The sequence below is a fragment of the Oncorhynchus keta genome, chromosome 26 (genome assembly GCF_023373465.1).
Source record: "Oncorhynchus keta strain PuntledgeMale-10-30-2019 chromosome 26, Oket_V2, whole genome shotgun sequence".
Classification (NCBI taxonomy): domain Eukaryota; kingdom Metazoa; phylum Chordata; class Actinopteri; order Salmoniformes; family Salmonidae; genus Oncorhynchus; species Oncorhynchus keta.
In genome coordinates, this window is record NC_068446.1 from 32,897,906 (window position 1) to 33,042,084 (window position 144,179).

Consider the following 144,179-nt stretch of genomic DNA (forward strand, 5'->3'; position numbering starts at 1 on the left):
CTTTCTGAAGGCCCTGTATATGCTTTTGTAACAGGATGTTTCCACTTGCCTTTGCAGAAATATGTAGTATAATGTTTATGTATTCCTATTGGCTGGTTGAATTTACATATCAATAAGGTGTTATGCCATTGGTCATGCTTGCAGATAGGGGATGATTGTGAATGTCAAATCTTCCCAGTCTACAATTACAAGCAAGTAGTAGGTTACATTCTAAAGCATTCTCTAAACAGGGTGGTTCGAGCCCTGAATGCTGATTGGCTGAAAGCCAAGGTATATTAGACCATATACCACGGGTATGTGAAAACATTTATTTTTACTGTTCTAATTAGGTTAGTAACCAGTTTATAATAGCAACATGGCACCTCAGGGTTTGTGGTATATGGCCAATATACTGTGGCTAAGGGCTGTATACAGGCACTCCACGTTGCGTGATGCTTAAGAACAGCCCTTAGCATTGAATACCGGCCATATACCACAAACCCCCTCGGGCCTAATTGCTTTAGTAGTCTATTTAGGTTATTTACTATTTGTACACGTTATTTATGTACACTATGCACATTAAATATGTACCTAATTTGAACATCATCAATATCTAAATATTCTTCACTGTCTGCAACTGTCTTGACTGTCTTAATGAATTACAATCACATGAGTATCACTAGAGTTTTCTGCTTGAAACAACTGACTGCATTGTGTGCTGTAGCATAGGACTTGGCTTGATTGATGAGTCCTCCCTGTCCCTAATGCTCTCGTCTCTGCTCCTGTTCCCTAAGCTCTTTAAAGTAGAATAAACACTATAAACACTCTGTCATAAGATGTTCCACATGCCAGCCACCACAGTGTCATGAGTGTGTGTGTGCGTGTGCGTGTGCGTGTGCGTGTGCGTGTGTGTGTGTGTGTGTGTGTGTGTGTGTGTGTGTGTGTGTGTGTGTGTGTGTGTGTGTGTGTGTGTGTGTGTGTGTGTGTGTGTGTGTGTGTGTGTGTGTGTGTGTGTGTGTGTGCGTGCGTGCGTGCGTGTGTGCCTGTGTGTGTGCCTGTGTAGGCCTATATGTGTGACATGTCTGTCTGCAATGACAGTGGCGGGTGACAAATGGAGCTGACGTATTTTGTCCCTGGTCTTTGAGGATCGGGCCTAATAAAACATGGGAGCTCCTTTGAACGTTTTAATTAAACTAAACAGGACCATCCCCATCCAGCCTCTACCGAGAGTTATGTTTGAAGAGAGAGAAACAAATCCATCTTTTACAGGGACACATCAAATACGTGTATTTTTATGTCGCCCTGGGTCTTTATGTTGACGTTCATTAGTTCAAAAAATCCATCTGGAATTCTGATGGACATGTTTTGAAGGAAAATGCCTGGAAACCACAAAGCAAGGATGTCTTGAAACAAAGGTTTCTGCTGTTTTGTCTGTTTCTCGTGGTTAACAATAACTCTCAGCAGCACAGAGATGGGTCATGTCTGTAATTTTTGTTTAAACTGTAATTATTATTCCAGTTTAGATGTTTTCATGCGGATAGTTTTGTTCAAATAGGGTATGACTTACAGTTTATATGCTGTTTTAACAAAGAGCATTAATGATTCATAAAATCTTATGGAATCTTGAATAATGGATTACATTTCTTTGTCATTTAAACAATTCAAATGCAACAAAAAAAATACAGAAATTAACAAAACTCAATTTAAAGACATTTGCATATTGCATATTGCATATTGATGGTGATTTACACTTTCTAATGATTACACAGGCGCACATCATTTAAAATATACACGAAATGAGCCACCAAACTGTCTGTAATGTCAAGTGTGATGGCATCTTGATGTGAAAAGAGTAGTGATATAACTAGAAGACCTAGCTTGACCCACAGTCAGAAACACATTCAGAGGCACACCCACTCACATCATATAGGACAGAACAGTAACACAGAAGACTTCTGGCAGTAAGACAGCAGTTGTCTCCTTTAGCCACCAGGGGGAGTATTATACAGCAGGAAGGGACCCCAGGGGACAGACATTCAAGGAGGCATTTTTATGAATTGTTCTAAAACGCATTCATCATAGTAGGAAAATCTGTCGCGTATTTATTGAAAACGAGCCCTATGATTTGATCTATCGAACAATAAGAAATACATTTCCCTAATGAGCTTTACATATTGTCTATAATTCACAAAATGTGCCATGAAAGTTGTTTTTGTTGCTATACGAATTAAATGCAGAATACTCTTCTACTCACTAGTCACAATGTAAACTGGTGGACTAATCGCTACCATTGATTGGCTACTTGATGAGGAAAGTCTATCTCCTGGTGGGCAATACCCAAGGTTGCAACCTCGACTAGCCTACAGTATATAAGGCCGTTTCGGTTCGGCTATCTGTGTGTTACTGTACAACAACTGCACGTGTTCAGCTCAACCCCGAAGCCCGTCCCATCCCCTGCATATCCATACCAGTTCAAAGGAGGAGGCGTGGATAGAACTGTTGTTACCTGTATTAGAGTACCTGCAGCTACATGGAAAGAATTTAAGATGTCGTCAAGGGAGAGGAACTGCAACCGATGTGTCACGGCTTCAATACAGACGAGATTCTATTGAAAAAGAGGACATTGCACCGGGTGTAAATGTACCTGGCGCTAGCAAGAACAAGTGAGAATACATATCTTGCCCTACTTTGATACAAAGGACGAAATATAAGAACGCTTCACTCGAGAACTCATCTTTCTCCTCGACCCCTCTCTCTCACTCTCATAAGTGTTTCGTTTTTTAACACGCACGTTTTGGATCAACATCACTCTGCGACTCTCACCTGTGACAATGGATTTCAGACGGCTAAATATTTCAAAGGTGTTTAGATTTTACATTTTGGAAAACAGAAGTTACAGGCCTATCTGCATCTGGAAAGGTTAGGTATTGTAGTGTTACAAATGTGAACGTAAGCGTGACCATTTCATTCTAGTGAATGGCCAGTCCCAGAAGCGGTTATGATCATGCACAGACCCCTCCGAAGGTGGAGTTTTTACGTCTTCTTGTGTTTTGGCATCATCTACTTAAGGCTTGGGTAAGTGTAAATGTACTTATTGCAACTGTCAATATGTTTATGTTGCTTTGTTGTGTGTATTATTATTTTAAATATAGCCTACACCACGCTGTACCACATACGGCTATGGATATTCTGAATGCATACAAATGCAGTGTAATTCGGGCAGTAATTCGACCAACCTGACCTAACAAACTAACTAAAACAACTCAGTGTGTTCCGTCCATGTCAGTGTTCAAATAAACCTGACACCCATAGCCATCAGGGACAACTGCTGGACGCGTGCGTAAAAGTTGTCCAATTATTTAGCGGTTTGCAAAAACCCCCAAAAGAAGATGAATCCATATTGAATTTGAGTTTTTGTTCATCTGCTCAGAGTCTGGTTGGTCTGTCGCTCTATAGCGAGATAATTTGACCCGCTGTCTGTCTCCAACGCTCCGGCTCACTGCTGCATACCTTCATTAATAGCGGCAGCCTGGTTGAGTTGTATTTCCACATTCCACAGCCTAGACTGAGTTTTTACCTGTTTTGCAATAGCTCACCTTGATGCATAAAGAGAGATGATTTATACATGTTCTGTGTTTGCAAAAACAAGAAGAGATGCCATACCTCATAGAGAATAATGATATGCAACCAGTTCAAACAAAATAGTAATAAAACACATCTATTTCAACAGAAGTAAGTCTTTCAGACTAGTGTTGCTCCTCATACAAGAATCCATAGCCATGTCATAGTTATCAAAACAACAGGTGTCATTCCCCAGCTCGTTCCATTGCTGTGATACTTGAGTGAAATTGGCCTAACGGATAACCTCCACAGGTATTCATATCTAAACAGTCCAAATCGGAAAAAATCACTCCAAGTGAAGCGTCACCAGATATCTCATGGTTTCATCAAGCCAAACCAGTTAGCTCATTCCCGCACCTACTACTCCCTCCATCAGCCTGGGAAAATCTTTCACGATGACCTCTTCACACACAATAAGTTGAGTCTGCAGGTGACGAGTGAAATCACGTTGGGCTGAAGCGATTGTGCAGACAGAGCCTTTCATTCACCGGGTTCAACGCAAAGATGCACCTTGCGGATCCTGAGTATTAAAACGTCTAATTCTGCAGTGAGACTGTGAGAGCTTGTTGGTATTAACACCTTAACCTGCAGTACTCTTTCATAGATAGACTGAAGCCATTATTAATAACACATCATATCAATTGATAATTTATATACAGTGTAGTTATTAGGCTTTTCACAATGTATGTCTATTAATTAAATAACGATATGATCACATTAACTTTTTTTAACAAGCTTTGAATAAAAATGTTTGCAATACAATGTAATATATTTGCTTTACGCCATTACGCACGGACGTTTTTTTTTCAACCTGATGATGTGTGTGTGAATCAGTAGGCCTAAAGATGAAACCGTCAGTGAGTGCGCCAGAGTTTGTTTACTTTGGAGTTTGATTTGATGAATGAAATACAGCTTTCCAGGGTTGCAGCGGATCACTATCATCCTATGGCCCTGTTGTGGCGCAGAAGTGGGCGGATAGCAGTGTCTCTCTGCCCAATGGCAGCCACGACTCTCATGAGAGTGAAGAAAGGCACTTTTCTGCCATCCAAAATCCCTAAAACCATCATCATTCCGGCTCGGAAACCACACTCTGTAACAGCCTCTACCGCTGAGAGATGACAGAGCCAATCTCCGCGCCCGCTGCACACTCACGGCCCTGGGACTGGGAGCTAGGAGCTGCATAGCACCGCCACTCAAGCGAGCACCGCAAACGCTTCGCAGCAAACGGGGAGTCAGCTGTTTGATTTTGGAGCAAAGGGGAACTAAAACGAGCGACATCAAGGAATTAAAAAGGAGTTTATCACATTATTTCGTTTCACTCCATCAGAAAGCGGCCATTTGTTCAATGTCATCATGATCATATTCTCGTCGCGCAGTGTACTGCTATCAGTCTACTATCCACAGATCTTCCTCATCCTTACGAGTGGGAGCTACCTGTAAGTTGACCCAATCAACGGGCCCCTTAGTTAGCTCACTTGTGTGCTTTTGTGTTCAAAGACATACTGAGTAGGCCTATATGAATTTCATTTTCGAGATACTTGTTGGATAATTCTGTTGTCTCTGAAAGATTGGCGCAGGTTGTTGGTTAAGGTATGGTTGTTTGCTTCCACAGTGTACGTCCCTACTAAAAACGGTTTGAATATAGAACATACAACATCGTTGAATATAGAACAAGTCATTTAAGAGAACTAGGGTATATCAAAATGAAGATTCAACATTATTTCGATGTCAGCGCTTTTCTGCTTGGGTGTGCATTTTACGCACCGAATTTGATTGAATATTGGGTATTTCCAGAACATTCGATTGTGTTCTAAAGACTTTACCGTTTAAAATGACAAAATTATACTCAAAATCTAGTCGTTATCAAAGCATACATGTATGCTTCAGGTAGCTGGGGAATCCCTCCGGTCCACGTGGTAAATAACGGATCGAGTTTTACGTCGATGTCAATTACCCGAAGTCCTATTTTATGGGCAGGTTGTAACACAGGACTTGCTTCTGATGAGGTAATATAAATACTTTTTTTGTTAGGTCTATTTATTCTTCTTAAAGACCCAAATCCTCCTTACAACATTGTAATGACGGTTGGACACGGTTTCATTTGGCCACAGAGTGGCAGAGATGTTCAAGACAATTAAATGGAGAGAGAACATTATTTCATTTTTCCCCCTATGTTAGCAAACCCCGAAGGTATGAATAGCTTTTCCGCATGCATTGGATTATTACCTGTCACAGATGTGGATATGGATTCGGATTTATGCATTACATCACCCATGGTTTTATGCAGATCTACCAAGGTATACATTTAAAGACATCTGGAAAAGTGGCTGTAAAACATCGGTCTATGACATGTATGCACGTGATTGACACTAATCATAATACTTGCGTCATTTGAATCAGTTGCTCTCGCAAGATAACGTTTTATTTTCGGGTTAAAAATAATCACTGAACCATACTTTGAATCCATCCTGGAGACCCCAAACTTGATGTTACTGTAGACCCCAAACTTGATGTTACTGGAGACCCCAAACTTGATGTTACTGTAGACCCCAAACTTGATGTTACTGGAGACCCCAAACTTGATGTTAAAATATATGTGGTTCATGGTTGCAGTTAAATGTGGCTATGCCTATGTTTAGTATGGATTTGCACATGATAAACTACATACCATTGTTTGAATTTATAATTTAAAAGTGCTTAGTTACAGTACAGAAAATGAAATAGGTTTTAGGGATGAGGATGTTTTTAAAGTGGAAAAAGAAAAGAGAGGATAGTGATCCCCATCCTCCAAGGTGCTCCTTTCTCTCTCATTACATGTGCAAATAATGTTTATACGTGTTATAAGTGTAACTCACATTGAAATTTGGTGAACTGCATGGGTGGCAAATAACTCATCCACACACAGAGCGATTAGTCAGAGTACGCTATAATTCAATTAAATAATATTCAATTAAGGTCAATCACACATTTAAACTTGCCTTTATTGCGCCACGTCAACAAATCGGAACAGTATGTCGTTGTTAAAACGGGGAACTTTAGAAATACGTTTTTACCATATTAAACCCTAATGGAATAAGACATGAAAACGAGCTCCTTTGCTGTTCTACTTATTTATCTTGCCTTCAAATAGGCCTTCATATATTACACACGTTTTAAAAGCTTTTCATTAGAGAACTATTTGTTTTTACTTAAGGTAAATATTATTAATTGATATCGTAAATGTCCACAAAACAGGTTCATTTCGTTTCACAATTGATATTCCAGCAATTTGCCACTGGAGCACTTTGTGTCTGACATCTTATTTCTCGGTGAGACATACCTGTGAGCTTAATGCTGTGTCATATCAAAGGCATTCTGTCTGATGGAATAGGTGTGTGTGTGTAGCCCCATCCAACCCACCACTTTATAATGGAAGGTTTGTGGGAAGGTTATTTTGCCTGCACAATAATCCACTGTGGGAATCACTGGATTTGCTATAGTTAACATCCCTACATAGCCTACTGTACATTTCTGGTAGCAGAATTGTTTCTATAATGAACAAAAATATGAACGCAACATGCAACAATTTCAACAATTTTACTGAGTTACAGTTCATATAAAGAAATCAGTCAATTTAAATAAATGCATTAGGCCCTAATCTATGGATTTCACATGACAGGCCCACCCACTAGGGAGCCAGGCCCAGCCAATCAGAAATATTTTTTTTTGCCACAAAAGGACTTTATTACATAAACACTCCTCAGTTTCATCAGCTGTCCGGGTGGCTGACCTCAGATGATGCAGAGGTCCAGGGACGGCTACACGTGGTCTGAGGTTGTGAGGCCGGTTGGACGTGCTGAAATAATGATCTAAAATGACGTTGGATGTGCTTATGGTAAAGAAATTAACTTTAAATTCTCTGGACATTCCTGCAATCAGCATGCCAATTTTTGAGTGGCCTTTTATTGTCCCCATGCAGCACAAGGTGCACCTGTGTAATTATCATGCTGTTTAATCATCAATCATTTTAAAAAACATTTTTTTTTTAACCAGGCAAGTCAGTTAAGAACATATTCTTATTTTTAATGACAACCTGGGAACAGTGGGTTAACTGCCTGTTCAGGGGCAGAACGACAGATTTGTACCTTGTCAGCTCAGGGGTTTGAACTTGCAACCTTCTGGTTGCTAGTCCAACGCTCTAACCACTAGGCTACGCTGCCGCCCCACCTGTCAGGGGGATAGAATATCTTGGCAAAGGAGAAATGCTCACTAACAGGCATGTAAACAAATTTGTACACAAAATTTGAGACTAATAAGCTTTTGTGCTTTTGGAAAATTTCAGAGATCTTTTTCTCATTCATGAAACACGGGACCAACACTTTACATGTTGCGTTTATACAGCATTTTTGTTTAGTATATATTGTAGATCTTTTTTTTCCTTAAAAACATTTACCAAAAGTACTTACACTTTCAACATGTAGACCGGATAACACATTTTTGGTTAACACATATTCACAATATCTAATTTGAGCAGGCAATGGGGCTCCTAGCTGTGTCTATTGCAGTGCTCTCTGTCGCAAACTGCTACTGTGCACACAGAGTTGTCACTAAGCAAACAGAATCGCATTTGTGCACTTTGATGATGCAGGGATTTAACAGCTTTACTGAGGAACGCTCTGTTTTGCATTGTCTGCTGCTTTTGCAAGCCCATGTTAGACAGTGATACTGGGAATTGGCAGCTGGAAATGGCAAGGATACTATGACCCAGGAGAATAATAGCAATATCATTAAGCTCCTCATAATCACTTTAATAGTCAGTGAGGTGCACAGTGACTCGTTGCTGACCGAGACGCGACACACAGGTATTACTGTTATTATTGTTGTTATAGGATATTTGGGAACTATGTCTGCCAAACTCTTTTGTTCTCCTGACTGTGTCAAGTGATGTAATCCATCGGTTTACCTTGCTAGAGCTTCATTTACAGTGCACCTGACCTCATAAACATTTTTTTTTTACCTTTATTTTACTAGGCAAGTCAGTTAAGAACAAATTCTTATTTTCAATGACGGCCTAGGAACAGTGGGTTAACTGCCTGTTCAGGGGCAGAACGACAGATTTGTACCTTGTCAGCTCGGGGATTTGAACTTGCAACCTTTCGGTTACTAGTCCAACGCTCTAAACACTAGGCTACCCTGCTGTATTAGTATAATGCAGTATATGATTCCATCATACATTTAAAACACAAACTCCATGGGGGTTATTTTACAGTAGAGAAGGTTGGTGGAGCATTTGGATGGTTTTGTTTGGTAGACATCAAGGAACAACAGGTTTGAGAGGTATGCAGAGTTATTTTAGTGCTCTGTGCTTCACAAATTATTTGCTTTATATCTCAATTTCAGTTTTGGATGGATATGAAGCTGAGATTTTGAATGACATTTGAGAGATTTCTAATGGCATTTGCCAGACTTTGATTATGCACCTGATTTCTTTACGCCTGCATGGTGATTATGTTATCTTTGCAAAGATCAAAGCATGGGTGAGGTTCATTTATCATATCGTTTTGGATATGAAAAACAGAGAGGTATATGTTGCTTAGGAGTTTTGAAGCAAGCAGGGATGTCTGAATCATCTCTTGTGAACTAATGAAATCCTTTGCAGTTCATTTGAGTTCACTGGGCTTAAATGTTTGAATCTTTAAGAATTTTAAACAACTTTTGCAACTGAAGCTTACCCACAACACATCCATACTACATCCTCTAGTGCAGATGAAGTACCAAAGATCCTGAATTAGACAGAAGTATTTCTTGTTGCCAGAGATGACTGGTTGCTGTTATGGTTTAATTTCAACATGTCATGTGGTTTTACATTCAAGGTTTATTTTTTATCTGAAGAGAGCCAAACAATTAAGATGAACATGGTTGGCCATAACCAATTTACAATCAATATTCATCCACTCTTTGGGTTGTTTGAGTCAGAGGGGCAGTATGGTTTTGTTCCATAATCGTTTTGAAGGGGAATCCACAAAATGCAGTCGACCCCGCTCTCTCTTCTCTCGCTCTTTTCTTTGTCACACTCCCTTCTCCCCCACTCTCCTCTCTCCCCATTTCTCTCTTCTCTCCCTCTCTCCGCTCTCTCCCCTTTCTCTCTTCTCTCTCCCCCTTTCTCTCTTCTCTCCCTCTCTCCCCTTTCTCTCTTCCCCCCCCCCCTTTCTCTCTTCTCTCCCTCTCTCCTCTCTCCCCTTTTTCTCTTCTCTCCCCTTTCTCTCTTCTCTCCCTCTCTCCCCTTTCTCTCTTCTCTCCCGCCTTTCTCTCTTCTCTCCCTCTCTTTTCACCCCCCCCCCCTCTCTCTCCCTCAACCCCTACTGTCGTTTTTCGCTGACACACAACTTGCCTGCATCAGCCTGCCCTGCGTGTGGTAAAGCCCTTGAAGGCCTACGTCAGACATCAAAGCTGGCATTCGTCTTCATGCTCTTTTACGGCTCCTACTGACATGTTTGAAAGGCATGTATCTGCAGGGTTTGGATGGCTATAAACACTCTGATAGAGAAATAACCCCATTTGTTTAGCCGTCTGTTTTCTGGTACATGACTGTTCCAAACCCATCCAACATGTGTCAGGAACAGGGATGATATTAAGTCCCAAGGCGGTGATCAGAGGTGCTACAGAACAGCCTCTGAGGAGCAGAAGCTCCAAGGTGTCATGTCATGGGTTAAATGGCTGCTTGATCTAGGGTTAACCCTCGAGGACTTGCACCTCATTGGGCTTGCAGAGAGGCTGGTGTCGGAAACCTTGCTATTAGCCAGGCATACTGTAGCATAACTATCAAAATGTGGATAAAGGAAAGACATCTCACACAGGAAATATATTTATAGGTGGTGCAGTACACTGCATGCATGCTTTAAACAGATCAATCTCAAATTCGTCGGGATAACATAGTTGTGTGTGACTTCTTGGTTGAGAAGCCCAGTTACAAATTGAAGGCACGGTTGTGCCGGTGCAAGGCTTGCCCAGCTCCCTCATCCCTGGAAACAATTCTAGCCATGTTACCTAACAACTAACGCAAAACTCCCAACTCATTTCTCTACGATCACGAGCCAAACCAATGCGGAGAGGCATTGTCAGTAAGAAAATAAACACAATCTGTTTTACAATCGTATGCAGCATCAGATATTGGTTTCAGATGCTCTCTTTGCTATCTCACCTCTAATCCATTCAAATGTAATATTTTTTTGTAAAACAGCACTGAGTAATTAAGGAATGCTCATCAAGGCTTTGGTTTAATTTATTCCTGGTCTGGAGAGGCCTAAAGTCCATGTAATCTATCCTGCAGTAGCACTGACTGACTATGTGTGTGTGTGTGTGTGTGTGTGTGTGTGTGTGTGTGTGTGTGTGTGTGTGTGTGTGTGTGTGTGTGTGTGTGTGTGTGTGTGTGTGTGTGTGTGTGTGTGTGTGTGTGTGTGTGTGTGTGTGTGTGTGTGTGTGTGTGCGTTACCTCCCGATCCATAGGGCCCTGTCTTCCGTGGTGGCATTGGGTGCCAACATCATCTGCAACAAGATCCCTGGGCTGGCCCCTCGTCAGAGGGCCATCTGCCAGAGCCGCCCGGATGCCATCATCGTGGTGGGGGAGGGCGCCCAGCTGGGCATCAATGAGTGTCAGTACCAGTTCCGCTATGGCCGCTGGAATTGCTCCGCCCTGGGGGAGAGGACTGTCTTTGGACAGGAGCTGCGAGTAGGTCAGTCTGGGCACCTTGGGCCTGTCTCAAGGCTGGGGAGGATTTGGCTTTGAAGGGGGAGATAATTCTCTGCTGCACTAGGGTCTTACGCTGTAATTTCCTCAACTCAGAAAGACATGTATGCCAGATTTAGATACAGAGTGTTTAATTGTCACATGGACAGGTGTGATTGCAGGGTACAGTGAAAATCTTAGGCTCCGAGCTCCAACATGCAGGACTGAGTGGAATGAAAGAATGAAAATGGTAATAAAAAAACAACAACAATAGAAACAGAAATCATAACTGTAGCAGTGATGAATAAATACATGTCCATTGGAGTTGTGGGGGGTGGGTGACAATAGGGGGAGCAGCATGACCATTGGGGGGGTGTGGACCATTTGAGATAAAAACAATACAAATTATAATAAAACAAAAATACGTTTGCTACATTTGTGGGGAGGCATGAGGCTGACATTTTAAGAGTTACTTCAAATCTTATTTGCAGGGAGGACTGGATTGCAATCAGGGAGGGAAATTAACACCAGCCACCAGCCAAATGTTTGTAGATTTTGGCATTGGCTGGTAGAATGTCTATTCTTACCAGCCACATTGGAGGGTGGTCACACAGAGCATTTGGGAGTAGTAAAACAAAATGTCTCCAAAGCCCACATGGTAAAAAGCAACAACAACATGTGTGTGTGTCATCTCAATGCTACAGTGGTGAAAGCGGGATGGGGTACAGTTTTTTCTGTTATTTATCTGGTAAACAAATTGAGTGGCTGGTAAAATTAGGGCATCCACCAGTGACTGGTGGACCAAAGAGGACATTTCCCACCCTGATTGCAATGGTAGTCATCGGTCATTGAAGCTGTGATTGAAAACATGTTACATTTTAATGGTAGCCTTCTCTAAATGGTAGCCTTCTCTATATGGTAGTCTTCTCTAGATGGTAGCCTTCCCTAAATGGTAGCCTTCTCTATATGGTAGTCTTCTCTAGATGGTAGCCTTAGAGTGGAACTCAATACACTACCAAGCCCCGACCCCTGTAGCCTTGTGAAAAATGGCTCTTCACAAGCCATACCCAAGCTGTACACATCAGAGTCAAACTTTAACCAACTGAGCACAACTCTATTGTATAACCATACATATTGGCAATGGTTGCTCAAGACGTCTTCATTATGTTACCATTCCAACATATTCCAGTCCGGTGTATCCTCATCTCAATTAACACTGTTACTTTTCTGCAGCATGGCTTGGTTTCTGTTGATGTAAGATTTGCATTGAACTTCTGGTTAAAAGTATGCCGTACATTGCTGGCTGTACCAAAGTTATGGAAAGGTTACCAGAAGCACTAAAGTCTAATGGGGAAAAAGTATGGTGGAAAAATGATATAGCAAATGAGGAGACAACCAATGGTATTATTGTAGAGAACGTTGTTGAACCAAAATACTGTAGATGGCCACATCTGTTGTTCATCTTAGGAAACTGGTTGTGTCCATTGCTTGGTGTGTGTGTGTGTGTGTGTGTGTGTGTGTGTGTGTGTGTGTGTGTGTGTGTGTGTGTGTGTGTGTGTGTGCGTGTGCGTGTGCGTGTGTGTGTGTGTGTGCGTACATACAATCAGAACAAGCTACAAACAGACAAACATTTACATTTACATTTACATTTACAGTGTTTTCGTTGGAAATGGCATTCTGCAGAGCTCTTCTGCTTGGCCTTTTTTTACAAGGACTTTTATACATTTCCTTTCATTTAGAAATGTTTTGTTGCTGTTAAAGTGCGGTTTGACTATGCATTTAATCCAATAGCTCTGTTAACAATCACTGCTATTTAAGAGCGGCTGACTTAGCTCCAACCCCTCTAAAAGCATTTTTCTTTGTTGTAATTCTGGCGCTTTGGTAATGGATCTCGTCTCATTTTCTTCTCTTTTGCACTTCTTTTTCATCTTTTCTTTTTTGCAAAGCTTCAGAGAGACGTGAAGTGAACAGCACCGCAGGGTACGCCTTGCTTATCACTGAGAACATGATCAGGCTACTGCATGTCTCTGATTACTGGATCTTCTTTTCTTTAGTCCCTGAACAACTATGCTGCTTATGTTTTTAGACTATTTGTATTTGACAACTTCTTCTTATTTTACTCATGAACCCGGCCACATCTATGGTCAAAGCCTTAACTCAGTAAGGCATGTACTTTAACTTTAGAGGGATGTTTCCCTCTCTCCTATACGCTGAGAGAGAGACAGAGAGAGAGAGAGGGAGAGAGAGAGAGAGAGAGTCCTTGTTCTCTACAGTGCTGCCATACTGTCCTCTATGATAATCTGTGGCAGTGAAACCAGGGATGTTGCACTATACTCTCTCAGAATTGGAGCCAGACCATGGGTACTGGTACTGTACAGTATGACTCACACTGGTTAGTGATTGGCTGCTACCAGGGTCTCCATGGGCGAATTACCTGTGAGGTTACCTGCTCCAGTACTGTAAGTAGAAAGGTCATTGGATGGCCATTCAGTCAGTATACAGCTTAGGGTTTTCATGTCCCTTACTAGGTCATCATGGGACACCACATCAACCAGCACTGCTGCATGTCAACTTCCACTTCTAAAAGTGGCCCTATTTAGTGGTTTCCGTAAACATCTTATTGTCAATCTGCCATTGGGGTTTTCAATGCTGCTTGTTTTTGATACTAATTTGATATTTACAATTAGTGAACATTGAGAGTAGCCGTGCTCTCTAATTCTGTTGTATTTATGACAGTACTGTTGTTCAGTGTGGGATATGAAGTCATGGAATACACCTCCTTAGTAGACAAACATTCCAATCCTTTTCCTTCTCCTCCCACATAATCAACTCCTAGGAAAAGATCCCTGTTCTGCTCCTGCTGAAGTTTTTCATTCAAATCCCCAAATTATGAACACTAAACCTTTCCTCTTCTCAATGATCCAGTCTTCATTTTGGATCAGGGGAGATGCCGTCGTTTTCTGAAGAGTTAAAGATCAGGGAACCACAAGCCTAATGCTTTCTCTCTGCGCTGCTTGCACTGGGATGGAGTCGGTCAGTTTGGCCGGGTTCCGTGGTATTACATTCGCCTTCCAAGAAAGCACACATTAATAGCTGGGTTATTGAGAATTACAGAACCCCAAATATCTTGATTCAAGGAAAGATTCTGTTTCAGAAAAGGCCAGTAATTTGATATTTATTTCTGTGTTATACTGTAAATATAGATCCTTTCGAGAAAAAGGGTGCTGTTGGCTAACGCCGCGCTCCTCAACACTGGCAGTTCTGTTCCATGGGACTTTAAAGGATGGATGGAAACATGCTCATTACGGCCATGTCCTTCAACAGTTCCTCTATTGTGCGAAGAGTCGTTGGCTCTCCTGTTATGTTCTAAATGACACGTTGGAGAACAAGGCCATAAACACTGAAACCTGGGTATTAAAATAGGTTTGTGTTTCCTCCAATGGACACAGAAGATTTAGCAATCTCACTCACTCACGTTGTAGTATGCCACAGCACAATGACATTGGCACCCTCTGACAGTTGAGCCAATAAAATATGGAGTGAATTATCGGGTGCTAACAGAAGTGGGTGTTATTGAACAGGATATTTCCCTCAGTTAATAACGCAATTGAAGTCAGATCCATCATCAAGGCAGGGAGGGGCCTTGATAGTCAAAGCAAATTGACGCAGTAGGGTTGGACAGAGACATGGAAAAAAACAGGATAAATGGCAAGAGAGTGATACTCAGCAGCAATTTTCTGATACAGTAAGAATAGTAGGGATGAATGGTGGGTTGTTTCCTGTGGGAAGTCAACACATTGTCAGTTTTAACACTGCTGTCTACTTTGGCCTGTTGCTGGTCAGTTAAGATTATATATATATATATATATATATATATATATATATATATATATATATATATATATATATATAATATATATATATAATTTTTTATTTTACCCCTTTTTCTCCCCAATTTCATGGTATCCAATTGTTTTTAGTAGCTACTATCTTGTCTCATCGCTACAACTCCCGTACGGGTTCGGGGAAGAGGCGAAGGTTGAAAGTCATGCGTCCTCCGATACATAACCCAACCAAGCCGCACTGCTTCTTAACACAGCGCGCATCCAACCTGGAAGCCAGCCGCACCAATGTGTCGGAGGAAACACCGTGTACCTGGCAACCTTGGTTAGCACGCACTGAGCCCGGCCCGCCACAGGAGTCGCTGGTGCGCGATGAGACAAGGATATCCCTACCGGCCAAACCCTTCCTAACCCAGACGACGCTAGGCCAATTGTGCGTTGCCCCACGGACCTCCCGGTCGCGGACGGTTACGACAGAGCCTGGAGTCTCTGGTAGTACAGCGCCCTTAACCACTGCGCCACCTGGGAGGCCCCAGTTAAGATTATTAATGGCATCTTCAATTGGTAGTAGTTAATGTTAACCTCTCTGGGATATGTGGGATGCTAGTCCACCTGGCCAAAAGCCAGGGAAAATGCAGAGCGCCAAATTAAAATAAATTACTATAAAAATCAAACATTCATTAAATCACACATGCAAATTAAAGCTACACTTGTTGTGAATCCAGCTAACATGTCAGATTTCAAAAAGTATTTTTGGCGAAAGCAAACGATGCGATTATCTGAGGATAGCACCTCCGTAAACAAAGAGAGAAACCATATTTCAACCCTGCAGGCGCGACACAAAACGCAGAAATGAAAAATATAATGCATGCCTTACCTTTGACGAGCTTCTTTTGTTGGCACTCCAATATGTCCCATAAACATCACAAATGGTCCTTTTGTTCGATTAATTCCGTCGATATATATCCGAAATGTCCATTTATTTGGCGCGTTTGATCCAGAAAAACACCGGTTCCAACTTGCTCAATGTGACTACAAAATATCGGTATTTTTTAACATAAATAATCGATAAAATTGAAGACGGGATGATCTGTGTTCAATACAGGAGGAAAACAAACTGAAGCTAGCTTTCTGGTCACAAGCCTCTAACAGTACACTTCAAGTGACCCTCGTTCAAGATGGCCGTACTTCTTCATTACACAAAGGAATAACCTCAACCAATTTCTAAAGACTGTTGACATCCAGTGGAAGCGATAGGAACTGCAAGAAGATCCCTTAGAAATCTGGAATCCCAATGAAAAGTCATTGAAAAGAGAGTGACCTCAAAACAAAACAAAATCTGAATGGTTTGTCCTCGGGGTTTCGCCTGCTAAATAAGTTCTGCTATACTCACAGACATGATTCAAACCGTTTTAGAAACTTCAGAGTGTTTTATATCCAAATCCAATAATAATATGCATATCTTATCTTCCGGGGATGAGTAGCAGGCAGTTAAATCTGGGCATGCATTTCATCCAGACGTGAAAATACTGCCCCCTGTCACCAATAAGTTAAAAGAACCCTGTCGTTATTTTATGTGAAATAGTAGATTGTAGGGAGCACCAGGGAAGTCCTAAGCCCCTGAGCCTGAGCACCTTCTGATTGAACAGCCTCAGCCTGAACAGAAGAGCAGAGTGCTTGATGTTAGCGATTATAGTATGAAAACAGACACCTTTCAACGGCTACACTCAGCATCAAAGGCAGATGTAGGCTCCGTCATCTAACTGCCCTGCCCTGGTTACTTTCTATTTAACATTCCAACCAGTTTGTCACCATAGGGATTCATGCTTTTCATCTCAAAGAGGTTCATATTGTGCTCAATGATGAAATATTGCAAAAGTTCAATCACTCCAGCCCCTGGCTCAGTCAGTCCTCCCCCTGGCTCAATCACTCTGACCCCTGACTCAATCACTCTGTCCCCTGGCTCAATCACTCTGTTCCCTGGCTCAATCACTCTGACCCCTGGCTCAATCACTCTGTCTCCTGGCTCAATCACTCTGTCCCCTGGCTCAATCAGTCTGGCCCCTGGCTCAATCAGTCTGTCCCCTGGCTCAATCACTCTGTCCCCTGGCTCAATCACTCTGTCCCCTGGCTCAATCACTCTGACCCCTGGCTCAATCACTCTGTCTCCTGGCTCAATCACTCTGTCCCCTGGCTCAATCAGTCTGGCCCCTGGCTCAATCAGTCTGTCCCTGGCTCAATCACTCTGACCCCTGGCTCAATCACTCTGTCCCCTGGCTCAATCACTCTGTCCCCTGGCTCAGTTTCTAATCCAAGATGGCGTAGCAATCGGACGTGTGTTTTGTCTTGTCCCGTCCTGTCTAGTGTAAATATAGTTTTCTTCGTTTTTTTCTGTATATATTTCGTACATATTTTAATCTCACTTTCAAACTAGAGCTGAATATACTCTCCTGCAACCCGCATCACCCAATGTGGTACGGATCTGCTTTTTCTATACTTTACTTTAGAACCGTCAGAAGCTAGCCAGCTAACTAGCTACTACTCAGTTAGCCATTGCTAGCGGTCTTCAAAGCTAACTAGGACACCAGCGACATCAACCCAGAGCATATCAGACTGCTCTTTCTCTACCACATCTCCGGGATTCCTACCGCAAGCTCTGAACCTTTACACCGGATCATCGCAACTAGCTAGCTGCAATCCGAGTGGCTACTCCTGGCTAACGTCTCTGTCCCAAAACAAGCTACAGTTAGCCTTGAGCTAAGCCCATCTCCCGACTAGCCGAAGAGGCCCAACAATACCTCTTTTGCCAATTGGCCTGGACCCTTTACTGCCGACACGGAGCCCCGCCGATCCATCACGACTGGTCCGCCGACATAATCGTCCGAGGTGGTTTCAACAGGCTTTTTCGTTGCGACATCGCCAAAGATCCATCTGCTGGCCAAGGCCCGCGAGCTTTCTGAAACGCTGTGTCTCCAGCTCACCCAGCGCACTAGAGCTCCTGTAGCATAATCCTGGGCTACAATTACCCGGGCCCACGACCGGTCTGTCGATGTCACCGCAAGAAGAGGAATAAACAGACTCACCCCATCGTGACGTCCCCCAAAGGTTAGCTCTCTAGCCCTCGCTATCTCCCTGCTTGCTAATTCGGCCTGCTAACGGTTAGCTTGTCTAGCCCGGGCCTACGAACTGTTAGCTTGTTAGCACAGGCCTGCTAACCATCTGGCTCACTGCGTTCTAAACACTCTGAACCCATTTACTTTCTATCTCTCTTTGATTTTTATTTTGTTTATACCTTCCGGAAACCTGCCTCACCCACTGTGATACGGAATCGCTATCACCTTTAATTTTTATTTTATTTTATGACACACTCAAGAACCTCCAGACGCTAACCAGCTAACTAGCTACAAGCTATTTAGTCATTGTTAGTTTTCTTTTTAAACCTGGATAACACTCGCCAGCCCAGCTTCCCTGCCCATCCACCGCTGCCCCCTGGACACTGATCTCTTGGCTACATAGCTGACGCACGCTGGACTGTCCATTAATCACGGTACTCCATTCTGCTTGTTTGTTTTATCTGTCGACCCAGTTGCCTAGTCAACGCCATTTTACCTGCTGTTTGTTGTGCTAGCTGATTAGCCTCGCCTACTGTTTTTAGCTAGCTTTCCCAATTCAACACCTGTGATTACTGTATGCCTCGCTGTATGTCTCTCCCAAATGTCAATATGCCTTGTATACTGTTGTTCAGGTTAGTTATCATTGTTTTAGTTCACAATGGAGCCCCTAGATCCACTCTGCATACCCCTGTTACCTCCTTTGTCCCACCCCCACACATGCGGTGACCTCACCCATTACAACCAGCATGTCCAGAGATACAACCTCTCTCATCATCACCCAGTGCCTGGGCTTACCTCCGCTGTACCCGCACCCCACCATACCCCTGTCTGCGCATTATGCCCTGAATATATTCTACCATGCCCAGAAACCTGCTCCTCTTATCCTCTGCCCCCAACGCTCTAGGCGACCAGTTTTGATAGCCTTTAGCCGTACCCTCATACTACTCCTTCTCTGTTCCGCGGGTGATGTGGAGGTAAACCCAGGCCCTGCATGTCCCCAGGTACCCTCATTTGTTGACTTCTGTGATCGAAAAGTCTTGGTTTTATGCATGTCAACATCAGAAGCCTCCTCCTAAGTTTGTTTTACTCACTGCTTTAGCACACTCTGCTAACCCTGATGTCCTTGCCGTGTCTGAATCCTGGCTCAGGAAGGCCACCAAAAATTCAGAGATTTCCATACCCAACTATAACATCTTCCGTCAAGATAGAACTGCCAAAGGGGGCGGAGTCGCAGTCTACTGCAGAGATAGCCTGCAAAGTAATGTCATACTTTCCAGGTCCATACCCAAACAGTTTGAACTACTAATTTTGAAAATTACTCTCTCCAAAAACAAGTCTCTCACTGTTGCCGCCTGCTACCGACCCCCGTCAGCTCCCAGCTGTGCCCTGGACACCATTTGTGAATTGATCGCCCCCATCTAGCTTCAGAGTTTGTCCTGTTAGGTGACCTAAACTGGGATATGCTTAACACCCCGGCAGTCCTACAATCTAAGCTAGATGCCCTCAATCTCACGCAAATCATCAAGGAACCCACCAGGTACAACCCTAACTCTGTAAACAAGGGCACCCTCATAGACGCCATCCTGACCAACTGGCCCTCCAAATATACCTCCGCTGTCTTCAACCAGGATCTCAGCGATCACTGCCTCATCGCCTGTATCCGCCACGGAGCCGCAGTCAAACGACCACCCCTCATCACTGTCAAACGCTCCCTAAAACACTTCTGTGAGCAGGCCTTTCTAATCGACCTGGCCCGTGTATCCTGGAAGGACATTGACCTCATCCCGTCAGTTGAGGATGCCTGGTCATTCTTTAAAAGTAACTTCCTCACCATTTTGGATAAGCATGCTCCGTTCAAAAATGCAGAACCAAGAACAGATACAGCCCTTGGTTCACTCCAGACCTGACTGCCCTCGACCAGCACAAAAACATCCTGTGGCGGACTGCAATAGCATCCAATAGCCCCGTGATATGCAACTGTTCAGGGAAGTCAGGAACCAATACACGCAGTCAGTCAGGAAAGCTAAGGCCAGCTTCTTCAGGCAAAAGTTTGCATCCTGTAGCTCCAACTCCAAAAGTTCTGGGACACTGTGAAGTCCATGGAGAACAAGAGCACCTCCTCCCAGCTGCCCACTGCACTGAGGCTAGGAAACACGGTCTCCACCGATAAATCCATGATTATCGAAAACTTCAATAAGCACTTCTCAACGGCTGGCCATGCCTTCCGCCTGGCTACTCCAACCTCGGCCAACAGCTCCGCCCCGTAGTTCCTCACCCAAGCCTCTCCAGGTTCTCCTTTACCCAAATCCAGATAGCAGATGTTCTGAAAGAGCTGCAAAACCTGGACCCGTACAAATCAGCTGGGCTTGACAATCTGGACCCGCTATTTCTGAAACTATCTGCCGCCATTGTCGCAACCCCTATTACCAGCCTGTTCAACCTCTCTTTCATATCGTCTGAGATCCCCAAGGATTGAAAGCTGCCGCAGTCATCCCCTCTTCAAAGGAGGAGACACCCTGGACCCAAACTGCTATAGACCTATATCCATCCTGCCCTGCCTATCTAAGGTCTTCGAAAGCCAAGTCAACAAACAGGTCACTGACCATCTCGAATCCCACCGTACCTTCTCCGCTGTGCAATCTGGTTTCCGAGCCGGTCACGGGTGCACCTCAGCCACACTCAAGGTACTAAATGATATCATAACCGCCATCGATAAAAGACAGTACTGTGCAGCCGTCTTCATCGACCTCGCCAAGGCTTTCGACTCTGTCAATCACCAAATTCTTATCGGCAGACTCAACAGCCTCGGTTTTTCGGATGACTGCCTTGCCTGGTTCACCAATTACTTTGCAGACAGAGTTCAGTGTGTCAAATCAGAGGGCATGCTGTCCGGTCCTCTGGCAGTCTCTATGGGGGTGCCACAGGGTTCAATTCTCGGGCCGACTCTTTTCTCTGTATATATCAATGATGTTGCTCTTGCTGCGGGCGATTCCCTGATCCACCTCTACGCAGACGACACCATTCTATATACTTTCGGCCCGTCATTGGACACTGTGCTATCAAACCTCCAAACGAGCTTCAATGCCATACAGCACTCCTTCCGTGGCCTCCAACTGCTATTAAACGCGAGTAAAACCAAATGCATGCTTTTCAACCGATCGCTGCCTGCACCCGCATGCCCGACTAGCATCACCACCCTGGATGGTTCCAACCTTGAATATGTGGACATCTATAAGTACCTAGGTGTCTGGCTAGACTGCAAACTCTCCTTCCAGACTCACATCAAACATCTCCAATCAAAAATCAAATCCAGAGTCGGCTTTCTATTCCGCAACAAAGCCTCCTTCACTCACGCTGCCAAGCTTACCCTAGTAAAACTGACTATCCTACCGATCCTCGATTTCGGCGATGTCATCTACAAAATGGCCTCCAACACTCTACTCAGCAAACTGGATGCAGTCTATCACAGTGCCATCCGTTTTGTCACTAAAGCACCTTATACCACCCACCACTGCGACTTGTATGCTCTAGTCGGCTGGCCCTCACTACATATTCGTCGCCAGACCCACTGGCTCCAGGTCATTTACAAGTCCATGCTAGGTAAAGCTCCGCCTTATCTCAGTTCACTGGTCACGATGGCAACACCCATCCGTAGCACGCGCTCCAGCAGGTGTATCTCACTGATCATCCCTAAAGCCAACACCTCATTTGGCCGCCTTTCGTTCCAGTACTCTGCTGCCTGTGACTGGAACGAATTGCAAAAATCGCTGAAGTTGGAGACTTTTATCTCCTCACCAACTTCAAACATCAGCTATCCGAGCAGCTAACCGATCGCTGCAGCTGTACATAGTCTATAGGTAAATAGCTCACCCTTTTCACCTACCTCATTCCCATACTGTTTTTATACTGTTTTTATTTATTTACTTTTCTGCTCTTTTGCACACCAATATCTCTACCTGTACATGCCCATCTGATCATTTATCACTCCAGTGTTAATCTGCAAAATTGTATTATTCGCCTACCTCCTCATGCCTTTTGCACACATTGTATATAGACTGCCCATTTTTTTCCACTGTGTTATTGACTTGCTAATTGTTTACCCCATGTGTAACTCTGTGTTGTCTGTTCACACTGCTATGCTTTATCTTGGCCAGGTCGCAGTTGCAAATGAGAACTTGTTCTCAACTAGCCTACCTGGTTAAATAAAGGTGAAATAAAAAAATAAAAATAAAAAATCAGTCTGTCCCCTGGCTCAATCACTCTGACCCCTGGCTCAATCACTCTGTCCCCTGGCTCAATCACTCTGTCCCCTGGCTCAATCAGTCTGGCCCCTGGCTCAATCACTCTGTCCCCTGGCTCAATCAGTCTGGCCCCTGGCTCAATCACTCTACCCCCTGTGTCATTGCACAATAATGGAGAATGTATGCAGCAAAGGGGTTGGTGAACCTCAGTGCAGAATAAAGGAATGCTGCTATTATTTCATACCAACACTAAAAGCCTGGGTTGGGCTGGGGAATCCACTTTATAGAATCTATTAGAGACTGGAGACCTCAGCCCACAGGCTTTGATTCAATGACAAAGCAATACAGTAGATGTCTATCCCTTAGTTTTTTGACCAATTATCAGAGAGGAGAAGCTGTCAGACTAACAGGCAGTTCTCACAGGCTGTGAGTTGAGTTATAGCGCTGAGCCTGACATTGCGTTGCACCAGACAGTCAGACAGGCAGGCAGGCAGGCAGGCAGGCAGGCAGGCAGGCATGCTGTGAGTTGAGTTATAGAGCTGAGCCTGACTCCATGAGTACAGCTCTGGAGAGAGGCACTCCAAGGCACGACCAGGTAGTGGGCGAACGGACTGCAAGAGAAATGCCGACCAGCTCCAACTGCCTGGTTACCAAGCAAACGAGAGGTCCGGTGCTTTAGGAAGAGGCGAAAACAAACAGGGGTGGAATGTGGGAGCTGGTGGGGGGTGGTTCCATCTCTATTTCCTCTCCCCTTGGCCCATAGCAAACAGTATCATCTCCCCAAGGAAGCTCTGTCTCACTCCCACACAGCATGGGGGGTGGGCTGAGAGGTGTGGACGGGGTGGGCTGAGAGGTGTAGACAGGGTGGGCTGAGAGGTGTAGACGGGGTGGGCTGAGAGGTGTAGACAGGGTGGGCTGAGAGGTGTAGACGGGGTGGGCTGAGAGGTGTAGACAGGGTGGGCTGAGAGGTGTAGACGGGGTGGGCTGAGAGGTGTAGACGGGGTGGGCTGAGAGGTGTGGACGGGGTGGGCTGAGAGGTGTAGACAGGGTGGGCTGAGAGGTGTAGACGGGGTGGGCTGAGAGGTGTAGACAGGGCGGGCTGAGAGGTGTAGACGGGGTGGGCTGAGAGGTGTAGACAGGGTGGGCTGAGAGGTGTAGACGGGGTGGGCTGAGAGGTGTAGACGGGGTGGGCTGAGAGGTGTAGACGGGGTGGGCTGAGAGGTGTAGACAGGGTGGGCTGAGAGGTGTAGACGGGGTGGGCTGAGAGGTGTACAGTAGACGGAGTGCGCTGAGAAGTATAGATGGGGAGGGGTTCAGAAGGGGAGAATAGGGGTGCAGGGTTGCCGGGGTAGGCCGAGCAAAACAGACGTCTAGCCAGATAAATGATGAGCAAGTCAGCAGGTTCATTGAAAGCCACTTGAGTGGAACATTCTACATCAGTAGCTGAAGATGGAAACTAAAACGCCCCTAAACAGACCAGCTCCCCCGCCCCGACCCGGATCAGACAAGGTCACTGTCAATAGATCACATCGCTCCATAAGTCACGGTGATTAGAGTGTGTTTTTATCTCTGTTTAGAAGTGGGCTGCACAGAGGAAGGTGAATCATGTTTTGGCATTGTGTTGGAGGAGAGTTTGACTTATACAGGTCACTCCAAAGTAATATCTGTGATTTATAGTGCTGAGGGATTAATCAAAATTCTGGTTATTTTTTTATTTATTTTTAACAATGAATTGACCCAAGTTAGTTCCATTATTTGAATTCCATTTCGTTCTTTTTTTCTTCTATGAGCTCAATAAGCAACATTCCTCAGATTCTCTAGAGATACAGTGGGGAGAAAAAGTATTTGATTCACTGCCGATTTTGCAGGTTTTCCCACTTACAAAGCATGTAGAGGTCTGTCATTTTTATCATATGTACACTTCAACTGTGAGAGACGGAATCTAAAACAAAAATCAAGAAAATCACATTGTAAGATTTTTAAGTAATTAATAAGCAGTAATGGACAGTCACTACCATCACGGGACTTTATTTAATTGTTTTATTCTGTGTTGTTACAGCATTCAACCATCATGCATCGTGCATTTAATATATAAAAATAATAATATCTAAACAGAAGTAGAAACCATGATTCTTTTTTAATAATCGAACCAAAAACAAGCCAACCTCAAAAGCACTAATTTCTCAGCAGTAGTTATTGAATTGGATATATTTTGTGTTTATGTTTTTGTATTAATAACTATTTTAGGGATAGGGAGCAGCATTTTCACATTTGGATGAATAGCGTACCCAGAGCGAACTGCCTCCTACTCTGTCCCAGATGTTAATATATGCATATTATTAGTAGTATTGGATAGAAAACACTCTGGAGTTTCTAAAACTGTTTGAATGATGTCTGTGAGGATAACAGAACTCATATGGCAGGCGAAAACCTGAGAAAAATCCAACCAGGAAGTGGGACATCTGAGGTTTGTAGTTTTTCAAAGCTTGGCCTACACATTGAGATATGGATAAAGTTGCACTTCCTACGGCTTCCACTAGATGTCAACCGTCTTTAGAAACTTGAATGAGGATTCTACTATAAAGGAGGCGCTCATGAGACCTCTTTGAGTCAGTGGTCTGGCAGAGTGCCTTGGTCTCATGACGCGCGCTCCCGACAGAGTTGCCTCTCGTTCCAGTGCTTTTCTTCAGACAAAGGAATTCTCCGGTTGGAACATTATTGATGTTTTATGTTAAAAACATCCTAAAGATTGATTCCATACATCGTTTGACATGTTTCTAAGGGACTGTAACGGGAACTTTTGTAGTTTTTGTCTGGACGAAGTGCCTGCGCCTCATGAAGATGGATTACTGGGCTGAACACGCTAACAACAAGTGGCTATTTGGACATAAATTATGGACTTTATGGAACAAATCAGTCATTTATTGTCAAACTGGGATTCCTGGGAGTCCCTTCTGATGAAGATCATCAAAGGTAAGTGAATATTTATGGTATTGTTTCTAACTTCTGTTGACTCCAAAATGGCAGATATTCCTCTGTCTGTTTTGGGTTCTGAGCGCTGTTCTCAGATTGTTTTTTTTTTTTTTTAATCTGACACAGCGGTTGCATTAAGGAGAAGTGTATCTTTAATTCTGTGAATAACAGTTGTATCTTTTATCAATGTTTATTATGAGTATTTCTGCAAAATCACCGGATGTTTTGGAATCAAAACATGACTGCATGTAACGCGCCAATGTAAACTGAGATTTTTGGATATAAATATGCATATTATCGAACAAAGCATCCATGTATTGTGTAACATGATGTCCTATGAGTGTCATCTGATGAAGATTGTCAAAGGTTAGTGACTAATTTTGTCTATATTTCTGCTTTTTGTAACTCCTCTCTTTGGCTGGAAAAATTGTGTTTTTTTGACTTGGCTATGACCTAACAATCATATGTTGTGCATTCGCTGTAAAGCATTTTTTAAATCGGAACACGATGGGTAGATTAACAAGATGTTTATCTTTCATTTGCTGTATTGGATTTGTTAATGTGTGAAAGTTACATATTTCAAAAAAAAATTTTTTGAATTCCGCACGTTGCCTTTTCAGCGGAATGTTGTGGAGGGGTTCCGCTAGCGGAACGCCTGCCCTAGAAAGGTTCATGGCTCTGGTCAGATAAAGTATGAGGTGCGCCAGATTGCGGTTGGAGCAAAAACCTACAGGAAGGTAGCGCTCCAGTAACAGGGTATGAGAGCCCTGTGCTAGGCTCATAGGGGTTCAAATAAATCAGGGTTTCCCAAAGTCGGTCCTGGGACCCCCCTGGGTGCACATTTTGTTTTTTGTCCTAGCACTACACAGCTGATTCAAATAATCAAAGCTTGATGATGAGTTGCAAGTGATAGTGTAAATTATTCATTAGCGGTTTGAGCGCAAACAAAGAAAGTATAGCTCTGTCTCATGGACTGTAATATAGCTGAAGCTCACAATTGGAGGACAACTAATACTCCATTCCAATTATAAATTAATTGGTCAGAGTTACTTCCATTTCTCAGAATCAATTGATGGTCATTTGTTGTGAAAGAGCGCAAATGCAGATTGTATCTACATACAGTTGAAGTTGGAAGTTTACGTACACCTTAGCTAAATATATTTAAACTCAGTTTTTCACAATTCCTGACATTTAATCCAAGTAAAAATTCCCTGTCTTAGCTCAGTCAGGATCACCACTTTATTTTAATAATGTGAAATGTCAGAATAATAGTAGAGAGCATTATTTCATCTCATTCCCAGTGGGTCAGAAGTTAACACTCAATTAGTATTTGGTAGCATTGCCTTTAAATTGCCTTCCAGAAGCTTCCCACAATCAGTTGGGTGAATTTTGGCCCATTCCTCCTGACAGAGCTGGTGTAACTGAATCAGATTTGTAGGCCTCCTTGCTCACACACTCTTTTTCAGTTATGCCCACAAATTTTCTATAGGATTGAGGTCAGGACTTTGTGATGGCCACTCCAATACCTTGACTTTGTTGTCCTTAAGCCATTTTGCCACAACTTTGGAAGTATGCTTGGGGTAATTGTCACGCTCTGACCTTTAATATCTCTGTTTTCTTTATATTTTGGTTAGGTCAGGGTGTGACGAGGGTGGGTATGCTAGTTTTTGTGTTGTCTAGGGTTTTGGTATGTCTAGGGGTTTTGTAGGTCTTGGTATTTATGTCTATGGTGGCCTGATACGGTTCCCAATCAGAGGCAGCTGTTTATTGTTGTCTCTGATTGGGGATTATATTTAGGTGTCCATTTTCCCTTTTGTGTTTGTGGGTTCCTGTTCTATGTTTAGTTGCCTGTCTGCACTACTCATATTAGCTTCACGGATCGTTTTGTTATTTTGTTCGTTTGTTCAGTGTTCATTCTTAAATAAAGAAGAATGTACGCATACCACACACTGCACCTTGATCCGATTCATACGACGAACGTGAGTACCCCAGTCCGGGGCTTCCGGCGACAGTCCCCAGTCCGGAGCTTCCGGCGACAATCCCCAGTCCGGAGCTTCCGGCGACAGTCCCCAGTCCGGAGCTTCCGGCGTCAGTCCCCTGTCTGGAACTTCCGGCGACAGTACCCAGTCCGGAGCTTCCGCAACGTTTCACATTCCGGGGCCTCCGGCGACGGCCCGCAGTCCTGGGCCTCCGGCGATGGGCTGCAGTCCAGGGTTTTGTAGGTCTAGGTATTTATATGTCTATGGTGGCCTGATATGGTTCACAATCTGAGACTGCTGTTTATCGTTGTCTATGATTGGGAATTATATTTAGGTGGCAATTTCTCTTTTGTGTTTGTGGGTTCTTGTTCTATGTGTAGTTGCCTTTCTGCACTACTCATATTAGCTTCACGGTTCATTTTGTTATTTTGCTCAGTGTTCATTCTTAAATAAAGAAGAATGTACGCATACCGCGCTGCACCTTGGTCTGATTCATACGACGAATGTGACAGTAATTGTCAATTTGGAAGACCCATTTGCGAATAAGCTTTAAATTCGTGACTGATGTCTTGAGATTTCTTCAATATATCCACATAATCTTCCTCCCTCATGATGCCATCTAGTTTGTGAAGTGCACCAGTCCCTCCTGCAGCAAAGCACCCCCACAACATGATGCTGCCACCCCCGTACTTCACGGTTGGGGTAGTGTTCTTCGGCTTGCAAGCCTTCCCCTTTTTCCTCCAAACATAACAATTGTCTATATGGCCAAACAGTTATATTTTGTTTCATCAGACCAGAGGACATTTCTCCAAAAAGTACGATCTTTGTCCCCATGTGCAGTTGCAAACCGTAGCCTGGCTTTTTTTATGGCGGTTTTGGAGCAGTGGCTTCTTCCTTGCTGAACGGCCTTTCAGGTTATGTCGATATAGGACCCGTTTTACTGTGGATATACATACTTTTGTAACGGTTTCCTCCAGCGTCTTCACAAGGTCTTTGCTGATGTTCTGGGATTGATTTGCACTTTTCGCACCAAAGTACGTTCATATCTAGGAGACAGAACGTGTCTCCTTCCTGAGTGGTATGACGGCTGCGTAGTCCCATGGTGTTTACATGTACGTACTATTGTTTGTAGATGACCGTGGTACCTTCAGGCATTTGGAAATTGCTCCCAAGGATGAACCAGACTTGTGGAGGTCTACAATTTCTTTTGAAGTCTTGGCTGATTTCTTTGGATTTTCCCATGATGTCAAGCAAAGAGGCACTGAGTTGGAAGTTAGGCCTTGAAATACATCCACAGGTACACCTCCAATTGACTCAAATGATGTCAGTTAGCCTATCAGAATTTTCTAAAGCCATGACATCATTTTCTGGAATTTTCCAAGCTGTTTAAAGGCACAGTCAACTTAGTGTATGTTTTCTTCATGCCCTCTGGAATTGTGATACAGTGAATTATGAGTGAAATAATCTGTCTGTAAACAATTGTTGGAAAAAATGACTTGTGTCATGCACAAAATAGATGTCCTAACCGACTTGCCAAAACTGTAGTTTGTTAACAAGATATTTGTGGAGTGGTTGAAAAACGAGTATTAATGACTTCAAACTTAGTGTATGTAAACTTATGACTTCAACTGTAGGTCTGTCTATCTTCTATATACCACCTCTACCTTGTCACAACACAACTGATTGGCTCAAAGGCATTAAGAAGGAAAGAAATTCCACAAACAAAGCAAACCTGTTAATTGAAATGTTTTCCAGGTGACTACCTCATGAAGCTGGTTGAGAGAATGCCAAGAGTGTGCAAAGCTGTCATCAAGGCAAAGGGTGGCTACTTTGAAGAATCTGAAATATAAAATATATTTATTGGTTACCTAATAATGAGCTATTATCCTCCTAAATCTAACAATGTATTAAAATGCACTGCCAAAATCAAAATCATACACGTATGATTTAATTTATTAATGTATTTTATGCGTTCTTCCAATTTGATCAAATTAAAAGAAAGGCATTTTTCAATATTAATTATGTCCTGCTGAAAGTTTTCTACAACCGCTACTTTTTTCCAAGAAATATCTTGATACAGACATTGAACTGGAAAAGTCGTATAGAAACTATTGGCACTGCCCCCAGATAAAATGATGAATTTGGAAGAAGGTTATAAACAATGCTGGAAAGGAAATGCTATAAATTAGTCTTTGAATCTCATTATCCCAGTACATTATCACATGTGACAGTGGTCATCTATTTCCCTGTTCTCTCCCCATAATTCTACATCCAACATGACAAGAGAGGAGGAAAACAAAGTAATTAAATTCTTGCTAAAATATTTATTTGATGCCACATCTGATTGCACATTCCATTCCACAGCCAAGTACTTTAACCAACCAATCCTTGATTATTGTGGAGAGATTTTTTTAATAATTATTTTTTGGAAGAGCACTATGAGTTGATGCTTTGACACTCTCCCAAAATATCATTATTCACCTTTGTATAATACAGCTACTGAGCTATTCCTTTCAGCATCACTGTTTCTCCTCTTCCTGTTGGCTATGTTATTCTCAAGTAAATTATTGTAATCAAATCTGATAATTATGCTATCCTACTATCTACAGCATTATTATGGATATATATAGTATCTATTGATTTAATGTGCAACAACATAATGTCCATGAAGCTCTCAGAAAATGGAGTCACCCATAGCCAAGTAATTGATATCATGTGGATAACCCTATGCAAGTGATGCATACACTGTGCTATGCTAGAGTGGCAGCAAATAACATACCTATGTTTGGAGCCATCATCATGTGGGTAGGCCTAATCCACTGGCCTCCTCCCTGTCAAGCCGCTGAGGCCAGGGGAAACAGAGTGGGATGAGGGACTCCTAATGGAAACATGCAGGATGTGTATCACCATCTGTAGGCTTTAGAGTTTATCAGGTACTGTACTGTTGTCTGGCTGTGGGTTCCACTACAGTGTGGGCAGTATCTTTAGGCTTTATCAGGTACAGTAGTCTGGCTGTGAGTCGACCTACAGAGAGTGGGTTGTTAGTACCCAAGGCAGGGCAAAGATCAGTTATTTTTCCCCTTAGACAGTGTGCAGTGTTTTCCCTAATGCGTTTGTTGGCTAGGTGGGGCCCAACACCTACGTCAGGGAAACAGTGATGTCTGATCCCCATGGCTGGTCTCTCTTCCTCTCTCTCTCTCCCTCTTTCTCACTCTCTCTTTCTCTCTCTTGTTCTGTATACCTCTCTCTTTCTCTCTCTGTATACCCACCAACTCTCTCTCTCTGTTTCTCTCTCTCTATATATATATACAGTGCATTTGGAAAGTGTTCAGACCCCTTGACTTTGTACTCATTTTGCTACAATACAGCCTCATTATGAAATTGATGAAATAGTTCCCCCCCCATCAATCTACACACAATACCCCATGATGACAAAGTCTCTTTTTTATTTATTTAGCAAACAGAAATATTACATTCACGTAAATATTCAGACCCTTTAATCAGTACTTTGTTGAAGCACCTTTGACAGAGATTATAGCCTCTAGTCTTCTTGGGTCTGACGCTACAAGCTTGGCACACTTGTATTTGGGGAATTTCTCCCATTCTTCTCTGCAGATCCTCTCAAGCTCTGTCAGGTTTGATGGGGAGCGTCGCTGCATAGCTATTTTCAGTTCTCCCCAGAGATGTTCGATCGTGTTGAAGTCTGCCTGGGCCACTCAAGGACATTCAGAGATTTGTCCCGAAGCCACTCCTGCATTGTCTTGGCTGTGTGCTTAGTGTCGTTGTCCTGTTGGAAGGTGAACATTCACCCCAGTCTGAAGTCCTGAGTGCTCAGGAGCAGGTTTTCATCAAGGATCTCTCTGTACTTTGCTCTGTTCATCTTTCCTTCGATACTGACTAGTATCCCAGTCCCTGCCGCTGAAAAACATCCACACAGCATGATGCTGCCACCACCTTGCTTCACCGTAGGGATGGTGCCAGGTTTCCTCCAGACATGACGATTGGCATTCAGGCCAAAGAGTTCAATCTTGGTTTCATCAGACCAGAGAATCTTGTTTCTCATGGTCTGAGAGTCTGCTTTTTGGCATGCGCCAAGGCCCTTCTCTCCCGTTTTCTCAGTTTAGCTGGGCGGCCAGCTCTAGGAAGAGTCTTGGTGCTTTCAAACTTCTTCCATTTAAGAATGATGGAGGCCACTGTGTTTTTGGGGACCTTCAATGCTGCAGTTGTGACAGTATAAACTTTACGTCTGTCCCCTCGACCTGGGAGCGAACCAGGGACGCTCTGCACACGTCAACAGTCACCCTCGAAGCATCGTTACCCATCACTCCACAAAAGCGGCGGCCCTTGCAGAGCAAGGGGAACCACTACTTCAAGGACTCAGAGCGAGTGATGTCACCAATTGAAATGCCACTAGCGCTAACTAGCTAGCCATTTCACATCGGTAACACAGACACTTTTTGGTACCCTTCCCCAGATCTGTGCCTCGACACAATACTGTCTCGGAGCTCTGTGGACAATTCTCTTGACCTCATGGCTTGTTTTTTTCTCTGGCATGCACTGTCAACTGTGAGACCTTAAATAGACAGGTGTGTGCCTTTCCAAGTCATGCCCAATCAATTCAATTTACTCCAATCAAGTTGTAGAAACATCTCAAGGATGATCAATGGAAACAGGATGCACCTGAGCTCAATTTCGAGTCTCATAGCAAAGGGTCTGAATATTTATGTAAATAAGGTATTTCTGTGATCAATTTGATGTTATTGTAATGGACAAAAAAATTGCTTTTCTTTCTTCAACAAGGTCTTTTGAACAGGAGCGTATATTGTACCAGTCAATAGTTTGGACACCTACTCATTCCAGGGTTTTTCTTTATTTTGATTATATTCTACATTGTAGAATAATAGTGAAGACATCACAACTATGAAATAACACATATGGAATCATGTAGTAACCAAAAAGAGTTAAACAAATCAAAACATGTTTTATTTTTGAGATTCTTCGAAGTAGCCACCCTTTGCCTAGATGACAGCTTTGCATACTGCTAGCATTCTCTCAACCAGCTTCATGAGGTGGTCACCTGTAATGCATTTCAATTAATAGTTGTGCCTTGATAAAAGTTAATTTGTGGAATTTCTTTCTTTCTTAATGTGTTTGAGCCAGTCAGTTGTGTTGTGACAAGGTAGTGGGGGTATACAGAAGATAGCTCTGTTTGGTAAAAGACCAAGTACATATTTTGGCAAGAACAGCTCAAATAAGCAAATAGAAACGACAGTCCATCATTACTTTAAGACATGAAGGTTGGTCAATGCGGAAAATTTCAAGGAACTTTGAAAAACCATCAAGCGCTATGATGGATGATGAAACTGGCTCTAATAAGGACCGCCACAGGAATGGAAGACCCAGAGTTGCCTCTGCTGCAGAGGATAAGTTACTTGGATTTGCCAGCCTTATAAATTGCAGCCCAAATAAATGCTTCACAGAGTTCAATTAACAGACACATCTCAACATCAACTGTTCAGAGGAGACTGTGTGAATCAGGCCTTCATGGTCGAATTACTGCAAAGAAACCACTACTAAATGACACTAATAAGAAGAAGAAGACACTTGTTTGGGCCAAGAAACACGAGCAATGGAGACTAGACCGGTGCAAATCTGTCCATTGATCAGACGAGTCCAAATTTGACATTTTTGGTTCCAACCACCGTGTCTTTGTGAGATGCAGAATAGGTGAACGGATGATCTCCTCATGTGTGGTTCCCTCCATGAAGCATGAAAGAGGAGGTGGGATGGTGTGGGGGTGCTTTGCTGGTGATCCAGTCAGTGATTTATTTAGAATTCAATGCACACTTAACCAGCTTGGTTACTAAAGCATTCTGCAGTGATACACCATACCATCTGGTTTAGTGGGACTATCATTTGTTTTTCAACAGGACAATGACCAAACACACCTCCAGGCTGTGTAAGGGCTATTTGACCAAGAAGGAAAGTGATGGAGTGCTAGATGACCTGACCTTCATAATCACCTATTCTCAACCCAATTGAGATGGTTTGGGATTAGTTGGACCGCAGAGTGAAGGAAAAGCAGTCAACAAGTGCTCAGCATATGTGGAAATTTAAGAATCTAAAAATGTGTTTAACACTTTATTGGTTACTACATGATTCCATATGTGTTATTTCATAGTTTTGATGTCTTCCCTATTATTCTACAATGTACAACATTGTAGAACTCTTGACTGGTACTCTGGTCTCTCTCTCTCTCTCAACTCAATTTCAATGTAAGGGCTTTATTGGCATGGGAAACATATGTTTAAATTGCCAAAGCAAGTGAAATAGATAATAAACAAAAGTGAAATAAACCATAAAACATTTACACATTGCACTCCCAAAAGTTAATATCTCTCTATGTCTCTCCACCTACCCCTTGCTCTCTGACAGCATGGGGTTCCTCCCTCCCCTCCCTCCCTCCCTCCCTCCCTCCCTCCCTCCCTCCCTCCCTCCCTCCCTCCCTCCCTCCCTCCCTCCCTCCCTCCCTCCCTCCCTCCCTCCCTCCCTCCCTCCCTCCCTCCCTCCCTCCCTCCCTCCCACTACAGATTATATTGTCTGCTGACAGGGGCTGGGTTTCCCGGCCTGCCCCACCCCTTTGCCCCCTGGGGGCCTGATGCCATGGGCCGGGGTGGGTGGATAACCCACGTGGCGTTATCGTCCGCTGGGATCTGTGTCCGTCTATGTCTGCCTGGCCGCTAGACGCTGGGGAACAGGATGTGAGAGGATCAACTGTAATCTCAAAGTGTGCTTTGTTCCACACAATCCCAGCACTAACTGTGCTCACTACCGCAGGGCAGCAGAGCACATTTACATGTGCCAACAATCACAGTACTATTGGCCATTAAAGAGAGTTGAGAGACAGATACAGAGAGGTTAGGATGAGGAACTGTTAAAGAGGCTTTAACCCATTATTGAGATGAGGATATGAGAATGGAAGGCTTTGCATATTGTTAATGTTGGGACGATCAGATATCCTCTGAGACTTGAATGAGTGGTTGAGTTACAGTTCAACCAGTACGTTGGATATCTAGGCAGCATACTACTGTTCCATATCAAACAAGATGTCAATAAACAAGATGTCACAAACAATCATTCTAACAATGACCTCAAATTAACTTCTTTCTAAGTTGCACAGTTAGATGAGGTCTTGAACTGTACTGACTCATTATAGGATTTTCCATTAAAGGAGTTTGATGGATTCTGGCTCGTTTTTTGACAGTGTCATCATTGTGTCGAAATCTTTATCCTCACCTGGGGGAAGACAGATGGGAGAAGTGTAGGCAAGGCACATGAACAGTGTTCAAACTGTAAGTCTTATGTCCATGTCTTGGAGGCAGATTGGTTGGCTTCCCAGCATTTAAAATCATTGAACCCAAATGACCCCATATTGTTGTTCAGTTCTAATGACAACTTAACTCTTTCTCTCCTCATCATCACTCTATGGAACAGAGGTTAAGACTCATTATTTTTTCGACTGCCGAAGTGTGTTACAATGTGAGTACATCCAGTATGTAGTTCTGGTTAAAAAAATTTTTATTTTATTGTAAAGGAACATGGCTGCGCTAATTCCTCTCGCTGCAAACCTCACGGACCACAACATTGTCCATCATTTTCTCTGAGCTCTGAGGTTCATAGCAACTGTACATAAAGCGGAACGGAGAACAGTAGTACAGGGTATATTAGTCGGGGGGTTGGTATACAAAGCAGGGGTTTTCCTTCAAAGAATGGTGAACCATACTGTTCAACTGCAGCACCTCGTGACTACCAGCAGGTGCCACTGTTTTCTTTGTTCCAAATGAATGATTACATTTGTGCTGTACATTATGGGCTCTCTCTGTGCCTAAAGCTGCAATATGTCACTTTTTGGGCAATTAATCGAAATTCACATAGAAATGTGAGTTATAGATCTGTCATTCTCATTGAAATTAAAGTCTAATAAGTTCTATGTGCGCTATTTCTATGCTTCCTGTTCTTAAGTTTCGGTTTTGTGTTTTTTACTTTCAGTTTTGTACACCAGCTTCAAACAGCTGAAAATACAATATTTTTGGTTTTGGAAAATATATTTCAGTGAGATTTAGATGGTAAAATTATTCTCTACACTATACTTGCCTGTTTTGTCACATAAACTGAAATTAGGTGAACTATAAAAAAATGTGCAACCAGGAAATGGGGAAGAAATTTCTGCATAGTGTACCTTTTAATGGATGACTACAACGATATAACTGTTCTATAGCTGTAATGCGTCCATGCTATAAGCAACACACTCCTCCTCTCTCCTTCTTCCCCCTTTCTCCTCACTCCCTCCTCCTCTCTTATTCTCCTCCCTCTATCCTCCTCCTTTCTCCTTCTCTTCCCTCTCCTCCTCCTCTCTCATCCTCCCTTTCTCCTCCTCCACCTCCTCTCATCCTCCCTTTCTCCTCCTCCACCTCCTCTCCTCTTCCCTATCTCCACCTCCTCTCTCCTTTTCCTTACTCCTACTCCTCCCTCTCTCCTCTTCTTTCTCTCCTCCCTTTCTCCTCCTCCACCTCCTCCTCCTCTCTGAGTGCATGTCAGAGACAGGGTCTTAAGTCTTTCCTCTCCAGAAGCCAAGGCTGTCCCCCTCTCTTTTACAGACTCTGGGCTTGTGTGTAGAGGCCACTGGTCTACTCTGCTGGGCTCAGTGTGTGTGTGTGTGTGTGTGTGTGTGTGTGTGTGTGTGTGTGTGTGTGTGTGTGTGTGTGTGTGTGTGTGTGTGTGTGTGTGTGTGTGTGTGTGTGTGTGTGTGTGTGTGTGTGTGTGTGTGTGTCTGTGTGTTCTGCCTCTGCTTTGCCTGGGTTCCCACCCTGATTCTGTCCGGGACCGCTTCCCTCTCCCCCTCTTCCCCACTCCCCCCTACCCAGCTCTCTTTCCTTATCCCGCTCTCCTCTCCCCAACTCCCTCTCCTCTCCCCCTCTCCCCAGCTCCCTCTCCTCTCCCACTCTTCCCCGCTCCCCCCTACCCAACTCTCTTTCCTTATCCCACTCTCCTCTCCCCAACTCCCCCTCCTCTCCCCCTCTCCCCAGCTCCCTCTCCTCTCCCCCTCTTCCCCGCTCCCCCCTACCCAACTCTCTTTCCTTACCGCGCTCTCCTCTCCCCAACTCCCCCTCCTCTCCCCCTCTCCCCAGCTCCCTCTCCTCACCCCCTCTTCCCCGCTCCCCCTACCTAGCTCTCTTTCTTTTCCCAGCTCTCCTCTCCCCAGCTTCTCCTCCTCTCCCCCTCTCCCCAGCTTCTCCTCCTCTCCCCCTCTACCCAGCTTCTCCTCCTCTCCCCCTCTACCCAGCTTCTCCTCCTCTCCCCAGCTCCCCTCCTCTCTGCCTTTCCCCAGCTCCCCTCCTCTCCTCTCCTCCTCTCCCCAGCTCCCCTCCTCTCTGCATTTCCCCAGCTCCCCCTCCTCTCTTCTCCTCCTCTCCCCAGCTCCCCCTCCTCTCCTCTCCTCCTCTCCCCAGCTCCCCCTCCTCTCTTCTCCTCCTCTCCCCAGCTCCCCCTCCTCTCCTCTCCTCCTCTCCCCAGCTCCCCTCCTCTCTGCCTTTCCCCAGCTCCCCTCCTCTCCTCTCCTCCTCTCCCCAGCTCCCCTCCTCTCTGCCTTTCCCCAGCTCCCCCTCCTCTCCCCTGCTCCCCTGCTCCCCATCCCCCCTCCCAGCTTCTCCTCCTCTCCCCCTCTACCCAGCTTCTCCTCCTCTCCCCAGCTCCCCCTCCTCTGCCCTGCTCCCCTGCTCCCCATCCTCTCCCCCTCTCCCTGCGCTCCACCCCAGAGCAGTGATTAAGTCATTGCTGTGCTCTGTGACTTACTAGGACAGCTCTCTGTCTGGTCCTCTGACCCTCTGTCCCCCCATCACCTACTGAGCTCCAAACACAGGATCTACAGAGACATCACACTACCAGTCCAGAGGCATGGTTAGTTGTAGTGTTTCCACTCACTACCACTTCCAGGCAGTCCAGAGCAGAGAAATGGTTAGTTGTCGTGTTTCCACTCCCAGGCAGTCCAGTGTCAAGGCCAGGAGCTCACCAAAAAGACAGGCAAGGGGCTGGCTGTAACCTCAGTATGTATGAACCGGCTGTCGTTTCTACGGTGACTCTCCCCAATGTGTCCTTTCTGTGTCCTTTTGTGCCCTCTTTTCCTCCCTGGTCAGCAACATCAACATAGGCCTGGCGTGGCGGGGACGCTGAGCCCAGAGGGGTCACAAGGAGAGTGTTGCTAGTGTAGCCTAGCACTGCCAGTATTCTCTCAGGTTGTAAATCTCCTTTGCTGTGTCATGTACATTTTTTTAGTGGTGCGCTCTCCTCCGCTTTAAACACAGATTGTCGTTAAAGCGGCCGGCCACCACATCCAGAAATCTTTGGGTCCATTTGGGACGTATGAAAGACGCGCGGAGACCAGGCAGTGGTCAGCTGATGTGAAGGCCATACTCTCACACCCACTCTCTCCATTCAGGGTGTATTCCTCCGTACAGGGTGTATATCTCCGTACAGGGTGTATAGCTCCGTACCGGGTGTATATCTCCGTACAGGGTGTATTCCTCCGTACAGGGTGTATATCTCCGTACAGGGTGTATTCCTCCGTACAGGGTGTATTCCTCCGTACAGGGTGTATTCCTCCGTACAGGGTGTATATCTCCATACAGGGTGTATTCTTCCGTACAGGGTGTATTCCTCCGTACAGGGTGTATAGCTCCGTACAGGGTGTATTCCTCCGTACAGGGTGTATTCCTCCGTACAGGGTGTATAGCTCCGTACAGGGTGTATTCCTCCGTACAGGGTGTATTCCTCTGTACAGGGTGTATATCTCCGTACAGGGTGTATTCCTCCGTACAGGGTGTATTCCTCCGTACAGGGTGTATTCCTCCATACAGGGTGTATTCCTCCGTACAGGGTGTATTCTTCCGTACAGGGTGTATTGCTCCGTACAGGGTGTATTCCTCCGTACAGGGTGTATAGCTCCGTACAGGGTGTATTCCTCCGTACAGGGTGTATTCCTCCGTACAGGGTGTATAGGGTGTATATCTCCGTACAGGGTGTATTCCTCTCCATACAGGGTGTATTCCTCCAGGGTGTATTCTCCGTACAGGGTGTATTCTCCGTACAGGGTGTATTCCTCCGTACAGGGTGTATATCTCCGGGTGTACAGGGTGTATTCCTCCATACAGGGTGTATTCCTCCATTATTCCGTCCGTACAGGGTGTATTCCTCCGTACAGGGTGTATTCCTCCGTACAGGGTGTATTCCTCCATTCAGGGTGTATTCCTCCGGGTGTATATCAGGGTGTATATTCCTCCGTACAGGGTGTATATCTCCGTACAGGGTGTATATCTCCGTACAGGGTGTATTCCTCCGTACAGGGTGTATTCCTCCGTACAGGGTGTATTCCTCCGTACAGGGTGTATTCCTCCGTACAGGGTGTATTGTATTCCTCCGTACAGGGTGTATTCCTCCGTACAGGGTGTATATCTCCGTACAGGGTGTATATCTCCGTACAGGGTGTATTCCTCCGTACAGGGTGTATATCTCCGTACAGGGTGTATATCTCCGTACAGGGTGTATATCTCCGTACAGGGTGTATATCTCCGTACAGGGTGTATTCCTCCGTACAGGGTGTATTCCTCCGTACAGGGTGTATATCTCCGTACAGGGTGTATTCCTCCGTACAGGGTGTATTCCTCCGTACAGGGTGTATATCTCCGTACAGGGTGTATTCCTCCGTACAGGGTGTATTCCTCCGTACAGGGTGTATTCCTCCGTACAGGGTGTATTCCTCCGTACAGGGTGTATATCCCGTACAGGGTGTATATCTCCGTACAGGGTGTATATCTCCGTACAGGGTGTATTCCTCCGTACAGGGTGTATATCTCCGTACAGGGTGTATATCTCCGTACAGGGTGTATTCCTCCGTACAGGGTGTATATCTCCGTACAGGGTGTATTCCTCCGTACAGGGTGTATTCCTCCGTACAGGGTGTATATCTCCGTACAGGGTGTATTCCTCCGTACAGGGTGTATAGCTCCGTACAGGGTGTATAGCTCCCTACAGGGTGTATAGCTCCGTACAGGGTGTAGTGAGCGGTCCTGTATGGCCACAGGATGTTAACTGATAACTGCTCTCAGGGAAGAGCTTGAGCCTTCCTTCCTTCTCCTTCTGTCCATATTGGACACTGTCACAGACACTTGCCACTAAACTCCATTGGACAGATGGTTTAATATTTCTCTATTCTTCTCCCCAGACCATTCCAAGTTCATTGAGGTTTTTATGGTTCGTCCAATTTTCCACTGACAGCCTACAAGGCTACCCCAGGGTGGTTCCTCCTGGAATCCTGTCAGGGCGATGGGGCCTGGTGCCTCTTTAGCCTTTTTCTCTTTCATAAACCACATGCCTGTTCAACAAGTAGGAGCTCCCCAAGGGCATGGGAGTACAGTACACAACTCCCAATCATAGAGTAGATGTACTGGAGCATCATGCCCAACACAGCATGAAACATCTATCTTCTCAAAACACAATCAACCACCTCACGGGTCAATGATGAAACTACTCATCAAACTACATCAAACCTTTCACTCACTGAGACGCAGAGGCTCAAACACACAAATGGAGCATCAGAAATCTCACAGTTGTAGCATCGAACATCTCCTCCATGGAAGCAGTATTAAAGTTTCTCACTGCTTGCTAGTCCAAGCATCAAGCAACTCCCTCACTCACTCACACAGCATAAAACACAACCTTTAAAACCCTAGGGTTGGGTCTTGCGTCTGTCGTCAAACAGTCAGATTCAATGAGGACGTAAACCAGTTGTAGAGTTAGAGTTAGAAACGTGTATTAAAGTTTCACTTCACAATTATACAAATGAAATCACATGTATTTATTACGTGCGCCGAATACAACTGGTGTAGACTTGACTGTGACATGCTTACTTAAGAGGCCTTTCCAACAAAGCAGAGTTAAAAATTAAGAAAATGTGCTAATAAAATACAAGAGCTGACAATAAAAAATACAGATTTTAGAAATAACATTGTGCAGTCAAAGTCAAAACATGATACAACGAAAGTTGTCCAGCAGTAGTAAATGTTGATATCATTATCTAATGAATAATGCAGATTCCCAGTTAATATCATTATCTAATGTTTAATGCAGATTCCCAGTTAATATCATTATCTAATGTATAATGCAGATTCCCAGTTAATATCATTATCTAATGTATAATACAGATTCCCAGTTAATATCATTGTCTAATGGATAATGCAGATTCCCAGTTAATATAATTAACTAATGGATAATGCAGATTCCCAGTTGATATCATTAACTAATGGATAATGCAGATTCCCAGTTGATATCATTAACTAATGGATAATGCAGATTCCCAGTTGATATCATTAACTAATGGATAATGCAGATTCCAAGTTGATATCATTGTCTAATGGATAATGCAGATTCCCAGTTGATATCATTAACTAATGGATAATGCAGATTCCCAGTTAATATCATTAACTAATGGATCATGCAGATTCCAAGTTGATATCATTGTCTAATGGATAATGCAGATTCCCAGTTGATATCATTGTCTAATGTATAATGCAGATTCCCAGTTAATATCATTATCTAATGTATAATACAGATTCCAAGTTGATATCATTGTCTAATGGATAATGCAGATTCCCAGTTAATATCATTAACTAATGGATAATGCAGATTCCCAGTTGATATCATTAACTAATGGATAATGCAGATTCCAAGTTGATATCATTGTCTAATGGATAATGCAGATTCCCAGTTGATATCATTAACTAATGGATAATGCAGATTCCCAGTTAATATCATTAACTAATGGATAATGCAGTTTCCAAGTTGATATCATTGTCTAATGGATAATGCAGATTCCCAGTTGATATCATTGTCTAATGTATAATGCAGATTCCCAGTTAATATCATTATCTAATGTATAATACAGATTCCAAGTTGATATCATCGTCTAATGGATAATGCAGATTCCCAGTTGATATCATTAACTAATGGATAATGCAGATTCCAAGTTGATATCATTGTCTAATGGATAATGCAGATTCCCAGTTGATATCATTGTCTAATGTATAATGCAGATTCCCAGTTAATATCATTATCTAATGTATAATACAGATTCCAAGTTGATATCATTGTCTAATGGATAATGCAGAATTCCCAGTTCATATTATTGTCTGGTGGATAATGTAGATTCCCAGTTGATATCATTGTCTAGAGGATAATGCAGTTTACCACTAACATAGCTTTCCATTGTGCTTAGAATCACTGCAGGAGAATATTTTTTATATCAATGTTTTATTGAACCTTTATTTGACCTTTATTTAACCTTGAGGGTCCTGCTCTCCTACCATTACTAGGTTCAGCCCTCTTAAGGCATCCACATGCCTCACAGCCAAAACAGTTTGGAACAGATCTTGCAAGGATTATGATGACATTTTGTGACGTTTTTGTTCAATTTGGATTTACAACAAGTATTTTTGGGGCCGATTGGGCACACAACATTTTTTCTTGAGGCAAGCTGAAGTCAGTAGCTGAAGTCTACGCCCCCTCATTGGTGATTGGTCTACAGTAGAGATTCTTCATTGAAGTGCCTGTTGTCATTCAGGCTGTATCACATCCGGCCGTGATTGGGAGTCCCATAGGGCGGCACACAATTGGCCCAGTGTCATCAGGAGAGGCCGTCATTGTAAATAAGAATTTGCTCTTAACTGACATGCCTAGTTAAATAAAGGTTAAATAAAAATACTACACCAAACATCCTAGTTAGAAGCAAAATTGTGCGACTAAGATCCCCTCGGCAAAAACGTCAAAATTAATGACAGATATCTTGAGTTATACTATTTTGAGGATGTGTTTTCTGGCTACGGCATCTCAAAATGGACAAACAGTACTACAGCCGCTTTTTTATTTTAGGCAACTGAGGAGTCAATGTGTAAGACTGACCAAAAAGGCTAAATAGGCTGAATATTATGTAACCACTTTTTATGACTGCAAGGGAAACTTAGCTAAAGTCTGGAAAACTGTCTAATCTCTAAAGGGTTGCACTTCCTCCTCGCTGCCCCAAACAATTAATTCAGACTGGTCGTCAAGTTTGGGAACCACTGATCTATGTGACAGAACTCAGGCCATCGTGGTTGAGGGGGTGAAGTCCGCATTTCGTGAAGTACATGTAGGTGTTCGGCAGGGGTCGATTCAAGGACCTGTTCTTTTCACTATGTATATACATGCTTGGTCAATGATAGTACAATGTGTGCAATTGCTCCAACTGCTGACCTGTCTGTGACAAGGCTACAGTCCAATTTTGCAGCAGTGCAGAAAGCCCTAATTAAACTAGTGCTTAATACAGGAAAAACTAAATACATGTTGTTTTCAAGTTCTCGTAAGATTGTCTCAGATGGATTAGGCCTTCATTCGTTGGCTGGTTCTATAATTGACCTAGTCTGTCATACATGATACCTTGGTATTTGGATTGATAAAGATTTATAGTTTAAAAAACATACAAATGAGTTTGTTAAGAAACTAAGATTTAAAGTGGCCTTTTACAAAAACAGATATTTTCGCTCTCTAGTCAGCAGGAAGTAGATTGTGCTGTCAAACTTTCTATCAGTTCTTGCTTATGGTGATACTATTTATTAAAGTACAGCTGCCTCTTCTCTTAAACTCCTGGATGCCATTTGTCATCTTTTTATCCCAGGAGACAGTTTTATTACTCATCACTCTATTCTTTACCAAAAGGTTGGCTGAACCTCTTTGAAGTCATTTAGATCACATGATTACGCTCTTTTTGTTCACAAAGCCCTGTTCAAGCTTCCGACTTACTTAACTTCACTATTAAGATGTTAAAGTACGTTCACAGGGTTGGTTAACTCTGGAGACTCCTTAGGCTTTATACATAGAGGTAGTGTCCCTGGGGCAGTTTAGAGAGATGCCTTAGTGTCCCTGGGGCAGTTTAGAGAGATGCCTTAGTGTCCCTGGGGCAGTTTAGAGAGATGCCTTAGTGTCCCTGGGGCAGTTTAGAGAGATGCCTTAGTGTCCCTGGGGCAGTTTAGAGAGATGCCTTAGTGTCCCTGGGGCAGTTTAGAGAGATGCCTTAGTGTCCCTGGGGCAGTTTAGAGAGATGCCTTAGTGTCCCTGGGGCAGTTTAGAGAGATGCCTTAGTGTCCCTGGGGCAGTTTAGAGAGATGCCTTAGTGTCCCTGGGGCAGTTTAGAGAGATGCCTTAGTGTCCCTGGGGCAGTTTAGAGAGATACCTTAGTGTCCCTGGGGCAGTTTAGGGAGATGCCTTCGTGTCCCTGGGGCAGTTTAGAGAGATGACTTAGTGTCCCTGGGGCAGTTTAGAGAGATGCCTTAGTGTCCCTGGGGCAGTTTAGAGAGATGCCTTAGTGTCCCTGGGGCAGTTTAGAGAGATGCCTTAGTGTCCCTGGGGCAGTTTAGAGAGATGCCTTAGTGTCCCTGGGGCAGTTTAGAGAGATGCCTTAGTGTCCCTGGGGCAGTTTAGAGAGATGCCTTAGTGTCCCTGGGGCAGTTTAGAGAGATGCCTTAGTGTCCCTGGGGCAGTTTAGAGAGATGCCTTCGTGTCCCTGGGGCAGTTTAGAGAGATGTCTTAGTGTCCCTGGGGCAGTTTAGAGAGATGCCTTAGTGTCCCTGGGGCAGTTTAGAGAGATGCCTTAGTGTCCCTGGGGCAGTTTAGAGAGATGCCTTAGTGTCCCTGGGGCAGTTTAGAGAGATGCCTTAGTGTCCCTGGGGCAGTTTAGAGAGATGCCTTAGTGTCCCTGGGGCAGTTTAGAAAGTGGAAAGAGGAATGTAATGAACAATGTGTCTGTTTTAGTTGATTCACTTTTGTGGAGTTATGTTTGTCTGTATTTGACTTGTTTTATATTGTATTAGATTAATATGAATATTGTATATGCAGGGCTCCTTGAAAAAGAGACACTGGTCTCAATGGTGACTCCCTGCTAAAATAAAGGTCAAATTAAAGGAAATGTTTTCAAGTGAATGTCCTTTAAGGGAGTATGCGAGCACACTTGTTTGGTTCTCCTAGCTGAGCTCGGCTAGGCACCAGCCGAACTGAAGCATGTTGACGCCTTTAACGTTAGTTGACAGTTCCAGACCCAACAGGGGAGGGGGTGTCAACCAATACCATTTCCCCCATGAGATGTGTTAGTGCAGGCTGAATGGGCCCAGAAACAGGCCTGCATCTATGGCACAGGGAACCAACCTTCTTACCCTGGAAACGTCATACTCCATTCTGTTTTTACCATTGTACTGCCCCGCCATGTGTGTGTGTTCGTTGTGTGTGTGTGTGTGTGTCTGTGGGCATGTGTTTTTATGCGATTCTGTGTGTTTGTGTGTCTGTATGTGTGAGATGAAGGTGGCTGAGAGTGACCATAAGCTGGCAGGGCATAACTCTGTTGGTAACTAGTAAGGCTGGTGTTTGTGAGTCAGTCCCCATACAGTACATACATCAGGCAGTGAGCAGGCAGGGCATTAGCAGCAGTCATGGCCGGGCTTATCTCCAGCAGCACAGACTAGCAGCTTCCACTGGATGTGACCACAGTGTTTGGGGCTGTAAAATAATGTCAAATAAGCAGTGATTTTGCATCTAGCAAGTTTCTAAATTGTTAAATATTTATTTGCTTAGCCAAATAACGTATAACTTTTCACATTTGAGATTTGTCATGTTTTTTTTCCTGTAATTTGGCTTTATTGCAATATGCAGTGGTCAATATCATTTTCCCTTCCCTCATGCTGGTAGCCTGGTACAGTAGGCCTGCTCTGCCTTATGGACCAGACAGCAGAAAGTACATATCGGTCTGATGATCATAAAATCTCCTGGATATCTGAAATACTTGATTAATATTGTTTACATGATATGGAACACACATTTGAGTAAGAAGAAAACACAACCATACATTCTACAGAATGATGTTACACGCCAAGTATGTTACGTAAAGAAACAGAAACATCCATGTAAAACATAAATATATCCCCTTTAAGGCCCAATAAACCCAATGGTTTGTCACTAGTAGCATTTGTTCTCCTTCCACCCTCTACCCTTTCTCTCTGAGGCCCAGAGCCCCTCTACCCTCTCTCTCTGAGGCCCAGAGCCCCGAAAACCCTCTCTCTCTCTGAGGCCCAGAGGCCTTCTACCCTTTCTCTCTGAGGCCCAGAGCCCCTCTACCCTCTCTCTGAGGCCCAGAGCCCCTCTACCCTCTCTCTTTGAGGCCCAGAGCCCCTCTACCCTGAGGCCCAGAGCCCCTCTACCCTCTCTCTGAGGCCCAGAGCCCCTCTACTGAGGCCCAGAGCCCCTCTACCCTCTCTCTGAGGCCCAGAGGCCCCTCTTTCTCTCTGAGGCCCAGAGCCCCTCTACCCTCTCTCTTTCTCTCTTTGAGGCCCAGAGCCCTCTACCCTCTCTCTCTTTGAGGCCCAGAGGCCCCTCTACCCTTTCTCTCTGAGGCCCAGAGCCCCTCTCCCTCTGAGGCCCAGAGCCCCTCTACCCTCTCTCTGAGGCCCAGGCCCAGAGGCCCAGAGGCCTCTACCCTTTTCTCTCTGAGGCCCAGAGCCCCTGAGGCCCAGAGCCCCTCTACCCTCTCTCTTTGAGGCCCAGAGCCCCTCTACCCTCTCTCTTTGAGGCCCAGAGCCCCTCTACCCTCTCTCTGAGGCCCAGAGCCCCTCTACCCTCTCTCTGAGGCCCAGAGCCCCTCTACCCTCTCTCTCTGAGGCCCAGAGGCCCTCTACCCTTTCTCTCTGAGGCCCAGAGCCCCTCTACCCTCTCGCTGAGGCCCAGAGCCCCTCTACCCTCTCTCTTTGAGGCCCAGAGCCCCTCTACCCTCTCTCTTTGAGGCCCAGAGCCCCTTTCTCTCTCTCTGAGGCCCACACCCTCTCTCCCACATGAAGGACTACTCAGGGGACACCTGGGTAACTCACTGTGACAGCACAGCATCCAAGGCCCCTTTTGGAGCACAGTAGCCTTTTAAAGATTGAGCACTCCCTACTGACAATTGGACAGCACTGTCTGGGGGATGTATACTTGAAAAGGGATGGTAGAAAAAAGCATTTGTATTATCAGTCTTGAACAGTTCCTCTCATCGGAGGAAATACTATGTCATACCTGCATCACTTTTGTCTGTTGACTGTCCTCTGTCCGAACTTGTGCATGCATACATGGCCTATACCAGTAATGCTGAAGTCCTAACCACTGCAAGTGTACTGTAGAGAGAGAGAACACCAGGCTCCTAGAGAGAGAGAGAGAGAGGGAGAAGGGAAGTAACTGCACCAGACAGCCAGACAGACCTGCAAATCACAGCTGTAGTAATGTGGGCATGCAGTACAAGGTGCTCGAGGAGAGGAATTCAGCACTGTGGACAGCACCTAGCTACAGTACTCTCCTCTCCCCACTCGGCCTAGAATCACAGCATTGCACACTTGGAGGCTGTCCTTGAGTACTTGTGGTCTGATGCTGTGACCATCTTCTTACCAAGGTGCAGGAGGGACCGGAGGTAGGAGGGAGGGAAGCCAGGGAGGTCTTGCCTGGACGATTGTGCCTGATTTCTTTAACTAGAGATCATCAAGTCAAAATAGAGCAACAAGGTCATAGTACACAAGCTTCTATGACGTTCTGTTGTCATCGCTGTAATTCTACAATTATTTAATGTCCCTAACCTCTCTACCTCTTCTCAGGTAGCCGGGAAGCTGCGTTCACGTACGCCATCACGGCCGCCGGCGTAGCCCATGCCATCACGGCGGCGTGTAGCCAGGGAAACCTGAGCCAGTGTGGCTGTGACCGGGAGAAGCAGGGTTACTATAACCAGGAAGAGGGCTGGAAGTGGGGAGGCTGCTCGGCAGACATCAAGTACGGCGTAGAGTTCTCCAGGAGGTTCGTGGACGCCCGCGAGATCAAGAAGACCACGCGCCGGCTGATGAACCTCCACAACAATGAGGCAGGGAGAAAGGTAAACACCCACATAGAAGAAATGCATCTTTATCTTTTTAGATCAGTGTGTGTGTGTGTGTGTGTGTGTGTGTGTGTGTGTGTGTGTGTGTGTGTGTGTGTGTGTGTGTGTGTGTGTGTGTGTGTGTGTGTGTGTGTGTGTGTGTGTGTGTGTGTGTGCACACGCTCGTTCACTCGTGTATGTGCACGCGCGTCCATGTGTAAGCACCCCAGCCCAGATAAAGAATGGAACCTACAGAGTGGTGGCGGCAACCCCTAAATGGGGGTCGTGCTGATTGACAGTTAGCCTCTCAGCAGCCTGTTTTGCTTTAGCTCAATTACATTTTTTTCCCCTACTATAATGTGGGGTGTTTTTCTCTTGGAGATCTGGCACACTTCTCCTGTGGTGGTGGTGGTGGTGGTAGTGGTGGTGGTGGTGGTAGTGGTGGTGGTGGTGGTGGTGGTGGTGGTGGTGGTGGTGGTGGTGGTGGTGGTGGTGGTGGTGGTGGTGTGGTCCTGGGCTATGTTTGTTTGTTATTAGTCATCCCAGAACAAAGAACAACATGAATCATAACAGAGAGACAGAGAGAGCAAGAAAGTGAGAGAAAGAGAGAGAGAGCAAGAGAGAGTAAGAGAGAGCATGCCTGCCTGGGCTTCTCTGGCGTTCTGGTGATAAATGGATCTAATGAATAAGCGGAGCGGAGCGAGGACGGTAGCCGGCTGCCAGATGGAGTTCTGCCATGGCCCTCCATCCAGCCCTTTCATGGAATTATGAAGTGTAAAGTCAGGAACAGGATATTATTGCAGGTCTCTCAGCCGTACCAAAAACACAGCACTGCCATTTCACTGCGCCCATTCAGTTTCTGAAAGCACAGCGACAATGCCGGAGTTAACGCAGGCAGACTGATATGAGGGGATCGTAGTCAGATGACCTGTCTGAGTCTGAGTTAAGCCTGGCAGAGGTTTGGTACAGAGGATGGGATTCAATCAAACACACGCTGTGGAAACAGGGCGTTGTTGGTGATCAGTACATTTTTAAGTGCAATCTGTTGATTAACGAGACAATGGGGAAACTCAGCTAAACACAGTTTATTGTTTGAAAGGATGCATTTTCACAGCACAGGAATAACGTGATTTTCTTCACAGTGTTTGTGGTTTGATTGATGCTGGCCCGAGACTACTACTCTACCACTACAAAGATCCCTCTGTATCTAGAACATTCCGACACAAACACTGTAGGCTCCAGTTATGTGAATCCCAAATAAATACAGACAAACCCATGGAATGATTTAGTCTCTCTGTATGCTGGGATCCAGTGAGTTTGACAAATCTGGTCATATCTGACTAATTGGTAGCAGACAAGGTTTTGATGGACACAGTGTAAAGTAAATGTTTTCAACCATTCAGTAATTCTGTTTCACACACACATTCATTGTGGTTTATACCACCATATATTTTGGGAAATCCTCGTTCTGAATCATCGTCTGTAACGATATTGTCGGTTGACCCTCAAGTATTCTATGTACCTTCTCCCCATGCTTTCAATCGAATATCTGCTGATGAGGGATTTCGAAACACATACAGTGTCAATGTAAGAATCAGGCAGCATTTATTGATCCATAACTCTGTGTACATTGTGTACATTGTGGAAGTGTCTGACTGAAACGATGACTACTGCTAGCAAGGCGTCATGCCAGGAAAAAAACTGCTCTGGAAAAATGCCCTGCCAACAAAACTGAACATCTTATATAACGAATACATACTTGGTTCTTACAAGTAGAAGCACCCAGTTAGGTTGGAAGAGTCACGTTAGGACTACTATATGTATCCCATGTCCTATACAAGCGCCACTGTCTCTTTTTTCTCAATGACTTCATCCGCTCTATTCTCCATAGAATACAACACGTACTGTAGTCACAGAATACAACATGTACTGTAGTCACAGAATACAACACGTACTGTAGTCACAGAATACAACATGTACTGAATACAACATGTACTGTAGTCACAGAATACAACATCTACTGTAGTCACAGAATACAACACGTACTGTAGTCACAGAATACAACACGTACTGTAGTCACAGAATACAACACACGAATACAACACGTACTGTAGTCACAGAATACAACACGTACTGTAGTCACAGAATACAACACGTAGTCACAGAATACAACACGTACTGTAGTCACAGAATACAACACGTACTGTAGTCACAGAATACAACACGTACTGTAGTCACAGAATACATACAACATACAACACGTACTGTAGTCACAGAATACAACACATAGTCACAGAATACAACACATACTGTAGTCACAGAATACAACATGTACTGTAGTCACAGAATACAACACTGTAGTCACAGAATACAACACGTAGTCACAGAATACAACACGTACTGTACTGTCACAGAATACAACACGTACTGTAGTCACAGAATACAACACGTACTGTAGTCACAGAATACAACACGTACTGTAGTCACAGAATACAACACGTACTGTAGTCACAGAATACAACACGTACTGTAGTCACAGAATACAACACGTACTGTAGTCACAGAATACAACACATACTGTAGTCACAGAATACAACATGTACTGTAGTCACAGAATACAACACATACTGTAGTCACAGAATACAACACATACTGTAGTCACAGAATACAACACATACTGTAGTCACAGAATACAACACATACTGTAGTCACAGAATACAACACGTACTGTAGTCACAGAATACAACACGTACTGTAGTCACAGAATACAACACGTACTGTAGTCACAGAATACAACACGTACTGTAGTCACAGAATACAACACGTACTGTAGTCACAGAATACAACACGTACTGTAGTCACAGAATACAACACGTACTGTAGTCACAGAATACAACATGTACTGTAGTCACAGAATACAACACATACTGTAGTCACAGAATACAACACATACTGTAAATACAACACGTACTGTAGTCACAGAATACAACTGTACATACAACACACGTAGTCACAGAATACAACATGTACTGTAGTCACAGAATACAACACGTACTGTAGTCACAGAATACAACACGTACTGTAGTCACAGAATACAACACGTACTGTAGTCACAGAATACAACACGTACTGTAGTCACAGAATACAACACGTACTGTAGTCACAGAATACAACACGTACTGTAGTCACAGAATACAACATGTACTGTAGTCACAGAATACAACATGTACTGTAGTCACAGAATACAACACGTACTGTAGTCACAGAATACAACACGTACTGTAGTCACAGAATACAACACGTACTGTAGTCACAGAATACAACACGTACTGTAGTCACAGAATACAACACGTACTGTAGTCACAGAATACAACACGTACTGTAGTCACAGAATACAACACGTACTGTAGTCACAGAATACAACACGTACTGTAGTCACAGAATACAACACGTACTGTAGTCACAGAATACAACACGTACTGTCACAGAATACAACACGACAGAATACAACACGTAATACTACTGTAGTCACAGAATACAACACGTACTGTAGTCACAGAATACAACACGTACTGTAGAATACAACATGTACAGAATACAACACGTACTGTAGTCAGTCACAGAATACAACACACGTCACTGTAGTCACAGAATACAACACGTACTGTAGTCACAGAATACAACACGTACTGTAGTCACAGAATACAACACGTACTGTAGTCACAGAATACAACACGTACTGTAGTGACAGAATGCAGATTTACAGTAGGTAAGTAGAGGCCTGTTGTAGAACAAGGATTGACTTGGTCCTGACACTAAACTGCTGAGGACACCACACAATATTTCCCAGGTGCCCTAGGATTAGGCATTTAGAGGAGTTCTCTACTACACTGTGTGCCACATGTCAGAGATGAGCTTGGTAATGAATGGGTACCAGTGCATTTTGAAACGATTCCGTTTCTAAGATATATGGCCGCTATCTGAACATGTAAGAGTGTTTTGATTTAAGATAAGAGGCCTTGAAGTGTTGATTTGCATGATCTGTTATATTGTGAAATCCAGTATTTAATACTTCTTTCATTCAAACGTCATGTTTCTTTAGTTAATTAACCAAACCATGATCCCAGCATTCACACTGATCCAGATGCAAACAGTTAATAAACATCTGTCGAGTATGTCGTATCTGCAACGCATTAAATAGCTGAATGATCCACATTTAACTCAAGCGTAATGGTGTATGGTTATATGAGATTTATATTTATTTTCCCTTGCTATTGATGTAGTCTTCAGGAAGGTAGGGATAATTATATGGTTGAATATTACCAGTAAGTGCATTTTCCCTTGTTTTTGACATATAGCTGGCATCAGTGTCCCTCTTAGAATGTCAGATATGCCTGGTTTGGTCTACTTCATAGGGAACAGTCACTCTACGCCAGATTGTGAATGTTTGACCCTCAGATGTAAATGGATGTGGCACAACGCACAAAACAAACAACCAGTGTGAATTCAGATCAAACACAACTCTATTCTATAACACAATGTACTCAAATACTTTAAAATCAAAACAACTGTCTTTGGAATGGCACGCATCTGTCATTGTGAACATCCGTTTCCACTTACAGGGACTCCTCCATACAAAGAGTGCATTCACCAACCGTCTGCTGAAAACTCTTTGTTATTCATTAATAAACACAATGTTGAACTCAAATAAATACGTCCTCTTCACTCAGAATGTTTCTTGGTCTCTCTCTAAAGAATTTACACTGAGTGAACAAAACATTAGGAACACCTGCTCTTTCCATGAAATAGACTGACCAGGTGAATCCAGGTGAAAGTTATGATCCCTTATTGATGTCACTGTTAAATGAACTTCAATCAAATCAAATCAAAATGTTATTGGCCACACATATTTAGCAGATGTTATTGTGGTTGTAGCGAAATGCTTGTGTTCCTAGTTCCAACAGTGCACTAGTGTCTAACAATTCACAACAATACACACAAATCTAAAAGTAAAAGAATGGAATAAAGAAATATATAAATATTAGTAACATTGACTAAAATACAGTAGAATAGAATGCAGTATATACATATGAGATGAGAAAAGCAGTATGTAAACATTATTTAAACATTATTGAAGTGACTAGTGTTCCATTATTAAAGTGACTAGTGTTCCATTATTAAAGTGACTAGTGTTCCATTATTAAAGTGGCCAATGATTCCAAGTCTATGTATAAAGGGCAGCAGCCTCTAAGGTGCAGGGTTGCGTAACCAGGTGGAAGCCGGCTAGTGATGGCTATTTAACAGACTGATATCCTTTGAGATAGATCAGTGTAGATGAATGAGAGGAGACAAGTTATAGAAGGATTTTTAAGCTTTGAGACATCTGAGACATGGATTGTGTATGTGTGCCATTCAGAGGGTGAATGGGCAAGACAAAATATTTTGTGCCTTTGAAGGGGGTATGGTAGTAGGTGCCAGGCGCACCGGTTTCAGTGTGTCAAGAACTGCAATGCTGCTGGGTTTTTCACACGCAACAGTTTCCCGTGTGTATCAAGAATAGTCCACCACCCAAAGGAAATTCAGCCAACTTGATACAACTGTGGGAAGAATTGGAGTCAACATGGGCCAGCATCCCTGTGGAACACTTTCGACACCTTGCTTATAGAGTCCATGCCCCGACAAAAGGGGGTGCAACTCAATATTAGGAAGGTGTTCCTAATGTATATGTAACATGACACGCAGGTTAAAATATCAAAACAAACTCTGAACCATTGACATTAATTTGGGGACAGACAGGTCAAAAAGCATTAAACATGTTTGGCAATTTAGCTAGTTAGCTTGCACTTGCTAGCTAATTTGTCCTATTTAGCTAGCTTGCAGTTGCTAGTTAATTTGTCCTGGGATATGAACATTGAGTTGTTATTTTACCCGAAATGCACAAGGTCCTCTACTCCGACAATTAATCCACACATAAAACGGCCAACCGAATCGTTTCTAGTCATCTCTACTGAGACCATATACCATGGGTATGACAAAACATTTATTTTTACAGTTCAAATTACTTTAGTAACCACTCAATCATCACGTTTGCGGACGACACAACAGTGGTAGGCTTGATTACCAACAACGACGAGACGGCCTACAGGGAGGAGGTGAGGGCCCTCGGAGTATGGTGTCAGGAAAATAACCTCACACTCAACGTCAACAAAACTAAGGAGATGATTGTGGACTTCAGGAAACAGCAGAGGGAACACCCCCCTATCCACATCGATGGAACAGTAGTGGAGAGGGTAGTAAGTTTTAAGTTCCTCGGCGTACACATCACAGACAAACTGAATTGGTTCACCCACACAGACAGCATCATGAAGAAGGCGCAGCAGCGCCTCTTCAACCTCAGGAGGCTGAAGAAATTCGGCTTGTCACCAAAAGCACTCACAACCTTCTACAGATGCACAATCGAGAGCATCCTGTCGGGCTGTATCACCGCCTGGTACGGCAACTGCTCCGCCCACAACCGTAAGGCTCTCCAGAGGGTAGTGAGGTCTGCACAACGCATCACCGGGGGCAAACTACCTGCCCTCCAGGACACCTACACCACCCGATGTCACAGGAAGGCCACAACCACCACCCGAGCCACTGCCTGTTCACCCCGCTATCATCCAGAAGGCGAGGTCAGTACAGGTGCATCAAAGCTGGGACCGAGAGACTGAAAAACAGCTTCTACCTCAAGGCCATCAGACTGTTAAACAGCCACCACTAACATTGAGTGGCTGCTGCCAACATACTGACTCAACTCAAGCCACTTTAATAATGGGAATTGATGGGAAATTATGTAAAATATATCACGAGCCACTTTAAACAATGCTACCTAATATAATGTTTACATACCCTACATTATTCATCTCATATGTATACGTATATACTGTACTCTATATCATCTACTGCATCCTTATGTAATACATGTATCACTAGCCACTTTAACTATGCCACTTTGTTTACATACTCATCTCATATGTATATACAGCACTCAATACCATCTACTGTATCTTGCCTATGCCGCTCTGTACCATCACTCATTCATATATCTTTATGTACATATTCTTTATCCCCTTACACTTGTGTCTATAAGGTAGTAGTTTTGGAATTGTTAGCTAGATTACTTGTTGGTTATTACTGCATTGTCGGAACTAGAAGCACAAGCATTTCGCTACACTCGCATTAACATCTGCTAACCATGTGTATGTGACAAATAAAATGTTATTATTTTATTATTTGATTGATTATTTGATTATTTAATTATGATTATGATTATTTAGAATATCAATAAGGCACCTCGGGGGGTTGTGGTATATGGCCACTATACCACGGCAAATGGCTGTATCCAGGCACTCCACGATGCGTAAGAACAGCCCTAAGCTGTGTTATATTGGCAATATACCATACCCCTCAGGCCTTGTTGCTTAAATATATATATTCACAGTTGAAGTCGGAAGTTTACATAGACCTTAGGTAAATACATTTAAACTCAGTTTTTCACAATTCCTGACATTTAGTCTTAGTAAACATTCCCTGTCTTAGGTCAGTTAGGATCACCACAGTATTTTAAGAATGCGAAATGTCAGAATAAAAGTAGAGAGAATGATTTATTTCAGCTTTTATTTCATTCATCACAGTCCCAGTGGGTCAGAAGTTTACATACACTCAATTAGTATTTGGTAGCATTGCCTTTAAATTGTTTATCTTGGGCCAAACGTTTCACGTAGCCTTCCACAAGCTTCCCACAATATGTTGGGTGAATTTTGGCCCATTCCTCCCGACAGAGCTGGTGTAACTGAGTCAGGTTTGTAGGCCTCCTTGCTCACACATGCTTTTTCAGTTCTGCCCACAAATTGTCTAAAGGATTGAAGTCATGGCTTTGTGATGGCCACTCCAATACCTTGACTTTGTTGTCCTTAAGCCATTTTGCCACAACTTTGGAAGTATGCTTGGGGTCATTGTCCATTTGGTAGACCCATTTGCAACCAAGCTTTAACTTCCTGACTGATGACTTGAGATGTTTCTTCAATATATCCACATAATTTTCCTCCCTCATAATGCAATCTATTTTGTGAAGTGCACCAGTCCCTCCTGCAGCAAAGCACCCCCACAACATGATGCTGCCACCCCCGTTCTTCACAGTTGGGATGGTGTTCTTTCGCTTGCATACCTCCCCCTTTTTCCTCTCCCCCTATATACAGTACCAGTCAAATTAAAAATCATACAATGTGATTTTCTGGATTTGTTTTTCTCATTTTGTCTGTCATAGTTGAAGTGTACCTATGATGAAAATTACAGGCTTCTCTCATCTTTTTAAGTGGGAGAACTTGCACAATTGGTGGCTAACTAAATACTTTTTTTGCCCCACTCTATGTGTTATTTCATAGTTTTGATGGCTTCACTACCATTCTATCATTAAAATAGTAAAAATAAAGAAAATCCCTTGAATGAGTAGGTGTGTCCAAACTTTTGACTGGTTCTGTTTATATATATATAGAAAGGTCTTTGTTTCTGGCCATTTTTTGCCTGTTATCGAACCCACCAATGCTGATGCTCCAGATACTCAACTAGGCTAAAGAAGGCTAGTTTTATTGCTTCTTTAATCAGAACAACAGTTTTAAGCTGTGCTAACATAATTGCAAAAGGGTTTTCTAAGGATCAATTGGCCTTTTTAAAATAATAAACTTGGATTAGCTAACACAGCATAACATTGGAACACAGAAGTGATGGTTGCTGATAATGGGCCTCTGTATGCCTATGTAGATATTCCATTAAACATCAGCCGTTTCCAGCTACAAGTCAACATTAATAATGTCTACACTGTATTTCTGATTAATTTGATGTTGTTTTAATGGACAAAAAAATGTGCTTTTCTTTCAAAAACAGGGACATTTCTAAGTGACCCTAAACTTTTGAACGGTAGTCTATATAGTGTCATTTTGCCACAGTGCCATGGTATATACTGTACTTAGACATTAGCAAAAGTGCTCCAAATACATCACAGACAACAGTTGTCTTTTGGTCCATGCAACAGTGTGGTATCGCTCCATGTTTTGACACATTTAATTAAAGAATATTAAGACGGTTAGAGACATTGAAACTTTATGCTTTCACGTATTCTCAGACTTGTCTTGTAAAAATTGGTTCCTGATTGTTATCTGAGTTTGTCCTTTTTAAAGTGTCAGGGAAGAATTTGGAGCAGTGTGATTCATTAGTATCATTAAATGTTCTCGTACTTTTTAAGAAGAAACATCATCAATGTTGCCAAGCCCAATAGAGGATTGTTGGACAGCATCATGTCACGTTTTCACCTTGCATTTGGTTAAGGAGTTCAGTAGTTATTGCCAAACGCACTAAAATAATATCCCTTCAAAGGACAGTTGTTGGCTCAAGAGGTCATTCGTAGGGAGGTTTTAGATAAGTGTGGTGGTTCACCAACGTTTGAGAACAGCTTGGTCTTGTCTAATGTTCTTTTATTATAGAAAAAAATGATATTATCCAAGGACCATCTTTTCTCACTGACCTTCTGTGGATAGTTTTTTCCATCATTCATTCAGCAGCAGAGCGAGCAAGCAACCTCTTCACCCTTTGGGTTTCTTTGGGTTTCTCTTTCCACCCAAGTCAGGTCATCTCTCTATTTCAACACTGGGCCTACCCCAGTAAAACATTGTCATGTATGACTCTCTCTCCCTGTTTGTCCATGTAATGTCATGTAATGTTTAGTAATGTAATCTAATGCCATGTAACCTCCTCTATCCCTGTTTGTCCATGTAATGTCATGTAATGTTTAGTAATGTAATCTAATGCCATGTAACCTCCTCTATCCCTGTTTGTCCATGTAATGTCATGTAATGTTTAGTAATGTAATCTAATGCCATGTAACCTCCTCTATCCCTGTTTGTCCATGTAATGTCATGTAATGTTTAGTAATGTAATCTAATGCCATGTAACCTCCTCTATCCCTGTGTGTCCATGTAATGTTTAGTAATGTAATCTAATGCCATGTAACCTCCTCTATCCCTGTTTGTCCATGTAATGTCATGTAATGTTTAGTAATGTAATCTAATGCCATGTAACCTCCTCTATCCCTGTTTGTCCATGTAATGGCATGTAATGTTTAGTAATGTAATCTAATGTCATGTAACCTCCTCTATCCCTGTTTGTCCATGCAGGTCCTGGAGGAGCGGATGAAGTTGGAGTGTAAGTGTCATGGCGTGTCAGGCTCCTGCACCACCAAAACCTGCTGGACAACCCTGCCCAAGTTCCGAGAGATCGGCTATGTCCTGAAAGACAAGTACAACCAGGCGGTCCACGTGGAGGTGGTCCGGGCCAGCCGACTACGCCAGCCCACCTTCCTCAAGGTGAAGAAGACCCAGGGATACCGCAAGCCCATGGAGACCGACCTCGTCTACATCGAGAGGTCGCCCAACTACTGCGAGGAGGACGCAGCCACGGGGAGCGTTGGCACCCAGGGGAGGCTGTGTAACCGCACCTCGCCCCACACAGACGGCTGCGACCTCATGTGCTGTGGCCGGGGCTACAACACGCACCAGTACACCAAAGTGTGGCAGTGCAACTGTAAGTTCCAGTGGTGCTGCTTCGTCAAGTGCAACACATGCAGCGAGAGGACGGAGGTGTTTACCTGCAAATAAAGGGGCATGACATAATGGACCTACAGTACGGTACTATGATTGGGAGGGGCGTGGCAGGACTACCTGGATGACAAGGAAGACCCCGGAGAAAAGAGAAAAGGACATGTCTTGGAACAGGAATAGTGAGAGATTTAAAAATAAAAAGCAATGGAATGTTCAATATCAGCTCTTCATGGCATCGTTTTGCACAGCAGAATCTATATGAGCTTTTTAAAAGAAAAGTGAGGGCTAAATATCAATAGATAATAATACTAAAATCTTTGACTGACTGAGACAGAATAATGTGTGATCATGTACTGATGTAAAAGTTATGACTACAGGAAGCAAATGGTGCCTGGATGGGAACTGTGCATTGCACTCTGGGATTTGTAGTTATTTTTTTCACAAAATGGCTTCTTCATGGAACAGAAAGACAGAGACAGACTCTGGAGATGTGGTAGAAAATGACAGTAACTGTTGAGGGATGAGACTGGAATGAGACTCTAAAAGTCTTTTAGTGAGAACTTTGAGTTTTACTTTCTTTTTCCACAGCGGGAGAGGGCAGAGGTGAATATTTGAGCCCCCAAACTGGAGGTGTTTTCTTTTTGGAGCTGTGTAGACATGAAGAACGCTGTGTAAGTGTGGTGCCTTGGGGCGCATTGAAAGTGGAGAAGTCTCTATAGTAAGCCCTCTGCTGCCAACTGGAATACGGTGGAGTATGTTAGTTTTCCAGTCACACTGGAACTGTCTGTTTGAACACTGAAAATAAATGGTTTATTTATGTTATAGTATCTTAAAACAAAGCACTAACGGGTAGAAATGTCTTTTTTTGTACTAAGTGTAAAAATGACTTTTTAGAAAACTCTGACTGAAGATAATGCGTGTCTTTTAGAATATGGCCCTATCCCACTATCCCACTATCAATCCCCCTTTTTCTAAAAGGGTTTCATTGCTACTGTTGTGTTGACTACATAAAACATCAGCAATACAGGGTATTTCACATCACAATCAATCACATTGGTTCTATTTTGCTGTAGCATAGCTTTTGTTTGCAGTCATTTATGCAGCAGACGTTAGGCTTACATCCTGTCTGGGTTATTTAGCATAGACAGTAGCAAGAGAACTCATCTCTTAACCGCAAAGATCCTTCCTCAATTATTTAAACATGATATTGCTGGATGTATTGTAGAGTGGTGCACTGATATTATTTTCTATTCAGAAACGACCAAAATTAAAAAGAAATAATCTCCCATTTGACTGCTTTTTGAAATTTATTGCAAAGAAAAACAAGACTGAGAATCAAAGAAAAACAAGACTGATAGTCAGTGAGTGAAGTCTGCTGGTCGTGAGAGGAAATGTTAGGTTTTAGCCAACAGTTTCGGTAATTCACTGCTTCCAAAGCTGTGTTGGCATTCTCATCTGTATTCATTGGTTGTGGTTAAACTATACCAAGTGTCAGGCTATGTAGAGTTCCATTGACGTAAACCATCAGTATACATCACTGATCAAAAGCAGTCATTATTTTCAGCATCTTTTCATCATGCTTAAAGCTAGAATATTTAGTTGCAACATCCATTTTTGGACTTATAAACTAATGGTATTTACCCATTGATTTTTGAAGAATATAACTTGTAAATGCCTCATGAGCTTAGTTCAACTGTCTCATCCTATCAGAATCCCAAATATAAGCCTGTTTTACTCCAATGTCTGTAAACAACGTAAACAAACACTGTATAGCCTTAAAACATGAATGAAACTATCATGTTGATGTCTAGGATGATCAGTCCTTGCATCCATAGCTCTGTCTATGAATTTGAGAGTGGTTACATTTCTCCAGGCCCATCCCTCAACTTTTTCCCAAAAAGGAGGCGGGTGACCACTTTGGTATAGTTTCAACAGTGGATTTTAGCTTTAACCTTCATATGTTGATAAGAGAATATTTGCTTTCTGCTTATTTGAGATTATGATGACCCAAGGTTTACCTGTCAGATGGGCCAGTTTCTTTCTTGGCTAATTTATATGCGTTCTAATTTTGATTAAAACCACCGCAGGCATGATGCTATTTCTAGATACATTATGAACTCAGCAACAAGGGGACAAAAGCGTGAAAATGATCCAAACCATCTCTCAAACAGTTTCTCATAATATTACTAATACACATTTAGCCACACCAAAACAAACAATATGAAAAACTCATCCTGAATCAGTTATTTCAAACCTCTTTGGCAGAAAACCATACAGTTGAAGTCGGAAGTTCACATACGCTTAGGTTGGAGTCATTAAAACTCATTTTTCAACCACCTCACGCATTTCTTGTTAACAAACTATAGTTTTAGCAAGTCGGTTAGGATATCTACTTCGTGCATGACACAAGTAATTTTTCCAACAATTGTTTACAGACAGATTATTTCACTTATAATTCACTGTATTACAATTCCAGTGAGTCAGAAGTTTACATACACTAAGTTGACTATGTCTTTAAACAGCTTGGAAAATTCCAGACAATTATGTCATGGCTTTAGAAGGTTCTGATACATAATTTGAGTCAATTGGAGGTGTACATGTGGATGTATTTCAAGGCCTACCTTCAAACTCAGTGCCTCTTTGCTTGACATCAGGGGAAAATCTAAAGAAATCAGCCAAGACCTCAAGAAAAAATTGCAGACCTCCACAAGTCTGGTTCATCCTTGGGAGCAATTTCCAAACGCCTGAAGGTACCACATTCATCTGTACAAACAATAGTACGCAAGTATAAACACCATGCGACCACGCAGCCATCATACTGCTCAGGAAGGAGACGCGTTCTGTCTCCTAGAGATGAACGTACTTTGGTGCGAAAAGTGCAAATTAATCCCAGAACAACAGCAAAGGACCTTGTACAGATGCTGGAGGAAACAGGTACAGAAGTATCTATATCCACAGTAAAACGCGTCATATATCAACAGTCCTATATTGCCGCTCAGCAAGGAAGAAGCCACTGCTCCAAAACCGCCATAAAAAAAGCCAGACAATGGTTTGCAACTGGGGTTGTACTTTTTTGAGAAGATTGTACTTTTTGGAGAAATGTCCTCTGATCTGATGAAACAAAAATGGAACTCTTTGGCCATAATGACCATCATTATGGTTGGAGGAAAAAGGGGATGCTTGCAAGCTGAAGAACACCCTCCCAACCGTGAAGCACGGGGGTGGCAGCATCATATTGTGGGTGTGTTTTGCTGCAGGAGAGACTGGTGCACTTCACAAAATAGATGGCATCATGAGGGAAGAGAATTATGTGGATATATTGAAGAAACATCTCAAGTCATCAGTCAGGAAGTTAAAGCTTGGTCACAAATGGATCTTCCAAATGTACAATGACCCCAATCATACTTCCAAAGTTGTGGCAAAATGGCTTAAGGACATCAAAGTCAAGGTATTGGAGTGGCCATCACAAAGCCCTGACCTCAATCTCATATTTGTGGGCAGAACTGAAAAAGCGTGTGCGAGCAAGGAGGCCTACAAACCTGACTCAGTTACACCAGCTCTGTTAGGAGGAATGGGCCAAAATTCACCCAACTTATTTGTGGGAAGCTTGTGGAAGGCTACCCGAAAGTTAAACAATTTAAAGGCAATGCTACCAAATACTAATTGAGTGTATTGTGATGAAAGAAACAAAAGCTGAAATAAATCATTCTCTCTACTATTATTCTGACATTTCACATTCTTAAAATAAAGTGGTTATCCTAACTGACCTAAAACAGGACATTTTTACTTGGATTAAATGTCAGGAATTGTGAAAAACTGAGTTTAAATATATTTGGCTAAGGTGTATGTAAACTTCCGACTTAAACTGAATATTGTTTGGGCCAAGTGCATGTTAATCCACATAATGTCGGTGCTCATCTCAGTTGCCCATGTCAACTGTTCCACCAAATACCCAAAGCCCTTATTTGGCCTATGACTCCCTGAAATTCAGCACATGCTTTACATGTCTGGCCATTGTATGTAGAGGTTTGAGCCGCCAACATTTATATAAAACATACCCCTTATTCAGAACTTCCAACCACCCTTAATATGGCTATTGGCGATATGAAGGAAGCATAAATCATTTAATATTGTTAATACATTATTTTGTACACAGCACATGTTCATAGTAATATGTGCTTTGTTTGTCTTCTTTATGGCACGCAGGGAACAAAAGTGAATTATCTCTCGAAGCCCATCTCCGAGTCAGTCAGTCACATGCGAGTCTGAGAGAGACTGATGAGGGGAGGATAATAGTAATAATAATAATAGTAATAATAATAATGTCTGGTATGGAGTGATTGGTATCAAACACATAGAAACCATGTGTTTGATACCATTCCATTCTTCCCTTTCCAGCCATTAGAATGAGCCTGTCCTCCCTAATTATGCTTCCACCAGCCACCTGTGGTCTTGGGGCTTTGTGAAGGTCTGGCTTGGATTGTCAGACGCTGCCTCTGAAGATAAACCTTCTCACGCTATCATCTGATTAATTGGTCTAACTCAGTCACCATGCATTGCCCAGGTTCCTGAATGTAGGCCTGCGCTACGTCAATCAATATATCACCATTTGATATGAGATAACTTATTGACATCAATAAGTTCTCTCAAGTGTTATGGCCACCATTATATGTTGATAGAGTACCAGTACAGTGATTATCTTAACTCTCTGGACCCTCTCCATACTCTCTGTGTTGGCAGTATTGGCATCCAGTGTCACTGGGGAAGTGGAGCTCCATGCAAATGACCTGTGCTGAATAGGCAGTGCCTCAGTTTGCCTCTTGTTTCTGGACACAAATGAGAGTTTCGTTCTTTTGAGTGTGTTTTCTAGATGGATGGGATGGCTGGATGGAACAAGGATGTGCATGTGCAGCCGGAAACAGCAAGTGAAAAGAATGGCTAGCAGAGAAAGGGGCTGGCGAAAATGGGTTGGGAGAGGGAGTGAACGTGTGGGGATACTGTTCAGGAGGTACAACCCTAGGATTAACCTATCAGTTCTGTGTGGCGGAGAGCAAATGGTGAGAATCACAAATGTTTGATTTGTGTTACTGTCTTTTCCTCAACCGGGATGATGTGTTCTCTAATAGTCAATATTCAAGTTAAATAAAGGTTCAATAAATAAAAAATATTCACATTTTTTAAGATCAATTAAGATTAAGATCAGATCAAAAAGTAAGAAGAAACCCATAGCCTAGTCATCTTTGAACCAATTCATGTGTTGGTTAGTTCCCTTGTTCATTGTGGATGGTTAAATCAACTTTTCTATGGATTCTCATATGGACTCAGGAAAGTCAGTGAGCAAGACTTGGGTTTGTTTACGTAGCCACAGCTTCAAATTAGCATTGTAGGAGCTAACAAGTTCATGTCATTTGCTAGATGGGTTTCTCAACTCAGTCGATACGTTTTATTAAAAAGTCTGGGATTCCAGCAAACAAAGAAAGGTGCGCAGCTACAGAGGACAAACATAGGTACACGGTAAGGGTTTAAGAGTTTACAGAGACTCGATGTCACCCACAGTCATCAACTCCACAATCTACACCACATCTATGGAGTTGAGAACAATTTGTCTTGTCATTTCCTAGTGAATTACTAATTTGGGTGAATGTTGCCTTTAAAATTGAAAACTTGGTATTTTAGCATTGACAATATGATTGATATAACAAATTAGTTAGCCCTGAAAAATAAAGAAAAATAAAATAAACATGAAATTCACTTGGGCCAGCAAGTATTTAATAAAATTCAGATATGAAGATATTACCAGATAATTTAGACAACAAAATATTGTTTCATTTCTATTTAAATCCAATACATTAAAAGAAAATCAATGGTGTCAACATTGCTATTTTTATACATGACTATGAGTCAAAATCAATATTTCCATGGGTATTATGGTTGAGTTTTATGGTATTTTTGACATGTGATATATGTATTTCTACAGCTTTTAAACAGACAAGTGTCTGTCTATATTTGTAAAGATTATGGGTGAATTGGTATAAAGACAAACAATATTAATGCATAATTACATTACTAGGGTATATTTTGACCGTTGTACATAAAGAGCTTTCACACTTACAGCTATTGAAAACAAATCTCGTAAATTATGTTTTTTTTATTATGTGAAAAGTGTAAATGGTTGCTGTGTGATAAACTGGACATTTCGAATCCAGATCTTAATGTAAAGTGGCGCTACATAACTGTGAAAAGGGCCATGCTACTTTATTAATTTAGTGGCCGCTCCCACTCCTTTATGTGAAAAGCATTACAGCCGGGCACCAGAGCAGAAGTAAGATGTGTTTTGTTAGTTGTCTGAAACCCTGGGGACCGGAACCACATAAGCTCCCCATACTATACCCTGGATTGAGAAAAATAAATCCATTTGTGTCTGACAAACATTTTGTCATTAAAAAATATGAGATAGAAAAACAGACTTTGCTGTGTGTGTGCCTTCTTGTAAACCAGCTATTGTTCAGGTGTCAGAATCATTAGTTCATTGGGTTATATTCTGCAAGCTAATCCTTCTGGTCTAATTCACACTAGTAGAGAGCGACGTGTCTGCTTTTCCAAATCAGGGCCCTGGATGGGAGAGAGAGTTGCAAAGTAACACAGCCATTGAAAACTAGTGGGGAATGGATGAACAGTGGTTGTATCTGTAACCAACCCACATCTATGGTCATGATTAAGAGTTTAGAGTGGGGACAGACAAGAGGGGGAGGTCTGATCCAATCTACATGACTTTGGCAAGAGAACGAGATCCGTTAACTTAAAGATGACTGAGCGTTTGTCCAAAATGGCACCCTATTAGGGCTCTGGTAAGAAGTAATGCACTATATAGGGAATAGGGTGCCATTTGAGACACAGTCGGAGTCTAAAGAACATAAGAGAGGTCCAAAAGGTTGCCAAGTCTCATTTGAGACCAGTTGGTTGCCCACAGCACAGAGCAAAGAGAGGATGAAGAGAGGACAGGAAGCTGGATGCCCTCCCTCGTGAGTTCCTGATCAATTCTAGTGAATGTTTTCTCTCCATTTTTTCTGGAAGTCTTTGCTGCTCAGACCCATTGAAGTGCCTGCACAGATTGACCATGCAGTGTTGTCCTGCTTCAGCTGACAAACATCCTCATTCACTGTTTCTAGAAATGGGGCAGCGTTAGTTACTATGGTCTAATGGGCCTGAGTCAGCCTAGAGGCACAAGAACCAACTGTTAGCTTCAAGTATCAGACCAGCTCTGATACTATACTATTCTACTATGTAGAATAGATATGGGGTGGTCACTAAAGAGGTAACAAAGACGTTAGCTAGTCCTGACTTGCACAGAACTACCGGAAAAACCCCAGTGTAGGGGCTAGGGTTTCCTCTGTCTTTTCCCTTAACATTTAAGAATTGACAAAAGCACTATAGATTCCTCCAGCTTGGCTCGGGGGATCTGGGGATCTGGCTCCACCCAGTAATTTATAACTTCTGTGAAACAAACGAGAACCTTAGGATCACAGGCTGGCCATCACAGATAAGACACAACTGCGGTGGGGGAGAGAGGCGAGGGTGGTGAAAATGTTTTTTTTTTCTTCCTCAAAACCAGGGGGCAATTCAAGGAGTCAGGAGTCGTTGGAGTTGACGTTTGAAATTTTCCAGGGATCAAGAGAGAAGAAAGGAAGGACTGTTGTCTTCCAGACACTGAACATCAATTACAGTGTGCCTGGGAGACACGTAGGGAACATATGTAAAAGTCTGCAGAGTGATGCATCATTCTAAACCATTCTACCATGTCTTGTTTGTTGTTGGAGCAACATCCCACTGGGCACACACTGGTTGAGTCAACATTGTTTCCACGTCATTTCAATGAAATTAAGTTGAACCAACGTGGGAATTGTCACGGGTGTCCTCCTCTTCATCTGAAGAGGAGAGGCGAGAAGGATCGGAGGACCAAAATGCAGCATAGTATGTGTTTATGATGAAATTTAATAAAGAAAACACTGAACACTGAAACACACCATACAAAACAATAAACAAATAACGACCGTGAAGCTAAATGAAAACTGTGATGACACAAGCAATCAACATAGACAATCACCCACCAACAAACAGTGAAATCCAGGCTACCTAAGTATGATTCTCAATCAGAGACAACTAATAACACCTGCCTCTGATTGAGAACCATACTAGGCCGAAACATACAAATCCCCAAATCATAGAAAAACAAACATAGACTGCCCACCCCAACTCACGCCCTGACCATACTAAATAAATACAAAACAAAGGAAATAAAGGTCAGAACGTGACAGTACCCTCACCCCCCCAAAGGTGCGGACTCCGGCCGCAAAACCTTAACCTATAGGGGAGGGTCTGGGTGGGCGTCTGTCCGCGGATAGCGGCTCTGGCGCGGGACGTGGACCCCACTTCACCATAGTCTTTATCCGCCTCCGTGGCTTCCTAACCACGGCGACCCTTCTAAATGACCCCACTGGACAGAGGGGCAGCTCGGGACAGAGGGACAGCCCCGTACTTGCTGACGACTCTGGCAGATCCTGGCTGACTGGCGGCTCTGGCGGATCCTGGCTGAATGGCGGCTCTGGCGGAACCTGGCTGAATGGCGGCTCTGGCAGATCCTGGCTGAATGGCGGCTCTGGCGGATCCTAGCTGACTGGCGGCACTGGCGGCCCCTGGCTGACTGGCGGCACTGGCGACTGGCGGCACTGGCTGACTGGTGACACTGGCATCCCCTGGCTGACTGGCGGCACTGGCGGCTCCTGGCAGACTGGCGGCACTGGTGGCTCCTTGCAGACTGGCGGTACTGGCGGCTCCTTGCAGACTGGCAGCACTGGCGGCTCCTTGCAGACTGGCGGCACTGGCGGCTCCTTGCAGACTGGTGGCTCTGATGGCGCTGGGCAGACGGGTAGCTCAGGCGGCGCTGGGCAGACTGGAGACTCCGGCAGCGCTGGAGAGGAGGAAAGCTCTGGCAGCGCTGGATGGAGGAACTCTGGTGCCTCTGGACTGAGGGGCGGAAGCTCTGGCAGCGCCGGACAGGCGGGAACACCTGTAGGGAGGAGACAGAGAGACAGCCTGGTGTGTGGGGCTGCCACCAGACCCACCAGGCTGGGGAGACCTCCAGGCGGCTTGGTGTTAGGAGGAGGCACCTGAAGGACCGGGCTGTGGGGGAGCACTGGAGCTCTGGTGCGCAGCCTTGGCACCACTCCCCCAGGCTGGATCACTGCTTTAGACCATCCAGAGTGCAGGCACATGTTGAACCGGGCTGTGGGTAAGCACGGGAGATCTAGTGCCTACTACGCGCACCTCTCCCTTAGGCTCCACTCCCATTTGCCCAGCATGAGCGGAGCACAGGCATAGGACGCACTGCACCCTCCCAGCGCCCCGGAGACACAGTACGCAGAGCCGGCGCAGGATACCCTGGACCAAAACTGCGTACCGGCGACCAGACACACTGAGCAGGCACCATACACCCTGGCTCGATGGCCACACTCGCATGACACTTTCGGGGGGCTGCCCTATAGCGCACCGGGCTATGGGCACGTACTGGCGACACCGTGTGCTTAATCGCATAACACGGTGCCTGACCAGTAACGAGTGAGCTCAGGTCTGCTACCTGGCTTAGCCCCACACCTCGTGTGCCTCCACCAAAACATTTTTGGGGCTGCCTCTCGTACCTGTCGTGCTGCCGTGCTGCCTCCTCATATCGTATATTCATATATTCCCCAGCCTGTGCCCAGGGTCCCTCTCCGTTCAATATCTCCTCCCATGTCCAGGAGTCTTGTGATGCTGGCCGCTGTTGTTGCTGCTGCTGCTGCTGTCGTCGCTGTCTTTTACCATGCCACTTGGTCCTTGGGTGGTGGGTGATTCTGTCACAGGCGTCCTCCTCTTCATCTGAAGAGGAGAGGCGAGAAGGATCAGAGGACCAAAATGCGGCGTGGTGTTCATGATGAAATGTAATAAAGCAAACACTGAACACTGAAACACACTATACAAAACAATAAACAAATAACGACTGTGAAGCTAAATGGGAACTGTGATGACACAAGCAATCAACATAGACAATCACCCACCAACAAACAGTGAAACCCAGGCAACCTAAGTATGATTCTCAATCAGAGACAACTAATGACACCTGCCTCTGATTGAGAACCATACTAGGCCGAAACATACAAATCCCCAAATCATAGAAAAACAAACATAGACTGCCCACCCCAACTCACGCCCTGACCATACTAAATAAATACAAAACAAAGGAAATAAAGGTCAGAACGTGACAGGTATAGACATTGAATTGACGTCTCTGCCCAGTGGGATGATGGCTTTTGATGAGCTGATCAGAAAGTCCTGAGGCACTACTGTGCTGCTGAAACCGTCTGTCCTGGTATGGTAGCACTCTGTAACGTGATGTATTTTTACAGTATACAATGTCATTTGATTGTAATCTTAGACTCTATTCAATCTGTATGGCTAAAGCGTTACAGACTGCGTATTATACATTTTACGGTAATTTACGATTGAGCCGGCATTTACTGCTAACGCGGGAACATTGTCTTTACATTTCAACCACGCTGTAACACCATACAGGTTGAATATGTCGCTTAGTCTGACTTCAGTGTTCCTGAGAGGTAAATCAGCTGATGTTCAAGGATCTCTATTGGCTCTAAAATCTATTTCTAAAATGAACGTTATCCTTTTCTTTGATCTAAGAACAACACACCAAACACTCATGAAGTGTTCTTCCAGTAAATGGAATCAATAGAAAATAGGTGCAAACTATTTTTGCCAAGTCAACAGGACCTATTCCTCTAGTGCATCAAAGGTTGCAACACAGTACTGTACCCAATTCCAAAATCACATGGCCTTTTATCTGCTGTTAGGTTAGAATGGTGTTTCTCATCAGTTATTTTACATTGTTTTGACTGCTTGTCTTATTGAAAGACCGTCATTTTGAGGTTTCGCATCATCTGTTTGATATTAGTGGCAAGGAACACATGGCTATTCAAAGGCAGAGGCCTGAGTGACATCATAGACCGCATGGCGAAGCCAGGAACATCAGACCCCAGTCAGAGACTTCTTAAATATATACTGAACAAAAATATAAACGCAACATGTAAAGTGTTGGTCCCATGTTTCATTAGCTGAAATAGAAGATATAAAAAAAAATCCCATACTCACAAAAAGCTTATTTCTCTCAAATTGTGTGCACAAATTTAGTTACATCCCTGTTAGTGAACATTTCTCCTTTGCCAAGATAATCCATCCACCTGACAGGTGTAGCATATCAAGAAGCTGATTCAACAGCATGATCATTACACAGGTGCTGCTTGTGCTGGGGACAAAAGGCCACTCTAAGACATGCAGTTTTGTAACACAACATAATGCCACAGATGTCTCAAGTTTTGAGAGAGCATGCAGTTGGCATGCTGACTGCAGGAATGTCAACCAGAGCTGTTACCAAATAATTGAATGTTAATTTTTCTACCATAAGCCGCCTTCAACGTCGTAGATAATTTGGCAGTACGTCCAACCGGCCTCATAACTGCAGACCACGCGAATGGAGCAGCGGTCTAAGGCCCTGCATCTCAGTGCTTGAGGTGTCCCTACAGACACCCTGGTTCGATTCCAGACTGTATCACAACTGGCTGTGATTGGGAATCCCATAGGGTGGCGCACAATTAGCCCAGTGTTGCCCGGATTTGGCCGGTGTAGGCCGTCATTGTAAATAAGAATTTGTTCTTAACTGACTTGCCTAGTTAAATAAAGGTTAAATGTAAATTTAATGTGTAACAACACCATTCCAGGAGCTCCACATCTGGCTTCTTTACCTGCGGGATTGTCTGAGCCCAGCCAGCTGATGAAATTGAGAAGTATTTATTTTTGTAATAAAGACCTTTTGTGAGGAAAAACTCATCTTGATTGGCTGGGCCTGGCTCCCGGGTGGGTGGGCATGGCTCCGAAGTGGATGGGCTTATGCCCTCACAGGCACACCCATAGCTGAACCCTTGCCCAGTCAAGTGAAATCCATAGATTAGGGCCTAATCAATGTATTTAAATTGACTGATTTCCTAATATGAACTGTAACTCAGTTAAATCCTTGAAATTGTTGTATGTTGCGTTCAGTATACATGACTACCTCACTAGCCTGCATCTTCGAAATTGTTGTATTGGTGTAGTCTTCATCTATGGGATTCACCTTGGATTCCCCTTTAGAATGATTCCAATTACCTTAATTTATTCAACAGTACAACTTACTATATGTAGTCTTCTTGGCTTCAAACTTGAACTTTAACACACATTACTTGTTAGAGGCCGGTTCAGGAGGCTACATAACATTTGCATAATTCCAGGAAATGGTTAACCAATATCTATTAGTTGCAAATTCATTCTAAATAATCACTGCCTTATTGAGACTAATAAAGACAAAGATAGGGGACATAATTTACAAGCAAATGTTGATGTATGCGACAAATTTGAGCACACCTCTTAGAATATAAAAAATGTGCTTATTCATTGAATTTTCAGCAGTATTATATAGTTAGAGATGATTTACTCCTATTCTTCAGGGTAAATGTGTTAGACAATTGATATTTACTAACTATACGAAAGTGAAACTTTAAATCCTTTCAGATGAATAGATAATGTGAACGTGAAAGTATGTGGAGATGAGACATTAGCCTAGGGAGTCATTTTGCCAGCACACCTGTTTATGTTGGACAGGGGCGGTAAGCGGTGCTCGTAAAATCCAGGCAAGGTTAATACTGGTGATCACTTCAGCCCCACAGCTACAGTTAGGAGAGCATCAGTACTCTTACATGATGGGATGGGTCCAACCCCAGGCTGAGCAGATGTGTGTGTGTGTGTGTGTGTGTGTGTGTGTGTGTGTGTGTGTGTGTGTGTGTGTGTGTGTGTGTGTGTGTGTGTGTGTGTGTGTGTGTGTGTGTGTGTGTGTGTGTGTGTGTGTGTGTGTGTGTGTGTGTGTGTGTGTGTGTGTGTGTGTGTGTGTACACGTTTACGATACCTGTGCGTACCAGAAGTCCTCACAAGAATAGTAAATCAACAACAATTCAGAGAAGCGAGGACATTTGTAATGGCGAGGAGTTTTGCTGTGATGGCCCCGGAGAGGATGGCTGCCATTTTATTGGCTCTTAACCAACCGTGCTATTTTGTTATTTTTTTCGCATTGTTTGTAACTTAATTTGCACGTAATGTTGCTGCTACCATCTCTTATGACCGAAAGAGCTTCTGGACATCAGAACAGCAATTACTCATCTTGAATTGGACGCAGAATTTTTCTTTGAGTCGGACTAGAGGGATTTACTCCAGACACCCGAACAGCCCCTCATCCCCGTCATTTGCAGGAGAAATAGACAGAGATTTTGCGGAAGGAGATCGGGGTGCGTTGTGAGGAGTGGCTAATCTTCCTTTTCCATACTATTGTACAATCGCTAGATAATATATTGGACGAATTAAAAGATTGTATATCCTACTAACGACAAATTAAAAACTGTAACATCTTATACTGGGTCGCGGCTGAACCTGAACATGAATAACATACAGCTGCCGGGTTCTACACTGTATCGGCAGGAAAAACAGCAGCCTCTGTTAAGACAAGGGGTTGCGGTCTATGTACTGTATATTTGTAAACAACAGCTGGTGCACGACATCTAAGGAAGTCTCAAGGTTTTGCTCGTCTGAGATAGAGTATCTTATGACAAACTGTAGACCACACTATCCACCTTGCGAGTTTTCATCTGTATTTTTCAAAGCTGTCTAAATACCACCATAGAACGATGCTGTCACTAAGACCCCCCTCAATGAGCTGTATACCGCCGTAAGCAAACAGGTGCACCAAATGGCTGAGGACTTTAATGCAGGGAAGCTTAAATCTGTTTTACCTAATTTCTATTAGCAGGTTAACTGTGCATCCAGAGGGCGAAAAAAAACTCTAGACCATCTTTACTCCACACACAAAAAAGCGTAAAAAATTCTCCCTTACCCTCCATTAGGCAAATCTGACCATAATTCGATCCTCCTGATTCCTGCTTACAATCAAAAATTAAAGCAGGATGCACCAGTGACTCGGTCAATTAGCTGCGATCCCTGTACAGGGATCAACATCAGGGGAAATTTCAGAGTGACAACTAAAAATACAACGTTGTATCATTAAACATTCTTGAAAATGCAAGTGTCTTACACCCTCCAAAAGATTAGAATCTTGGTAATCAAACTACGTTTTCCAATTTAAAATAGCTATTACAGAGAACAAATACCATGCTTTTGTTTGAGAGGAGCAATCAACAACAGAAACATTTTCCGCCATGACAGTTTTTACACATTCACATCTGAAGGTAAAGTTATGACTTACATTCGGATATCTTGCTCTTATTTCTCTTCCTGAGGGTCCCAGTGAACAAATGAAGTTTTCTTTGATAAAATCCATTTTTATAGCTTAAATCGAAACATTTTGTAACCCGTTTGTGCCGTGAATTCCATCTCTATCAATTTTTTATGGAGCATTTGACGTAATTTCACACGGTAAACCATCGTTTATCTAGTCATGGTTGGTTTCAGTGCATTCCTCTGGATGTTTGCAACACAACCAAACGCCATTGTTTTTTTTGCGGGGAGTATTGACCGAAGTGAACTGATTTGAAGACAACGAGCAATGACTACCTTGCGCACCAATAATTTTAGCGAAGCTTCGTTGATGGACTGTATTTCTGCCCAATGATCTTCTTGAAATCAAGCTGGGTAGATAGCCAATGAGCTGAGGTAAACGCCAGTGTGTAATGGTTTTGGGTTGGACCACCATTCCTTGTTTGTAAACTGTTGTCCTGATTTAAAAAGTGGTCAGATGAAGCAGATGCTAAGCTACAGGACTGTTTTGCTATCACAGACTGTAATATGTTCCAGGATTCTTCCGCTGGCATTGAGGGGCACACCACATCAGTCACTGGCTTCATCAATAAGTGCATTGATGACGTCATCCCCACAGTGACAGTACGTACATACCCCAACCAGAAGCCATGGATTACAGGCAACATCCGCACTGAGCTAAAGGGTAGAGCTGCTGCTTTCAAGGAGCGGGACTCTAACCCGGAATCTTATAAGAATCCTGCTCTGCCCTCCGAAGAAGCATCAAACAAGCAAAGGGTCAATACAGGACTAAGATCAAATTGTACTACACCGGCTCCAATGCTTGTCGGATGTGTCAGGGCTTGCAAACTATTACAGACTACAAAGGGACGCACAGCCGAGAGCTGCCCAGTGACACAAGCCTACCAGATGAGCTAAATTACTTCAATGCTTGCTTCGAGCAAAGTAACACTGAAACAATCTTGAGCTCACCAGCTGTTCCAGACGACTGTGTGATCACGCTCTCCGCAGCCGATGTGAGTAAGACCTTTAAACAGGTCAACATTCAGAAGGCAGCAGGGCCAAAACAGATTACCAGGACCTGTACTCCGAGCATGCGCTGAACAACTGGCAATTGTCTTTGCTGAAATTTTCAACCTCTCCCTGTCTGAGTCTGTAATACCAAAATATTTCAAACAGACCACCATAGTCCCTGTGCCAAAGAACACTAAGGTAACCTGCCTAAATGACTACCAACCCATAGCGCTCATGTCTGTAGCCATGAAGTGCTTTGAAAGGCTGGTCATGGCTCACATAAACACCATTATCCCAGAAACCCTAGACCCACTCCAATTTGCATACCGCCCCAACAGATCCACATCCAATCTCTATTGCACTCAACACTGCCCTTTCACACCTGGACAAAAGGAACACCTATTTGTGATTGCTATTCATTGACTACAGCTCAGAGTTCAACACCACAGCGCCATCAAAGCTCATCACTAAGCTAAGGACGCTGGGACTAAACACCTCCCTCTGCAACTGTATCCTGGACTTCTTGACGGGCCACCTACAGGTGGTAAGGGTAGGTAACAACACATCTGCCACCCTGGTCCTCAACACAGGGACCCCTCAGGGGTGCATGTTAAATCCCCTCCTGTACAGCCTGTTCCCTCATAACTGCATGGCCAAGCACGACTCCAACACCATCATTAAGTTTGCCGATGACACAACAGTGGTAGGCCTGATCACCGACAACGAGACAGCCTATAGGGAGGAGGTCAGAGACCGGACCGTGTGGTGCAAGAGCAACAACCTATCCCTTAACGTGATCAAGACAAATGAGATGATTGTGGAGTACAGGAAAAGGAGGACCAAGCACGGCCCCATTCTCATTGACAGAGCTGTAGTGGAGCAGGTTGAGAGCGTCAAGATCCTTGGCATCCACATCACCAACAAACTAACATGGTCCAAGCACACCAACACAGTCGTCAAGAGGGCACGACAAAACATATTCCCCCTCAGGAGACTGAAAATATTGGCATGGGTCCTCAGATCCTCAAAAGGTTCTATAGCTGCACCATCGAGGGCATCCTGACGGGTTTTCCCTGGAGATTATGTAATTTCCTGTCATAACTTGTGGACTTGTTTACGTAATGCTGTCCGTTTTGTTGCTAGCGTTACTTTGCTATCTGCAGAAGTTTACGGTTATTATTTTTTAATTACCGTTTATATTTTTATTTTATCCCTCGCTCAACTTTTTTCAGTCAACCTTTTCACCCATTACGCTTTATCTGTACATGGTTCTACAGGACCTCTACCAGCCGAAGCTAAGTAATATTAACGCTTTATCTGTACATGGTTCTACAGGACCTCTACCAGCCGCACAGTCCCCGCAGCTGGACAATTTTCTCATGCTAAGTAGTAATATTAACATTATGCTGTTACGGGGTCTGAGACACCGAACCCTCCCACCATTCGCTCTGACAAATTGAAAACCCTAGTCATTGGCGACTCCATTATCCGCAGTATTAGACTTAAAAAGAATCATCCAGCAATCATACGCTGTTTACAAGGGGGCAGGTCTACCAACGTTAAGGCTAATCTAAAGATGGTGCTGGCTAAGGCTAAAACTGGCAGCTGTAGAGAGTATAGGGATATTGTTATCCATGTCGACACCAACGATATTAGGATGAAACAGTCAGAGGTCACCAAGCGCAACATAGCCTCAGTGTGTAAATCAGCAAAACAGATGTGTCGGCATTGAGTAATTGTATCTGGCCCCCTCACAGTTAAGGGTGAGCTCTACAGCAGAGTCTCACAACTCAATTGCTGAAATCTCCCATTCCTTTCAAACCAAATTGAAAAGGCTGTTGCGCAACATCTCATTGCCTCCCTGAAGACCAATAATACGAAATGCTTCAGTCTGGTTTTAGACCCCATCATAGCCCTGAGACAGCACTTGTGAAGGTGGTAAATTATATTTTAATGGCGTCAGACCAAGGCTCTGCATCTGTCCTCGTGCTCCTAGACCTTAGTGCTAATTTTGATACCATCGATTACCACATTCTTTTGGAGAGTTAGGAAACCCAAATTGGTCTACATGGACAAGTTCTCGCCTGGTTTAGATCTTATCTATCGGGAAGACAGTCGGAAAGACAGTTCCTCAAGTTTCTGTTTTAGGACCTCTACTGTTTTCACTCTATATTTTACCTCTTGGTGATGTCATTCAGTAACATAATGTTAACTTTCACTGCTTTGCAGACGATAGACAGCTGTAGATTTCAATGAAACATGGTGAAGCTTCAAAATTACCGTCTCTGGAAGACTGTGTTTCAGACAGAAAAAAGTGTTTACATTTAACCCCGCACAAAACAGAGATGCTCGTTCTAGGTCCCAAGAAACAAAGAGATCTTCTGTTAGATCTGACAATTAATCTTGATTGTTGTACAGTCGTCTCAAATACAACTGTAAAGGACCTCGGCGTTACTCTGGAACCTGACCTCATACATATCAAGACTGTTACAAAGCTATCTTTTTTCCCTCTATGTAACATTGCAAAAATCCAAAACTTTCTGTTTAATAATGATGCAGAAAAATGTATCCATTCAATTGTCACTTCTAGATTAGACTACTGCAATGTTCTACTTTCCGGCTACGCGGATAATGCACTAAATAAACTTCTGTTAGGCCTAAACATGGCTGCTAGAATCTTGACTAGATCCAAAAAATGTGATCATATTACTCCAGTGCTAGCCTCTCTACACTGGCTTTCTGTTAGGCTAGGGCTGATTTCAAGGTTTTACTGTGAAGGTGAATGGAAAGGTGCTGGAGCGACGAACCACTCTGGCTGTCTCTGCCTGGCTGGTTCCCCTTTCTCCACTGGGTTGCTCTGCCTCTAACCCTATTACTGGGGCTGAGTCACTGGCTTACTGGTGCTCCTCCGTGCCGTCCCTAGGAGGGGTGCGTCACTTGAGTGGGTTCAGTCTCTGACGTGATCTTCCTGTCTGGGTTGGCGCCCCCCTCGGATTCGTGCCGTGGGGGAGAACTTTGTGGGCTATACTCGGCCTTGTCTCAGGGGTAGTAAGTTGGTGGTTGAAGATATCCCTCTAGTGGTGTGGGGGCTGTGCTTTGGCAAAGTGGGTGGGGTTATATCCTATCCCGGGGTATTGTCGGACGTGGCCACAGTGTCTCCCGACGCCTCCTGTCTCAGCCTCCAGTAATTATGCTGCAATAGTTTATGTCGGGGGGCTAGGGTCCGTCTGTTATATCTGGAGAATTTCTCCTGCCTTATTCTCTCTCTCTGTCTCTCTCTCTCTCTCTCTCTCTCTCTCTCTCTCTCTCTCTCTCTCTTTCTCTCTTTCTCTCTTTCTCTCTTCTCTTAGAGAACCTGAGCCCTAGGACCATGCCTCAGGACTACCTTCCCTGATGACTCCTTGCTGTCCCCAGTCCATCTGGTCGTGCTGCTGCTCCAGTTTCAACTGTTCTGCCTACGGCTATGGAAATCTGACCTGTTCACCGGACGTGATACCTTTCCCGGACCTGAGGTTTCTGACTCTCTCTCTCTGCTGCACCTGCTGTCTCTAACTCTGAATGATCGGCTATGAAAAGCCAACTGACATTTACTCCTTAGTTGCTGACCTGTTGCACCCTCTACAACCACTGTGATTATTATTATTTGACCCTGCTGGTAATCTATGAACGTTTGAACATCTTGGCCATGTACTGTTATAATCTCCACCCAGCACAGCCAGAAGAGGACTGATCACCCCTCAGAGCCTGGTTCCTCTCTAGGTTTCTTCCTAGGTTCCTGCATTTCTAGGGAGTTTTTCCTAGCCACCGTGCTACTACATCTGCATTGCTTGGTGTTTGGGGTTTTAGGCTGGTTTTCTGTATAGCACCCTGTGACATCGGCTGATAAATACATTTGATTGATTGATTGATGGTATGCCAATTGCTTGGCCTCCGACCGCAAGGCACTCAGAGGGTAGTGCGTATGGCCCAGTACATCACCGGGGCCAAGCTTCCTGCCAACCAGGACCTCTATACCAGGCAGTGTCAGAGGAAGGCCCTAAAAATTGTCAAAGACTGCAGCCACCCTATTCATAGACTGTTCTCTCTGCTACCGCACGGCAAGCGGTACGCTGCTGCTACTCTCTGTTATTATCTATGCATATTCACTTTAATAACTCTACCTACAGTACATCCACATATTTCCTCAATTACCTCGACTAACCGGTGCCCTCACACATTGACTCTGTACCGGTACCCCCTGTATATAGCCTTGCTATTGTTACTTTACTGCTGCTCTTAAGTATTTGTTACTTTAATTTCTTACTTTTTTAGGTAATTGTCTTAAAACTGAATTGTTGGTTAACTCTTAGTGTTTGTACTTTATGTATGAGTGTCTGTATGTATGAGTGTCTGTATGGGCTCCTGAGTGGCGCAGCAATCTAAGGCACTGCATCTCAGTGCAAGAGGTGTCATGACATCTAGCCATGATTGGGAGTCCCATAGGGTGGTGCACAATTGACCCAGTGTCATCCAGGTTTGGCCGGGGTAGACTGTCATTGTAAATATACATTTGTTCTTAACTAACTTGCCTAGTTAAATAAAGGTTCAATGTATGTGTGTTGCTATGAATGAATTAGTGTGTGTCTTTCAGAGACAGACAGACAGATCCCATAGGGAAGTGGGTTTCTACATGGAGACATTGGTGGGGAGAGTTCGAAGACAGCCCACATGCTCTTTGTGCAGTGTGTATCGGTGTCCGGTGGTTGACTAGGCCACGGCTTTTCCTTGAGGATATTTTCTTCCAAGCATATCTTTTTTCATTATGTGAGGTTGGGGTTCTAAAAGCAGACTCCACCTAGGGAAAACTCAGAGAGACCCTTCACAGCTTTTCTTAGCACATTCATTGAAAGTTTCAATGTGAAACTGGCCCCTTCTTCTAAATCCCAACCTCCTCAAAAGGAACAGAGGACAAAATGCTTTGGAACTTATCGGTGACTGTTTGAACAGTAGCAGGCATGTAAAACACAAGAAAGCAAACGCCATTTTGTCAATGGTAATAATCCTCTTGCGGGAATAATAAAGAGAGAATTGAAGAAAGAGAGGAGCATTGTTTTCTTGCATTTACAAACCAGGTCCAAGCCGGAAACATGAAAATGGCCCAGAATGCCATGCTCTGAGTGATCTGTTCTCAATTGATAAAACATCAATGTGCTACACAGCTGAGACCACAGAACTCGATACCCCACAGCCCAATTCCTTGGGCATTTGGAAAATGTTTTGCATTTTGAACGTTTTGGTTAGCTTTCAGAGAACTCAAGTTGTTGTCACCAAGCTAAGAAAGAATCTGCCAACTGTGAGAAGAGATCAACGATTCAACTCTCACATTCAGAAACAGTAAAAACACTTTACAATCATTTCTGTCTGTCTGTCTGTCTGTCTGGCTGTCTGTCTGTCTGGCTGTCTGGCTGTCTGTGTAATCAGGTACTTTTCTGTCTGTCTGTCTGTCTGTCTGTCTGTCTGTCTGTCTGTCTGTCTGTCTGTCTGTCTGTCTGTCTGCCTGCCTGCCTGCCTGCCTATCTGTCTGTCTGTCTGTCTGTCTGTCTGTCTGTCTGTCTGTCTGTCTGTCTGTCTGTCTGTCTGTCTCTGTCTGTCTGTCTGTCTGTCTGTCTGTCTGCCTGCCTGCCTGCCTGCCTGCCTGCCTGTCTATCTGTCTGTCTGTCTGTCTGTCTGTCTGTCTGTCTGTCTGTCTGTCTGTCTGTCTGTCTGTCTGTCTGTCTGTCTGTCTGTCTGCCTGTCTGTCTGTCTGTCTGTCTGCGTGAGCTTTGGTTGCGAATGGTATGAACTTTGAACATTTATTCACTACAGAAGTGATACCTCCTAGCCGTTGAGTTAGCAACAGCCGCTGCAAACAAGGTTTAGGAAGGAACAGAGAGAGTATCCCATCTATCAAACAACGACGTTACTACAACGTATCCAATTGACAACCAGAGACATTCTTCAAAGGACTCGGTTGGACAATACGGCTTTCCATCTACCACCAACCTACCGATGCGCAGCTCAGAGTAAATATTTATTGCATTTTCATTTTCCAAATGGGCGGTAATTTAGAATGCATAAGATACTGTATTTACGATAGCACCGCTTCTCCCTTTGTTCCTCAGTCTTCCCGCTCTTTCACTCAAACCCAGACCCTTTTCTTTGTGTAACCAGCTGTCATATCTGTTCCCTCCGCTAGGGACGTTTTCCTTTATGATGTCATTTGTAATCAAGTAATGATTTAATTATGTGTATGTGTAATTCTGTGTGATTAGTTAGGTATTTAGTAAATAAATAATTAAACCCAATTTTGTATTGCTGATTCAACTTGTTAGCCAGGGTTCGTGCAGATAACCAAGAATTTACAACTTTCAGATGAGACTGAATTAAGATGACGATTAATATTGACTGCTATTGATGTAAAATGTTACTAGGTCTTTAAGAGTTTATTCAGAAGATTACAGCTCTATAAATATGTGTTCGTGGTGCCCGACTCTCTCATTAATTACATTTACATGATTAGCTCAATCGGGTAATATTAATTAAGTAGAAATTATTTTATAGAATAGCATGTCATATCACTTAATCTGGCATAGCCAAAGACACGACAGGGCAAAGCTGTGTGCTGGAAAACTTTGGTAGGGCATTGGTGAAGTACACATTGTGGTGCTCATGAATACCAATACTTACTTGGCACTTAAAACTTCGCTTTTGTTTTTAATATAGAGGAGGTTTGTGTCATCTCACCATTTAACTCTTATCCTGGGTGACAGGACAACTGATCCACTATAATACAAGGTTCCCCTGCCATCAATACGTTTAGGATAACAGACATCGTTCTGATTCACAGCCGTTGTCTGGTTCAGCACGTTGGCAGTGGACCGTATGAAAGTAAATAGGAGTGGACTTATCTATCTCTATCTTCAGAGGATTGATGGCTAACTCCTTCTGTCAGCAGAGCACACCACACCGATGGCAACATCAGAGAGACCGGTCGGCCTGCACTTGTATACTTCGGTCTCCATCTGTGTCACAGGGTTGGAGCTGGCTGGAGTCCATGCCTTTGAATGTGTAGGGCTTTGGACATGAACGTCATGTGGTTTTGTAGAAGTGAAAGGATGGTTGGGTTTTTATCCAACACTCCTCTGCCTCTTCCTCTTCCTCTTCCTCCTCCTCCTCCTCCTCCTCCTTCCTCCTCCTCCTCCTCCTCCTCCTCCTCCTCCCTCTTCCTCCTCCTCCTCCTCCTCCTCCTCCTCCTCCCCTCCTCCTCCTCCTCCTCCTCCTCCCAGTTTCCCCCTCTTGTTTATGCTGGTCCTAGTCCCCCCCCAGCCCAACCTCACCAAACGGTCCACTTCTAGCCACAATCCGGAACCCTTATGCCTGATGGATGCACAGAGGTCGAACTGACGATCTAGCAGAGCCAATTGGTCCATCACTGGGCCTTTGATCTCAGGGTTTAACCCCCCCACAGCGCTCTCTTTCTCTGGCACAGTAGACACTGCTCTGCCAAGCCCGACTGTGACCCTACCAGCCCCACCTGGTTGCTACGGGGGGGTCAATGAAAAATAAAGAAACAGATCATTTGAATGGAACTCAGGTGCACAGATATCATGAACTGAGCAGTAGCCTATATGATACAGTATGTGAACCCTCACCCACTCAAGTGTCATTCAATAGGAGAGTGAGCCGCTCCATGTTTCTGTGTATTGCTCTGGCAGGTTAAGACCATCTGGTTCGAAGGACCACAAAGAGGGCCACCCAGTGATGGGTGAATTCACAATCAACTATTTCACATCCCCCACAATAATAATTTCCTTATATCTTGTACCACAAAACATCCAGTAATCATGGCCCTATATCTCTATTTGAAGTTAAATTAACTTGTGGTGCTCTGACAGCTTAACAATAGACTGTTCGATCAAAGAAGTACACCAAAGATTGAGGCTGCAAATTAGTCAAGTCTGTTTGGAATCTCAAATGACTTATTTGTAAATTCTGTGGGTGAGAGAATATAACACATCAATACAATTGTGTTGTAAATGTAAATCAAGGAGAAACAAGTGGCTGCATCATTATGGGTGTGATGCACTTAAGCGTAGTGGGTGCGGAGTCAGACGCAGGAGGCAGAAAGTACTGAGTAGTGCTTTATTTAGGCATGGGAAAATGTGTGCATGCCAAAACTCACGGGCGCAACAAACACAATACTCAAAACCAGGACTAAAGAAGTCCAGAGGGAAAACCCCAAAACGAAACACGCTACCAACACACTACCACAAACAAACACAGTGGTAAAAAAATAAGCCCGCACAAAGAGCAGGCGGGCCAACCAGCTTAAATAGCCCAACTAAACGTAAACAAGAAACAGGTGTAACTAATAAGACAAAACCAACAGAAAAGGGAAAAGGGATCGGTGGCAGCTAGTAGACCGGTGACGATGACCGCCAAGCATGGCCCGAACAGCAAGAGGAGCCACCTTCGGTAGGAGTCATGACAATGGGGTGTTAAAATGGACTCCTTTGTTATGAGTCCTCACGACACAACACAGCAAGTCAAATTAATGCTTCAAGCTATTTGTGAAAATAAAATAAAAAGTTGACAGACCAATTTACTTTCAACTTTCAAGTTCATACTGATACTCTTCACTGCAGTTGCATCGTCTTTCAATGTGTGGGTCAGTTGCCGGAATTATGTTTGATCAATTAGCGTCTTGAGGCTGAAAGCAAGGAAAACTTAATTTGTTTCTAATTTGAATGTCTTCTGGTTTCTACATGTATGTATCATCTTTCCAAAGAAATCTTCTGCCCTTATGTTTCTCTGTTTTATTGATATGAATTGCAATAAATCCACAAATACATAAATGCATTAGACCTCATTGGGAAGTGCCATTAGGTCTCTGGAGCGGCAGTAAAATCCATTTTTAACTCCCAGACAGTTAATTCACTGCTCCCTGCCTGGCTGGTCTGCTCTGCTCTGCGACCCACAGCTACACCTCTCATCACACCAGCCATAATAGCCTGCTTCCTGGGCCATGTAGATGACCATTTGAACAGGGTGATGGGGCTCAAGGGCAGGCCTAGTCAGACACCACCAGCCAGGCAACCCAGGCCCTCTGTCCCCTGGCCAGCCTCTGTCTGGCTGGCTCTAGCCAGGCTTTTCCGATGAGTCCAGGTTGGTTTGAGAGTGGAGCTGTCAGACAGTGGTTGTAGGCAGGGAGTGGTGCCTGACCAGTGGGCCGACCAGTCGACCATACAATGCTTGCTAGCTGAGACGTGACCTGGGAAGCATCTGTCTACTGTGCGTTGGGTGAGCCAGCGGTGAGGTTCTCATCTCCAGATGGATGACAGCATGGATAGAACTCCTCAGCCTGGATGGACGGAGGTCTGTCTGTGGCCATGTTTCCTAGGGTGCTGCCTTCACCAGAGGAGGCTAAGGGAGTGAGGACTGTGTGTCTCCTCTTGTGACCATAGTTTGAACCATAGTCTGGTGTTATTTCAGAAAATTGGTTTTACTACAGTATTGAGTGTGTGCTGTAGATATACAGTTTTCCTGTCAACAAACTGACACGTCTTTGTTCTGTGTCAGATTGAAATGTCAATATATTTTGGCATGCCTCGGTTTAAACCTCTCATTTTTAAATCATCTTTCTACTCCTAACTTCACTGTGAATGATAAATGTAAGACTTCCCTTTTGACTTCCTCCAAGAAACGTGCCCTGATCTGACCAGAGGACAAAAACATTGGCCCGAAATGGAGATGGTTAGAGACTGTTAGAGTAGTGTGTGAGTGATGACTGTCACTATGGCAACCTCCTTGGGTTTCCAGTTTGATGCTGACATCCCAATATCTGCTGTTGTCCTGATATGTGGGGCAGTTAAATGTTCTGTATATATGTATTAGGGTGAAGTATTAGGAAGCATTTTAATTACAGAGGTAGAACAGGATATAAATATCTCCAATTATAGGCTGGATGCTAAAGCAAAACAAACCGTGATCCCAGACCCAGACTCAGACCAAGCGATGGCGGAGGGATCAAGCCTCAATATCATGTTTGGAATGGAGAACTTAACCCGTCAATTCACCACTGAACACAGAGTTAGCTAGACTGCAAACCCCATCTACAGGGTATTCATGTTCACACCTGTGAAGATTAAAACTATGTCTGGAATTGAAGCTTAGAAAGTAAACTTAAAGTTTAGAGATGTGTATGGACAAATAAGATCAACGGACAGGGAAAGGGGTTAAATCCAATGACAAACGCATACCATCCATTGCACCTGTTGACAATAACACAATGAGAGAGCGAGAGAGAGAGAGAGAGAGAGAGAGAGAGAGAGAATGAGAGAGAGAGAGAGAGAGAACAAGCGTGGGGTTGGGGGTAATGAGAGAGAGAGAGAGAGAGAGAGAGAGAGAGAGAGAGAGAGAGAGAGAGAGAGAGAGAGAGAGAGAGAGCAAGCATGGGTTTGGGGTAATGAGAGAGCGAGAGAGAGAGAGAGAGAAAGAGAAGAGAGAGAGAGAGAGAGAGAGAGAGAGCGTGGGTTGGGGTAATGAGAGAGCGAGAGAGAGAGAGAGAGAGAGAGAGAGAGAGAGAGAGAGAGAGAGAGTGAAAGCATGGGTTTGGGGTAATGAGAGAGAGAGAGAGAGAAGAGAGAAAGAGAGAGAGAGAGAGAGAGAGAGAACAAGCGTGGGGTTGGGGTAATGAGAGAGCGAGAGAGAGAGAGAGAGAGAGAGAGAGAGAGAGAGAGAGAGAGAGGGAGAGCAAGCGTGGGGTTGGGGTAATGAGAGAGCGAGAGAGAGAGAGAGAGAGAGAGAGAGAGAGAGAGAGAGAAGAGAGAGACAGCACTGAAGGGAGTGATTGGGGAGTGATTGAAAAGGGAGTGATTGAAAAGGCTTCTTCTACTTTCCCCAACGCACAAGTGGTTATCTCCACCCTGCTACCATGAAAAGACTTCCACCCTGCCACAATACAGCGGGTAAACGCAAGATTTCCCGTGACTGTGCCTCAAAACCAAATGTTTTCCTGGCCCACCACTCCACCCTGGACTTGAACAGCCTCTATGACCAGGTCCACCTCTACAAGGCAGCAGTGCCCACCTTTGCCAGGACCCTAAAGGACATCGCTCTCAAACGTATCCCCAACACTTCACACAGGAGCAACAGATCAATAGACTCTCCACCCAGACCAGCGAGACACCCTCCCAGACCTGCAGGACCCCCCTGGACCTACACATAGAGGACCCACGCCAAGAGGAATTACATCCAGACCACAGTACACCCAGACACATCCACACCCCCACCCCAGCAATCAACACCCCCCCACGGGCCCACACCCCATTTAGGCCCCCTCAGATCAGACCTGCCCACCCCATGCACCCCACCCCCGCAAAGAGGGCCTCAACATGGAAGCCACACATACGCCCAGGTAGTGAGCGGGCAAACAGTCCCAACCCCACTCTCACACTCGCCCAAGCCAATAGCATGTACCAGATGCTCAGCAGGCTCTGCTCACACTTACTGGCCTGAGGCCAAACCACACGACCAACAACATTGGACATTCTATGGAACAAAAAGCCTTCACTATATCATCCTGGAATATCCAAGGCCTGGGTCATCTGCCTTTGGCCTAAAGAGCAGAAACCCGGACTTCACCAAAGAAATCGGTAACACAGACATTGTCATCCTGCAAGAAACCTGGTATAGAGGAGACGGACCCACTGGTTGCCCTCTAGGTTACAGAGAGAGTCCCATCCACCAAACTACCAGGTGTGAAACAGGGAAGGGACTCAGGGGGTATGCAAATTTGGTATAGAGCAGACCTAACTCACTCCATTAAATTAATCAAAACAGGAACATTCTACATTTGGCTAGAAATTCAAAAGGAAATTATCCTAACAGAGAAAAATGTCCTCCTGTGTGCTACCTATATCCCCCACTAGAATCCCCATATTTTAATGAAGACAGCTTCTCCATCCTGGAGGGTGAAATCAATCATTTCCAGGCCCAGGGACATGACTAGTCTGTGGCGACCTAAATGCCAGAACCGGACAAGAACCTGACACCCTCAGCACACAGGGGGACAAACATCTGCCTGGAGGTGACAGCATCCCCTCCCACATATGCCCCCTAGGCACAACTATGACAACATAACCAACAAAAACGGGTCACAACTCCTGCAGCTCTGTCGCACGCTGGGTATGTACATAGTCAACGGTAGGCTTCGAGGGGACTCCTATGGTAGATACACCTATAGCTCATCTCTTGGCAGTAGTACTGTAGACTACTTTATCACTGACCTCAACCCAGAATCTCTCAGAGCGTTCACAGTCAGTCCACTAACACCCCTATCAGACCACAGCAAAATCACAGTCTACTTAAACAGAGCAATACTCAACCACGAGGCATCAAAGCCAAAGGAACTGAGTAACATTAAGAAATGCATAGGTGGAAGGAATGCAGTTTGGAAACCTACCAAAAACAATTAGGCAACAACAAATTCAATCCCTTTTAGACAATTTCCTGGGTAAAACGTTCCACTGTAATAGTGAAGGTGTAAACTTGGCAGTAGAAAATCTTAACAGTATATTTGACCTCTCAGCTTCCCTATCAAATCTAAAAATCTCAAATAGAAAACCGAAGAAAATTAACAATAATGACAAATGGTTTGATGAGGAATGCAAAAATCTAAGAAAGAAATTGAGAAACCTGTCCAACCAAAAACATAGAGACCCGGAAAACCTGAGTCTATGCCTTCACTATGGTGAATCACTAAAACAATACAGAAACACACTACGGAAAAGAAGGAACAGCATGTCAGAAATCAGCTCAATGCAATTGAAGAATCCATAGACTCTAACCACTTCTGGGAAAATTGGAAAACACTAAACAAACAACAACACGAAGAATTATCTATCCAAAATGGAGATGTATGGGTAAACCACTTCTCCAATCTTTTTGGTTCTATAACAAAGAACAAAGAGCAAAAACATATACATGATCAACTACAGATCTTAGAATCAACTATTAAAGACTACCAGAACCCACTGGATTCTCCAATTACATTGAATGAGTTACAGGACAAAATAAAAACCCTCCAACCCAAAAGGCCTGTGGTGTCGATGGTATCCTCAATGAAATGATCAAATATACAGACAACAAATTCCAATTGGCTATACTAAAACTCTTTAACATCATACTTAGCTCTGGCATCTTCCCCAATATTTGGAACCAAGGACTGATCACCCCAATCCACAAAAGTGGAGACAAATTTGACCCCAATAACTACCGTGGAATATGTGTCAACAGTAACCTTGGGAAAATCCTCTGCATTATTATTAACAGCAGACTCGTACATTTCCTCAATGAAAACAATGTACTGAGCAAATGTCAAATTGGCTTTTTACCAAATTACCGTACAACAGACCATGTATTCACCCTGCACACCTTAATTGACAACCAAACAAACCAAAACAAAGGCAAAGTCTTCTCATGCTTTGTTGATTTCAAAAAAAGCCTTCGACTCAATTTGGCATGAGGGTCTTATACAAACTGATGGAAAGTGGTGTTGGGGGTAAAACATATGACATTATAAAATCCATGTACACAAACAACAAGTGTGAATTGGCAAAAAACACACACATTTCTTCACACAGGGTCGTGGGGTTAGACAGGGATGCAGCTTAAGCCCCACCCTCTTCAACATATATATCAACGAACTGGCGCGGGCACTAGAAAAGTCTGCAGCACCCGGCCTCCCCTGCTAGAATCCAAGTAAAATGTCTGCTGTTTGCTGATGATCTGGTGCTTCTGTCACCAACCAAGGAGGGCCTACAGCAGCACCTAGATCTTATGCACAGATTCTGTCAGACCTGGGCCCTGACAGTAAATCTCAGTAAGACCAAAATAATGGTGTTCCAAAAAAAGGTCGAGTCACCAGGACCACAAATACAAATTCCATCTCGACACTGTTGCCCTAGAGCACACAAAAACTATACATACCTTGGCCTAAACATCAGCACCACAGGTAACTTCCACAAAGGTGTGAACGATCTGAGAGACAAGGCAAGAAGGGCATTCTATGCCATCAAAAGAAACATAAATTTCAACATACCAATTAGGATTTGGCTAAAAATACTTGAATCAGTCATAGAGCCCATTGCCCTTTATGGTTGTGAGGTCTGGGGTCCGCTCACCAACCAAGACTTCACAAAATGGGACAAACACCAAATTGAGACTCTGCACGAGAATTCTGCAAAAATATCCTCCGTGTACAACGTAAAACACCAAATAATGCATGCAGAGCAGAATTAGGCCGATACCCACTAATTATCAAAATCCAGAAAAGAGCCATTAAATTCTACAACCACCTAAAAGGAAGCGATTCACAAACCTTCCATAACAAAGCCATCACAAACAGAGAGATGAACCTGGAGAAGAGTCCCCTAAGCAAACTGGTCCTGGGGCTCTGTTCACAAACACAAACACACCCTACAGAGCCCCAGGACAACAGCACAATTAGACCCAACCAAATCATGAGAAAACAAAAAGATAATTACTTAACACATTGGAAAGAATTAACAAAAAAACAGAGCAAACTAGAATGCTATTTGGCCCTACACAGAGAGTACACAGCGGCAGAATACCTGACCACTGTGACTGACCCAAAATTAAGGAAAGCTTTGACTATGTACAGACTCAGTGAGCATAGCCTTGCTATTGAGAAAGGCCGCCGTAGGCAGACATGGCTCTCAAGAGAAGACAGGCTATGTGCTCACTGCCCACAAAATGAGGTGGAAACTGAGCTGCACTTCCTAACCTCCTGCCCAATGTATGACCATATTAGAGAGACATATTTCCCCAGATCACACAGATCCACAAAGAATTCGAAAACATATCCAATTTTGAAAAACTCCCATACCTACTGGGTGAAATTCCACAGTGTGCCATCACAGCAGCAAGATTTGTGACCTGTTGCCACGAGAAAAGGGCAACCAGTGAAGAACAAACACCATTGTAAATACAACCCATATTTATGCTTATTTATTTTATCTTGTGTCCTTTAATTATTTGTACATTGTGTATATATATATATATATATATATATATATATATAATATGACATTTGTAATGTCTTTACTGTTTTGAAACTGTTGTATGTGTAATGTTTACTGTTAATTTTTGTTGTTTTTCACTTTATATATTCACTTTGTATGTTGTCTACCTCACTTGCTTTGGCAATGTTAACACATGTTTCCCATGCCAATAAAGCCCTTGAATTGAATTGAATTGAGAGAGAGAGAGAGAGAGAGAGAGAGAGAGAGAGAGAGAGAGAGAGAGAGAGAGAGAGAGAGAGAGATGAAAGCAAAGGGTTTGGGGTAATGAGAGAGCGAGAGAGAGAGAGAGAGAGAGAGAGAGAGAGAGAGAGAGAGAGAGAGAGAGAGAGAGAGAGAGAGAGAGAGAGAGAGAGAGAGATAAGCGTGGGGGTTGGGGTAATGAGAGAGCGAGAGAGAGAGAGAGAGAGAGAGAGAGAGAGAGAGAGAGAGAGAGAGAGAGAGCAAGCGTGAGGGTTGGGTTAATGAGAGAGAGAGCAAGAATGGGAGAGAGAGAGAGAGAGAGAGAGAGAGAGAGAAAGAGAGAGAGAGAGAAAGAGAGAGAGAGAGAGAGAGAGAGAGAGAGAGAGAGAGAGAGAGATAGAGAGTGAAAGCATGGGTTTGGGGTAATGAGAGAGAGAGAGAGAGAGAGAGAGAGAGAGAGAGAGAGAGAGAGAGAGAGAGAGAGATGGGTTTGGGGTAATGAGAGAGAGAGAGAGAGAGAAAGAGAGAGTGAAAGCATGGGTTTGGGGTAATGAGAGAGCGAGAGAGAGAGAGAGAGAATGAGAGAGAGAGAGAGAGAGAGAGAGAGAGAGAGAGAGAGAGAGAGAGAGAGAGAGAAAGCATGGGTTTGGGGTAATGAGAGAGCGAGAGAGAGAGAGAGAGAGAGAGAGAGAGAGAGAGAGAGAACAAGCGTGGGGTTGGGGTAATGAGAGAGCGAGAGAGAGAGAGAGAGAGAGAGAGAGAGAGAGAGAGAGAGAGAGAGTAAGAGAGAAAGAGAGATAGAGAGAGAGAGAAAGCGTGGGGTTGGGGTAATGAGAGAGCGAGAGAGAGAGAGTGAGAGAGCAGGCCTGCTGCTTTGGTAATGAGAGAGAGAGAGGGTTAGGAAGAGGCTGAAAACCTGTGTCTTGGAGAGGAGATAGAGAGACAGACAGGTCTAAGAGCTGCAGCATTCACACACAATGGGCCCTGAGAGGCTCCTTTCTCCCAGTTGCAGGCCCTTTCACTGGTCCCCCCTCGCCCTTGACTGGCCCCTGAAAGGGAGCGAATGCCACACCGGGAAGGGCAGCATCCCAGTGACAAGTCAGCCTATTTTTCTTTCCCATCCTTCTCTCCCCAGTCCACCAGCTGTTACATGGCTGTGGGGTCTTATCTTTATTTGGTTACTTTTACTTTTATCGTTGTTCAAATGTAAGGAATGCCACTACAGTCAATCTTTTCAGAAACATTATATGAACATTCCAGCAATGTTTTCAAGACAATGAACTAAGCCATGAGGATGTCATTTCACATCTGTAACAAAATTATTGGCAAAAAAAACACCATGATAGAGTCAATCTGTGGTCAGACACAATTCGACACCATCACTTTGGCTGGTTTCTAAGTGCAAGTATGAGCTCAGTGACTAATTATGTTCAATCTAGGACAGCAATGTGATAGGCTACATGAACCCACTGACACCCTCAATCTCTACGAAGAAGACATGTCATCATCGGCCACAGTGTTTTGGTCTAAACAGGTGCACCACCACCACCCTGGTGGATTGGAAACAGTCTTATGTCTCTAACAAACTCCATATCACTCAGGATCCACATAAAGACCTTGTCTATTGTGCAGAAGGATAGTGGTAATTAAATTGCTCTGAAAACAAATATAGCATACTGTTAGTTGGCCTGTGCCAGAAGATAAATGCTATAGGATTCTCATGTGAGGTGGTGGTGAGCTGGTGAACTCAGAATGTTGGCAGAGAGGTCCCGCATCCTGACTGCACATGTGCAGAAATCAGGGGGATTCTATTCCCACTCGTTCGATTTTACTTCACACAAACGTCATTGTCTATCTGGTATACATCTCAAAAGATATGGCCATGGCTTTGCATTTCCACACATACCGTTTGCGTCCGGTTTACACCAAGTTCTACATCATCATCAGATAGTACAGACAAGATTTCCCTTTGTCAACATTACTATTCGAGCATAGAAACTGTGTCTCATTCCTACTTTACAGGTGCATTGAGATGATCATCTGTGGCCTACAAGTGAATCTGATGAAGTGACAGTAATTGTTCCCTGTCGGGGTATTTAAGGTTATCGAGTCCAACCAGTGACACTTGTACGCTCAGCTTAATGCCTGTGGGATGATTTCAGTCTGCGATTGGTCAAGGCAATTAGACAGTTATGATCACAGCAGCCTTTTCTAAGACCGTTGTCACATTTGGCCTAAGTCAGTTGATGATGATTTTATTGCTAGCTCTGCTTTGTTTGTGAGATTTGAGTCTCCACGTCATGAGAGTACAACTCCTGAATGTCTGATGTGATGTTCTGTGTGCATGTTTCTGTCTGACGCTGGGATGTGCATCATTGCCACAAGAAATTAGACATGACATTGGGGACAAAAAGGGATCAATCACTGATTGTGACATGAAAAGTGTGGATGAGGGATATTTAGATATTTAGATCTTACATCACAGTTGCTAGGTTGGCACCAAACTCATGTTTATATTCCTAAAGAGTGATCATGCATTAACTGGTGTGGAGTCAGAAGAGGACAACATACCAGAGGAGGGTAGGTAAGGTAAGTAGTTGCTATTTGAGGAATTTGGGCACCATCTGATGCAACCATATAATCTGCTCAAATAAACATGGGTTCTTACCTGAATTGCGTTATAAACTAGAGCAATGTTGTATCAAAACAACAACAACTCCATACCACAGATATTTTTCATATTCTCGTCCTTTTGGTAACTTTTTGATACTCAAAAAGAGAAAAGTTGTCTAGGTAAACCCTCACATTGCTATTCTTCCTTGGTCCCACCATGGCTAAACAATGAGAGGTCATTTCTAATGGTCAGGCAGCTCTGAATGGGATTCCCTGACCACCCGCCCGTTTCCATAAGTAGCTGTGCCAGTCATACGGCCCAGGCAGGTCAAGACGTCCGATCTGCAGCACTACGGTCACCATGGTCCAGTTGCTAATCATTGAGTATGTGCCTTGTGCCGACACTAAGCAGTGAGTCAGGTCAGTGGCCATTCAATGGAATTCCATCCTGGGCATTCCAATGGGCATTCCAATGGGCATTCCAATGGGCATTCCAATGGGCATTCCAATGGGCATTCCAATGGGCATTCCAATGGGCATCCCAATAGTAACGTTCAATCAGGTTAAGGCCAGAAGGGAGGGGAAGTGAGGAATGGGGACAACGGTTGAATAATGTTCAATAATGTGATCTGCGGCGGTCCTCCTGGGTGGGGTGGAGGTGTTTCAAGGCTCTCTTCTAACTGCCTGCGATTTGAGTTAAATGTGAAATTGTAAGTTGTCAATGTGTGGTGATGGTCCTTTTTTAACCGGCTGTGATTTGAATCATGAATCCGTGCTTGCCGTGGCTCTCTCCCTCCCTCCCTACCTCAGCAAATCCGTCCCCTGGTCCCTACCCATCAACTGTGATTAGAAGTAACCCGCTCTGACAAACTGATGGCCGTGAGAGGCATCCCTTGCTGGGCCAACAAAGCCACATGTCACCCACTGACGGGCAGCCATCTTGTTTTCTCCCACCAGGCCTGTGGAATGTAGTTCATCCCTTCAACCTTTTCAATAATCCATTCTAGAAAATTCAGAGTGAGAGGCCATTGTTTCTCCTTCTTTTTAGGGGATGCAAAATACCCCTTGCCATGTGAAACTATGGAGAACGAATGCATTTCAGCACCTGCATTATCTGCCGTTGAATAGACTGTCTTCTCACTTAAACCAGAGTGATCCGAGACCACATCTTAGTAAACGTCTTGTCAGAAACAAAACAGTGAAACAGACAACTGCATAGGCTGATTAACTTCCCAAAGGAGAAGTATTCATTGTGCTCCCTTTTACATGAACATCAATGTCAGAGTTTTGAAATTTTTTAAACATTGCCAACATTACTCGAGTGTGTTTGAATAAAATGGGTCTTGGGAACCAAACTCAAGCACAAGAGTCACAACCTCTTTCGTTTCTTTTATTAAGGAAGTGAAAAATATATATTTTTTAAACTCCCAATATGCTTGGATAAATCTATGCCATGCTGGAAAAACATTTGTACCACATCTCTGGTTTGCAGCGGGCTATGGTACCCGGAGTGCTATATCACTTATGAAGTGATTCCATTACAGCTGTCCCCCCAAAACCTCCTGCACACACACACTAGAAAAAAATGGGTTATTTTAGAAATTACTCAATATTATGCCAAGTTGCACATCTGCAGAGCGGGACTGCCAGGCCCTGTCATGTGAAACAGGATCTAATGCCAGCATGCTTGGTTTCCAATGAATGACTTCCTCACGCTTCTATCTGTTGAATAATCCATTTCACTTAAGCCCTTAGATAGTTGGGCTCTCTAGCTGGGGAAACAAATCTTGAAAGTATTATAGTATTGACTTATTTGGCTGGGCCCGGAATTGATATGGGAGGTAGTTATTGCTTTTGTGGCCTTATGTTTATATTTTATGCTTGTATTCTTTTTTAATTAATGCTGTGTTGACGACGACTGTCACAGACACCACCGAACAATGATTGAGTTTCACGCAATGTGCAGCCTATTTCCCTCCCTGTCACAAGGCCGCGCCGTGGCGTGGCGCAGAGCGTTTCCTCCCGCCCGCTCGTCTCAATTCAATTCAATTCAAGGGCTTTATAAACATGTGTTAACATTGCCAAAGCAAGTGAGGTAGACAACATACAAAGTGAATATATAAGGTGAAAAACAACAAAAATGAACAGTAAACATTACACATACAGAAGTTTCAAAACAGTAAAGACATTACAAATGTCATATTATATATATATATATATATATACAATGTACAAATAGTTAAAGGACACAAGATAAAATAAATAAGCATAAATATGGGTTGTATTTACAATGGTGTTTGTTCTTCACTGGTTGCCCTTTTCTCGTGGCAACAGGTCACAAATCTTGCTGCTGTGATGGCACACTGTGGAATTTCACCCAGTAGATATGGGAGTTTTTCAAAATTGGATTTGTTTTCGAATTCTTTGTGGATCTGTGTGATCTGGGGGAAATATGTATCTCTAATATGGTCATACATTGGGCAGGAGGTTAGGAAGTGCAGCTCAGTTTCCACCTCATTTTGTGGGCAGTGAGCACATAGCCTGTCTTCTCTTGAGAGCCATGTCTGCCTACAGCGGCCTTTCTCAATAGCAAGGCTTTGCTCACTGAGTCTGTACATAGTCAAAGCTTTCCTTAATTTTGGGTCAGTCACAGTGGTCAGGTATTCTGCCGCTGTGTACTCTCTGTGTAGGGCCAAATAGCATTCTAGTTTGCTCTGTTTTTTTGTTAATTCTTTCCAATGTGTTAAGTAATTATCTTTTTGTTTTCTCATGATTTGGTTGGGTAATTGTGCTGTTGTCCTGGGGCTCTGTAGGGTGTGTTTGTGTTTGTGAACTCTCTGTCTCTGAGCGTTTCCTCCCGCCCGTGTCTCTCTCTCTCTCTGTCTCTGAGCGTTTCCTCCCGCCCGTGTCTCTCTCTGTCTCTGAGTGTTTCCTCCCGCCCGTCTCTCTCTCTCTCTGTCTCAGAGCGTTTCCTCCCACCCGTCTCTCTCTCTCTTTCTGTCTCTGAGCGTTTCCTCCAGCCCGTCTCTCTCTCTCTCTCTCTGTCTCTGAGCGTTTCCTCCCGCCCGTGTCTCGCTCTCTCTCTGTCTCTGAGCGTTTCCTCCTGCCCTTGTCTCTCTCCCTCTCTGTCTCTGAGCGTCTCCTCTCGCCCGTGTCTCTCTCTCTCTGTTTCTGAGCATTTCCTCCCGCCCGTGTCTCTCTCTCTCTGTCTCTGAGCGTTTCCTCCCGCCCGTGTCTCTCTCTCTCTCTGTCGCTGAGCGTTTCCTCCCGCCCGTCACTCTCTCTCTCTGTCTCTGAGCGTTTCCTCCCGCCCGTGTCTCTCTCTCTCTGTTTCTGAGCATTTCCTCCCGCCCGTGTCTCTCTCTCTCTGTCTCTGAGCGTTTCCTCCCGCCCGTGTCTCTCTCTCTCTGTCTCTGAGCATTTCCTACCGCCGGTCTCTCTCTCTCTCTGTCTCTGAGCGTTTCCTCCCGCCCGTCTCTCTCTCTCTCTCTCTGTCTCTGAGCGTTTCCTCCCGTCCGTGTCTCTCTCTCTCTGTCTCTGAGCGTTTCCTCCTGCCCGTGTCTCTCTCTCTCTCTGTCTCTGAACGTTTCCTCCCGCCCGTCTCTCTCTCTCTCTCTCTGTCTCTGAGCGTTTCCTCCCGCCCGTCTCTCTCTCTCTCTGTCTCTGAGCGTTTCCTCCCGCCCGTGTCTCTCTCTCTCTGTCTCTGAGCGTTTCCTCTCCCCCGTGTCTCTCTCTCTGTCTCTGAGCGTTTCCTCCCGCCCGTCTCTCTCTCTCTCTCTGTCTCTGAGCGTTTCCTCCCGCCCGTGTCTCTCTCTCTCTGTCTCTGAGCGTTTCCTCTCCCCCGTGTCTCTCTCTCTCTCTGTCTCTGAGCGTTTCCTCCCGCCCGTCTCTCTCTCTCTCTGTCTCTGAGCGTTTCCTCCTGCCCGTGTCTCTCTCTCTCTCTGTCTCCGAACGTTTCCTCCCGCCCGTCTCTCTCTCTGTCTCTGAGCGTTTCCTCCCGCACGTGTCTCTCTCCCTCTCTGTCTCTGAGCGTTTCCTCCCGCCCGTCTCTCTCTCTCTGTCTCTGAGCGTTTCCTCCCGCCCGTGTCTCTCTCTCTCTCTGTCTCTGAGCGTTTCCTCCTGCCTGTGTCTCTCTCTGTCTCTGAGCGTTTCCTCCCGCCCGTCTCTCTCTCTCTCTCTGTCTCTGAGCGTTTCCTCCCGCCCGTCTCTTTCTCTCTCTCTGTCTCTGAGCGTTTCCTCCCGCCCGTGTCTCTCTCTCTCTGTCTCTGAGCGTTTCCTCCCGCCCGTGTCTCTCTCTCTGTCTCTGAGCGTTTCCTCCCGCCCGTCTCTCTCTCTCTCTCTGTCTCTGAGCGTTTCCTCCCGCCCGTGTCTCTCTCTCTCTGTCTCTGAGCGTTTCCTCTCCCCCGTGTCTCTCTCTCTGTCTCTGAGCGTTTCCTCCCGCCCGTGTCTCTCTCTCTCTCTCTGTCTCTGAGCGTTTCCTCCTGCCCGTGTCTCTCTCTCTCTCTGTCTCTGAACGTTTCCTCCCGCCCGTGTCTCTCTCTCTCTGTCTCTGAGCGCTTCCTCCCGCCCGTGTCTCTCTCTCTCTCTGTCTCTGAGCGTTTCCTCCCGCCCGTCTCTCTCTCTCTCTCTGTCTCTGAGCGTTTCCTCCCGCCCGTGTCTCTCTCTCTCTGTCTCTGAGCGTTTCCTCTCCCCCGTGTCTCTCTCTCTCTCTGTCTCTGAGCGTTTCCTCCCGCCCGTGTCTCTCTCTCTCTGTCTCTGAGCGTTTCCTCCTGCCCGTGTCTCTCTCTCTCTCTGTCTCTGAACGTTTCCTCCCGCCCGTCTCTCTCTCTCTCTGTCTCTGAGCGTTTCCTCCCGCACGTGTCTCTCTCCCTCTCTGTCTCTGAGCGTTTCCTCCCGCCCGTCTCACTCTCTCTGTCTCTGAGCGTTTCCTCCCGCCCGTGTCTCTCTCCCTCTCTGTCTCTGAGCGTTTCCTCCCGCCCGTCTCTCTCTCTCTGTCTCTGAGCGTTTCCTCCCGCCCGTGTCTCTCTCTCTCTCTGTCTCTGAGCGTTTCCTCCTGCCTGTGTCTCTCTCTCTGTCTCTGAGCGTTTCCTCCCGCCCGTCTCTCTCTCTCTCTCTCTGTCTCTGAGCGTTTCCTCCCGCCCGTCTCTTTCTCTCTCTCTGTCTCTGAGCGTTTCCTCCCGCCCGTGTCTCTCTCTCTCTCTGTCTCTGAGCGTTTCCTCCCGCCCGTGTCTCTCTCTCTCTCTGTCTCTGAGCGTTTCCTCCCGCCCGTGTCTCTCTCTCTCTGTCTCTGAGCGTTTCCTCCTGCCCGTGTCTCTCTCTCTCTCTCTCTGAACGTTTCCTCCCGCCCGTCTCTCTCTCTCTCTCTGTCTCTGAGCGTTTCCTCCCGCACGTGTCTCTCTCCCTCTCTGTCTCTGAGCGTTTCCTCCCGCCCGTCTCTCTCTCTCTGTCTCTGAGCGTTTCCTCCCGCCCGTGTCTCTCTCTCTCTCTCTGTCTCTGAGCGTTTCCTCCCGCCCGTCTCTTTCTCTCTCTCTGTCTCTGAGCGTTTCCTCCCGCCCGTGTCTCTCTCTCTCTCTGTCTCTGAGCGTTTCCTCCCGCCCGTGTCTCTCTCTCTCTGTCTCTGAGCGTTTCCTCTCCCCCGTGTCTCTCTCTCTCTCTGTCTCTGAGCGTTTCCTCCCGCCCGTGTCTCTCTCTCTCTGTCTCTGAGCGTTTCCTCTCCCCCGTGTCTCTCTCTCTGTCTCTGAGCGTTTCCTCCCGCCCGTGTCTCTCTCTCTCTCTGTCTCTGAGCGTTTCCTCCCGCCCGTCTCTCTCTCTCTCTGTCTCTGAGCGTTTCCTCCCGCCCGTGTCTCTCTCTCTCTCTGTCTCTGAGCGTTTCCTCCCGCCCGTGTCTCTCTCTCTCTGTCTCTGAGCGTTTCCTCCTGCCCGTGTCTCTCTCTCTCTCTCTCTCTGAACGTTTCCTCCCGCCCGTCTCTCTCTCTCTCTGTCTCTGAGCGTTTCCTCCCGCACGTGTCTCTCTCCCTCTCTGTCTCTGAGCGTTTCCTCCCGCCCGTCTCTCTCTCTCTGTCTCTGAGCGTTTCCTCCCGCCCGTGTCTCTCTCTCTCTCTGTCTCTGAGCGTTTCCTCCTGCCTGTGTCTCTCTCTCTGTCTCTGAGCGTTTCCTCCCGCCCGTCTCTCTCTCTCTCTCTCTGTCTCTGAGCGTTTCCTCCCGCCCGTCTCTTTCTCTCTCTCTGTCTCTGAGCGTTTCCTCCCGCCCGTGTCTCTCTCTCTCTGTCTCTGAGCGTTTCCTCCCGCCCGTCTCTCTCTCTCTCTCTGTCTCTGAGCGTTTCCTCCCGCCCGTCTCTCTCTCTCTCTCTCTCTGTCTCTGAGCGTTTCCTCCCGCCCGTGTCTCTCTCTCTCTGTCTCTGAGCGTTTCCTCTCCCCCGTGTCTCTCTCTCTCTGTCTCTGAGCGTTTCCTCCCGCCCGTGTCTCTCTCTCTCTCTGTCTCTGAGCGTTTCCTCCCGCCCGTGTCTCTCTCTGTCTCTGAGTGTTTCCTCCCGCCCGTCTCTCTCTCTCTCTCTCTGTCTCTGAGCGTTTCCTCCCGCCCGTGTCTCTCTCTCTCTCTGTCTCTGAGTGTTTCCTCCCGCCCGTGTCTCTCTCTGTCTCTGAGTGTTTCCTCCCGCCCGTGTCTCTCTCTCTCTGTCTCTGAGCGTTTCCTCCCGCCCGTGTCTCTCTCTCTCTCTGTCTCTGAGCGTTTCCTCCCGCCCGTGTCTCTCTCTCTCTCTGTCTCTGAGCGTTTCCTCCCGCCCGTGTCTCTCTCTGTCTCTGAGTGTTTCCTCCCGCCCGTCTCTCTCTCTCTGTCTCAGAGCGTTTCCTCCCGCCCGTGTCTCTCTCTCTCTCTGTCTCTGAGCGTTTCCTCCTGCCCTTGTCTCTCTCTCTCTCTGTCTCTGAGCGTTTCCTCCCGCCCGTCTCTCTCTCCCTCTCTGTCTCTGAGCGTCTCCTCTCGCCCGTGTCTCTCTCTCTCTGTTTCTGAGCATTTCCTCCCACCCGTGTCTCTCTCTCTCTGTCTCTGAGCTCACCTCGCAACAGATGCAACAGAAAAACACACACACCAAACCAAACTGTCAATATGCTTCTCCCTCATCTTCATAAAGCACTCTGGACTCATTCTCCTTTTTTTCAGCATGCTGCACTTTAGAGTTGAGGAAGTTCGACAACATGTTTTTGTACATTATGAATAATTTAGAACGCTTATCCAACTGCCTGGGGAGAAGCGCATGCAGGGTCCACCCAATAGGTTACAGTCAGGTCTCAATTTATTTATTTTTTATTTCACCTTTATTTAACCAGGTAGGCTAGTTGAGAACAAGTTCTCATTTGCAACTGCGACCTGGCCGAGAGAAAGCAAAGCAGTGTGAACAGACAACAACACAGAGTTACACATGGAGTAAACAATAAACAAGTCAATAACACAGTCGAAAAAAATCATCTATATACATTGTGTGCAAAAGGCATGACCCCTATTACATACACACTGGTTTTCAGGACAACCAGCACAACCAGTCTGTTTCTCTACAATTATTGTGTTCAGATGATGTGTTCACTGACGGATGATGTGCATGATGGGAAGTGATGACATGTGACGGTTGTCCAAATAGTTATTGAACTCTGAATGAACATGGCTGTCCAATATGGAATCCGATCCCACTGGGCACGGACGTACAACCTCTATTCCATGTTGGTTCAACGTAATTCATTGAAATGACGTGGAGACAACATTGATTCAACCATTGGGTGCCCAGTGGGATGCTACACTGCAGCAGCATCAACAGCGATCACAAGCCAAGTTCAATCATTTTCTACACACTTTTCAATGCTAAACTGATAATGGTGTGATTGATTGCTATGGTTCTAGACAATTTCTATCACATCCCCAGACTTTTTAACATAAATATGACTCTTGATTTCAATGTGGTGTAATAGTGGCAATGTTTTCTCTGTTGAATGTCCTGGAATAAGATATTCTCTCCTTCTTACACAATAAAGAAGTTAAAGACCCTTGTGGCTTTTCCAGTCAAGCATGGTGGACTGACTCTTTTCTGGAGATGTTGACTCACACTAAATATATACCTCCTATTTTAGTAGTTGAAGGGCTTTGCATGTCAAGCCTTCATACTACCCTATAGAGTAAAACAGAACATTGCTAGGGTTGGGTTCTATCTGGGGTCAGAGTCTCCCCAATGGAGAGCGAGGGTTAACTCTCCACCCGCTTACTGTATCACAGGGGCCGCCCCAGCATGTATAATCTGGGATGCACAGCTACCATTTACAGCATACTACATACCTGGACCCAGCAGTTTTAGGGATGCTTGACTTGAAATGAGAAGTTAGTAATTTTATCAAATGGCATTTATCTAACATAAGTCTACTTACTGTTAAATAATCCTGTCACTACATTTGACTAAATCAAAGACCTAATAGGAAATCTATGGACCCATGTCTGTAGTCCTGAGGCTAAGAGGCTCTTGCTCTGCACCCTGTACCCCCTGTCCTAAAAAGGTTATTTGGCTGTCACCAGGGTTCTAAATGGAACCCAGAAGGGTTCTACCTGGAAGCAAAATGGGTTATCCTATGGGGTCAGCAGAAGAACCCTTTTAAAACCCCTTCTTCTAAGACTGTACCCTGCAACCTCTGTCCTGCACCCGGTCCTGATGACATGTGGGAAAGGGAGCAGCCTGGCAGGGGAAGGGGGGAAACCAGCATGGCCCAGGCTGGTGGCTGGTGGCTGGGCAGAGAGAGAGAGGCTGCCTTGCCTCAGTCCCAGGCCCCATCCCATGCCCAGCAGGGGCTCGCTGACTGAGCTTCCTCCACAGTACCAACTGCAGTCCAGCACCCGCTGTTCCATCTCCGTCTCCCTCTGTGGTGTGGCCAGCACCCAGCCAGCTACAGGAAGTGTCTCCCACCGCTCCCTCACTCTTTTCCTCCTCTTCTGCTCTGCTCTGCTCTCCTTTCCTCTCCCTCCTGGCATGGAAACTATTAGCAGGGCAGGGTTCCATGGAGCTGTGTGGGGAAGTTATCATTCAGGCAGCTCTCCAGCCTCCTACTGACCCTCTCTATCTCTGTCTCTCCTCTCTCTCTGTCTTTCTCTCTCCCTCTCAGAGATCAGTAAAGTAAACCCCACCACACACCCCAATATAGAGGGGAGACTCACTTCACTTTGGCTTTGCACTCTTTTTTAAACCTCCACGCAACAGGGCAACGATTTTTCCTGATATGCACGTGGTAAAAAATGAGACCTAAGCTCTTTATTTGGTCCCTTGTGTGTCACAGGCAGGCGTGACATTTATATTGGGAAAATGTTATCAGCAGCAAACTGCAAAAAGGTTTTTTAAAGTGACAACAGGTGTCAAAAGAAGACAGATTCTCTGAATGTAATTAGAAGGTAATAACTGAATTCACTTACACGACACCTTGAGAGCTGACTATCAATTGGCATGTAATGTACATTCTCTCGGGGCACTGAGTCCAGTCCAGTATGTTCCGCTCTTCTCTTATACCCTCCTCCTCCTCCTGTTCCCCAGGCTGCTGAAAAGATGTCATTGATGAAACTGCTGTGAGGGGGTTAGACTGAGGCACCCAGGGTCCAGCAGGCCAGAGGCTTGTGTTGCATTGGGTAGCCTCACTGAAAGACCTCCATTTAAACACCTGCAAACAAACAGCAACAATGGCCTGCATGGCTGCCAGTTCAGTGAGCTTCTTACGCTGACCCCTCTCCCACCCCTCGGCCCCCTGATATTAAAGGCCTCCATTTACCCAGACTGGCACACAGCTCAGCTCGCAACACAGCAGTGCAGCACAGTGAAGGCCCTAGCCCCACAGATATTTGCCAGGGGTGTCCTCAATCGACCATTGTCCAGAGACTGGGAGGCGTATGTTCAGAATGCTGAGGTAAAACGGAGGTTTTGCAGTTGTTTCTGAATCATAAACTCAGCTTGTGATATTGAAGAAGAGCTTGGGGAAGGCACATTAGCAAATCCCTGGCAAAAAAAGTACTACATTGCAACTTCTGCATGTGCCCAAAGATAAATCTAATGGTATGCAGTGTTTGTGTCTGACTGAACGGTTATTACCCTAAATGTTAGCTTGCTATTAGCAATGAACTTCGGAGGTCCGTCCCCATGCTATCATCATCACTGTAACTCTCCTCCCTCTCTTTCCTATTGATTATTGATGGATTGATGGCAGCATTCGCGCGAAAGTGAAAGCACGAACCACTGCTTTTAACCAGGGCAAGGTGACCGGAAACATGACCGAATACAAACAGTGTAGCTATTCTCTCCGCAAGGCAATCAAACAAGCTAAGTGTCAGTATAGAGACAAAGTAGAGTCGCAATTCAATGGCTCAGACACAAGAGGTATGTGGCAGGGTCTTCAGTCAATCACGGATTACAAAAAGAACACCAGCCCCGTCACGGACCAGGATGTCTTGCTCCCAGACAGACTAAATTACTTTTTTGCTCGCTTTGAGTACAATACAGTGCCACTGTCACTGCCCGACATGAGTAAAACATTTCAACGTGTTAACCCTCGCAAGGCTGCAGGCCCAGACGGCATCCCCAGCCGCGTCCTCAGAGCATGCTCAGATCAGCTGGCTGGTGTGTTTACGGACATATTCAATCAATCCTTATCCCAGTCTGCTGTTCCCACATGCTTCAAGAGGGCCACCATTGTTCCTGTTCCCGAGAAAGCTAAGGCAACTGAGCTAAACGACTACCGCCCCATAGCACTCACTTCCGTCATCATGAAGTGCTTTGAGAGACTAGTCAAGGACCATATCACCTCCACCCTACCTGACACCCTAGACCCACTCCAATTTGCTTACCACACCATTAGGTCCACAGACGACGCAATCGCAACCACTGCACACTGCCCTAACCCATCTGGACAAGAGGAATACCTATGTGAGAATGCTGTTCATCGACTACAGCTCAGCATTTAACACCATAGTACCCTCCAAACTCGTCATCAAGCTCAAGACCCTGCTGATCCTCAACACTGGGGCCCCACAAGGGTGTGTTCTGAGCCCTCTCCTGTACTCCCTGTTCACCCACGACTGCGTGGTCACGCACGCCTCCAACTCAGTCATCAAGTTTGCGGACGACACTACAGTGGCAGGCTTGATTACCAACAACGACGAGACGGCCTCCAGGGAGGAGGTGAGGACCCTTGGAGTGTGGTGTCAGGAAAATAAGCTCACACTCAACGTCAACAAAGCTAAGGAGATGATTGTGGACTTCAGGAAACAGCAGAGGGAGCACCCCCCTATCCACATCGATGGGACAGTAGTGGAGAGGGTAGCAAGTTCTAAGTTCCTCGGGATACACATCACGGATAAACTGAATTGGTTCACCCACACAGACAGCGTTGTGAAGAAGCAGCACCTCTTCAACCTCAGGAGACTGAAGAAATTCGGCTTGTCACCAAAAGCACTCACAAACTTCTACAGATGCACAATCGAGAGCATCCTGTCGGGCTGTATCACCGCCTGGTACGGCAATTGCTCCGCCCACAACCGTAAGGCTCTCCAGAGGGTAGTGAGGTCTGCACAACGCATCACCGGGGGCAAACTACCTGCCCTCCAGGACACCTACACCACCCGATGTCACAGGAAGGCCATAAAGATCATCAAGGACGAGGCCATAAAGATCATCAAGGCGAGGTCAGTACAGGTGCATCAAAGCAGGGACCGAGAGACTGAAAAACAGCTTCTATCTCAAGGTCATCAGACTGTTAAACAGCCACCACTAACGTTGAGTGGCTGCTGCTGTCACGGCTGGATGAAGGACTGGACCAATGTGCAGCAGGGTAAGTGTACATTTTCTCTTTATTCAAAAATGACACAGACAAAAGTTAACTTCCTACAAAACAGGTGGGGGAAAAGGGTACCTAAGTATGGTTCTCAATCAGAGACAACAATAGATAGCTGCCTCTGATTGAGAACCACACCCGGCCAAACACTTAGAAATAGAAAATCATAGAACATAGAACATAGACTGCCCACCCAAATCACACCTTGACCAAACCAAAATAGAGACATAAAAGGTGCGGACTCCGGCCGTAAAACCTGAACCTATAGGGGAGGATCTGGGTGGGCATTTCTCTGCGGTGGCGGCTCTGGCGAGGGACGTAGACCACGCTCCACCTCTGGCTCGGCCCACTTGGCGCCTCTAGAGCGGGGACCCTCGCCGCAGACCCAGGACTGGGGACCCTTGTAGCAGGCCCCGGACAGGAGGGAGACTCTGGCAGCTCCGGACAGGATGGAGACTCTGGCAGCTCCGGACAGGAGGGAGACTCTGGCAGCTCCGGACAGGAGGGAGACTCTGGCAGCTCCGGACAGGAGGGAGACTCTGGCAGCTCCGGACAGGAAGGAGACTCTGGCAGCTCAGGACAGGAGGCAGGCACAGGACTCACCGGGCTGGGGAGACACACAGGAGACCTGGCTCTGGGAGCAGGCACAGGACTCACCGGGCTGGGGAGTCATTCAGGAGACCTCTTCCTTGGCCGAGGCACCGGATACACTGGGCCATGGAGGTGCACTGGTGGTCTCGAACGCAAAGCTGGCCCCACCAATTCTGGCTGGATGCCAGCTTCAACCCGGCAAATGAGGGATGCTTGCACCGAGCACACCGGCTGGCTGAAGGACTGGACCAAGGTGCAGCATGGTAAGCGTACATTTACTCTTTATTCAAAAATGACGCCGACAAAACAAAGAACAAGAACAAAACCGTGAAGCTTTGGGCTATGTGCCCTGAACAAAGACAAAGTTAACTTCCCACAAAACAGGTAGGGGAAAAGGGTACCTAAGTGTGTTTCTCAATCAGAGACAACGATAGACAGCTGCCTCTGATTGAGAACCACACACGGCCAAACACATAGAAATAGAAAATCATAAAACATAGAACATAGACTGCCCACCCAAATCACAACCTGACCAAACCAAAATAGAGACATAAAACGCTCTCTACGGTCAGGGCGTGACAGCTGCCAACATACTGACTCAACTCCAGCCACTTTAATAATGGAAATTGATGGAAATTGATGGAAAAATGTATCACTAGCCAATTTAAACAATGCTACTTAATATAATGTTTACATACCCTACATTACTCATCGCATCTACTTCATCTTTATGTAATACATGTATCACTAGCCACTTTAAACTATGTCACTTTGTTTACATACCCTTCATTACTCATCTCATATGTATATGTATATACTGTACTCTATATCATCTACTGCATCTTTATGTAATACATGTATCACTAGCCACTTTAAACTATGCCACTTTGTTTACATACCCTTCATTACTCATCTCATATGTATATACTGTACTTGATACCACCTACTGCGTCTTGCCTATGCCGTTTTGTACCATCACTCATTCATATATCTTTATGTAAATATTCTTTATCCCTTTACACTTGTGTGTATAAGGTAGTAGTTGTGGAATTGTTAGGTTAGATTACTCGCTGGTTATTACTGCATTGTCGGAACTAGAAGCACAAGCATTTCGCTACACTCGCATTAACATCTGCTAACCATGTGTATGTGACAAATAAAATTTGATTCGATTTGATTTGATTTGATTATAAAGACACATGTTTTTCTCACCCTGCATCAAACAGAATAACTGAGTTTAGTGAGTTATAGGCTGTATAATGTGGAATGAAATGATTGCTTGTATTAAAGATACACTCTCAAGCGTTTGTATAATTTCAGCCATTAGTTTTTGAAAGCCAAAACGGGTCCCCGTTTTTTGTGTACTACTTCATTCAATTGTGTACTACGTCAGCCATTGCATGTTACATGTTACTACTTCATTGTGATTCCAGAGTGCATCCTCCTTGGTAGAGGTACAGGAAGAAAGCCATGCATCAAGCTGGGAGTCGGTTATACTGTTGGCTAGCATTCTTCAGATGGGGCCATTCTCCAGCACAGCTCGGCCCTGGCCACTCTGTTTGTGTGCTCTGAGGGGGGGGTTGGCTAGCATTCTTCAGATGGGGCCATTCTCCAGCACAGCTCGGCCCTGGCCACTCCGTTTGTGTGCTCTGAGGGGGGGGTTGGCTAGCATTCTTCAGATGGGGCCATTCTCCAGCACAGCTCGGCCCTGGCCACTCTGTTTGTGTGCTCTGAGGGGGGGGTTGGCTAGCATTCTTCAGATGGGGCCATTCTCCAGCACAGCTCGGCCCTGGCCACTCCGTTTGTGTGCTCTGAGGGGGGGGTTGGCTAGCATTCTTCAGATGGGGCCATTCTCCAGCACAGCTCGGCCCTGGCCACTCCGTTTGTGTGCTCTGAGGGGGGGGTTGGCTAGCATTCTTCAGATGGGGCCATTCTCCAGCACAGCTCGGCCCTGGCCACTCTGTTTGTGTGCTCTGAGGGGGGGGTTGGCTAGCATTCTTCAGATGGGGCCATTCTCCAGCACAGCTCGGCCCTGGCCACTCTGTTTGTGTGCTCTGAGGGGGGGGTTGGCTAGCATTCTTCAGATGGGGCCATTCTCCAGCACAGCTCGGCCCTGGCCACTCTGTTTGTGTGCTCTGAGGGGGGTTGGCTAGCATTCTTCAGATGGGGCCATTCTCCAGCACAGCTCGGCCCTGGCCACTCTGTTTGTGTGCTCTGAGGGGGTTGGCTAGCATTCTTCAGATGGGGCCATTCTCCAGCACAGCTCGGCCCTGGCCACTCTGTTTGTGTGCTCTGAGGGGGGTTGGCTAGCATTCTTCAGATGGGGCCATTCTCCAGCACAGCTCGGCCCTGGCCACTCCTTTTGTGTGCTCTGAGGGGGTTGGCTAGCATTCTTCAGATGGGGCCATTCTCCAGCACAGCTCGGCCCTGGCCACTCTGTTTGTGTGCTCTGAGGGGGGGGTTGGCTAGCATTCTTCAGATGGGGCCATTCTCCAGCACAGCTCGGCCCTGGCCACTCTGTTTGTGTGCTCTGAGGGGGGGGTTGGCTAGCATTCTTCAGATGGGGCCATTCTCCAGCACAGCTCGGCCCTGGCCACTCTGTTTGTGTGCTCTGAGGGGGGTGACCCATTCAGACCTATCTGAGGGATAATAGCCCACTGGCCCACTCGCTCAGCAGCCCCATTTTTCCATCAAATTCCCCTCTTTAATTGCATTCCATGGAAGCCAGGAGGAGAAGAAGAAGAAGAAGAAGAAGAAGAAGAAGAAGAAGAAGAAGAAGAAGAAGAAGAAGAGGAAAAATGCAAAGAAAAATAAGGAAAAAAAGAAAAATCTATAGTGGGGAGGCTTTATTCATTCAGGCCTACACATTGTTTTGAAACAACAAACTGTTAACCCAGTTTTCTATGAAGAAAGACACAACAGTCAAAAGCATGTGGAGGACTGGCCCACCGGTTTCCAATTCAGCCGGTTCTGGCTTCTTTAATGACTGATCGGGTTGAGAATTAATCCCCCCTGGCTGGTAATAGAAGTCTCTTTAGAGGCTCAATTGCCATTGGTGGGAGACAGGGGGGCTGTTGTGTCCTGGGGATTAGAGCTGGCGGAGGAATCAAAAGGCCCTGTACAATACAGTAATCAGCATGTTTTCTGTCTGAAAAGCCCTCCCGGTCCCCCATTTAGAAAACACAGAGCATTACCCCCTTTCTGCTCTCCACAAAATCCATTCCTGTTGTATTATATGGATTACTCCTATGTGTTTTGTGGACCCCACTGCTTGGCAGGCCGGTGCGGAGGTGAAGAAGTGTACCACTCCAGATGGGTGAGTGAGTGAACACGAGTGAAGGGGACACCCACTGCCATGTTCCCCAGGCCTCTCCTCTTCTCTCATCCATGGCCACCGAGGAATTGTCCTCTCCAGCTGCCCTCCCGGAGTTAACCCTTCACTGTCTAGAATCAGTTCATCCAGACCTTCTCACTGCATGGATCCACAACATGCAAGTGGTGGACATTGGTCATCAGATGTTAGGTATCCAATCCAAGCCCTGAAAATGTTCACTGAGTGTTATAATTTGAAGGTATTTTCATCCGGTCAACTTTACTATCATTAGAGAAAGGAATAGGGAAACCTCCCAAAGCCATACAAGACAATTCAACTTTGGTTCGATTTTTATCATGTTAATAATAAGATAACAACAATACTCATCGGAAAATTAATAGCAGAATACAGAGCTGCATATATTAAAGAACAAATATTTGAGAACAAAAAGTTATTTTATGGGTAGAAATGTTTACTGATGAACAAACTGCATGCGGCTGAAAACAAGAACCACCTGGGAAGAGAAAAGGAATGGAAGAGAAGAGGAATGGAAGAGAAAAGGAATGGAAGAGAAAAGGAATGGAAGAGAAGAGGAATGGAAGAGAAGAGGAATGGAAGAGAAAAGGAATGGAAGAGAAGAGGAATGGAAGAGAAGAGGAATGGAAGAGAAAAGGAATGGAAGAGAAGAGGAATGGAAGAGAAAAGGAATGGAAGAGAAGAGGAATGGAAGAGAAAAGGAATGGAAGAGAAGAGGAATGGAAGAGAAGAGAAGAGGAATGGAATGGAAGAGAAGAGAAGAGGAATGGAAGAGAAGAGGAATGGAAGAGAAGAGAAGAGGAATGGAAGAGAAGAGAAGAGGAATGGAAGAGAAGAGGAATGGAAGAGAAGAGGAATGGAAGAGAAAAGGAATGGAAGAGAAAAGGAATGGAAGAGAAAAGGAATGGAAGAGAAAAGGAATGGAAGAGAAGAGGAATGGAAGAGAAGAGAAGAGGAATGGAAGAGAAGAGAAGAGGAATGGAAGAGAAGAGAAGAGGAATGGAAGAGAAGAGGAATGGAAGAGAATAGGAATGGAAGAGAAAAGGAATGGAAGAGAAGAGGAATGGAAGAGAAGAGAAGAGGAAAGGAAGAGAAGAGAAGAGGAATGGAAGAGAAGAGGAATGGAAGAGAAGAGGAATGGAAGAGAAGAGAAGAGGAATGGAAGATAAGAGGAATGGAAGAGAAGAGAAGAGGAATGGAAGAGAAGAGAAGAGGAATGGAAGAGAAGAGGAATGGAAGAGAATAGGAATGGAAGAGAATAGGAATGGAAGAGAAGAGGAATGGAAGAGAAAAGGAATGGAAGAGAAGAGGAATGGAAGAGAAGAGAAGAGGAATGGAAGAGAAGAGAAGAGGAATGGAAGAGAAGAGGAATGGAAGAGAAGAGGAATGGAAGAGAAAAGGAATGGAAGAGAAGAGGAATGGAAGAGAAGAGAAGAGGAATGGAAGAGAAGAGAAGAGGAATGGAAGAGAAAAGGAATGGAAGAGAAGAGGAATGGAAGAGAAAGGGAATGGAAGAGAAGAGGAATGGAAGAGAAGAGAAGAGGAATGGAAGAGAAGAGAAGAGGAATGGAAGAGAAGAGGAATGGAAGAGAATAGGAATGGAAGAGAATAGGAATGGAAGAGAAAAAGAATGGAAGAGAAGAGGACTGGAAGAGAGGAGGAATGGAAGAGAAGAGGAATGGAAGAGAAGTGGAATGGAATGGAAGAGAAGCAGAATGGAAGAGAAGAGGAATGGAAGAGAAGAGACATGGAATGGAAGAGAAGAGGAATGGAAGGGAAGAGGAACGGAAGAGAAGAGGAATGGAAGAGAAGATGAATGGAAGAGAAGAGGAATGGAAGAGAAGAGGAATGGAATGGAAGAGAAGAGGAATGGAAGAGAATAGGAATGGAAGAGAAGAGGAATGGAAGAGAAGAGGCATGGAAGAGAAGAGGAATGGAAGAGAAGTGGAATGGAATGGAAGAGAAGAGGAATGGAAGAGAAGAGACATGGAAGAGAAGAGGCATGGAAGAGAAGAGGAATGGAAGAGAAGAGGCATGGAAGAGAATAGGAATGGAAGAGAAGTGGAATGGAATGGAAGAGAAGAGGAATGGAAGAGAAGAGGCATGGAAGAGAAGAGGCATGGAAGAGAAGAGGAATGGAAGAGAAGAGGCATGGAAGAGAATAGGAATGGAAGAGAAGTGGAATGGAATGGAAGAGGAATGGAAGAGAAGAGGAATGGAAGAGAAGAGGAATGGAAGAGAAGTGGAATGGAATGTAAGAGGAATGGAAGAGAAGAGGAATGGAAGAGAAGAGGAATGGAAGAGAAGAGGAATGGAAGAGAAGTGGAATGGAATGGAAGAGAAGAGGAATGGAAGAGAAGAGGAATGGAAGAGAAGAGGAATGGAAGAGAAGAGGAATGGAAGAGAATGGGAATGGAAGAGAAGAGGAATGGAAGAGAAGAAGAATGGAAGAGAAGAGGAATGGAAGAGAAGTGGAATGGAATGGAAGAGAAGAGGAATGGAAGAGAAGAGGAATGGAAGAGAAGAGGAATGGAAGAGAAGAGGCATGGAATAGAATAGGAATGGAAGAGAAGTGGAATGGAATGGAAGAGAAGAGGAATGGAAGAGAAGAGGAATGGAATGGAAGAGAAGAGGAATGGAAGAGAATAGGAATGGAAGAGAAGAGGAATGGAAGAGAAGAGGCATGGAAGAGAAGAGGAATGGAAGAGAAGTGGAATGGAATGGAAGAGAAGAGGAATGGAAGAGAAGTGGAATGGAATGGAAGAGAAGAGGAATGGAAGAGAAGAGGAATGGAAGAGAAGTGGAATGGAATGGAAGGGAAGAGGAATGGAATGGAAGAGAAGAGAAGTGGAATGGAATGGAAGAGAATAGGAATAGAAGAGAAGAGGAATGGAAGAGAAGAGGAATGGAAGAGAAGAGGAATGGATGCCATTTATCATATTAATGATATTTTGTAATTATGTTGTCAATATTTTTATAAGGCTCAGAAGACATCCTAGTCTGGTATCATGAAAGCTGAGTCTCTTGTACTGGGGATGAGGAAAGGAAGTATTCGATTTCTCTGTTCTTCAACTTTTGGAAGAAAACCACGACGGTTCATCTGCCTTAATTTACAGTGCATTATCAACTACAGTCTCATTGATCTCTGTAACAAAACCAGCACTGTGTATGTCTGACTGAGACTTAGCTTTAGGCTAATCACAAACTCCTTCCTTCGACTTTCTGACCCTCCTTAACCAATCAGAGACCAAAAAAACGACATGTCAAACATCAGGAAAATGGTATTTCGTAACCGAATGAACGTCAACAGACCTGACATCTGTAACAGTAAGTGTAGCATTGACCTGTTGTTAGCTCAACCCTTTGCTCTATGAGCTGTCGATTGTGGACTAACAAACCATTAACAGACCAGAGCCAACCAACGCAGAGGGAAAGTAGAATGTTTGCTTACCCTACAGCCAGCCTGCCTATTAGGTGGTGTTGTGAATAATACGGCTCAGATGAGTCATGGGGTTTAAAGACATTACTAGAGAGTAGGAGGAGGTGGGAAGTGATGCAAAGACCAGGCAGAGACCAGGTTCACAGAAGGGTAGAGATGCTGGGAAAACTTGGTCAATAGTCAGAGGTCAGAGATCCTAATTCCAGACTCCAGACTTCTTCTGTGGGATCTCACTCCATAGGTCAGACCAGAGTCTTTAATAGAGAATATCATAATATACTGTAGGCTAAGGCTATGGATCAGACAGGTGGACAGAGGCAGCAGGCAAAGTCTGTTTAAAAGTCAATTAACTAGAACAGGGCTCTCCAACCCTGTTCCTGGAGAGCTACCCCCCTGTAGGTTTTCGCTCCAACTCGTTGTAACTAACATGATTCATCTTATCAACCAGCTAATTATTAGAATCAGGTGCGCTAGATTAGTGTTGGAGTGAAAACCTACAGGATGGTCAAATCAAATCAAAGTTTATTTGTCATGTGCGCGAATACAACAAGTGTAGACCTTACAGTGAAATGCTTACTTACAGGCTCTAACCAATAGTGAAAAAAAGGTATTAGGTGAACAATAGGTAGGTAAAGAAATAAAACAACAGTAAAAAGACAGGCTATGTACAGTAGCGAGGCTATAAATGTAGGCTACATACACACACCGGTTAGTCAGGCTGATTGAGGTAGTATGTACATGTAGATATGGTTAAAGTGACTATACATATATGATGAACAGAGAGGAGCAGTAGCGTAAAAGAGGGGGTGGTGGGTGGCAGGACACAATGCAGTTAGCCTGGTTAGCCAATGTGTGGGAGCACTGTTTGGTCGGGCCAATTGAGGTAGTATGTACATGATCACAATGCAAATAGTCCGGGTAGCCATTTGATTGCCTGTTCAGGAGTCTTATGGCTTGGGGGTAAAAACTGTTGAGAAGCCTTTTTGTTCTAGACTTGGCACTCCGGTACCACTTGTCATGCGGTAGCAGAGAGAACAGTCTATGACTGGGGTGGCTGGGGTCTTTGGCAATTTTTAGGGCCTTCCTCTGACACCGCCTGGTGTAGAGGTCCTGGATGGCAGGCAGCTTAGCCCCAGTTATGTACTGGGCAGTACTCACTACCCTCTGTAGTGCCCTGCAGTTGGAGGCCGAGCAATTGCCGTGCCAGGCAGTGATGCAACCAGTCCTGATACTCTCGATGTTGCAGTTATAGAACCTTTTGAGCTCTAGAACCCATGCCAAATCTTTTTAGTTTCTGAGGGGGAAAAGGCTTTGTCGTGCCCTCTTCACGACTGTCTTGGTTTGTTTGGAGCATTCTAGTTTGTTGTTGATGTGGACACCAAAGAACTTGAAGCTCTCAACCTGCTCCACTACAGCCCCGTCGATTAGAAAGGGGGCGTGCTCGGTCCTCCTTTTCCTGTAGTCCACAATCATCTCCTTTGTCTTGGTTACTTTGAGGGATAGGTTGTTATTCTGGCACCACCCGGCAAGGTCTCTGACCTCCTCCCTATAGGCTGTCTCATCGTTGTCGGTGATCAGGCCTACGGTACCTCTCCAGGAACAGGGTAGGAGATTCCTGAACAAGAAGAAGGTGGCTACCAGAAGGAAAAACACTTGGCTGCAATTTCAAACATACATAATGGAGACAAGAGACGGACAGTGCAGTAGAATACAATTCATAATCATCCAACACCAAGACCGGATAGTCTAAGTAAAGACAAACTTTTATCATTTTCCTTAAGCTCCCACGCATTCCTGACTAACCCCCCTCACTGTCTTCTTCTTCTGTGAACATGTTGCAATAACCTCAGTGGTGACCCTTTAGCTTAAATCAGAGATGAAAAATGCAGAATAACAAAATGGTGGTCCTGTACAAGTGTTCTGAACAAGGAGGAGGAGGAGAACGATATCCCGAAGCTATTGCTGTGTGTGGTACACGGTGTCATGACAGATGAGTAACTTAACTTCAGTACTCTAAGGGCATCTCCTGTCTCTCTTCCCTCAGTGAATTGTGTAACCTTTTAAGGAAAGGAGGAAGGAGGAATGCTCACTTTTAGTCTGATAAGAAAATAGCTTCCCCAATGAGAGATAGAGAGAACGAAGGAAAGTAAGAGAGGAGAAATTGTCTGAGGTGAGTTTGGCATCTGTCCATAGAAACCATTAAAGATCCAGAGTGTGTGGAGGACGTGGTGCACTCCTCTTCTCCCTTTCCCAGGTTAGCACTCTAGCTACCTCCCAAATTGCACCATATCCCCTATATAGTGAACTACTGGTCAAAAGTAGTGCACTCTATAGGGAATAGTGTGCAATTTTGGACACATCCGCGGTCTGTTCTGCTCTGTCTACTGGGGCTGTTCTGTTGTAAATACTGGCCACTGGTTAAAGTGACGGCCGGACTACATAACTCTTTCTTTGGAGGGATTAACTGCCAGACCAGACCTGGGGAGACCTGTGCCATCGCTGCCATCCACTTGAGCTTTTAACACAGTTCACATGGATCCCAGGTCCCCTCCCGCAGGATGAGATTCTTGGTCCACTGCAGGGCTCCACTTACGGAGCAGGACATTCCATTAGCACTAAGAGGCAATCTGAACCCATTTACTGGGTTATCATCAAACTGGACGTTGACATGTTAATGTGATAATAAGGGTGGAAGAAGGACCAGGTTTTTCAGACGCACACAGACAGTGTTGACAACTTGCAGGATAGTACATCATTCTCATGTGGCTGAAAGCAAAGATGAAAGAAAACAATGAAGGCAACGATACACTGGCTGAAGAGGAAACCACAGGAAAGTACACAATGGTACCATAGACCTTAAGAGGAAGGTTTTAGGAGACTAGGGAGGAGTGAATAGGCCACTGGGGAATTATCAGCGGTCGGGGTTAACGTGCTCATGATGGAGAAGGTGATGAATATTCTATGAGTAGTGTTCTTGTTTGCATGTATCGTCAGGCTAGATAGGCCACCTAAGAGGCTCACGGTTCTCAACTCCTTCCATAGACTTACACAGTACAGATGTATGAAATTATTTGAGACAGTTTGCTATGGCAGGAAAATAATCCTGCACCAACTGGAAATGTGAATTATTATGTGGATTATAATTAAACAACCTTTCTTATGGGTTGATATATTTTTCGTAAGGGAAAATCAAGATTTCTAAGTGGAAATGACAAACTTCAAAAACCTTTTTAAACATCAAATACACTACACCTTTTACATTTCCAGCATTGCGGGAAAGTTATCCTATAACAGGGTGATCAAATTAAAATCCTACATCTGTAATTGTGACTTCCTCCATCCTATCAGAGCTCTTGCTATATGAACTGATATGTTGTCTATCCAATCAAGGATCAGATAATGAATCTAGTAATGAAAGCATTAGCTGCAGCTATAGATAGAACTGCAGTGCATACCATGTAGTTGACTCAAAGAGAGAGAAAGACAATAGTTGAACAGTTTTGTACAGATTCATTTATATAGAGAGAGAGAGCTAGCTATATTTCGTTGTATTTTTTATCTTCTTAGTTTACCTTTCACATACTTAGCTAATGCAGCTAATTTAGCTTCTCAACAACGTGACACATACAAAGAGGAATGCTATTTATGTGAGCCAACAGGCTAAGGCTATCAAACACGACAACTTTTCCAAGTCGAGGTTAGCTTTTCGTTTTATAAATGCATTGCCACAGGGGCTCACCGATGTAACTACTAAACTGCGTGTGTGTACACATGGATTGGATTGTGGGTTTACCAAGTTGTTGGTAGTTGTAGTTTTTTGACTATAACGTTAATATGGTGAAAACGATATACACTGTGTAGCGGTTAGCGGTTATGGTATGACGGTTGTCTTGGAAAGGGTTTTGCGCCTGATCATAGACAGCTGTTGTGCACTAAAGTCCACAACTGAAGGGAAAAGGTGAAAAGAGGAGAGCACGTGGATGAGAGAAGGAATTATGCAAGGAGCGATGCTATATGTGAACTGTGTGTGCTAGTGATAAGGGATGTATTCATTCTATTACAAAACGTTTCTTATTACCTTACCTTACCTGATTTTGTCCAATAGAAACTCTTATTTTAGTTGCAAAGTGTAACGTTTAGCAAGTGTTTGGATGAGTGGACTAGTGTGCCTTTGTGTTAAATGTGTCACTGTCTGTCATCTTGATTACTCCAATTTATCTCTCAACTTGTGCACCTACGTTATAAACTTTATAAACTAATTTGTAGGCTTGGTTGTAGGAAGCTCATGACGGTTATAGGGCAAATTCAAGTATCATGTATTACCCTAAACCTATCAATGTTACATTGAGCTGGGTGAATGGAATATGAACGACAGTCAGACAGTATGCTGTAATAGAAGGCAATGCTAATGAATAAATAAATTGTCCACCCTAATCTTGAACGGCACTGAATGCCACTGCCCCCCATCCAGCCACTCACCTTCCCAGCCAGCCGTTGGGTTGGCCAGTTGGTCGGTCGCTGTGGGCTGAAGAGCTACAAGGGGATTAGCTGCAGTGGGAGTCCTGCCAATAATCACTCTGTTGTTTTGCAGCCCAGAGGTGAAATGAAACATGGCCCAGAGTCCCTAACCCGAGAAACACTCAATGCTCTTAGATTTTAGATTCACTCATATTCACAGTGGCTGTAGTATTACCGCAGGTGTATTGGTTGTAAATCAACAAAAGAAGGTGTAAAAGAATTGGGCAATGAAACTAACATAACTGCGAGAGACCTATTTTTGTAACTACAAATGTATTCTAAAGGGCCAAGCCAAGCTTTCATGTGTTGTGTTTTACTGCATTATCCATCCACTTCAAACTCTGAATTTGTGCGTAACGTGAATTAGCACAATAGAAGCTCCTAAAATATGAGATCAGATGAGTGCTGTAGAAACCAGGCTCACTGCCAAGAAATGATCACTAATCCCTCTAGGCTCACAGAGTAGGAAGGAAAGTGTGTGTGAGTGAGTGTGGGTGTGTGTGTGTGTGTTTTGCCAGTTCAACATAACCCCCCTTCCCCTTTGACCAGCCTTACATCCAAAACAGTCACAATGGCTAGTTAAACATTACAAGAGAGCGCTGAAGGAGCATGAACCACCTGGCACTACGGAACAACAGCCAGTGTTTCTCCACACCAACAACAGTAATAAATTAAACCTGCATCAATCGACACTGACACAAACACAATCAAACAAATGTTGAGAGGTGTGTTGGTTCCGAGTGTCTTTAAGTATTAATTCTTTGTTGATCAAGTTTCAAATCTGATTCCTTTTTAGCTCTGACAACTTTTATTCACTTACTAACTCAGTTGTTTATGCATCGCGGATATAATTATTGCTTACTTTACAGCTGTTAGTACTTTTATAGCGGTTGCAAATACTGTATGCTTTGACCTCAAATTGGGTATTATGCATACATCTTTCCTGTTTTTCTATGCGCTCCCAGTGACAACTGAGAAAAGTTTCTCAAAACAAAGCAGTTTTTTTTATTAATTGTTGGCTGAAGGTGAAACCCTCAATGAACTGACCTCCCCATCTTCCAATTCTCATCCACCCTGTCCGCCCCGAGAATGAACTACTAAAATAAAAATGACAGAGCAGCCCTCTTCTCTTCTCTCCCTCCCCTGCCATGAGCAAACACATACCGTCAGGCTGCGACAAAGCCTTCCCATGCATGTCTGCATAACAGCCTCCAATATCCCCACGGAAACCACAGAGAGATGAATTAACCCACACACATCTCACAGAGGAGAGAGAGGAAGGAGAGGGAGGACCGAGCCCAGGACAGTGTGTTACGAAGGGTATGCCACGCAGAGTTCATAGGTCACGACTGAACTAGGCTGTGGCTCAACAGATTCTTCAGTCACTATTTCTACTGGAAGTCATATATTATTCTATTCAACAAGTTTAGCAGTAGTAATTTACATAAGAGATTAACAGGCCTATTAAGGATTTATAAGCAGCCCCGGATTACATCTTATTTTTTTAAGAGAGAGTCGTACTAATCAAACTATTAGTCTGTTTGCCTAAATATTAGCATGTTTGATAGAACTTTGGTAAAACTCTGTTTCTTTCTGAGTTTGTCAGGATGTGAATGTGAGAAAAGCTGTAGTTAGTCAGTTCTTATTCAGAAGAGAATAGCTGTTCGACATGCAGGTCCATCACTTCTTTCACTGTCTTTTGTTCTCTATTGACTTTCTCTATTTATTCAACTCTACCATTTTGTTCCTGAAATAAACTGGCAGTCACAGAAAGAGCTTGATAGATCTTTTTTGAGGAAACCACTAACACCTCAACTGTTTGCCAAGAGCAAAGCATTCACTTATTTGCTAATCATACATCCAAAACAAAATACAAAGAACATGTTAAGCTCATGGAATCGACCACAAACATGACACAAACCTTATTTCCCTTAACATGGTAAAAATGAGCAACGGAAAACACAAATAAAGTGTTGTGCCAGTCGTTTCTTTCCCATGCTGATGGGAGCTAGCGAGGCAGAATGAACCAAACAGAAAACCATCCTGAGAGCCTGCCAAGGGAAACACCAGGTGACACCTCACTATCACATCCGTCTGGCTGGACCAACCCAGACCTACCGATCAACACACTCTCATTCTCTGGTTCCTTTGGTTGCAGACACCTGCACCATTACTTTTGATCTACCTGTTTGCAGCCCTGGTTGAATATTCCCTGTCCTCTGCATGATAACTAAGTAGCTGCGCTCACTCATACACTCACACACACACACCCTCACACACCCCTCCCTCAAGCACACACACACACACACACACACACACACACACACACACACACACACACACACACACACACACACACACACACACACACACACACACACACACACACACACACACACACACACACACACACACACACACACACACACACACACACACACACACACACACACACACACACACACACACACACACACACACACACACACACACACACACACACACACACACACACACACACACACACCACAAACCATGTATCTCATTAACCATGCCACTTAGTACACACTTAACTGCCCAAAACCGTTTAGATATGTCAATTTATCACAGTCTCCCAGTCTCCCAGTCTCCCAGTCTCCCAGTCTCCCAGTCTCCCAGTCTCACAGTCTCCCAGTCTCACAGTCTCCCAGTCTCACAGTCTCCCAGTCTCCCAGTCTCCCAGTCAGATGGCCAATGATTCATCTGTGTAGGTAGACATAGGATGCAGTCTCGTCCGGCCCTGCTGGTGCCCCTACCCCATCGCTCTGATGCCTGACACCTCAAATGGAGCCTTTGTTCACACACACACAAGCGAGCACACACACACAGCCAGTCGGACCGACCAAGCAGCACCCTGCCTCCCTCCCTAGGGCCCCAGAGCCCCTCTTAAACAGCCACCCCTCAGAGAGAGAGAGCTCAAACAGTTCCCCTGCCAGCCAGGTTATGCCACAGTGACAAGGAAGGACAATATATTGTTTTATACATTTATTTAACCATGTAGGCCAGTTGAGAAATAGTTCTCATTTACAACTGTGACCTGGCCAAGATAAAGCAAAGCAGTGCGACACAAACAACACAGAGTTACACATGGGATAAACAAACGTACAGTCAATAACACAATCGAAAAATCTATATACAGTGTGTGCAAATGAAGTAAGATTAGGGAGGTAAGGCAATAAATAGATCGTAGTGGCGATATAATTACAATTTAGCAATAACACTGGAGTGATCATAGATGATCAGACAACAGAAGGAGAGGGGCCCATCGATCCCTACTGTAGTAGACAGAGATTCCTCAGGGTTGTTGAGTGACCTTCCCTCCCTGAGTCTGCCCTCTGACCTGACAGGCTGAGGGACACGGGGGAGGTGGGGGAGGTTGTGGGGAGGAGGTGCTCAGGGGACGTCATGAGAGAGAAAGCAAGCAGGACTGCAGGTGAACCTCCCAGGCACGGAGAGTCAACATGCTTCCTTGCCAACGGTTAAACCAGACCAGTAACTCACAGGGGCACCACACCCATTCACAGATACTGTATGTCACGATGATGGATACATCCAGTGTAGTGCTCATGTAAAGGGGAAGTGGTTGGTTGAGATGACTAACAGTATCTGAGACCTGAAGACTCCTGTTAGCTCCAAGATATCATCCCTAGGCTTTACCTCAGTGGGATAATGTTGAGCTGCGCAACCGACCCCGGATCGGACACACTCATGCCATTCTCTCATTAGAATAACAAATATCTAGTTTCCACTGGACTTCATTAGAAAAGTATTATGAAAGACACTCCTGATCACTTTGGGTGCCTTAGTTGGTAGCCCTTTTCCATGATTTCATGCGTCCATCTTGTCACATTAACTGAGACTCAGAGCAAGAGCACTCAAGCAGTAGAACAGGCCAATGCCAAGATGGATTATAGAACTTAGAGGTTAAGCATGGCCCAACTCAACACAGTTATCTCCTGGGGTTACGTACGATTTCAATAGACTCCCCAACAGTCCAAATCTCTTTACTCCACAGCACTCCCTATAACCAAAAGTTGCGTAACGGCCCCCTAAAGTGCACTTTGTACGGAATAGGGTGCCATTTTGGATTCAGCCAATAATATTGTACCTTACCTCACCCCCTGATTCCTCCTCCTTTCCTAACCACACAGCCCCTCTGTCTCTCGCTGTGTGTCAGGCAGGCAGGCTGGCCTGCATGTGCACCGTTCATCTCACAGTGAGCCTGGAGCCAAGATTTGAGTTGTGCAGTGAGTCATGGTTTCACCCAGAGCAGGGCAGAAAGGGGAAGAGCAGGGAAGAGAGGGGAAGAGCAGGGCAGGGCAGAGAGCGGCAGAGCAGGACAGGGCAGAGAGAGGCAGAGCAGGGCAGAGAGGGGCAGGGCAAGGCAGAGCAGGGGCAGAGCAGGGCGGCAGAGCAAAGAGAGGTAGAGCAGGGTAGAGAGGTGAAGAGCAGGGCAGAGCAGGGCAGAGAGGGGAAGAGCAAGGCAGGGCAGAGAGGGGCAGAGCAGGGCAGAGAGGGGCAGAGCAGGGCAGGGCAGAGAGGGACAGGGCAGAGAAGGGGCAGAGCAGGGCAGAGAGGGGCAGAGCAGGGCAGAGAGGGGAAAGCAGGGCAGGGCAGAGAGGGACAGGGCAGAGAAGGGGCAGAGCAGGGCAGAGATGGGCAGAGCAGGGTAGGGCAGAGAGGGGAAGAGCAGGGCAGAGAGGGGAAAGCAGGGCAGAGAGGGTTGTGGCAGGGAGGGGCAGAGCAGTGCAGGGCATAAAGGGGCAGAGCAGGGCAGGGCAGAGAGGGTAAGAGCAGGGCAGGGCAGAGAAGGGGCAGAGAGGGGAAGAGCAGGGCAGGGCAGAGAGGGTTGTGGCAGGGAGGGGCAGAGCAGTGCAGGGCATAAAGGGGCAGAGCAGGGCAGGGCAGAGAGGGTAAGAGCAGGGCAGGGCAGAGAGGGGCAGGGCAGAGAAGGGGCAGAGAGGGGAAGAGCAGGGCAGGGCAGAGAGAAGCAGAGCAGGGCAGGGCAGAGAGGGGAAGAGCAGGGCAGGGCAGAGAGAGGCAGAGCAGGGCAGGGCAGAGAGGGGAAGAGCAGGGCAGGGCAGAGAGAGGCAGAGCAGGGCAGGGCAGAGAGGGGAAGAGCAGGGCAGGGCAGAGAGGGACAGAGCAGGGCAGAGAGGGGAAGAGCAGGGCAGAGAGGGGAAGAGCCGGGCAGAGAGGGGAAGAGCAGGGCAGAGAGGGGAAGAGCAGGGCAGAGAGGGGAAGAGCCGGGCAGAGAGGGGAAGAGCAGAGCAGGGCAGGGCCTGGCAGAAGAGGAGCATGCTGCTACAGCTAGATGTTAAACAGACCAGTTGCTTCCTGCTGAGTCAAACCCACAACTCTCATAAAGTCAATATGCAGTCATTAGCCTGTGTGTTATATAGTGGATAGGTAGAGGAGGAAAGTGGAACTTCAGCACACTCAGGTCACAGATTGCTATTGCAGGGGTCTAGCCCGTGAACAAGTTATGTGTTATTTGATAACATTTAATGTCAACACTTACTTAACTTCCATGTAGCTGTTACAGATACAGTTTTGGCCACTGTTAGATTGTATTACTCTTGTTTGTTTTAAAAGTAGACAGTGAAATGGATGAGCTTGTGGCTGGCTTGTGGTCCAAGCCAGATTCTGAGAGTACATCCTGGTCACTGGCTTTGACGAGGACCTGCTGGGCGCATCCGTAGCTTAGCAATGGAGGGCCCGTAAATTTGAGTGGAGAGGGAAACAGGAAAGCAGGCGAGAGCGAGAGCGAGAGCGAGAGAGAGAGAGAGAGAGAGAGAGAGAGAGAGAGAGAGAGAGAGAGAGAGAGAGAGAGAGAGAGAGAGAGAGAGAGAGAGAGAGAGAGAGAGAGAGAGAGAGAGAGAGAGAGAGAGAAAGAGAGAGAGAGGGAGAGAGAGAGAGAGAGAGAGAGAGAGAGAGAGAGAGAGAGAGAGAGAGAGCGAGAGCAAGTGTGGGTTGGGGTAATGAGAGAGTGAGAGAGAGAGAGAGAGAGAGAGAGAGAGAAAGATCGAGAGAGCGAGAGAGAGAGAGAGAGAGAGAGAGAGAGAGAGAGAGAGAGAGAGAGAGAGAGAGAGTGTGATGGCTCTTCAAACAAAACGCTCCTGTTCTCCTCTCCACTCCACAGGGCAAACACTACAGCAATTCTCTCCCTGCAGAACAAACAGCAATCAAACATGGCCTGGCCCGCAGATCGTGGAGAGGAGCAGCCTGCAGTGCTGAGAGAGACACGTGAAGAAAGGGGCTTTCTTGTACCCCTGGTCTGGCCGGCCCCACAGCCAGGGGCTGACCTATCCTACCACTGGGCTTCTGTCTGGACTGGAGTTCTGAGCTTTCTACTATTGCCAGGGGGTAATGTTGGGGCTGGGGCTAGGTTTAGGACTGTTGCTGGGACTGGGGCTAGGGTTAGGACTGCTGCTGGGACTGGGGCTAGGTTTAGGACTGCTGCTGGGACTGGGGCTAGGGTTAGGACTGCTGCTGGGACTGGGGATAGGGTTAGGACTGCTGCTGGGACTGGGGCTAGGGTTAGGACTGCTGCTGGGGCTGGGGCTAGGGTTAGGACTGCTGCTGGGGCTGGGGCTAGGGTTAGGACTGCTGCTGGGGCTGGGGCTAGGGTTAGGACTGCTGCTGGGGCTGGGGCTAGGGTTAGGACTGCTGCTGGGACTGGGGATAGGGTTAGGACTGCTGCTGGGGCTGGGGCTAGGGTTAGGACTGCTGCTGGGGCTGGGGCTAGGGTTAGGACTGCTGCTGGGACTGGGGCTAGGGTTAGGACTGCTGCTGGGACTGGGGCTAGGGTTAGGACTGCTGCTGGGACTGGGGCTAGGGTTAGGACTGCTGCTGGGACTGGGGATAGGGTTAGGACTGCTGCTGGGACTGGGGCTAGGGTTAGGACTGCTGCTGGGACTGGGGCTAGGGTTAGGACTGCTGCTGGGGCTGGGGCTAGGGTTAGGACTGCTGCTGGGACTGCTGCTGGGACTGGGGCTAGGGTAGGGGTTATGGAGGTAAGGGTTAGGATATTGCTAGGGATAGGTATGAGCAGGGGTGTGGACATGAAGCTAGGGTTGTGGTTATGGTTAGGGCTGGAGCTGGGTCTGAGGGCTCAGTTGGAATACAGCAAAGGTCTGGCTGGAATGAGGAGCCATGTCCTGGAGGGCTGTTTGTCACCAGTCTGCTACTGTGGCTCCCAGTGAGTGGTGATGGTAGAGGTCTGCAGGGCATGGAGCAGACCCAGCACACCCAGCTGGGACGCCAGCTGCACCCAACACATGAGGAGCTGATGGCAGGTACAACAGGTGCTCTGCCTGGAAACCACAACCATGGCTTTTATCATTAAATGAATGACACAGAGATCATCATGGGCTGGTTGATGAACAACTTCAGTATAATGAGTGATTTAATTGAAACGTCAATCCTGATGTGTGAGGAGAGCCAAAGGGCAAGGGGACGAAAGAAAGAGAGAAAGACAGAAGGAGAGAGAGAGAGAGAAAACAACTTTGATTAAGTAAAGCTCAGCTATTGATCTCAGATCAAAGGTGAAACGTTCATTTAAAGCAGGGGGATTTTTAACCCCAAGGCTACTGTGCCTCTGAAGACCTTCAAAGGACATCACTGGGTACGGGACAGTGGTGTCAGATGAAATTGCTCAATGTCCCAGTCTTTCTGAAATGAGTACGCAGACAAAATGCCTTAAAGGGTATGATGTGACTGTGAATCATGTTTGTATCCTCAGTCTTTTGAAGAGTGGGAATCATGTTGTCTTCATTCTAAAGGAGACAACAGATATATGTGCAACAATGCCCCTCCCCTGGCTTCCACACAATCACAGTAATACTCACAAACATCATGGAACGACCACAGATTAACAGGCCACTTCCCTGGGAATGACAACTGCCCAAAACCAGGGCAAGCAATTTCCTCTATGACACGCTACCATTACAAATGCATCAGGTTCTGTGTGGAAGTCAGGTCCCCCGCTGCCCTTTTTTTGTTAAATGTCTTTATATATACCTTTCTTAAAGTTGAACACGTACTTGTGATTCTTAAGATAAGAGATTACCCATTACCTTGTGTGCTGCCGGCAGAATAAACAGTGTTTATGTGTGTTCGTATCCTGTTGCCGTGGTAACACAGCACCAAGCCAGGAACACAACAGAACACAGGCTGAACCAGCTGACCTCACACTGAAAGATACGCCATGCAGTCAGTGGCTCAGGAAACATGCTCAACATAGCATACTTTCAGAGTACCTAATTCACACAAGGGCTACACAAATCCAGTTCATATTCATGGGCTCAAAGTAGATTTTGACAAACCTTTATTTTTTTTTTTTTTTGCTATCCTACACTTAAAAAAAATGTTTTATCTTCCTCCACACACACACACACACACACACACACACACACACACACACGCAAGCACGCACGCACGCACGCACGCACGCACGCACACACACACACACACACACACACACACACACACACATACTTACACCTGCACCACAGCACTAAGAAACACTACAGCAAGAAGCCCTTTTGGAGATCACAAAAACTGTGTGAAAGCATTAAGACCTCTTAAAGGGGCAATTTTTATTTATTTATTTTTTTTATTTTTTTTTATTTCACCTTTATTTAACCAGGTAGGCTAGTTGAGAACAAGTTCTCATTTGCAACTACGACCTGGCCAAGATAAAGCATAGCAGTGTGAACAGACAACACAGAGTTACACATGGAGTAAACAATTAACAAGTCAATAACATAGTAGAAAAAAAGGGGAGTCTATATACAATGTGTGCAAAAGGCATGAGGAGGTAGTCCCGTCCAGATCCAGCTCCAGTGGAAAACGTCTCTCCCTTCCCAGGTAGTGTGACGGGACGGCCGCACATTGCCAGGGGTGCCTCTCGGGGAGAGCTCATGCCTCTCAGGGAGAGCACTGGAGTGGGCAAACGCCGTGTGGGGAGAGGAAGAAACGGCGTTGGACCACTTCGAGGAGTTTACCCATCTTTGACCATCCACCCGAAGGTAGAGTGGTGGGTGAACAACTCTTCCATTTGAGGCAGGGGATGAGGAAAGCACGGGATTTCGCGCTGGAGTTCCGGACCTTGGCCGCCAGAGCAGGATGGAACGACAGGGCCCTCATCGACCACTATCGATGCAGCCTGCGTGAGGACGTCCGACGGGAGTTGGCCTGCAGGGATGCCACCACCACCTTTGACCAACTGGTGGATATGTCCATCCGGTTGGATAACCTGTTGGTCATCCGTGGACATTTCCCGAGGGGGCTCTGTCGGTTCCATCTCCCAGCACTCCTGCTCTGGTTCTCATGGAGTTGGGAGGGGCTGCGCGTAGGAAGGCTGGCGGAGGGGCCTTCACGTGCACCATCTGTGGCTGGTCTGTGCCGGGTTGGTCCCTCTGGGAGTCGAGGCAGCAGGCAGGGCACTCTGACGTCACCCCAGGTGAGTATGCACCACTCTCATTCAGAGTCCTCTGTTGTCCACCTGTTTGTACCTGTTTGTTTCCCTGAGTTCTCCCCGCATTCCAAGCATAAGGCATTCGTCGATTCAGGCATTAGCACTTAGTTTAACACTTTATTAATGCCTGGAAGGGCAATAGTAAAGGGCATACATGTGTTACATACAATGGGGAGAACAATGGGTCTGTCATTTTTATCATATGTACACTTCAACTGTGAGTGACAGAATCTAAAACAAAAATCCAGAAAATCTCATTGTATGATTTTTAAGTAATTCCTTTGCATTTTATTGCATGACATAAGCAGTTGATACATCAGAAAAGCAGAACTTAGTATTTGGTACAGAAACCTTTGTTTGCAATTACAGAGATCATACGATTCCTGTAGTTCTTGACCAGGTTTGCACACACTGCAGCAGGGATTTTGGCCAACTCCTCCATACAGACCTTCTCCGGATCCTTAAGGTTTCGGGGCTGTCGCTGGGCAATACGGACTTTCAGCTCCCTCCAGTTCAGGTCTGGAGACTGGCTAGGCCACTCCAGGACCTTGAGATGCTTCTTACGGAGCCACTCCTTAGTTGCCCTGGCTGTGTGTTTCGGGTTGTTGTCATGCTGGAAGACCCAGCCACGACCCATCTTCAATGCTCTTACTGAGGGAAGGAGGTTGTTGACCAAGAACTCGCGATACATGGCCCCATCCATCCTCCCCTCAATACAGTGCAGTCGTCCTGTCCCCTTGCAGAATAGCATCCCCAAAGAATGATGTTTCCACCTCCATGCTTCATGGTTGTGATGGTATTCTTGGGGTTATACTCATCCTTCTTCTTCCTCCAAACACGGCGAGTGGAGTTTAGACCAAAAAGCTCTATATTTGTCTCATCAGACCACATGACCTTCTCCCATTCCTCCTCTGGATCATCCAGATGGTCACTGGCAAACTTCTGAGGGGCCTGGACATGCACTGGCTTGAGCAGGGGGACCTTGCTTGTGCTGCAGGATTTTAATCCATGACGGTGTAGTGTGTTACTAATGGTTTTCTTTGAGTCTGTGGTCCCAGCTCTCTTCAGGTCACTGACCAGGTCCTGCCGTGTAGTTCTGGTCTGATCCCTCACCTTCCTCATGATCATTGATGCCCCACGAGGTGAGATCTTGCATGGAGCCCCAGACCGAGGGTGATTGACCGTCATCTTGAACTTCTTCCATTTTCAAATAATTGCGCCAACAGTTGTTGCCTTCTCACCAAGCTGCTTGCCTATTTTCCTGTAGCCCATCCCAGCCTTGTGCAGGTCTACAATGTTATCCCTGACGTCCTTACACAGCTCTCTGGTCTTGGCCATTGTGGAGAGGTTGGAGTCTGTTTGATTGAGTGTGTGGACAGGTGTCTTTTATACAGGTAACGAGTTCAAACAGGTGCAGTTAATACAGGTAATGAGTGGAGAACAGGAGGGCTTCTTAAAGAAAAACTAACAGGTCTGTGAGAGCCGGAATTCTTACTGGTTGGTACTTGATCAAATACTTATGTCATGCAATAAAATGCTAATTAATTACTTAAAAATCATACAATGTGATTTTCTGGATTTTTGCTTTAGATTCCGTCTCTCACAGTTGAAGTGTACCTATGATAAAAATGACAGACCTCGAAATGCTTTGTAAGTAGGAAAACCTGAAAAATCGGCAGTGTATCAAATACTTGTTCTCCTCACTGTATATATACTGTATGTTACAGGAGAAGGTCAATTTGGGAAATGTATTATTATCCCCATTATTCCTGTGGATAGACCTTTTCCGGTTCATGCTCTGGATAGTCGACCATTAGGGTCCGGGCTAATCAGGGAGGCCACCAAAGAGAATTAGTCTCTTTCTCATTGACTCTCCTGCGTTTCCTGTGGTACTAGGCCTTCCCTGGTTGGCTCGTCATAACCCCACCATTTCCTGGCAACAGAGGGCTCTCACAGGGTGGCCGCGAGAGTGCTCTGGAAGGTGTGTAGGGGTTTCCGTTGGTGCTACCATGGTGGAAAGTCCAGACCAGGTCTCCACCGTGCGCATTCCCCCAGAATATGCCGATTTGGCTCTCGCCTTCTGTAAGAAGAAGGCGGCTCAATTGCCACCGCATTGACGGGGGGATTGTGCGATAAATCTCCTGGTAGACGCTGCACTTCCCAGGAGTCATTTGTATCCCCTGTCGCAAGCGGAGACGGTGGCTATGGAGACATATGTCTCTGAATCCCTGCGTCAGGGGTACATTCGGTCCTCCACTTCACCCGCCTCCTCGAGTTTATTTTTTGTGAAGATGAAGGATGGAGGTCTGTGCCCGTGCATTGATTATAGAAGTCTCAATCAAATCACGGTGAGGTACAGTTACCCACTACCTCTTATCGCCATGGCGATTGAGTCAATGCACGGGGTGCGCTTCTTCACTAAACTGGATCTCAGGAGTGCATACAATCTGGTGCGTATCCGAGAGGGAGACGAGTGGAAGACGGCATTTAGTACCACCTCAGGGCACTATGAGTACCTCATCATGCTGTATGGGTTGATGAATGCTCCATCAGTCTTCCAATCCTTCGTAGACGAGACTTTCAGGGACTTGCACGGGCAGGGTGTAGTGGTGTATATCGATGACTTTTTGATTTACTCCGCTACACGCGCCGAGCATGTGTCCTTGGTGCCTGTTACCTCGGCTTCCATGCTCGCCCATCCGGATCCCTCTTTGGCATTCATAGTTAAGGTGGACGCGTCAGAGGCTGGGATAGGAGCCGTGCTCTCTCAGCCCTCGGGCACGCCACCGAAGCTCTGCCCCTGTGCTTTCTTCTCGAAGAAGCTCAGCCCGGCGGAGTGGAACTATGATGTGGGGGTCAAGGAGCTGTTGACTGTGGTTAAGGCTTTGAAGGCGTGGAGACTGGCTTGAGGGGGATAAACACCCTTTCCTCATCTGGACTGAACACCGCAACCTGGAGTACATCCGGGCAGCGAGGAGACTGAATCCTCGTCAGGCAAGGTGGGCCATGTTCTTTACCCCTTTTTGTGTTTACCCTGTCCTACAGACCAGGTTCTCAGAATGTTAAGGCAGACGCACTGTCCCGGCTGTATGACACAGAGGAGCGGCCCATGGATCAGACTCCCATTCTCCCGGCCTCCTGCCTGGTAGCGACGGTTTTTGTGGGAGCTGGATGCGGACCCTGAGCGGGCATTGCGTACTCAGACCGCTCCACTCCAGTGTCCCATCGGGCTTCAGTACGTTCCGTCTGCTGTCCGTGACCAGTTGATCTATTGGGCCCACACATCACCCTCCTCTGGTCATCCGGGGATCGGTCAGAACGGTGCGCTGTCTGTCTGAGAGTCTGGACTGGTGGCCCACCTTGGCTCGGGGATGGAGGGTTTATGTTTCCTCCTGCTCGGTATGCGCCCAGTGTAAGGCTCCTAGACACCTGGCCAGAGGTAAGCTAAATCCCTTACCCGTTCCACAACGGATTTGGTCACACTTGTCGGTTGATTTTCTAACGTATCTTCCTCCCTCACAGTGTAACACCACGATCTTGGTCGTTGTGGATCGTTTCTCTAAGTCCTGTCGTATCCTCCCTCTGCCCGGTCTCCCTATGGCCCTAAAAACTGCATAGGCCCTGTTGATATTTGTGTCTCCCCACAAATATCCATCTTAGCTCACTCATTAATGTCTTAATCGAAATTATGGATTGCCTCTTATCCGCTCATCATTCCCTAATGCCGTAGTTTGTACATCTCAATTGTCAGTAGAAACCACATTTGTTTAAGCAAGTCAGCCATATCAGCTAAGTTTTTTAAAAAGATAGTAAATTAGGCTGAATTAATTGTTTCGCTGCCAGACAAGGCTCCACTGATAGCCAGGTGTAGTGGTGGTAAGGATTCACTCCATGGTGCTGAAAAGAAAGCTCTGCTGTTGGGACAGCTTCGCGTAGGCCCTAACAGTTTGTGGGCACCTTTTGTCACTGTTAGAGTGCAACTAATGTATTGTTTGATGTTGTGTACTGGCTTTGCTGGCATGTATTAAAAAAACATTTTGCACAACCAAGTCAGAACAGTAGGCTAAGTTATGAGGAGGAAAGGGACCAAAACATCATGTAGTAACCAAAAAAGGGTTAAACAAATCTAAATATATTTTATAGTTGAGATTCTTCAATGTAGCCTTTGCCTTGCAAACTCTTGGCATTCTCTCAACCAGCTTCATGAGGTAGTCACGTGGAATGCTTTTCCAACAGTTTTGAAGGAGTTCCCACATATGCTGAGCACTTGTCGGCTGCTTTTCCTTCACTTTGCGGTCCTACTCATCTCAAACCATCTCAATTGACATTGGATTTCACGAGATACTTTATGTAACGGCGTTCGTTTGTCGAGAGAGAGTCGGACCGAAATGCAGCGTGGTTGTTACTCATGTTCTTTAATGAAGAGAAAGCGATACATGAAATAACTTATACATATACAAAAACAACAAACGGAACGTGAAACCTATTACAGCCTATCTGGTGAAACTACACAGAGACAGGAACAATCACCCACAAAATACCAAGCGAAACCAGGCTACCTAAATACGGTTCCCAATCAGAGACAACGAGAATCACCTGACTCTGATTGAGAACCGCCTCAGGCAGCCAAGCCCATACAACACCCCTACTCAGCCGCAATCCCAATAATACAAAAACCCCAATACGAAATACAACAACATAAACCCATGTCACACCCTGGCCTGACCAAGTATATAACGAAAACACAAAATACAATGACCAAGGCGTGACACTTTAACTAAGCTATATGTTAATACAAGCTATAGTACTTTGTATAGGACTGCCGAACATATGGAAATAGAATGGCATTTGTAAGACGCCATCCAGTGTAAAGTTTGTAATATGGTGAAGATGGATTGGCTGGCTGTGGCCACATATGAGCCAGACACGACACTGACATCTAGTGTTTCATTGCGCAACTTCAAAATCAGCTTATCAAGTCTTATCATTAGGAACTGAAGGGGGTGAAGAAAGCCAAGATAAATGTCCAGATTTAAAATAGCAACCTTTGTCAACAAAAAGGAAAATCTATGTAGGATCAGTAGTTAGGCTGCTGTATCAGTACCAGTCATTGGATATCCCATGTATGATTACACCTTCTGTCACTGACAATAATTCCACCACTAGAATAATCAAAGCAAACAGAACAGATACCCAAACACCATATTCAGGTGGTGTGGAGGTGAGAGAGACTGTGTTAAAGTCATGTGAGCTGCCACCACTCCCCAAACCACACACGGCACTCAGGCTCTCATCCCAGAGCCTTTTTAGGGCAGAAAAAAACACAGTGATAATTATGCGTGTAAATTCCAGCAATCTGCTCAGCAGCTCAACAGGCTGGTGTTGAGAGGTATGAGAGTGAGAGAGAGAGAGAGAGAGAGAGAGAGAGAGAGAGAGAGAGAGAGAGAGAGAGAGAGAGAGAGAGAGAGAGAACAAGAGAGAGATAGAGAGAGAGAGTGGAGAGACTTAGATAGAAAAAGAGAGTGAGAGAGAGAGAGAAAGAGAGTGAGAGAGAGAGAGAGAGAGAGAGGGAGCGAGAGAGAGAGTGATTACTCTTTAACTGCATTGCCTGAGGGAGGGAGGGGGAACAGGGTGAGATTTTGAGACATATCCTCAATAACCCCCAACCCCCCCCCCCCCTAAAACTGTCTCTGTACCTCTGGCACGCCATGCTCCATCATGCCTGGGCATATCAAAGGTATGCAGCCCAACTCATATTTTAAAAAATAACATAAAAATCACAGCGCTACCACATAAGTAGGCCTACACCTGCATTCAATCAAGTCATGGTAAATGTTGCTGATGTTGGCTCAAGCATTAATTACAGTTAAAAGTCAAGTGCAATGCACTTGTCAACATCAAGTCTTTGATTGAATCTTGGCTCCAGTTGCACTCTCCACTGGGAATTCACTTCACCTGCTTGACTGGGAGGCGTGCTTCTGCTTGTGTCTGGTGCTGCCTGCCTGTTGTACTGCCTGCCTTCCAGTCTGTGCATGTGTTTGGTCTAGTACCTTTACCAATGGTGTTTGTTCTGGTACCAATAACTATGGAGTTTGTTCTGGTACCTATAACTATGGAGGTTGGTCTGGTACCTATAACTATGGTGTTTGGTCTGGTACGGATAACAATGGTGTTTGGTCTGTTATCTATAACAATGGTGTTTGGTCTGGTACCGATAGCTATGGTGTTTAGTCTGTTATCTATAACTATGGTGTTTGGTCTGTTATTATATCTATGGTGTTTGGTCTGGTACCTACAACTATAGTGTTTGGTCTGGTACCTACAACTATAGTGTTTGGTCTGTTATCATAACTATGGTGTTTGGTCTGGTACCTACAACTATAGTGGTTGGTCTGGGACCTACAACTATAGTGTTTGGTCTGTTATCATAACTATGGTGTTTTGTCTGGGACCGACAACTATGGTGTTTGGTCTGTTATCATAACTATGGTGTTATGTCTGGGACCTAAAACTATAGTGTTTGGTCTGTTATCATAACTATGGTGTTTTGTCTGGGACCGACAACTATAGTGTTTGGTCTGTTATCATAACTATGGTGTTTTGTCTGGGACCTACAACTATAGTGTTTGGTCTGTTATCATAACTATGGTGTTTTGTCTGGGACCGACAACTATGGTGTTTGGTCTGTTATCATAACTATGGTGTTATGTCTGGGACCTACAACTATGGTGTTTGGTCTGTTATCATAACTATGGTGTTTTGTCTGGGACCTACAACTATAGTCTTTGGTCTGGGACCTACAACTATAATGTTTGGTCTGGGATCTACAACTATAGTGTTTGGTCTGGGACCTACAACTATAGTGTTTGGTCTGGGACCTACAACTATAGTGTTTGGTCTGGGACCTACAACTATAGTGTTTGGTCTGGGACCTACAACTATAGTGTTTGGTCTGGGACCTACAACTGTGGTGTTTGGTCTGGTACCTACAACTATAGTGTTTGGTCTGGTACGTATAACTATGGTGTTTTGTCTGTTACCTATAACTATGGTGTCTGGCCTGGTACCTTTAATGATGGTGTTTGGTCTATTATGTATAACTATGGTGTTTGGTCTATTATGTATAACTACGGTGTTTGGTCTGGTACCTATAACTATGGTGTTTGGTTTAGTACCTACAACTATGGTGTTTGGCCTGTTATAATAACTGTGATGTTTTGGCTGGTACCTATAACTGTGGTGTTTGGTCTGGTACCTATAACTGTAGTGTTTCGTCTGGTACCTATAACTGTAGTGTTTGGTCTGGTACCTATAACTGTAGTGTTTGGTCTGGTACCTATAACTGTAGTGTTTGGTCTGGTACCTATAACTGTAGTGTTTGGTCTGGTACCTATAACTGTAGTGTTTCGTCTGGTACCTATAACTGTGGTGTTTGGTCTGGTACCTATAACTATAGTGTTTGGTCTGGTACCTATAACTGTAGTGTTTGGTCTGGTACCTATAACTGTAGTGTTTCGTCTGGTACCTATAACTGTAGTGTTTGGTCTGGTACCTATAACTGTAGTGTTTGGTCTGATACCTATAACTGTAGTGTTTGGTCTGGTACCTATAACTGTAGTGTTTGGTCTGGTACCTATAACTGTAGTGTTTGGTCTGGTACCTATAACTGTAGTGTTTCGTCTGGTACCTATAACTGTGGTGTTTAGTCTGGTACCTATAACTGTAGTGTTTGGTCTGGTACCTATAACTGTAGTGTTTGGTCTGGTACCTATAACTGTAGTGTTTCGTCTGGTACCTATAACTGTGGTGTTTAGTCTGGTACCTATAACTGTAGTGTTTGGTCTGGTACCTATAACTGTGGTGTTTAGTCTGGTACCTATAACTGTAGTGTTTGGTCTGGTACCTATAACTGTAGTGTTTGGTCTGGTACCTATAACTGTGGTGTTTAGTCTGGTACCTATAACTGTAGTGTTTGGTCTGGTACCTATAACTGTAGTGTTTGGTCTGGTACCTATAACTATAGTGTTTAGTCTGGTACCTATAACTGTAGTGTTTGGTCTGGTACCTATAACTATAGTGTTTAGTCTGGTACCTATAACTGTAGTGTTTGGTCTGGTACCTATAACTGTGGTGTTTAGTCTGGTACCTATAACTGTAGTGTTTGGTCTGGTACCTATAACTATAGTGTTTAGTCTGGTACCTATAACTGTAGTGTTTGGTCTGGTACCTATAACTGTGGTGTTTAGTCTGGTACCTATAACTGTAGTGTTTGGTCTGGTACCTATAACTGTAGTGTTTGGTCTGGTACCTATAACTGTAGTGTTTGGTCTGGTACCTATAACTGTAGTGTTTGGTCTGGTACCTATAACTATAGTGTTTAGTCTGGTACCTATAACTGTAGTGTTTGGTCTGGTACCTATAACTGTGGTGTTTAGTCTGGTACCTATAACTGTAGTGTTTGGTCTGGTACCTATAACTGTAGTGTTTGGTCTGGTACCTATAACTGTAGTGTTTCGTCTGGTACCTATAACTGTAGTGTTTGGTCTGGTACCTATAACTGTAGTGTTTGGTCTGGTACCTATAACTGTAGTGTTTGGTCTGGTACCTATAACTGTAGTGTTTGGTCTGGTACCTATGGTGGTGTGAGATCTGGAGAGTAATGAGTCAAGACTTGCCTGTACGGTGGCCACATTCCTTTGTCTACCCTAATGATGAATGCAACCCATGTCGGTTATGTTGACTCCTAATGGCCCCATAGGCATTAGGAACAACACAACTTTTTGTCAAGCTTTTTCCCAGTGGTGGGGGGTATTTACTTTTAAGCACTTCTTAAGACGTTTTTTTTTGGGGGTGTATCTGTACATCCCTGTTTTTATTCTTGACTACTTTTACTTTTACTTTTACTTCACTACATTCCTAAAGAAAATTATATACTTTTTACTCCATACATTTTCCACGACCCCCAAAATTTCTCGTTACATTTTGAATGGATAGCAGGACAGGAAAATGGTGAAATTCACACATTTATCATGAGAACTTCCCTGGTCATCCCTACTGCCTCTGATCTGGTGGACTCACTAAACAGAGAACATCCCTGGTCATCCCTACTGCCTCTGATCTGGTGGACTCACTAAACAGAGAACATCCCTGGTCATCCCTACTGCCTCTGATCTGGTGGACTCACTAAACAGAGAACATCCCTGGTCATCCCTACTGCCTCTGATCTGGTGGACTCACTAAACAGAGAACATCCCTGGTCATCCCTACTGCCTCTGATCTGGTGGACTCACTAAACAGAGAACATCCCTGGTCATCCCTACTGCCTCTGATCTGGTGGACTCACTAAACAGAGAACATCCCTGGTCATCCCTACTGCCTCTGTTCTGGTGGACTCACTAAACAGAGAACATCCCTGGTCATCCCTACTGCCTCTGATCTGGTGGACTCACTAAACAGAGAACATCCCTGGTCATCCCTACTGCCTCTGATCTGGTGGACTCACTAAACAGAGAACATCCCTGGTCATCCCTACTGCCTCTGATCTGGTGGACTCGCTAAACAGAGAACATCCCTGGTCATCCCTACTGCCTCTGATCTGGTGGACTCGCTAAACAGAGAACATCCCTGGTCATCCCTACTGCCTCTGATCTGGTGGACTCACTAAACAGAGAACATCCCTGGTCATCCCTACTGCCTCTGATCTGGTGGACTCACTAAACAGAGAACATCCCTGGTCATCCCTACTGCCTCTGATCTGGTGGACTCACTAAACAGAGAACATCCCTGGTCATCCCTACTGCCTCTGATCTGGTGGACTCGCTAAACAGAGAACATCCCTGGTCATCCCTACTGCCTCTGATCTGGTGGACTCGCTAAACAGAGAACATCCCTGGTCATCCCTACTGCCTCTGATCTGGTGGACTCACTAAACCGCTGTGCGGAACAGAGCAGATTGGAGTAACCGGGTAGCAGGGGAGAGGATCTGATTCCTGTTACATCATACTATCCTGACTGCCTGCCTGCCTGTGGCCCACACCAACAGACACTGACTGTCTGGCTGCACCACCAGACTTATCTGTCTGTGGTCTGGAGTGGCATTAGTCTGGACCCACAGCCATGAGTCACACTTTCTGTTTACCCTGACACAGCCCCTTCCCTGAGGCTGGAGGTTGGAGGCTCCTCCCTCCACTCTGGCAGCTTCACATCCAGGGAATGGGAGCTGGATGGTTGGACGAGGTCTGAGAGCGGGGTGGTTGAGAGCAGGGTGGGAGTAGGCTGGGGCAGGGAGCGGGGTGGTTGGGGATGAGTTGGTGCGAGCTGGGAGTGGGGTGGCTTCCCACCTCTTCCCTTCCCTCCCTGTGGCTGGGTTGGGGTTGGCACACGAATGTGCTGTGCCAGGAATGTGCTGTGCCCGCACCTCAATGACGCGTGACACCTTTCCTGTGGTATGGGGCTGGATCCTCTCACAACGGGCTGCCATGCAGGCTGGATCCCCTACGAGTAAATATACCCATCCTACAGTACACACTCACTAGAGAGGAGATTTACCCAAATGGTGTGGGTGGCCCAAAATCTGTTAGGGGAGTGGAAGAGACTGTAGCTGCCCTGCAACACTCAAACTACATACAAGCGTTTGCAAAATCACAACCTTTAGTATAATGTAGGCATCAAATGACTTTAGATAACCTTTCCAGCAACTTTTTTCAAAGTATGTTTTGAAACAGACTTTAAGAGAATGGATTAATGAGGATGTAAAAGACTGAGAGAAATCTTGGATACCCCCCACCCTCATCACTGCCACACCCTAAAAAACCCCACCCTCATCACTGCCACACCCTCAAACCCCCCACCCTCATCACTGCCACACCCTAAAACCCCCCAGCCTCATCACTGCCACACCCTCAAACCCCTCACCCTCATCACTGCCACACCCTCAAACCCCCACCCTCATCACTGCCACACCCTCAAACCCCCCACCCTCATCACTGCCACAACCTCAAACCCCCACCCTCATCACTGCCACACCCTCAAACCCCCCACCCTCATCACTGCCACACCCTCAAACCCCCACCCCACCCACCCTCTTTTCTCAGTCCAGTGAAACACCTTAGAAATAGCAGTTCCTCATGCTGAATCTCTGGGACTAGCTAACTACAGTAACACCACAATGGCACCCTATTATATAGTGTACTACTTTTGATTAGGGCCCACTCTATATAGGGGGGCATTTGATATGCACCATAGCCAATCAAGACAACAAGACAGCATTGATTAGGACGTGGACTTGGCACCTCAGAGTGTGTTAAATGTACCGTTATGAGGAATATTGAAATATGTAAATGATTGCTCTGCCACAATAATGTGTTTGCCCACCAACTAACACATAAACAGCACTTTCACAGCTATTAGTTAAGCCATGATTATAATATGCAAACAGTACGACACGATGATTGCCTATCCGATTGTTGTAAAATGCACAGCAATGAATTCCACTCACTGTGTTGGCAACCAAATGTTTTTCGAATTTTTAGTATTTTAGTTAATCAGGGGCCTATTCATTATGTGGATTCTGTTGCGAAACATTTTGTCAGGTGCAAAACATTTAGCAATGGAAACTGTTCACTCCAAACGTAAAATGTTTTTCAATGAAAACTCAAGTTTCTATTGGACAAGTTAATATACTGTAGGTCTCTCCCCGTTTGGTTCCTTTTTCCCTGTTTGTTTCCATTTGCTTCATCGAGTAAACAGTAAATGGGTTCCGTTGCAAAACGTTTAGCAACAGTCTAAACGTTTTGTAACGGAATCCACAAAATGAATCCACCCCAGGTAGATTGACTGAGAACACATTCTTTTTTACAGCAACGTCCTGGGGAATAGTTGCAGGGGAGGGGGGATGAGGATGAAGATCAGTTTGGTGCCATGGGATCTTTAGTGACAGAGAGTCAGAACACCAGTTTAACTCACCCTACATGTGACAGGTTTATTGGGATTTATTATGTTTGAGTTGTGTGGTGAAACATCCAGAAAGGTATCACTGACTGCAGTATGGCAGCGAAACACATTGCTTCATTTCAACTTGAACTCCGAGCTGGGCTCGCCTCATTGTCATCAGAGTACAGTAGCAGATCTACCACAGACATAATGAGAAGTGACATACTGTAGACACAACAGCAGACATACAAGAGTCACACAGACACAACACAAATACATTGAAAGTTCATTGAAAGTGAATTGAGGTACATTGAGAGTTCCACAGACACAATGAGATGCACACAGACACAACGGAAGATCCACAGACATATTGAGAGAGTTGTGGACACAACAAGGGGCACACAGACAAAATAAAATGTTAAAATCCATTAGATTACAGTGCCCTGATTGATAAGCTCCAAGAAAGATTTAAAAGTGTGGAATTTATATATTTTTTACATTTTACACAACATAAAATGCATGGAAAATCATGTTGTTTTTATAAGAGGAAATGAAGACAGTGTGGTGGAATGTGGCAGAATAGAAAGTATTGTTGTTGTTTTTTTACTTCCTGGTTACAGTAATCAGATTGGTAGCTAAAGGCCTAATTTGGACACAGTTGAGTTGATTAAAATCTTGATAAAATAACAATAAATCAGTAGGTAGAGATATCATTGAAGTATTCTCAACACACTGAGACAGGCCAGAGCTCAGAGCCATTCACTGAGGATGGAGTGGAGACAAGGAAAGGAAAGGAGGATACCTAGTCAGTTGTACAACTGAAATGTGTCTTCCGCATTTAACCCAAAGAGCTGCAGAGTGCCAGTTTACACTGTAACATAAGTAAATACTCAATGAATGTGAGGCCAGCTTCCAGGAAAAGCCTCAGCGAACAGAGCCCAGTGGAGATCTAATCTGAGCGTAGAGCAGAAACCCAAACAGTGGGGGACCGCAGGCAAGGCAGGCCACCCGGACGTGACGGCCAAACGCATCAGACACCTTTGGGTGACTCCAAACCACAGGAGTTAAAGGAACCTGCGATCCACGGAGAGCGCAACGGAGGTTGCAGCTGTAACCCGCCGTTGAAATAACCCTGACCACACTGAGGGACAGGCTTAAAATAACCCTGACCACACTGAGGGACAGGCTTCAAAAAACCCTGACCACACTGAGGGACAGGCTTCAAATAACCCTCACCACACTGAGGGACAGGCTTCAAATAACCCTGACCACACTGAGGGACATGCTTCAAATAACCCTGACCACACTGAGGGACAGGCTTCAAATAACCCTGACCACACTGAGGGACAGGCTTCAAATAACCCTGACCACACTGAGGGACAGGCTTCAAATAACCCTGACCACACTGAGGGACAGGCTTCAAATAACCCTCACCACACTGAGGGACAGGCTTCAAATAACCCTCACCACACTGAGGGACAGGCTTCAAATAACCCTGACCACACTGAGGGACAGGCTTCAAATAACCCTCACCACACTGAGGGACAGGCTTCAAATAACCCTCACCACACTGAGGGACAGGCTTCAAATAACCCTGACCACACTGAGGGACAGGCTTCAAATAACCCTCACCACACTGAGGGACAGGCTTCAAATAACCCTCACCACACTGAGGGACAGGCTTCAAATAACCCTGACCACACTGAGGGACAGGCTTCAAATAACCCGGACCACACTGAGCGACAGGCTTCAAATAACCCTCACCACACTGAGGGACAGGCTTCAAAAAATCCTGACCACACTGAGGGACAGGCTTCAAATAACCCTCACCACACTGACAGACAGGCTTCAAATAACCCTCACCACACTGAGGGACAGGCTTCAAATAACCCTCACCACACTGACAGACAGGCTTCAAATAACCCTCACCACACTGAGGGACAGGCTTCAAATAACCCTCACCACACTGAGGGACAGGCTTCAAATAACCCTGACCACACTGAGGGACAGGCTTCAAATAACCCTGACCACACTGAGGGACAGGCTTCAAATAACCCTGACCACACTGAGGGACAGGCTTCAAATAACCCTGACCACACTGAGGGACAGGCTTCATGTAACCCTCACCACACTGAGGGACAGGCTTCAAATAACCCTCACCACACTGAGGGACAGGCTTCAAATAACCCTCACCACACTGAGGGACAGGCTTCAAATAACCCTCACCACACTGACAGACAGGCTTCAAATAACCCTCACCACACTGAGGGACAGGCTTCAAATAACCCTCACCACACTGACAGACAGGCTTCAAATAACCCTCACCACACTGAGGGACAGGCTTCAAATAACCCTGACCACACTGAGGGACAGGCTTCAAATAACCCTCACCACACTGAGGGACAGGCTTCAAATAACCCTCACCACACTGAGGGACAGGCTTCAAATAACCCTGACCACACTGAGGGACAGGCTTCAAATAACCCGGACCACACTGAGCGACAGGCTTCAAATAACCCTCACCACACTGAGGGACAGGCTTCAAAAATCCTGACCACACTGAGGGACAGGTTTCAAATAACCCTCACCACACTGAGGGACAGGCTTCAAAAAACCCTGACCACACTGAGGGACAGGCTTCAAGTAACCCTGACCACACTGAGGGACAGGCTTCAAATAACCCTGACCACACTGAGGGACAGGCTTCAAATAACCCTGACCACACTGAGGGACAGGCTTCATGTAACCCTCACCACACTGAGGGACAGGCTTCAAATAACCCTCACCACACCGAGGGACAGGCTTCAAATAACCCTCACCACACTGAGGGACAGGCTTCAAATAACCCTCACCACACTGACAGACAGGCTTCAAATAACCCTGACCACACTGAGGGACAGGCTTCAAATAACCCTGACCACACTGAGGGACAGGCTTCAAATAACCCTCACCACACTGACAGACAGGCTTCAAATAACCCTGACCACATTGAGGGACAGGCTTCAAATAACCCTGACCACACTGAGGGACAGGCTTCAAATAACCCTCACCACACTGAGGGACAGGCTTCAAATAACCCTCACCACACTGAGGGACAGGCTTGAAATAACCCTGACCACACTGAGGGACAGGCTTGAAATAACCTTGACCACACTGAGGGACAGGCTATAAATAACCCTGACCACACTGAGGGACAGGCTTGAAATAACCCTGACCACACTGAGCGACAGGCTTGAAATAACCCTGGCCACACTGAGGGACAGGCTTGAAATAACCCTGACCACACTGAGCGACAGGCTTGAAATAACCCTGGCCACACTGAGGGACAGGCTTGAAATAACCCTGACCACACTGAGCGACAGGCTTGAAATAACCCTGGCCACACTGAGGGACAGGCTATAAATAACCCTGACCACACTGAGCGACAGGCTTGAAATAACCCTGGCCACACTGAGGGACAGGCTATAAATAACCCTGACCACACTGAGCGACAGGCTTGAAATAACCCTGGCCACACTGAGGGACAGGCTTGAAATAACCCTGGCCACACTGAGGGACAGGCTTGAAATAACCCTGGCCACACTGAGGGACAGGCTTGAAATAACCCTGGCCACACTGAGGGACAGGCTTGCATCCCAAATGGCACCCTACAGTGGCATTTGTATTCACAACTCTTGACTTCTACAACATGTTGTAGTGTTACAGCCTGAATGTAAAATTGATTACATTTAGATTTTTTGTCACTGGCCTACACACAATTCCTTATAATGTCAAAGAGGAATTATGTTTTTTATTTTATTTGTATTTTTACAAATTAATAAAAAATGAAAAGCTGAAATGTTTTGAGATAATAAATATTCAGCACCTATGTTATGACAAACCTAAATAAGACCAGAAGTAAAAATGTGCTTAACAAGTCACATAATAAGATGCATGGACTCTGTGTGCAATAATAGTGTTCAACAGTGTTTTACTGACTACCTCCTCTCTGTACCCCACACGTACAATTAAATGTAAGGTCCCTCGGTCGAGCAGTGAATTCCAACCACAGATTCAACCACAAAGACAAGGGAGCTTTTCCAACGCCTTGCAAAGAAGTGCACCTATTGGTAGATGGATAATTTAAAAAATGCAGACATTGAATATCCCTTTTGAACATGGTGAAGTTATTACAGTTTTTTACAATCACTTTGGCACTAATTCCGGAACCTTGATGTCATTTTTCAAAACTCTAGGCACAAAAACCACAACCAATGATCAAAATGCAAATTTTTCAAAACTTTTTCCAATTGCTTGGATACAATACACATAAAGCTAAGATCATTTGTTCAATGAACTAAAATCACCTGTTCAAGTTGAAACAACTTAACATCAAAGTATTACCATTTCAAAATGAAATTCACACATTACATCTGAGATGACTGTCTATTCATTTCATTACAATGATCTAACTATCAATTGATACAACTGCTCAAAATTATATGTAACTGTTGCATTACTCTTATTGCATAGTTTTATGGGAAACTGACAAACAATATTCCATGTTAAGATCATTAAATTTTCAGGATAACGAGATCTATTGACACCAATTAACGTGGAACATGAACCAATTAGACTACATTATCTATGGATGTAATATTTCATCATCATTCTTTATCAGACACTGTTTCTATGGTCCCATGTACCACTTTCCCAGACCATGTTTTCAGATTTGACATTACTGTACACTCACCGGCCACTTTATAAGGTTCACCTATCTATTACTGGGTAGGACCCCCTTTTGCCTCCACAATAACCTGAATTATTCACGGTGTTGTACGTTAAGAGATGCCCTTCTGCACACCACTGTTTTAAACAGCTGTTATTTGAGCATTTGTGGCGTTTCTGTTAGCTTGAATAAGTCTGGACATTCTCCTCTGACCCCTCTCATTAACATGGGGTTTTTGCCCACAGAACTGCCGCTCACTGAATGTGTTTTGTTTATCGCACCATTCTGGGTCAACTCTAGAGACTGTAGTGCATAAAAATCCCAGGAAGGCAGCTGTTTCTGAGATGCTGGAATCACCATGTGTGGCAGCAACAATCATACCACGGTCAAAGTTGCAAGCATGGTTTCAGGCCCATCCACAATTTACCACCCTGTACTTACCCCCGTACTCTCCTTTCTTAAAACCCGATTGAGGAATTTTTCTCCACATGGAGGTGGAAGGTATATGATAGGCGCCATGGACGAAGCATGCAATGACATCATGGCAGACCAGTGTCAGGCCTGGATTCGCCATGCCTGAAGATTCTTCGCAAGATGTTTGTCTAATGAAAACATCCATTGTGATGTGGATGAGAACCTGTGGCCAAATCCACAAGACAGCGTTGAGGGAAATATAGAAGTACAGTAGTTCTTTTCTTTTTTTGTAGCTAATTATTTTTGCTTTGATTCAAAGAAACCTATGAGTGATTTTATTGTATTTCATCAATAAATTTCAGATTTTGTTCAATGATTCCACTGTGTCTGTAGTGTTCTCTTTACTAGTCCTTTAACAGTGATGTATTTACATTTAGTAGTATAATGAAACATGTATCACATATTTTGTACTACAATATTTAATGATTGTACGAACAGCTACACAGTGAACCTATCGGTATCTTGTGTGTGGGTGATCTAAATGAATGTTCCTATGTTATTTCATGATAAATTAGTTATTTGAACCAATGATTCTGCAAGTGCAAGGTTTCTTTAAAGATATGAATGCACAATGCAATGTTTTGAACATTGGACAGCCTGTGTTACAAGTGATGACCGTTTTGAGTTTTGTGTCTAGAGTTTTGAAAAATGACCACAAGATTCCGAAATTAGTGCCAAAGGAATTGTAAAAACTGTATTTACACATTAGATGGTGTATCATTAAACCCAGTCACTACAAAGACACAGGCGTCCTTCCTAACCCATTTGCCAGAAAGGAATGAAACCGCTCAGGTATTTAATCATGAGGCAAACGGGGACTTTAAAACAGTTACAGAGTTCAATGGCTGTGGATGGATCAACAATGTTATAGTTACTCCATAATACTAACCTAACTGACAGAGTGAAAAGAAGGAAGCCTGTTCAGAATACAAATATTCCAAAACAGTGCATCTTGTTGTGGCAAAGAAATGTGGCAAAGCAATTCACTTTTTGTCCTAAATACAAAGTGTTATGTTTGCTGCAAATCAAATACTGAGTACCACTCTCCATATTTTCAAGCATTATGGTGGCTACATCATGTTATGGGTATGCTTGTAATAGTAGATAGGTGAGACATTTTTTTGGTTTGAATTTTGAATAAAACAACAAAATATCAAGGGGTATGAAGGAGTATGAATACTTTCTGAAGGTACTGTATACCCTATTTACCCACAAGGCTCTGGTCAAAAGCAGTGCACTATGTAGGGAATACAGTGCCATTTGGGACACAGACCGAGGCACTTAGCTCTGCACACTCCATCTCTATCTCCCCACGGCCTGCAGGGAGCTACACGACTATACATCACACTTTAAATACAAGATATAAAAAAGTCTCAGAGCTCCATAGCTGCTGAGAGTTTCACAATGGATCCACATCCAGACCATATTTCAATATCAACAGGGTCTTAACTGGCATTAAAATACCCATATTCCCGCACAGGGAGAGGGGAAAACAGACGTTATTAATGGTTACTCTGCCAAATAAGATGGTGTGTTCAAAAGAAATGGAACCCACATAGTATTGTGTAAAGATTTCTTTTAACGTCAGTTTGCCACGCCATTCTCTTGGAAATAACTGAACTGAACTATATGAAGAAACTGCCACTTGCGATCGGTTAATAATTATAGGCTCTGACTTTAAGCCCGATTTTACAACGTTTTGCAATGTTATTCCAATAAATATGAGGTTTTTTACTTACAGTATTTCATCATCAAAACCATACCACAAACAATATTTCTTTAACCTATAAAACACGTATGAATCTGTTCCATCAAATATAGATTTTGTAAACGTAAGACTATATTATCAATATACAAAAGCCATGTGTAGCAGGTAATAGAAGGCTTGATGGGATAAGCGAAAAGCCCGAGGACTCATAGCGGGGATTCTATTTTAGGCTCCAACCTCTCCAAGTTCAAATCAGCCCAAAACCATCGGAAACAGAATTTGGAGGCCTAAGTCTCCATCTATTTCAATTACCATATCCTGGAGCTCAAAACATAAGGTTTAACATGGGTCTCTGGTCTCTTGGAATTGTCACTTGTTTCTCTCTTTGTCCTTCTGGTCCAAATGTTCAGAATTTTTCCAAGCTGAACAAGACTCAGAGACAATTCAAAATGCCCTTAAAGTGACAAAGTCTGCCAACTGAGAATATCTTTTTTTCCCCCAGAAGTATGCTTCTTGTTTTGATGTTTTGAGACTAGAAATGAATAATTGTAAAGTTATGCAGTACTGTGGTTAGTGAAATGAATGTCCTGCTGATATCACGTTTGAATATTTTTTTATTTCACTTTTATTTAACCAGGTAGGCCAGTTGAGAACAACTTGTCATTTACAACTGCGACCTGGCCAAGATAAAG

At 44.9% G+C, this 144,179-nt stretch overlaps 1 protein-coding gene and 1 long non-coding RNA gene across 3 annotated transcripts; one reads left to right on the forward strand and one right to left on the reverse strand.

Moving 5' to 3' along the window:
* Positions 1 to 2,402: 2,402 nt before the first annotated feature.
* LOC118359269 (protein Wnt-7b) lies at positions 2,403 to 59,369 on the forward strand. Of its 2 annotated transcripts, none has more exons than XM_052480564.1 (4): positions 2,403 to 3,054; positions 11,086 to 11,312; positions 47,199 to 47,470; positions 57,661 to 59,369. In XM_052480564.1, exons 1-4 carry the CDS (start codon positions 2,978 to 2,980, stop codon positions 58,138 to 58,140), a joined length of 1,056 nt encoding a protein of 351 aa, XP_052336524.1. In that variant the 5' UTR covers positions 2,403 to 2,977; the 3' UTR covers positions 58,141 to 59,369. The 2 variants fall into 2 exon arrangements, with proteins under 2 accessions (XP_052336524.1, XP_052336523.1); XM_052480563.1 differs by lacking the exon at positions 2,403 to 3,054 and adding an exon at positions 4,564 to 5,036.
* A 47,302-nt stretch (positions 59,370 to 106,671) lies between these two features.
* Positions 106,672 to 123,300, reverse strand: LOC118358744 (uncharacterized). Its single transcript, XR_004820530.2, has 2 exons — positions 123,264 to 123,300; positions 106,672 to 107,379 (listed from the first exon to the last, which is right to left on the reverse strand). It is a non-coding gene; the product is annotated as an uncharacterized LOC118358744 (long non-coding RNA).
* Positions 123,301 to 144,179: the final 20,879 nt, after the last annotated feature.

What these genes read in the sequence shown, in the direction of transcription:
- LOC118359269 (XM_052480563.1), top strand. Translation starts at nt 4,954, where the DNA reads ATGATCATATTCTCGTCGCGCAGTGTACTGCTATCAGTCTACTATCCA. An exon ending in TGGACAGGAGCTGCGAGTAG is followed by an intron (nt 11,313 to 47,198) that starts GTCAGTCTGGGC and finishes ACCTCTTCTCAG; the next exon opens with GTAGCCGGGAAGCTGCGTTC. An exon ending in ACAATGAGGCAGGGAGAAAG is followed by an intron (nt 47,471 to 57,660) that starts GTAAACACCCAC and finishes TTGTCCATGCAG; the next exon opens with GTCCTGGAGGAGCGGATGAA.